General features: G+C 34.7%; 2 protein-coding genes and 2 long non-coding RNA genes across 6 annotated transcripts in view; 3 read left to right on the plus strand and 1 right to left on the minus strand.

Moving 5' to 3' along the window:
* Positions 1 to 26,061: 26,061 nt before the first annotated feature.
* LOC109612050 (uncharacterized) lies at positions 26,062 to 26,634 on the plus strand. Its single transcript, XR_002194280.2, has 2 exons — positions 26,062 to 26,340; positions 26,413 to 26,634. It is a non-coding gene; the product is annotated as an uncharacterized LOC109612050 (long non-coding RNA).
* LOC105261626 (uncharacterized) lies at positions 26,364 to 26,635 on the minus strand. Its single transcript, XR_891438.3, has 2 exons — positions 26,593 to 26,635; positions 26,364 to 26,537 (listed from the first exon to the last, which is right to left on the minus strand). It is a non-coding gene; the product is annotated as an uncharacterized LOC105261626 (long non-coding RNA).
* Positions 26,636 to 32,725: 6,090 nt separating this feature from the next.
* Positions 32,726 to 80,148, plus strand: LOC131800710 (uncharacterized). Of its 2 annotated transcripts, none has more exons than XM_059118387.1 (7): positions 32,726 to 33,203; positions 65,931 to 66,283; positions 66,364 to 66,467; positions 72,447 to 72,573; positions 72,737 to 72,935; positions 73,005 to 73,138; positions 79,196 to 80,148. In XM_059118387.1, the coding sequence occupies exons 2-7, from the start codon at positions 66,032 to 66,034 to the stop codon at positions 79,874 to 79,876; spliced, it is 1,497 nt and encodes a 498-aa protein (XP_058974370.1). In that variant the 5' UTR covers positions 32,726 to 33,203; positions 65,931 to 66,031; the 3' UTR covers positions 79,877 to 80,148. The 2 variants fall into 2 exon arrangements, with proteins under 2 accessions (XP_058974370.1, XP_058974369.1); XM_059118386.1 differs by having other exon boundaries at positions 32,726 to 33,083.
* Positions 80,149 to 92,668: 12,520 nt separating this feature from the next.
* LOC101896451 (uncharacterized) overlaps positions 92,669 to 127,500 on the plus strand; it is a 100,106-nt gene continuing 65,274 nt past the window's right edge. Inside the window, exons 1-2 of one of the 2 annotated variants that reach the window (XM_020035681.2) lie at positions 92,669 to 92,790; positions 93,450 to 93,862. The gene's annotated coding sequence lies outside the window, so the exon portion shown is untranslated. Of the gene's footprint in view, positions 93,863 to 127,500 lie in introns of both variants that reach the window. The other variant, XM_005180389.4, reaches the window with a different exon arrangement.

Genomic DNA, 127,500 nt, shown 5'->3' on the forward strand with positions numbered 1-127,500 from the left:
TGAGCATTTTAAAATTGGCTATTTTTCCTCTTTAAATATTGCTATCAAAAATGATGCTAAAAACCCCGAAATGTCAATAATTTAAGGAGTATGAGCATTTTAAAATTGGCTATTTTTCTCTTTAAATATCTGCAATCAAAATGATGCTAAAAACCCCGAAATGTCAATATTTAAGGAGTTATGAGCATTTTAAAATTGGCTATTTTTCCTCTTAAATATCTGCAATCCAATGATGATTAAAAACCCGAAATGTCAATATTTAAGGAGTTATGAGCATTTTAAATTGGCTATTTTCCTCTTTAAATATCTGCAATCAAAATGATGCTAAAAAACCCCGAAATGTCAATATTAAGGAGTTATGAGCATTTATAAATTGGCTATTTTTCCTCTTTAAATATCTGCAATCAAAATGATGATAAAACCCCGAAATGGCAATATTCAAGGAGTGTGAGCATTTAAATTGGCTATTTTCCTCTTTAAATATCTGCAATCAAAATGATGCTAAAAAACCGAAATGTCAATATTTAAGGAGTTATGAGCATTTTAAAATTGGCTATTTTTCTCTTTAATATCTGCAATCAAAATGATGCTAAAAACCCCGAAATGTCAATATTTAAGGAGTTATGAGCATTTTAAAATTGGCTATTTTCCTCTTTAATATCTGCAATCAAAATGATGCTAAAAACCCGAAATGTCAATATTTAAGGAGTTATGAGCATTTTAAAATTGGCTATTTTTCTCTTTAAAATCTGCAATCAAAATGAGGATAAAAACCCCGAAATGTCAATATTTAAGGAGTTATGAGCATTTAAAATGGCTATTTTCCTCTTTAAATATCTGCAATCAAAATGATGCTAAAACCCCGAAATGTCAATATTAAGGAGTTATGAGCATTTTAAAATGGCTTTTTCCTCTTTAACTATCTGCAATCAAAATGATGCTAAAAAAACCCGAAATGTCAAATTTAAGGAGTTATGAGCATTTTAAAATTGGCATTTTTCATCTTAAATATCTGCAATCAAAAATGATGCTAAAAACCCCGAAATGTCAATTTTAAGGAGTTATGAGCATGTTAAAATGGTATTTTTCCTCTTAAAGATCTGCAATCAAAATGATGCTAAAAACCCGAGAATGTCAATATTTAAGGCGTATGAGCATTTTAAAATTGGCTATTTTTCCTCTTAAATATCTGCAATCAAACTGATGCTAAAAACCCCGAAATGTCAATATTTAAGGAGTTATGAGCATTTTAAAATGGCTATTTTTCCTCTTAAAATCTGCAATCAAAAATGATGCTAAAAACCCCGAAATGTCAATATTAGGAGTTATGAGCATTTTAAAATGGCTCTTTTTCCTCTTAATATCTGCAATCAAAATGATGCTAAAAACCCCGAAATGTCAATATTTAAGGAGTTATGAGCATTTTAAAATTGGCTATTTTTCTCTTTAAATATCTGCAATCAAAATGATGCTTAAAAACCCGAAATGTCAATATTAAGGAGTATGAGCATTTAAAATTGGCTATTTTCCTCTTTAAATATCTGCAATCAAAATGATGCTAAAAACCCCGAAATGTCAATATTAAGGAGTTATGAGCATTTTAAAATTGGCTATTTTTCCTCTTAAATATCTGCAATCAAAATGATGCTAAAAACCCCGAAATGTCAAATTTAAGGAGTTATGAGCATTTAAAATGGCTAGTATTTTGTCCTCTTTAAATATTGCAATCAAAATGATGCTAAAAACCCCGAAATGTCAATATTTAAGGAGTTATGAGCATTTAAAATTGGATTTTTCCTCTTTAAATATCTGCAATCAAAATGATGCTAAAAAACCCCCGAAATGTAATATTTAAGGAGTTATGAGCATTTTAAAATTGGCTATTTTTCCTCTTAAATATCTGCAATCAAAATGATGCTAAAACCCCGAAATGTCAAATTTAGGAGTTATGAGCATTTTAAAATGGCTATTTTTCCTCTTAAATATCTGCAATCAAAATGATGTAAAAAACCCGAAATGTCAAATTTAAGGAGTTATGAGCATATTAAAATTGGCTATTTTTCCTCTTAAATATCTGCAATCAAAATGATGCTAAAAAACCGAAATGTCAATATTTAAGGAGTTATGAGCATTTTAAAATGGCTATTTTTCCTCTTTAAATATCTGCAATCAAAATGATGCTAAAAACCCCGAATGTCAATATTAAGGAGTTATGAGCATTTTAAAATTGGCTATATTTTCCTCTTTAATATCTGCAATCAAAATGATGCTAAAAACCCCGAAATGTCAATATTTAAGGAGTTATGAGCATTTTAAAATGGCTATTTTTCCTCTTTAAATATCTGCAACAAAATGATGCTAAAAAACCGAAATGTCAATATTTAAGGAGTTATGAGCATTTTAAAATGGCTATTTTCCTCTTTTAAATATCTGCAATCAAAATGATGCTAAAAACCCCCAAATGTCAATATTTAAGGAGTTATGAGCATTTTAAAATGGCTATTTTCCTCTTTTAAATATCTGCAATCAAATGATGCTAAAAACCCGAAATGTCAATATTTAAGGAGTTATGAGCATTTAAAATTGGCCTTTTCCTCTTAAATATCTGCAATCAAAATGATGCTAAAAACCCCGAAATGTCAATATTTAAGGAGGTATGAGCATTTTAAAATTGGCTATTTTTCCTTTAAATATCTGCAATCAAAATGATGCTAAAAACCCGAAATGTCAATATTTAAGAGTTATGAGCATTTTAAAAATGGGCTATTTTTCCTCTTTAAATATCTGCAATCAAAAATGCTAAAAAACCCCGAAATGTCAATATTTAAGGAGTTGTGAGCATTTTAAATTGGCTATTTTTCCTCTTTAATATCTGCAATAAAATGATGCTAAAAACCCCGAAATGTCAATATTTAAGGAGTTATGAGCATTTAAATTGACTATTTTCCTCTTTAAATATCTGCAATCAAAATGATGCTAAAAAACCCGAAATGTCAATATTTAAGGAGTTATGAGCATTTTAAATTGGCTATTTTTCCTCTTAAATATCTGCAATCAAAATGATGCTAAAAACCCCGAAATGTCAATATTTAAGGAGTGTGAGCATTTTAAAATTGCTATTTTTCCTCTTTAAATATCTGCAATCAAAATGATGCTAAAAAAACCCGAAATGTCAATATTAAGGAGTTATGAGCATTTTTAAATTGGCTATTTTTCCTCTTTAAATATCTGCAATCAAAATGATGCTAAAAAACCCGAAATGTCAATATTTAAGGAGTTATGAGCATTTTAAATTGGCTATTTTTCCTCTTTAAATATCTGCAATCAAAATGATGCTAAAAACCCCGAAATGTCAATATTTAAGGAGTTATGAGCATTTTAATGGCTATTTTTCCTCTTTAAATATCTGCAATCAAAATGATGCTAAAAAACCCGAAATGTCAATATTTAAGGAGTTAGTGAGCATTTTAAAATTGGCTATTTTTTCCTCTTTAATATCTGCAAATCAAAATGATGCTAAAACCCCGAAATGTCATATTTAAGGAGTTATGAGCATTTTAAAATGGCTATTTTCCTCTTTAAATATCTGCAATCAAAATGATGCTAAAAACCCCGAAATGTCAATATTTAGGAGTTATGAGCATTTAAAATTGGCTTTTTCCTCTTTAAATATCTGCAATCAAAATGATGCTAAAAACCCGAAATGTCAATATTTAAGGAGTTATGAGCATTTTAAAATTGGCTATTTTCCTCTTTAAATATCTGCAATCAAAATGATGCTAAAAACCCCGAAATGTCAATATTTAAGGAGTTATGAGCATTTTAAATTGGCTATTTTCCTCTTTAAATATTGCAATCAAAATGATGCTAAAAACCCCGAAATGTCAATATTTAAGGAGTTATGAGCATTTTAAAATTGCTATTTTTCCTCTTTAAATATCTGCAATCAAAATGATGCTAAAACCCCGAAATGTCAATATTTAAGGAGTTATGAGCATTTTAAAATTGGCTATTTTTCCTCTTTAAATATCTGCAATCAAACTGATGCTAAAACCCCGAATGTCAATATTAAGGAGTTGTGAGCATTGTAAAATTGGCTATTTTTCCTCTTTAAATATCTGCATCAAATGATGCTAAAAACCCCCGAAATGTCAATATTTAAGGAGTTATGGCATTTTAAATTGGCTATTTTTTCCTCTTTAAATATCTGCAATCAAAATGATGCTAAAAAACCCCGAATGTCAATATTAAGGAGTTATGAGCATTTTTAAAATTGGCTATTTTTCCTTCTTTAAATATCTGCAATCAAAATGATGCTAAAAACCCCGAAATGTCAATATTTAAGGAGTTGTGAGCATTTTAAAATTGGCTATTTTTCTCTTAAATATCTGCAATCAAATGATGCTAAAAACCCCCGAAATGTCCATATTTAAGGAGTTATGAGCATTTTAAAATTGGCTATTTTCCTCTTTAAATATTGCAATCCAAATGATCGCTAAAAACCCCGAAATGTCAATATTTAAGGAGTTATGAGCATTTTAAAATTGGCTATTTTTCCTCTTTAAATATCTGCAATCAAAATGATGCCAAAAACCCCGAAATGTCAATATTTAAGGAGTTATGAGCATTTTAAAATTGGCTATTTTTCCTCTTTAAATATCTGCAATCAAAATGATGCCAAAAACCCCGAAATGTCAATATTCAAGGAGTTATGAGCATTTTAAAATTGGCTATTTTTCCTCTTTAAATATCTGCAATCAAAATGATGCCAAAAAACCCCGAAATGTCAATATTTAAGGAGTTATGAGCATTTTAAAATTGGCTATTTTTCCACTTTAAATATCTGCGATCAAAATGATGCTAAAAACCCCGAAATGTCAACATTTAAGGAGTTATGAGCATTTAAAATTGGCTATTTTCCTCTTTAAATATCTGCAATCAAAATGATGTTTAAACCCCGAAATGTCAATATTTAAGGAGTTATGAGCATTTTAAAATTGGCTATTTTCCTCTTTAAATATCTGCAATCAAAATGATGCTAAAAACCCCGAAATGTCAATATTTAAGGAGTTATGAGCATTTTAAAATTGGCTATTTTTCCTCTTTAAATATCTGCAATCAAAATGATGCCAAAAACCCCGAAATGTCAATATTTAAGGAGTTATGAGCATTTTAAAATTGGCTATTTTTCCTCTTTAAATATCTGCAATCAAAATGATGTTTAAACCCCGAAATGTCAATATTTAAGGAGTTATGAGCATTTTAAAATTGGCTATTTTTCCTCTTTAAATATCTGCAATCAAAATGATGCTAAAAACCCCGAAATGTCAATATTTAAGGAGTTATGAGCATTTTAAAATTGGCTATTTTTCCTCTTTAAATATCTGCAATCAAAATGATGCTAAAAACCCCGAAATGTCAATATTTAAGGAGTTATGAGCATTTTAAAATTGGCTATTTTTCCTCTTTAAATATCTGCAATCAAAATGATGCTAAAAACCCCGAAATGTCAATATTTAAGGAGTTGTGAGCATTTTAAAATTGGCTATTTTTCCTCTTTAAATATCTGCAATCAAAATGATGCTAAAAACCCCGAAATGTCAATATTTAAGGAGTTATGAGCATTTTAAAATTGGCTATTTTTCCTCTTTAAATATTGCAATCAAAATGATGCTAAAAACCCCGAAATGTCAATATTTAAGGAGTTATGAGCATTTTAAAATTGGCTATTTTTCCTCTTTAAATATCTGCAATCAAAATGATGCCAAAAAACCACGAAATGTTAATATTTAAGGAGTTATGAGCATTTTAAAATTGGCTATTTTTCCTCTTTAAATATCTGCAATCAAAGTGATGCTAAAAACCCCGAAATGTCAATATTTAAGGAGTTATGAGCATTTTAAAATTGGCTATTTTTCCACTTTAAATATCTGCGATCAAAATGATGCTAAAAACCCCGAAATGTCAATATTTAAGGAGTTATGAGCAAATTAAAATTGGCTATTTTTCCTCTTTAAATATCTGCAATCAAAATGATGTTTAAACCCCGAAATGTAAATATTTAAGGAGTTATGAGCATTTTAAATTGGCTATTTTTCCTCTTTAAATATCTGCAATCAAATGATGCTAAAAACCCCGAAATGTCAATATTTAAGGAGTTATGAGCATTTTAAAATTGGCTATTTTTCCTCTTTAAATATCTGCAATCAAAATGATGCCAAAAACCCCGAAATGTCAATATTTAAGGAGTTATGAGCATTTTAAATTGGCTATTTTTCCTCTTTAAATATCTGCAATCAAATGATGCCAAAAACCCCGAAATGTCAAGATTCAAGGAGTTATGAGCATTTTAAAATTGGCTATTTTTCCTCTTTAAATATCTGCAATCAAAATGATGCTAAAACCCGAAATGTCAATATTTAAGGAGTTATGAGCATTTTAAAATTGGCTATTTTTCCTCTTTAAATATCTGCAATCAAAATGATGCCAAAAACCCCGAAATGTCAATATTTAAGGAGTTATGAGCATTTTAAAATTGGCTATTTTTCCTCTTTAAATATCTGCAATCAAAATGATGTTTAAATCCCGAAATGTCAATATTTAAGGAGTTATGAGCATTTTAAAATTGGCTATTTTTCCTCTTTAAATATCTGCAATCAAAATGATGCTAAAAACCCGAAATGTCAATATTCAAGGAGTTATGAGCATTTTAAAATTGGCTATTTTTCCTCTTTAAATATCTGCAATCAAAATGATGCTAAAAACCCCGAAATGTCAATATTTAAGGAGTTATGAGCATTTTAAAATTGGCTATTTTTCCTCTTTAAATATCTGCAATCAAAATGATGCCAAAAACCCCGAAATGTCAATATTTCAAGGAGTTATGAGCATTTTAAAATTGGCTATTTTTCCTCTTTAAATATCTGCAATCAAAATGATGCTAAAAACCCCGAAATGTCAATATTTAAGGAGTTATGAGCATTTTAAAATTGGCTATTTTTCCTCTTTAAATATCTGCAATCAAAATGATGCCAAAAACCCCGAAAATGTCAATATTTAAGGAGTTATGAGCATTTTAAAATTGGCTATTTTTTCCTCTTTAATATCTGCAATCAAAATGATGCCAAAAACCCCGAAATGTCAATATTTAAGGAGTTATGAGCATTTTAAAATGGCTATTTTTCCTCTTTAAATATCTGCAATCAAAATGATGCTAAAAACCCCGAAATGTCAATATTTAAGGAGTTATGAGCATTTTAAAATTGGCTATTTTTCCTCTTTAAATATATGTAATCAAAATGATGCTAAAAACCCCGAAATGTCAATATTTAAGGAGTTATGAGCATTTTAAATTGGCTATTTTTCCTCTTTAAATATCTGCAATCAAAATGATGCCAAAAACCCCGAAATGTCAATATTCAAGGAGTTATGAGCATTTTAAAATTGGCTATTTTTCCTCTTTAAATATCTGCAATCAAAATGATGCTAAAAACCCCGAAATGTCAATATTTAAGGAGTTATGAGCATTTTAAAATTGGCTATTTTTCCTCTTTAAATATCTGCAATCAAAATGATGCCAAAAACCCCGAAATGTCAATATTTAAGGAGTTATGAGCATTTTAAAATTGGCTATTTTTCCTCTTTAAATATCTGCAATCAAAATGATGCCAAAAACCCCGAAATGTCAATATTTAAGGAGTTATGAGCATTTTAAAATTGGCTATTTTTCCTCTTTAAATATCTTAAATAAATGTCAATATTTAAGGAGTTATGAGCATTTTAAAATTGGCTATTTTTCCTCTTTAAATATCTGCAATCAAATGACGCTAAAAAACCCCGAAATGTCAATATTTAAGGAGTTATGAGCATTTTAAAATTGGTTATTTTCCTCTTTAAATATCTGCAATCAAAATGATGCTAAAAACCCCGAAATATCAATATTTAAGGAGTTATGAGCATTTTAAAATTGGCTATTTTTCCTCTTTAAATATCTGCAATCAAAATGATGCCAAAAACCCCGAAATGTCAATATTCAAGGAGTTATGAGCATTTTAAAATTGGCTATTTTTCCTCTTTAAATATCTGCAATCAAAATGACGCTAAAAACCCCGAAATGTCAATATTTAAGGAGTTATGAGCATTTTAAAATTGGTTATTTTCCTCTTTAAATATCTGCAATCAAAATGATGCTAAAAACCCCGAAATGTCAATATTTAAGGAGTTATGAGCATTTTAAAATTGGCTATTTTTCCTCTTTAAATATCTGCAATCAAAATGATGCCAAAAACCCCGAAATGTCAATATTCAAGGAGTTATGAGCATTTTAAAATTGGCTATTTTTCCTCTTTAAATATCTGCAATCAAAATGATGCTAAAACCCCGAAATGTCAATATTTAAGGAGTTATGAGCATTTTAAAATTGGCTATTTTTCCTCTTTAAATATCTGCAATCAAAATGATGCCAAAAACCCCGAAATGTCAATATTTAAGGAGTTATGAGCATTTTAAAATTGGCTATTTTTCCTCTTTAAATATCTGCAATCAAAATGATGCCAAAACCCCGAAATGTCAATATTTAAGGAGTTATGAGCATTTTAAAATTGGCTATTTTTCCTCTTTAAATATCTGCAATCAAAATGATGCTAAAAACCCCGAAATGTCAATATTTAAGGAGTTATGAGCATTTTAAAATTGGCTATTTTTTCCTCTTTAAATATGTAATCAAAATGATGCTAAAAACCCCGAAATGTCAATATTTAAGGAGTTATGAGCATTTTAAAATTGGCTATTTTTCCTCTTTAAATATCTGCAATCAAAATGATGCCAAAAACCCCGAAATGTCAATATTCAAGGAGTTATGAGCATTTTAAAATTGGCTATTTTTCCTCTTTAAATATCTGCAATCAAAATGATGCTAAAAACCCCGAAATGTCAATATTTAAGGAGTTATGAGCATTTTAAAATTGGCTATTTTTCCTCTTTAAATATCTGCAATCAAAATGATGCCAAAAACCCCCGAAATGTCAATATTTAAGGAGTTATGAGCATTTTAAAATTGGCTATTTTTCCTCTTTAAATATCTGCAATCAAAATGATGCCAAAAACCCCGAAATGTCAATATTTAAGGAGTTATGAGCATTTTAAAATTGGCTATTTTTCCTCTTTAAATATCTGCAATCAAAATGATGCTAAAAACCCCGAAATGTCAATATTAAGGAGTTATGAGCATTTTAAAATTGGCTATTTTTCCTCTTTAAATATCTTAAATAAATGTCAATATTTAAGGAGTTATGAGCATTTTAAAATTGGCTATTTTTCCTCTTTAAATATCTGCAATCAAATGACGCTAAAAACCCCGAAATGTCAATATTTAAGGAGTTATGAGCATTTTAAAATTGGCTATTTTCCTCTTTAAATATCTGCAATCAAAATGATGCCAAAAACCCGAAATGTCAATATTTAAGGAGTTATGAGCATTTTAAAATTGGATATTTTTCCTCTTTAAATATCTTCAATCAAAATGACGCTAAAAACCCCGAAATGTCAATATTTAAGGAGTTATGAGCATTTTAAAATTGGCTATTTTTCCTCTTCAAATATCTGCAATCAAAATGACGCTAAAAACCCCGAAATGTCAATATTTAAGGAGTTATGAGCATTTTAAAATTGGCTATTTTTCCTCTTTAAATATCTGCAATCAAAATGATGCCAAAACCCCGAAATGTCAATATTTAAGGAGTTATGAGCATTTTAAAATTGGCTATTTTTCCTCTTCAAATATCTGCAATCAAAATGACGCTAAGAACCCCGACATATCAATATTTAAGGAGTTATGAGCATTTTAAAATTGGCTATTTTTCCTCTTTAAATATCTGCAATCAAAATGATGCCAAAAACCCCGAAATGTCATTATTTAAGGAGTTATGAGCATTTTAAAATTGGCTATTTTTCCTCTTTAAATATCTGCAATCAAAATGATGCCAAAAACCCCGAAATGTCAATATTTAAGGAGTTATGAGCATTTTAAAATTGGCTATTTTTCCTCTTTAAATATCTGCAATCAAAATGATGCCAAAAACCCCGAAATGTCAATATTTAAGGAGTTATGAGCATTTTAAAATTGGCTATTTTTCCTCTTTAAATATCTGCAATCAAAATGATGCCAAAAACCCCGAAATGTCAATATTTAAGGAGTTATGAGCATTTTAAAATTGGCTATTTTTCCTCTTTAAATATCTGCAATCAAAATGATGCCAAAAACCCCGAAATGTCAATATTTAAGGAGTTATGAGCATTTTAAAATAGGCTATTTTTCCTCTTTAAATATCTGCAATCAAAATGATGCCAAAAACCCCGAAATGTCAATATTTAAGGAGTTATGAGCATTTTAAAATTGGCTATTTTTCCTCTTCAAATATCTGCAATCAAAATGATGCCAAAACCCCGAAATGTCAATATTTAAGGAGTTATGAGCATTTTAAAATTGGCTATTTTTCCTCTTTAAATATCTGCAATCAAAATGATGCCAAAAACCCCGAAATGTCAATATTTAAGGAGTTATGAGCATTTTAAAATTGGATATTTTTCCTCTTTAAATATCTTCAATCAAAATGATGCCAAAAACCCCGAAATGTCAATATTTAAGGAGTTATGAGCATTTTAAAATTGGCTATTTTTTCCTCTTTAAATATCTGCAATCAAAATGATGCCAAAAACCCCGAAATGTCAATATTTAAGGAGTTATGAGCATTGGCTATTTTTCCTCTTCAAATTTCTGCAATCAAAATGACGCTAAAAACCCCGAAATGTCAATATTTAAGGAGTTATGAGCATTTTAAATTGGCTATTTTTCCTCTTTAAATATCTGCAATCAAAATGATGCTAAAAACCCCGAAATGTCAATATTTAAGGAGTTATGAGCATTTTAAAATTGGCTATTTTTCCTCTTTAAATATCTGCAATCAAAATGATGCCAAAAACCCCGAAATGTCAATATTTAAGGAGTTATGAGCATTTTAAAATTGGCTATTTTTCCTCTTTAAATATCTGCAATCAAAATGATGCCAAAAACCCCGAAATGTCAATATTTAAGGAGTTATGAGCATTTTAAAATTGGCTATTTTTCCTCTTTAAATATCTGCAATCAAAATGATGCCAAAAACCCCGAAATGTCAATATTTAAGGAGTTATGAGCATTTTAAAATAGGCTATTTTTCCTCTTTAAATATCTGCAATCAAAATGATGCCAAAAACCCCGAAATGTCAATATTTAAGGAGTTATGAGCATTTTAAAATTGGCTATTTTTCCTCTTCAAATATCTGCAATCAAAATGATGCCAAAAACCCCGAAATGTCAATATTTAAGGAGTTATGAGCATTTTAAAATTGGCTATTTTTCCTCTTTAAATATCTGCAATCAAAATGATGCCAAAAACCCCGAAATGTCAATATTTAAGGAGTTATGAGCATTTTAAAATTGGATATTTTTCCTCTTTAAATATCTTCAATCAAAATGATGCCAAAAACCCCGAAATGTCAATATTTAAGGAGTTATGAGCATTTTAAAATTGGCTATTTTTCCTCTTTAAATATCTGCAATCAAAATGATGCCAAAAACCCCGAAATGTCAATATTTAAGGAGTTATGAGCATTGGCTATTTTTCCTCTTCAAATTTCTGCAATCAAAATGACGCTAAAAACCCCGAAATGTCAATATTTAAGGAGTTATGAGCATTTTAAAATTGGCTATTTTTCCTCTTTAAATATCTGCAATCAAAATGATGCTAAAAACCCCGAAATGTCAATATTTAAGGAGTTATGAGCATTTTAAAATTGGCTATTTTTCCTCTTCAAATATCTGCAATCAAAATGACGCTAAAAACCCCGAAATGTCAATATTTAAGGAGTTATGAGCATTTTAAAATTGGCTATTTTTCCTCTTTAAATATCTGCAATCAAAATGATGCTAAAAACCCCGAAATGTCAATATTTAAGGAGTTATGAGCATTTTAAAATTGGCTATTTTTCCTCTTTAAATACCTTCAATCAAAATGACGCTAAAAACCCCGAAATGTCAATATTTAAGGAGTTATGAGCATTTTAAAATTGGCTATTTTTCCTCTTCAAATTTCTGCAATCAAAATGACGCTAAAAACCCCGAAATGTCAATATTTAAGGAGTTATGAGCATTTTAAAATTGGCTATTTCTCCTCTTCAATATCTGCAATCAAAATGACGCTAAAAACCCCGAAATGTCAATATTTAAGGAGTTATGAGCATTTTAAAATTGGCTATTTTTCCTCTTTAAATATCTGCAATCAAAATGATGCTAAAAACCCCGAAATGTCAATATTTAAGGAGTTATGAGCATTTTAAAATTGGCTATTTTTCCTCTTCAAATATCTGCAATCAAAATGACGCTAAAAACCCCGAAATGTCAATATTTAAGGAGTTATGAGCATTTTAAAATTGGCTATTTTTCCTCTTCAAATATCTGCAATCAAAATGACGCTAAAAACCCCGAAATGTCAATATTTAAGGAGTTATGAGCATTTTAAAATTGGCTATTTTTCCTCTTTAAATATCTGCAATCAAAATGATGCTAAAAACCCCGAAATGTCAATATTTAAGGAGTTATGAGCATTTTAAAATTGGCTATTTTTCCTCTTCAAATATCTGCAATCAAAATGATGCTAAAAACCCCGAAATGTCAATATTTAAGGAGTTATGAGCATTTTAAAATTGGCTATTTTTCCTCTTTAAATACCTTCAATCAAAATGACGCTAAAAACCCCGAAATGTCAATATTTAAGGAGTTATGAGCATTTTAAAATTGGCTATTTTTCCTCTTCAAATTTCTGCAATCAAAATGATGCTAAAAACCCCGAAATGTCAATATTTAAGGAGTTATGAGCATTTTAAAATTGGCTATTTTTCCTCTTCAAATATCTGCAATCAAAATGACGCTAAAAACCCCGAAATGTCAATACTTCAGGAGTTATGAGCATTTTAAAATTGGCTATTTTTCCTCTTTAAATATCTGCAATCAAAATGATGCCAAAAACCCCGAAATGTCAATATTTAAGGAGTTATGAGCATTTTAAAATTGGCTATTTTTCCTCTTCAAATATCTGCAATCAAAATGACGCTAAGAACCCCGAAATGTCAATATTTAAGGAGTTATGAGCATTTTAAAATTGGCTATTTTTCCTCTTTAAATATCTGCAATCAAAATGATGCCAAAAACCCCGAAATGTCAATATTTAAGGAGTTATGAGCATTTTAAAATTGGCTATTTTTCCTCTTTAAATATCTGCAATCAAAATGATGCCAAAAACCCCGAAATGTCAATATTTAAGGAGTTATGAGCATTTTAAAATTGGCTATTTTTCCTCTTTATCTGCAATCAAAATGATGCCAAAAACCCCGAAATGTCAATATTTAAGGAGTTATGAGCATTTTAAAATTGGCTATTTTTCCTCTTTAAATATCTGCAATCAAAATGATGCCAAAAACCCCGAAATGTCAATATTTAAGGAGTTATGAGCATTTTAAAATTGGCTATTTTTCCTCTTTAAATACCTTCAATCAAAATGACGCTAAAAACCCCGAAATGTCAATATTTAAGGAGTTATGAGCATTTTAAAATTGGCTATTTTTCCTCTTCAAATTTCTGCAATCAAAATGACGCTAAAAACCCCGAAATGTCAATATTTAAGGAGTTATGAGCATTTTAAAATTGGCTATTTTTCCTCTTTAAATATCTGCAATCAAAATGATGCTAAAAACCCCGAAATGTCAATATTTAAGGAGTTATGAGCATTTTAAAATTGGCTATTTTTCCTCTTCAAATATCTGCAATCAAAATGATGCCAAAAACCCCGAAATGTCAATATTTAAGGAGTTATGAGCATTTTAAAATTGGCTATTTTTCCTCTTTAAATATCTGCAATCAAAATGATGCCAAAAACCCCGAAATGTCAATATTTAAGGAGTTATGAGCATTTTAAAATTGGCTATTTTTCCTCTTTAAATATCTGCAATCAAAATGATGCCAAAAACCCCGAAATGTCAATATTTAAGGAGTTATGAGCATTTTAAAATTGGCTATTTTTCCTCTTTAAATATCTGCAATCAAAATGATGCCAAAAACCCCGAAATGTCAATATTTAAGGAGTTATGAGCATTTTAAAATTGGCTATTTTTCCTCTTTAAATATCTGCAATCAAAATGATGCCAAAAACCCCGAAATGTCAATATTTAAGGAGTTATGAGCATTTTAAAATTGGCTATTTTTCCTCTTTAAATACCTTCAATCAAAATGACGCTAAAAACCCCGAAATGTCAATATTTAAGGAGTTATGAGCATTTTAAAATTGGCTATTTTTCCTCTTCAAATTTCTGCAATCAAAATGACGCTAAAAACCCCGAAATGTCAATATTTAAGGAGTTATGAGCATTTTAAAATTGGCTATTTTTCCTCTTTAAATATCTGCAATCAAAATGATGCCAAAAACCCCGAAATGTCAATATTTAAGGAGTTATGAGCATTTTAAAAATGGCTATTTTTCCTCTTTAAATACCTTAAATCAAAATGACGCTAAAAACCCCGAAATGTCAATATTTAAGGAGTTATGAGCATTTTAAAATTGGCTATTTTTCCTCTTCAAATTTCTGCAATCAAAATGATGCTAAAAACCCCAAAATGTCAATATTTAAGCAGTAATGAGCATTTTAAAATTGGCTATTTTTCCTCTTCAAATATCTGCAATCAAAATGACGCTAAGAACCCCGAAATGTCAATATTTAAGGAGTTATGAGCATTTTAAAATTGGCTATTTTTCCTCTTCAAATATCTGCAATCAAAATGACGCTAAAAACCCCGAAATGTCAATATTTAAGGAGTTATGAGCATTTTAAAATTGGCTATTTTTCCTCTTTAAATATCTGCAATCAAAATGATGCCAAAAGCCCCGAAATGTCAATATTTAAGGAGTTATGAGCATTTTAAAATTGGCTATTTTTCCTCTTCAAATATCTGCAATCAAAATGACGCTAAGAACCCCGAAATGTCAATATTTAAGGAGTTATGAGCATTTTAAAATTGGCTATTTTTCCTCTTCAAATATCTGCAATCAAAATGATGCCAAAAACCCCGAAATGTCAATATTTAAGGAGTTATGAGCATTTTAAAATTGGCTATTTTTCCTCTTCAAATATCTGCAATCAAAATGATGCTAAAAACCCCGAAATGTCAATATTTAAGGAGTTATGAGCATTTTAAAATTGGCTATTTTTCCTCTTCAAATATCTGCAATCAAAATGACGCTAAGAACCCCGAAATGTCAATATTTAAGGAGTTATGAGCATTTTAAAATTGGCTATTTTTCCTCTTTAAATATCTGCAATCAAAATGATGCCAAAAACCCCGAAATGTCAATATTTAAGGAGTTATGAGCATTTTAAAATTGGCTATTTTTCCTCTTTAAATATCTGCAATCAAAATGATGCTAAAAACCCCGAAATGTCAATATTTAAGGAGTTATGAGCATTTTAAAATTGGCTATTTTTCCTCTTCAAATATCTGCAATCAAAATGATGCCAAAAACCCCGAAATGTCAATATTTAAGGAGTTATGAGCATTTTAAAATTGGCTATTTTTCCTCTTCAAATATCTGCAATCAAAATGACGCTAAGAACCCCGAAATGTCAATATTTAAGGAGTTATGAGCATTTTAAAATTGGCTATTTTTCCTCTTCAAATATCTGCAATCAAAATGACGCTAAGAACCCCGAAATGTCAATATTTAAGGAGTTATGAGCATTTTAAAATTGGCTATTTTTCCTCTTTAAATATCTGCAATCAAAATGATGCCAAAAACCCCGAAATGTCAATATTTAAGGAGTTATGAGCATTTTAAAATTGGCTATTTTTCCTCTTTAAATATCTGCAATCAAAATGATGCCAAAAACCCCGAAATGTCAATATTTAAGGAGTTATGAGCATTTTAAAATTGGCTATTTTTCCTCTTCAAATATCTGCAATCAAAATGACGCTAAGAACCCCGAAATGTCAATATTTAAGGAGTTATGAGCATTTTAAAATTGGCTATTTTTCCTCTTCAAATTTCTGCAATCAAAATGACGCTAAAAACCCCGAAATGTCAATATTTAAGGAGTTATGAGCATTTTAAAATTGGCTATTTTTCCTCTTTAAATATCTGCAATCAAAATGATGCCAAAAACCCCGAAATGTCAATATTTAAGGAGTTATGAGCATTTTAAAATTGGCTATTTTTCCTCTTCAAATATCTGCAATCAAAATGACGCTAAGAACCCCGAAATGTCAATATTTAAGGAGTTATGAGCATTTTAAAATTGGCTATTTTTCCTCTTCAAATTTCTGCAATCAAAATGACGCTAAAAACCCCGAAATGTCAATACTTAAGGAGTTATGAGCATTTTAAAATTGGCTATTTTTCCTCTTTAAATATCTGCAATCAAAATGATGCCAAAAACCCCGAAATGTCAATATTTAAGGAGTTATGAGCATTTTAAAATTGGCTATTTTTCCTCTTCAAATATCTGCAATCAAAATGACGCTAAGAACCCCGAAATGTCAATATTTAAGGAGTTATGAGCATTTTAAAATTGGCTATTTTTCCTCTTCAAATTTCTGCAATCAAAATGACGCTAAAAACCCCGAAATGTCAATATTTAAGGAGTTATGAGCATTTTAAAATTGGCTATTTTTCCTCTTTAAATATCTGCAATCAAAATGATGCCAAAAACCCCGAAATGTCAATATTTAAGGAGTTATGAGCATTTTAAAATTGGCTATTTTTCCTCTTCAAATATCTGCAATCAAAATGACGCTAAGAACCCCGAAATGTCAATATTTAAGGAGTTATGAGCATTTTAAAATTGGCTATTTTTCCTCTTTAAATATCTGCAATCAAAATGATGCCAAAAACCCCGAAATGTCAATATTTAAGGAGTTATGAGCATTTTAAAATTGGCTATTTTTCCTCTTTAAATATCTGCAATCAAAATGATGCTAAAAACCCCGAAATGTCAATATTTAAGGAGTTATGAGCATTTTAAAATTGGCTATTTTTCCTCTTCAAATATCTGCAATCAAAATGATGCCAAAAACCCCGAAATGTCAATATTTAAGGAGTTATGAGCATTTTAAAATTGGCTATTTTTCCTCTTCAAATATCTGCAATCAAAATGATGCTAAAAACCCCGAAATGTCAATATTTAAGGAGTTATGAGCATTTTAAAATTGGCTATTTTTCCTCTTTAAATATCTGCAATCAAAATGATGCTAAAAACCCCGAAATGTCAATATTTAAGGAGTTATGAGCATTTTAAAATTGGCTATTTTTCCTCTTCAAATATCTGCAATCAAAATGACGCTAAAAACCCCGAAATGTCAATACTTAAGGAGTTATGAGCATTTTAAAATTGGCTATTTTTCCTCTTTAAATATCTGCAATCAAAATGATGCCAAAAACCCCGAAATGTCAATATTTAAGGAGTTATGAGCATTTTAAAATTGGCTATTTTTCCTCTTCAAATATCTGCAATCAAAATGACGCTAAGAACCCCGAAATGTCAATATTTAAGGAGTTATGAGCATTTTAAAATTGGCTATTTTTCCTCTTCAAATTTCTGCAATCAAAATGACGCTAAAAACCCCGAAATGTCAATATTTAAGGAGTTATGAGCATTTTAAAATTGGCTATTTTTCCTCTTTAAATATCTGCAATCAAAATGATGCTAAAAACCCCGAAATGTCAATATTTAAGGAGTTATGAGCATTTTAAAATTGGCTATTTTTCCTCTTCAAATATCTGCAATCAAAATGATGCCAAAAACCCCGAAATGTCAATATTTAAGGAGTTATGAGCATTTTAAAATTGGCTATTTTTCCTCTTTAAATATCTGCAATCAAAATGATGCCAAAAACCCCGAAATGTCAATATTTAAGGAGTTATGAGCATTTTAAAATTGGCTATTTTTCCTCTTTAAATATCTGCAATCAAAATGATGCCAAAAACCCCGAAATGTCAATATTTAAGGAGTTATGAGCATTTTAAAATTGGCTATTTTTCCTCTTTAAATATCTGCAATCAAAATGATGCCAAAAACCCCGAAATGTCAATATTTAAGGAGTTATGAGCATTTTAAAATTGGCTATTTTTCCTCTTTAAATATCTGCAATCAAAATGATGCCAAAAACCCCGAAATGTCAATATTTAAGGAGTTATGAGCATTTTAAAATTGGCTATTTTTCCTCTTTAAATACCTTCAATCAAAATGACGCTAAAAACCCCGAAATGTCAATATTTAAGGAGTTATGAGCATTTTAAAATTGGCTATTTTTCCTCTTCAAATTTCTGCAATCAAAATGACGCTAAAAACCCCGAAATGTCAATATTTAAGGAGTTATGAGCATTTTAAAATTGGCTATTTTTCCTCTTTAAATATCTGCAATCAAAATTATGCTAAAAACCCCGAAATGTCAATATTTAAGGAGTTATGAGCATTTTAAAATTGGATATTTTGCCTCTTTAAATATCTGCAATCAAAATGATGCCAAAAGCCCCGAAATGTCAATATTTAAGGAGTTATGAGCATTTTAAAATTGGCTATTTTTCCTCTTCAAATTTCTGCAATCAAAATGACGCTAAAAACCCCGAAATGTCAATATTTAATGAGTTATGAGCATTTTAAAATTGGCTATTTTTCCTCTTTAAATATCTGCAATCAAAATTATGCTAAAAACCCCGAAATGTCAATATTTAAGGAGTTATGAGCATTTTAAAATTGGATATTTTGCCTCTTTAAATATCTGCAATCAAAATGATGCCAAAAGCCCCGAAATGTCAATATTTAAGGAGTTATGAGCATTTTAAAATTGGCTATTTTTCCTCTTTAAATATCTGCAATCAAATGATGCCAAAAACCCCGAAATGTCAATATTTAAGGAGTTATGAGCATTTTAAAAATGGCTATTTTTCCTCTTTAAATACCTTAAATCAAAATGACGCTAAAAACCCCGAAATGTCAATATTTAAGGAGTTATGAGCATTTTAAAATTGGCTATTTTTCCTCTTCAAATTTCTGCAATCAAAATGATGCTAAAAACCCCAAAATGTCAATATTTAAGCAGTAATGAGCATTTTAAAATTGGCTATTTTTCCTCTTTAAATATCTGCAATCAAATTGATGCTAAAAACCCCGAAATGTCAATATTTAAGGAGTTATGAGCATTTTAAAATTGGCTATTTTTCCTTTTTAAATATCTGCAATCAAAATGATGCCAAAAACCCCGAAATGTCAATATTTAAGGAGTTATGAGCATTTTAAAATTGGCTATTTTTCCTCTTTAAATATCTGCAATCAAAATGATGCCAAAAACCCCGAAATGTTAATATTTAAGGAGTTATGATCATTTTAAAATTGGCTATTTTTCCTCTTCAAATTTCTACAATCAAAATGACGCTAAAAACCCCGAAATGTCAATATTTAAGGAGTTATGAGCATTTTAAAATTGGCTATTTTTCCTCTTTAAATATCTGCAATCAAAATGATGCCAAAAACCCCGAAATGTTAATATTTAAGGAGTTATGAGCATTTTAAAATTGGCTATTTTTCCTCTTCAAATTTCTGCAATCAAAATGACGCTAAAAACCCCGAAATGTCAATATTTAAGGAGTTATGAGCATTTTAAAATTGGCTATTTTTCCTCTTTAAATATCTGCAATCAAAATGATGCCAAAAACCCCGAAATGTCAATATTTAAGGAGTTATGAGCATTTTAAAATTGGCTATTTTTCCTCTTTAAATATCTGCAATCAAAATGATGCCAAAAACCCCGAAATGTCAATATTTAAGGAGTTATGAGCATTTTAAAATTGGCTATTTTTCCTCTTTAAATATCTGCAGTCAAAATGATGACAAAAACCCCGAAATGTCAATATTTAAGGAGTTATGAGCATTTTAAAATTGGCTATTTTTCCTCTTTAAATACCTTTAAACAAAATGACGCTAAAAACCCCGAAATGTCAATATTTAAGGAGTTATGAGCATTTTAAAATTGGCTATTTTTCCTCTTTAAATACCTTCAATCAAAATTACGCTAAAAACCCCGAAATGTCAATATTTAAGGAGTTATGAGCATTTTAAAATTGGCTATTTTTCCTCTTCAAATTTCTGCAATCAAAATGACGCTAAAAACCCCGAAATGTCAATATTTAAGGAGTTATGAGCATTTTAAAATTGGCTATTTTTCCTCTTTAAATATCTGCAATCAAAATGATGCTAAAAACCCCGAAATTTCAATATTTAAGGAGTTATGAGCATTTTAAAATTGGCTATTTTTCCTCTTCAAATATCTGCAATCAAAATGACGCTAAAAACCCCGAAATGTCAATATTTAAGGAGTTATGAGCATTTTAAAATTGGCTATTTTTCCTCTTTAAATATCTGCAATCAAAATGATGCCAAAAACCCCGAAATGTCAATATTTAAGGAGTTATGAGCATTTTAAAATTGGCTATTTTTCCTCTTTAAATACCTTCAATCAAAATGACGCTAAAAACCCCGAAATGTCAATATTAAAGGAGTTATGAGCATTTTAAAATTGGCTATTTTTCCTCTTCAAATTTCTGCAATCAAAATGATGCTAAAAACCCCGAAATGTCAATATTTAAGGAGTTATGAGCATTTTAAAATTGGCTATTTTTCCTCTTTAAATATCTGCAATCAAAATGATGCTAAAAACCCCGAAATGTCAATATTTAAGGAGCTATGAGCATTTTAAAATTGGCTATTTTTCCTCTTTAAATATCTGCAATCAAATTGATGCTAAAAACCCCGAAATGTCAATATTTAAGGAGTTATGAGCATTTTAAAATTGGCTATTTTTCCTCTTTAAATATCTGCAATCAAAATGATGCTAAAAACCCCGAAATGTCAATATTTAAGGAGTTATGAGCATTTTAAAATTGGCTATTTTTCCTCTTTAAATATCTGCAATCAAAATAATGCCAAAAAGCCCGAAATGTCAATATTTAAGGAGTTATGAGCATTTTAAAATTGGCTATTTTTCCTCTTTAAATATCTGCAATCAAAATGATGCCAAAAACCCCGAAATGTCAATATTTAAGGAGTTATGAGCATTTTAAAATTGGCTATTTTTCCTCTTTAAATATCTGCAATCAAAATGATGCCAAAAACCCCGAAATGTTAATATTTAAGGAGTTATGATCATTTTAAAATTGGCTATTTTTCCTCTTTAAATACCTTCAATCAAAATGACGCTAAAAACCCCGAAATGTCAATATTTATGGAGTTATGAGCATTTTAAAATTGGCTATTTTTCCTCTTTAAATATCTGCAATCAAAATGATGCTAAAAACCCCGAAATGTCAATATTTAAGCAGTAATGAGCATTTTAAAATTGGCTATTTTTCCTCTTTAAATATCTGCAATCAAAATGATGCTAAAAACCCCGAAATGTCAATATTTATGGAGTTATGAGCATTTTAAAATTGGCTATTTTTCCTCTTTAAATATCTGCAATCAAAATGATGCTAAAAACCCCGAAATGTCAATATTTAAGCAGTAATGAGCATTTTAAAATTGGCTATTTTTCCTCTTTAAATATCTGCAATCAAAATGATGCCAAAAACCCCGAAATGTCAATATTTAAGGAGTTATGAGCATTTTAAAATTGGCTATTTTTCCTCTTTAAATATCTGCAATCAAAATGATGCTAAAAACCCCGAAATGTCAATATTTATGGAGTTATGAGCATTTTAAAATTGGCTATTTTTCCTCTTTAAATATCTGCAATCAAAATGATGCTAAAAACCCCGAAATGTCAATATTTAAGGAGTTATGAGCATTTTAAAATTGGCTATTTTTCCTCTTTAAATATCTGCAATCAAAATGATGCTAAAAACCCCGAAATGTCAATATTTAAGGAGTTATGAGCATTTTAAAATTGGCTATTTTTCCTCTTTAAATATCTGCAATCGAAATGATGCCAAAACCCCGAAATGTCAATATTTAAGGAGTTATGAGCATTTTAAAATTGACTATTGTTCCTCTTTAAATATCTGCAATCAAAATGATACTAAAAACCCCGAAATGTCAATATTTAAGAAGAACATTTTGAGGCTCAAACATGTTCGCATAGAACATTTTGAGGCTCAAACATGTTCGCATAGAACATTCTGAGGCTCAAACATGTTCGCATAGAACATTTTGAGGCTCAAACATGTTCGCATAGAACATTTTGAGGCTCAAACATGTTCGCATAGAACATTTTGAGGCTCAAACATGTTCGCATAGAACATTTTGAGGCTCAAACATGTTCGCATAGAACATTTTGAGGCTCAAACATGTTCGCATAGAACATTTTGAGGCTCAAACATGTTCGCATAGATCATTTTGAGGCTCAAACATGTTCGCATAGAACATTTTGAAACTCAAACATGTTCGCGTAGAATATTTTGAGGATCAAACATGTTCGCATAGGAGATTTGAGACTCAAACATGTTCGCATAGAACATTTTGAGACTCAAACATGTTCGCATGGAACATTTTGAGGCTCAAACATGTTCGCGTAGAACATTTTGAGGCTCAAACAAGTTCGCATAGAACATTTTGAGGCTCAAACAAGTTCGCATAGAACATTTTGAGGCTCAAACATGTTCGCATAGAACATTTCGAGACTCAAACATTTTCGCATAGAACATTTTGAGACTCAAACATTTTTGCATAGAACATTTTCAGACTCAAACATGTTCGCATAGAACATTTTGAGACGCAAATATGTTCGCATAGAACATTTTGAGACTCAAACTTATTCGCATAGAGCATTTTGAGACTCAAACATATTCGCATAGAACATTTTGAGGCTCAAACATGTTCGCGAAGAACATTTTGAGGTTTAAACATGTTCGCGAAGAACATTTTGAGGTTCAAACATGTTCGCGAAGAACATTTTGAGGTTCAAACATGTTCGTATAGAACATTTTGAGACTCAAACATGTTCGCATAGAACATTTTGAGGCTCAAACATGTTCGCATAGAACATTTCGAGGCTCAAACATGTTCGCAGAGAACATTTTGAGGCTCAACCATGTTCGCATAGAACATTTTGAGGCTCAAATATATTCGCATAAAACATTTTGAGGCTCAAACATTTTCGTATAGAACATTTTGAGGCTCAAACATTTTGAGGCTAAAATATGTTCATATAGAACATCTTGAGGCTCAAACATGTTCGTATAGAACATTTTGAGGCTCAAACATGTTCGCATAGAACATTTTGAGGCTCAAACATGTTCGCATAGAACATTTTGAGGCTCAAACATGTTCGCATAGAACATTTTGAGGCTCAAACATGTTCGCATAGAACATATTGAGGCTCAAACATGTTCGCATAGAACATTTTGAGGCTCAAACATGTTCGCATAGAACATTTTCAGGCTCAAGCATGTTCGCATAGAACATTTTGAGGCTCAAACATGTTCGCATAGAACATTTTGAGGCTCAAACATGTTCGCATAGAACATTTTGAGGCTCAAACATGTTCGCATAGAACATTTTGAGGCTCAAACACATTCGCATAGAACATATTGAGGCTCAAACATGTTCGCATAGAACATTTTGAGGCTCAAACATGTTCGCATAGAACATTTTGAGGCTCAAACATGTTCGCATAGAACATTTTGAGGCTCAAACATGTTCGCATAGAACATTTTGAGGCTCAAACATGTTCGCATAGAACATTTTGAGGCTCAAACATGTTCGCATAGAACATTTCGAGGCTCAAACATGTTCGCATAGAACATTTTGAGGCTCAAACATGTTCGCATAGAACATATTGAGGCTCAAACATGTTCGCATCGAACATTTTGAGGCTCAAACATGTTCGCATAGAACATTTCGAGGCTCAAACATGTTCGCATAGAACATTTCGAGGCTCAAACATGTTCGCATCGAACATTTCGAGGCTCAAACATGTTCGCATAGAACATTTTGAGGCTCAAACATGTTCGCATAGAACATTTTGAGGCTCAAACATGTTCGCATAGAACATATTGAGGCTCAAACATGTTCGCATAGAACATTTTGAGGCTCAAACATGATCGCATAGAACATATTGAGGCTCAAACATGTTCGCATAGAACATTTTGAGGCTCAAACATGTTCGCATAGAACATTTTGAGGCTCAAACATGTTCGTGTAGATCATTTTGAGGCTTAAGCATGTTCGTGTAGAACATTTTGAGGCTTAAACGTGTTCGTGTAGAACATTTTGAGGCTTAAACGTGTTCGTGTAGAACATTTTGAGGCTCAAACATGTGCGCATAAAACATGTCAAGAGATAATATACTTCTTCCATGTTATCCATGCCTAAAGACCCAAGAGCTTTTACAGGTCATATATAGAAAGAAGTACTTATGAAGGTCGTCCATATACAGGAAAATGTTTGAAGTTTAAATACTTTCTAAAAGTTTTCTACATTCAGAAGATTTTCTTAAGAAAGACCCTTTAAAAGTTTTTATAGAGAGACAATTTGTAGACAGAGATATTTTAAAAGATCTCCTACAGAATATCTTTAATAGATTTTCTATATACCGAATATCTTTTAAATGAATTCCACGGACAAAGACTTTCCAAAATTTCATGGACAGATAACCTTTTAGAACCTCTAAAATATATTTTATGAACAGAGTGTTCCTTTTAGAGGACTTCTATAGACCGAAGAACTGTCAATATAAAGAAGAATCGTACTGGTCTTCCAATGAATGGAGACCTATTAAAGGTCCTTCGAAGACAGAAAATTTTATTGACGTATTCTGTAACCAAAAAAAAACCAAAGCTTTTTTTATAAGCAGAAGATCCTTTAAGAGAACTACAGAAGGTAAGGCAGGGTGCCTTTCAAGGATCTTCTTTAGACAGACGATTTTTGGGAACTTTTACAAACAGACGACAGTTAAGTTTTTTACATAGACAGATACCTATCCGAAATCTATTTTCTAAAGAAACTGTAATAACATTTTAAATCTTTTTTCCTCTTCTTAAATCTTTCGAACCACTGTTCCCCATAAAAATATTAGCATGGTGTTATGTACGTCTATAGTTTTCATTAGTTTGTGGTCATTGTAAGTGGTGGTGTTGTTGTCGTTTTTCATTTCAATTTTATGGCGATCCAATCTGATACGATTCATCCATCCATCCGTCAATTGCATGAGAGACCGAAAGAGGGAGCACACAGCCAATGAGTTCAAGTGTAAAAAGCCAACAAATTTTGTTGTGTGAGCACTTCTTTCTCTTTGAAGTTAATTTTTGTGTTTGATGATGAAGTATGTACTTGTTGTTGCTGTTGTTGGTGTTATTATGACTTTTCTGGTATTCTTTTTAAAATGTTTGTTCGCTCATCTCTCGATCAATTGAAAGTAAATTTTGAAGTGTTTGCCAGTCAGACAGACAGACGTCGACTCGACGTCGTCAATCATATGCTTAAATTGATATTGTTTCTCTGTGTTTTGACTGTTGTTGGGCTGATGGGTTGGTTGGTTAGTGGCTCTTCTGTGTAACATGTGACTGACTGTCAGACACAGACTGACTGACTGCCCATGTTGATGGTTGCATGTGGGTTTGTATGTACTACCGTTGCTGTCGTTTGTTTGTTGTCGTCTACTATCATCGTCAATGTAATCGTTATAACACCCTGATAAATTTGTTGTAATATTCTCATAAAGTTGAAAATCGAGAACGTGAGAGTGAAAGAGAGCCGATTTTAAACCATATTTCATTTGTGAGTTTTTTTTTGTTTAAACAGTGGGACAGGTGGTTTGATGGTTGAGGGAGTTTAAAATTAAAACAAGCTAAACGCGTTTGTATTTTAGGTGTTTTTGGAAATGGTACTAAATTTGATACAATTTGGTTTTGGTTGAACGGATTGATATGGAAATGTAAAATGTGGTATTGGGGTATCTGCTGGTGGGTAGGGTTGAGCTTAACAGCCTGTTCCACGATATCGAAAGAACACGTTCGCAAAACTTTTACACGACAAACAGCTGATTTCCGTTCCACTAAAATCCATCAGAACGAAAATTTGCACGAAAATCAAAGCGAACGAAAACGTAAGCGTTTCAGTGTAATTTTGCGTTCCACTAACTTTTTTCTTTCGTACGCATGCGAACACAAATGTCAAAATCAGTCACTTGTGTGTTTGCTGTCGAATGATACAAATTAAGGAAAATTGTTTTAACATAAACATTCCTTGATTGAAAATGGAAAGAAAAATGTAAGTAAAAATAATAAATGCAATTTAATCTGTGAACAACAAATATATATTTTTTTATTTTCTCAATTCCAGCACGAAAAAACTACACAGCTGCGGGCACTAGTTGAGTATATGGAGGAGAATCCTAAGTTCGCCAGAGGAGTGCCAATTTTTGGAAGCAGCAGGCAATCCCTTGAAGACCACTGGAAGACACAAACCTAGAAAAATTCATTTTTTATTATTTCAAAAATGTAAAAATACAATCATACTTACTGGTTGTTAGGTACTTCAAATAAATTCGAAGCATCTCTTAAATCTCTTTTTTTGCCTTATTTCGCGATTAATTTTTCCAAATAATATTTAGCAACACTGAATGACGTAAGGCTATGCGAAAGAAAGAACGAAAGTTAGTGGAACGCATTCTTATACGAAAGTGAGTGAGTAGCCTTCGTTCGCACAAATTTTCTTTCGAGATCGTGGAACAGGCTGTAAGAGTTAAGTTTGGAAATTCGTTCAGCAAGCGTAAAAAAGATACGAAATGGTACTACACACGCAATACGTGCTTGAAATCTGAAATTTGGCATTGGGATCACTGTTAGTATGTAGGATTGACATTTTGAGATGGTTTTAAAAATACGTACTAAATTTAGGTAATAGCTGGAGTTGAAAGTCTAAAATTTAGCATTAGAATCCCCTTTGGTGCGGTTAGGATGGGTGGTGGGGGACCTGGAAATACGTACTAAAAAGTACGAAAAGAAGTAAATAGTATTAAATTTGGTATTTGGGGAAGAAATTTGGGGTGAGAGTCTTCGATGTTGTGTAGGATAGAAACATTAAAGGGTTTCTCGAAATTCTAGAAATAAGTGTACTTTTGGTGGTATTGCGTGCTTGAAATGTGAAATTTGGCATTGCGATCACTGTTAATATGAAGGATTGACATTTTGAGGTGGTTTTGAAAATTCGTACTAAATTTAGGTAAGGGATTGAGTTGGAAGTCTAAAATTTGGCATTGGGATCCCCTTTGGTGCGGTTAGGATGAGTGGCGGGGAAATTTGGGGTGGGAGTCTTCTATGTTGTGTGGTATAGAAACATCAAAGGGTTTCTCGAAATTCTAGCAATAAGTGTACTTTTAGTAGCACATTTGTTGGTATGGCGTGCTTGAAATTTGGCATTGGGATCACTGTTAGTATGTAGGATTGAGATTTTGAGGTGGTTTTGAAAATACGTACTAAATTTAGGTAAGGGATTGAGTAGGAAGTCTAAAACTTTGCATTAGGTTCCCCTTTGGTGCGGTTCGGATTCGTTGCGGAGAAATTGAAAAATATAAAATTGTTATTTGAGGAAGGAATTGAGCTGGAAATCTGAAATTTGGCTTGAGAGTCTTCGATGTTGTGTAGGATAGAAACATCAAAGGGTTTCTCGAAATTCTAGCAAAAGTGTAAAGCAAAAGCACTAAAATCCACTAAATTTGGTGCCATTTGCAATCATGAGAACGTATTGTGGTAAGATCTTGAAATTTCGTATGAGAATCAATTCTTGGAATTGGGGTTGTTATAAGGAGGTGGTGGAAATGTATAATAACTGCAAGAACTGTACTAAATTTGGTACCATATTGTTGTGGGTGTAGTGATGAAGCTAGAATTATAAAATTCTGTATTGGGTTCCCTATTGGCGGTAGGTTTGCTATAAAGAGAGGGTTTTGGAAATATGTAATACAAGTGAATGAAAAGTACTAAATAGTACCATATTTGGTACATTTTGGTAGTTAGCGGACATATAGTGTTTGAAATCTGAACTTTGGTATTAGGGTCGCTGTTCATGTGTACCCTGGCAATATGAAGGTGGTTTCGGAAATGTGTACTATAATTGATTGAAAAGTACCAAGTGGTACTAAATTGGATATTGAGTGAAGGAATATATATAGAAAATTCCGGAATTAGATATTTAGACTACTGGGGGTTCTTGTGCTTGAGATTTGGCGGTAGCTTAGCAATGTGTACTGTTCTTGTACGAAAAATACTAGATGGTACTAAATTTGGTATTTGGTGAAGGTAGAGGGATGGAATCTTCAAATTTGATATCTGTTGGTATCTTGAATTGAGATATGGAGGTGGTTTTGTACGAAAAGTACTAAATTTGGTATTGGGTGATCGAAAAGAGATGAAATCCTAAAATTTGATAAAGTTGTGTTGGTGTTTGTGGTGGTAGTTTTGAAATCGCGTATTATAATTGCTTGAAAAGTACTAAATAGTATTAGTTTTGGATCACTGTTGGTGTCTAGGGTGACGAGATGTATATTGCTTTGGATGTGTGTACTAAATGTTACTACATTTTGGTAGCGGATGAAGGGATAGAGCTGAAATTCTGAAACTTGATTTTAAGGTCACCGTTGTTATCTAGTGGGACAGGAAAAATTGGATATGGTTTTTCTAATGGTTTTACTAATATCCTCTTCGGTAAATTTTAAAATGAAAGATTTTGAAGAATTTTTGTTATAAAAGGTAAACATTTTCTCATTATTCTTCCCGAAAAAGGGAAGGCTTACACAATATATAAAACCCTGTAAGTCTGAAAATTTTGTACGATGGACTGGACAAATTGTAAATTTTGAGTACAAACAAGTAAAAAAGCAGTAAGTTCGGCCGGGCCGAACTTTTAATACCCTCCACCATTTGGTACAAAAAAAAAATAAATAAATAAAATCCGTTTAAAATTCTGTTAAAATCTTAAAAATACCGAATGCCTATAGGACGACGTAACTGCATAGGCAACTTTTGACATAAGTTATTGCTAATAATATTTAAATGCGAAACTTGAAGAAAAATCTGTTTATAATGTAGCTAAAATCATCAAAATACCGAATATAGGGGGTACCGTTATAGGGGGGCTATACGAAGGCATGGACCTGCACAGACAATTTTCTGGCATGGGCTGAAGTATCCGTTACGAACTTCACATGCGAAATTTGAAACAATCCCGGTGAATAATGTCGCTAAAATCATCAAAATACCGAATATCGGGGGTACGGTATATGGGGGCTATACGAAGACGTGGATCTACATGGCCCATTTTCTGTTTTATGTTGCAGTATCTATTACGAACTTCAAATACCAAATTTGGAACGATTCCGTTAAATAATGTCGCTTAAATCATCAAAATACCGAATATTGGGGGTACCGTTATATCGGGGCTATTTTTTGACTTAGGATGTAGCATCCATTACGAACTTCAAATACCAAATTTGAAACGATTCCGATAAATAATGTCGTTAAAATCATCAAAATACCGAATATCGGGGGTACCGTTATATGGGGGCTATACGAAGACGTGGACCTGCACAGATAATTTTCTGTCTTAGGCTGTAGTATCCATTACGAACTTCAAATGCCAAATTCGAAACAATTCCGGTGAATAATGTCGCTAAAATCATCAAAATACCGAATATCGGGAGGTACCGTTATATGGGGGCTATATGATAACTTGGACCTACATGGCCCATTTACGAACCTACTGGCAAAATATACATGTGTGCAAAATTTTAGTCTTCTATTTAAATTTGTTCGAAAGATAGCGTGATTACAACAGACAGACAGACGGACAGACAGACAGACGGACATGGCTAAAACGTCTTATAATTTTACGCTGATCAAGAATATATACACTTTGTTGGGTCTGACATGAGTATTTCGATGAGTTACAAACGGAATGACAAAATTAATATACCCTCCATAGTATGGTGGAGGGTATAAAAATGGCCTAACACAAATTTTTGGGGCGAATCTAAAATTTTAAGGTGGGCTTTTTGCGCTGACGATGCAGCACTTGTTATTTCGCCATAAAGACGATTTTTTATAAAAAAAAGTCTCCAAATAGTCCATAAGAGGGTTATTGCGGGGATTCACAAAATATTTATGCAAGATTATGTTCCCTATAATCTCTACTCTCTAAAATAGGCATTTTCGTCTCTTTAGGTATTTCGTAAAAAATCCGGTTCCTTTAAGTGGATTATCATGTGACCACCTGTTAGATAGGAGTTTTTTAATAAGCTTTTATATTATACCTACCTATGTTGTGTATACCGGTAAGGTAGATCTGAGGGTTTAGAATCCACACTTCCGAATGCCCAATAAAATCTCGAAATTTGATTGAAAACATCTAGCTCTGAAGATATCAGAAAGTTTTTACCTAATCCTCACTTGGCTCTTTTATTAATGAAGACAACAAAACTCTTCTGTCCAGTGTGGCCATTTTAGCATTTTTGCAGCTAAATTTAGCATTTATTTTTTGTATTTAGCAGCAAAATTTTCATTAAGCATTTTTCTTAGCTGTTTGAAATTTTTTTTTTGTCCAAGATTTTTCTTATATTTTACTACTTTCTTCCAATTTTTCTTAAATCTAAACAATTAAATTACATGAACATTTTGAACAAAGCTACTATTTTAGAAAAGCAATGACAAAAGCTAAGTACATATGAATGGGCAAACATAAACTCTACGATTTATTTTTGGATATGTGAATTTAAAAGTTAAAAACTCTTTAAATAAAAACCCGTAAAGTTTAAACATTTAGTTACGCAGAAGTTGAAAGAGTTTTCAGTGGCATAAACCCTATAAAAGTAGAAATTAGAAATGGAATGATATTATAAACTATGAATTTACTTCTTTACATTAGATGCGTATTGAAAAGGTTAAAAAAGGTTGCGAAATTTTGAAGATTACGAACGATCTCATTCTAATCATCATTCAGTCTCTAATTTTCAAGTAGCAAGATTTTATAAATTTTAAAAAATCATAATAAATTTAAAAACAGATATGGACCTCCTTTGGAATAACCTTCATGGATCTGGAACCAATTTTTTTTCAAAAACCTGTCATCTCTAAAAAATTTAATGGTTTGGACCGAAGTAATGTATATTCTTATTAGATTAAAGCTTAAGAAAGAGAGTCATGATAATGGCTACTCAGAACAATATTTGTAAATTAAGGTTTCTCTACATGAATTTTTGTTAAAAAAACGATCAGAAGTGCGTCATTCGTGTATTTCTTAACTCGTCTGGAATTCACTTTCAGCATTTCGATGCAATAGACATTTTGGTATTTTTTCCCACAAAAATTGGGACCCATTTTACCCGCTAACTGTTATCCGATGGCCATCCAAAATGCTTGGCAGGGCCGATATCGAACCCCCACTTAAAATTTCCTAAGGATCGGACGATAATTATGACGTGTCAGAAAACTTTCAGTTTTTGGTCCATATAAACCCCTAAATATTTTACTATCATCTCCAAAAACATTAGGCTTCTATTCTGACACTAACTTCACCTCTATCCAACATTTCGTGAGGATCGGGCCATAAATGTGCCTCCTAACTATATAGTATAATAAGGAGTAAAAATATTACAAAATGTAAAATTCAATATTGTAAGTCAAAATGAAAATATCTCATGCGACAAAAATATGACAAAATGCAAATTTCAATCAAAAAAATGCAAAAAAAAATCAATATTCTCATCTTTATTGGGATTCTTTCATGCGTTTTTGTCTAGATTTCGTCTTTCCTGTGAAGACGACGTTCTGAATTGACAAGATTTGTCAAAATCAGTCCAACTATTTTTGAGATGTAAGCATTCTAGGGAATATATGTCGCTATATATAGCCGATATTTTCACTTTCGACATCTACGTAACGGTCAGAATTGACCTTTTCGTCTATTTGATGTTTCACCGGAATCAAGAATATTGGCAGTTTAATGGGAAAATTGTTTGTTTTAAACACAAAACTTATGGTCTATTTCATCCGCTCAAAATTATCCGATGACCATCCAAATTGGAAAGCTTCTGGCCAGCCCTAAGCTCTAGCCCCATGTTAATTTCCGCGTCGATTGGCCTATAATTGTGACCTGTAGCGTGATTGCAAATTAACATCGGTTCAGATCAGCGAGATTGAAAGATCAATATATACTTTCCTATGTGGGAAGCAAAAATTTCGAAGTGGTACATAATGTTTGCTCCACTCAAACTTATAATACCCCCAACACATAGTGTTCCGGGGTTTACAAATAATGCATTTATATTATATATAAATACATTATAATAATGTATTTATATATTTATATTATTATTATATACATTATTACAATAATGTATTTATATTTATTTTTTGGCATATTAATTTTTTGTTTGGCATTTTTTAGCATTTTTGGCTGCAACACTATTTTAGATCTGGTCACACTGTTTCTGTCCCACTGTACCATCCATTCAAAACAAATTGACTTCTCGTTGTTTATGCTCTCACTCAGAGAGCTTTTTTTTATTGTCGAAATGCTGGGCTGTGTTGTTGTTTTTTTTTTTTTTTTGTTTCTTACTTAAGTTTCTTCGCTTGCTGTTACTTAAGATTCTTAGTTACGGTTTGACGCTGCTCTACTGAGCACACAACATTCGGAACGAACGGCACATGCATAAAACAGTCGGGAGCTTGTTGTTGCGGGTTGTTGTTATTATTTCAAGTAATCAGGCGCAAACGATCGCATAAAGTAAAATAAATAAGTAGTAATAATAAGAATCTGAAATAAAAATTAAACGGTACGACACGGATAGGCGGCGGTAGCGTGTGCCATACTTATGTTCAGCTAAAGTAACAAAAAATACTAGAAAAGAATACAACGAAAAAAGAAAAAAAAACAAACAAAACATAAAAAAGCCTACCAAGTGAATGAAGCGCTAGAATTACGTATTTGCATGTCAAACAGCGGCAGATATATCGCAAGTGAGTGAACAAGTGCAGTGAACAGAAAAAAGTTTCGAAGATCGGAAAAAACGCCTGCTAAAGAAGCTTTTTTTTTTTTTTTGCTGAAAATTCTTTAGCAAATTATTAATGAGAAGAAAAGTAAATATCGCAACAAAGAAGAATGAAAAACAAACAAACAAACACAACACTTGTAGCATGTCCATAAAAATATCAACAGAAACAAATAATTAATATTTTCGTTCCATACGAATTTCCGTTTAAAACTAATTAAACCGTTATGTGTGCCAATGCAAAAACAGTGCCTAAAACAGGTAGTACCCTATAAGAGAAGAATGAAAATAGGGTATGCCGAGAAAAGAGTGTTGAGATTTTGAAAAAAGGTTTAAGAAAAAAAAATGAACATTTAAAATGTTGATTTCAGTTACTTTAGAAACGTGCTAAGTGGCGATGAAAACAAGTTGTGAGAAAATTAAAATTGAAACCTTGTCATAAATAAAAAAAAATATTGGGAATGTAGTTGTGAATGCAATCGTTATTTTATATGTAAAAAATATTGAAATTAATTTTATTGGAATTCACTTCAAGAGATAAACTTGGATTAATTTATTTCCAAATTTGAAAGCAGTAGTCGGATTGACAGATATACACTGGTGGCCAAAACTAAAGCAACTTAAATCGCAAAGACAATAAATGTAGTGTAACTTTTACAAAAATAAACAAATCGTAATTATTTTTCCAGTTTTAAATGAGGGGTTTAATTCACTTTTAAGAAACTAAAAATAAAAGTACAAAAATAATTTTGAACGAAAAACAAGTAAAAAAACATTAAGTTCGGCCGGGCCAAACTTTTAATACCCTCCACCTTAGGGTAAAGGAAACATTAGAAGAAATGTGGCAAAAACCATTAAAATGCCGAATATCGGGAGGTACCGTTATATGGGGGCTCTACCAAATCGTGGACCTACACATACAAGGTTCCGCCAACAGAGCTAGAACCCATTATGACCTACAAATACCAATTTTCAGGCAAATACGTGAAAAAAAAGGGGCAAAAATCATCAAATTACCGAATATCGAGAGGTACCGTTATATGGGGGCTATACCAAAACGTGGACCTATAATTACAATGACTCGCCACACGAACTGGGACCCATTATGATCTACAACTACCAAATTTTTAGTGAAATTCGTGAAAAAATCAGTCAAAAATCATCAAAATACCGAATATTGGGAGCTACCGTTATATGGGGACTATACCAAAACGTGGACCTATACATACAATGTTTCTCCACCCGAACTAGGACCCATTATGACTCACAAATACCAATTTTTACACAAATCAGTGAAAAAATGTTGCAAAAACCATCAAAATACCGAATATCGGGAGGTACCGTTATATGGGGGCTATACCAAATCATGGACCCATACATGCAATGTTTCGCCACCGGAGCTGGAACTCATTATGACCAACAAATACCAATTTTTAGACAAATCCGTTAAAAACTGTGTCAAAAATAATCAAAATATCGAATATCGGGAGGTACCATTATATGAAGGCTATACCAAAACGTGGACCTATACATGCTATGTTTTGCCACACATACAGGGACCCGTTATGACCTACAAATACCAATTTTCAGCCAAATCCGTTAAATAATGTGGCATAAATCATCAAAATACCGAATATCGGGAGGTACCGTTATATGGGGACTATACCAGAACGTGGACCGATATATCTCATTTTCAATACCAACCATCCTAGACACAATACCAATTGCTCTGCTAAATTTTGGCGCTCTACGTCAAATAATGTGGGCTGTATCGTGATTTCAACAGACAGACAGACGGACAGACAGACAGACGGACATCGTTAAATCGACTTAGAATTTTATGCTGATTATGAATATATATACTTTATGGGGTCTACGACGAATATTTAAGGATGTTACAAACGGAATGACAAAGTTAATACACCCTCCTTTCCAAGGTGGAGGGTATAATAATATGTGGAAAACTAAAATGACCCAATTTTTGCTTGGTCAAAACTAAAGCAACTTTTGATTTTTTATTTTAAAATAATTAAATTTTGGCTAGTAGTCGACAGCATAACCACTATTTTTGATAGCAGCTGCACACCTACGAGGCATTGAATTGTCCAACACATCTTTGTAAACAAACCGATCCACAACTTCCTTTATTTTATGGATAGGCCCAAGTCCATAGAAAGAAAAACAGCGCCCCGCCTTTTTTGACCCTCCCTCATGCTCCACTGTACCTTTGCAACACTGCGGCTTGAGTCCATCATTTTTTGGCCTTCTCACCGTAAAATAGATCACGTCTGAGCCTTTAATATTAAACGTAGACTCATCCCAGAAATAATATTTTTTCCATTGTGCTTGATTCCACTTAATATTATCGTTTCCGAAAGCCTTTTTGATTTTTTCAGATATAAATGGTTTTTTGATGTCTTGCGGGCATGCAGACCAGCTGCCACTACTCGTCTACGCACTGATCTCGAGCTTATATCCAATGATTGCTCTCTCACCAATCCAGTTGAACTCTTAAATAGCTGTTTTTTATTTCTCTCACAATTTGTGGATCAGTACGGGCTGAAGTTTTTCACGGCCTTCATCCGTTATAGACTGTCCAGTTTCAAAAAACTGACTTAGTGTACAGAAATAATTATGAAATCACATAAATGTTTATGAAATATTTCTCGGAAATCATTTTCTGTGATAATTTGCTGTCTTATTCAGGTACTGTATTTGCTTTTAGCCATGTTTAAATTTTCTTTGGGCAGTACTTAAAAAACGAAAAGAAAAACACATACTGTTGTAAAAAACTTCTCGAAAAGGATTTATGACAAGCGAAATTGTCGAAGGAAGCAAAAAGCGATAAATATCACAGTAAAAACAACTGAAATTGCAGCGGTTATATGAATGTACAACAGAGTTGCTTTTGTTTTGTCCAAGCCAAAATCGGATTAATTGACTTTACCAAACATTATTTTTTATATAAAAATGAATTTTGATTTTATGTTTTAGGTTTTTAAAAAGTGAATAAAGAACCTAATTTAAAACAAGAAAAACTTTCTCATTTTTCTTAATTTTTGAAAAAGTTACAGGGCATTCATTCTCCTTGTAATTTCAGTTGCTTTAGTTTTGGCCACCAGTGTATCACCTGAGCTCATAATTCGGCCTCAGCTTGATTATAAAAATTTTGATTTTTTAAACCCTCCACAATACATAGTATAGAGGGTATATTAAGTTTGTCAATCCGTTTGTAACTTATCGAAATAATAATTTTAGACAAAGCAAAGTGTATACAGGGTAAGATATAAAAAACTGCAACAAAGTCACACGCTGCCCGAATATTGCTCTGCGGTTTTTTGGCACATTCCCGGCGAAGCGATTGCTTTAGGTGATCGACATTTTGGTATTTTTTAGTGCCAACATTGCTTACCAATACTCCAGACACAATAGTCTAACGGTTTGGTATCCGGAGATTTTGTTGGCCATTGTGCGCTGGAAACGAAACGAGGAACCTCATTTTGTAACCATTCTTAGGTGGCGTGTGCTGAGTCCTGTTGGAATGTCCAAGGTCTGCGGCCAAAATGCGTGCGTGCCCAAGGCTTTAATACATCCTTCCAAATATTTTCGCGATAATATACGACATTTATTCTAATGCCACGGTCGATAAATACGGGCGGAGAGCGACCATCGGCTGTTATGGCAGCCTACACCATCACCATGGCCGGCACTTGAGTTCTGGTGGCCAACCGAAGGTGCACATTTTCAGCTCACCTCTTTGGCAAGTAAACACGATCATTTTGTTTGTTTGCAAACTGCTGGACAACAAATGTTTTCTCATCGGTGACGGAGAAAACCAAATTCGGCAGTTCACCACTTTCGGCCCAGCGAAGCAACTCTTTAGCTCTTTTGAGTCTATTTTCTTTCTGTTGCGGTGTAAGTTCTTGCACTTTTTGGAATTTCAATGACTTTACCCTGAGCTCATTTTTCAATATTTGCCGAATGGAATATTGCGATATGTTCAGCTCACGAGCCATTTTTCGGCCACTGCGACGCGGGTTTCGATCAAGTCGCTTCTTTACTTTTCGAACCATTTCTGCCGATGTTGCTGTTTTCTTCCGTCCACTTCCTTGACGTCGGGCTACGCTATCAGCATCACGGTAAAGAGCGATTGTACGAAACACAAAAGATATATTCACATTTAAATGCTTGAGTGCTCTAACGATAGTCACTTGTGGTTTTCCAGCCAAATATAAAGAAATCGCACTATCACGCTTGAATTTCATCACGAATAACTTTTTTTCTGGAAATGTTTTACCAAAATGCTTTTGAACGCTTGTAAACAATATAATGACTTGTTACTGGAGTAATTTTAACAGCTGTTGGACGGGTGGTTTAGAAATGATAGAATTCTGCAATTGGTTGCAGTTTTTTCTTCTCACCCTGTTTATTCTTAATCAGCGTAAAATTTTAAGACGATTTAAGACCTGGCCTTCTGTTGTAATCACGCTAGAGTCAAGACGATTAAAGATACGAAGCTAAAATTTTGCACAAGCAGGTCAAGTTCGAAGATGGGCCATATCGGTCCACGAGATCGTATAGCCCCCATATAACGGTACCCCCCGATATTCGGTATTTTGATGATTGTAGCCAATTTTTTTTCAATGAAATGGTGTGAAAATCCACAAAACGAGTTCCTTCTGAATACTTTACCCCCTGAAAAAGTATTGTCTATATAGGTTAACGATATCGTATATACCCCATATAACGGTAGCTCCCTATGTTCGGTATTTTGATGATTTTAGCTACATTTGAAGTTCCTTCCAAGCACTTCACCCCCTAAAAGAGAATTGTCTATATAGGTCCACGTTATCATATAGCCCACAAACAATGGTACCCCCGATATTCGATATTTTGAAGATTTTCGAGACATTATTCATCGGAGTTGTTTAAAATTTCGTATTTAGAATTCGTAATGGGTACTACAGCCTATGACATAAAAACTGCGTATGCAGGCCCATGTCTTAGTATAGCCTCCATATAACGCTATCTCCCAATATTCTGTATTTTGATGATTTAAGCGATATTATTCACCGGAGTTGTTTAAAATTTCGTATTAAGAGTTCGTAAAGGGAACTACGGTCTATGACAGAAAATTGTCTACGCAGGTCCAGGTCTTCGTTTAGGCCCCATATTTTAGTACCTCCCTATATTCGGTATTTTGACGACTTTAGGTGCAATATTCATCGAAATTGTTTGAAATTTCGTATTTGAAGTTCCTAAAAGGTACTACAGCCTGTGACAGAAAATTGTCTATGCAGGTCCAGATCTTCGTATAGCCCCAATATAACGGTACCTCCCTTGAATATTGAATATTGTAATGGCTTATGGCTTATGCAGGTCCATGTCTTCGCATATACCCTAATATAACGGCTATATCCGGTATTTTAAAGATTTCAACAGAATTTTTAACGGATTTAATTTGTTTTGAAAATTTCTAAATTATTTCCAAATGGTGGAAGCCACTCAAAGCTCAATACGGCCATTTACTGATTTTTCACTTTTTTTTCAAAATTAGTTTTCTTTCATCAAATGGAATCGATTGATCGGCCAATAAAAATGCTGTACCGTTTTGTACTTTCAACAGTTTGGAAAATCTTATATTACCAACATCCAAATAATCCGAGTTATATCAGCCCTTTTCGCAGAGAGTGGTGAATCTTGTGCAAAATTCCAAAATTGTATCGTTTACTGATCTCTTCATAACAAAACTGTATAATTTTATATCTTTAAGTACGTTCGGTGTCCTTAAGGTACGAAATTCCAAAAATTCCGTTTATCTCATTCAAGCGTGTGCCTCTCTTGAGCCATTTAGCACTTTTCAATAATCAAGTCTACAATTATCTAAAAAATCAAATTTTTTCACCCAAGCGGAACACAATTATGAAAAATTTACCATTTCGTAAACTCACAGTACAAAGTTACATAACTCCGATTATTTTTCAACCGCAATCGCATTTTTTCAATCGCTTAAATAACAATGTTAGTACAACATTGTACCTTTTAATATTTTCGGTCCCTTATAGAGCGTATTTTCAGAAACTTACTCGCTCCTCCACATCCAGAGTTACCTCCAAGCAAAATGTTTTAGCTCTTATTGATCAATCAATAAAAAAATTGTACAATTTAGTACCTTTTGCTACCATTCGTACCCTTCAAGTAAAAATGTTCTGAACTGCCATCCTATCCATATTTCAACATCCGGAGTGAATATCAATAATATTTTGGTACTTCTAGACTTTAATTACTGTATATTGCTTTTTATGTGGTTTTTAGTACTTTTCGTACTCTTGAAGAATACGAGAATTATATATACTAGCCAAAGCAGATGAGAAACATAATTTTTATACCCTACACCACAAGGTGGTCAGGGTATTATGTCTTTGTGCATTTGTTTGTAACATGCAGAAGGAAACGAGATAGACCCATAGTTCCTTTTGATGATTTGCATAGAATCACATTCTGAGTCGATTTATGCATGTCCGTCAGTCCGTCTGTCCGTCCGTCCGTCTGACCATGTATTTTTGTAAACAAAGTACAGGTCGCATTTATTGCCCGATCCAGATGAAATTTTGCAAAGAATTTTTGTTTGACCCAAGGACGAACCCTATTGAAATTGGAGATAATCGGTCAAAATTTAGATATGGCTCCCATATATATCTTCGTCCGATTTGCCCTTTATTGTGCACCAAACGTGTAATATCAGTCCGAATAGTATGGAATTTTGCACGAACGATCAGATTGGACCTGAAAATAAGTATGCCAAATTTGATCGAAATCGGTTCAGATATTGCTATAGCTCCCATATATAGTGTTCATCCGATTTGTTATTTTTGTCCTTCGCAGCCCTAATATGCACTCTGTAACAACAATATTTGGGGAAATATATCAAATACAGCTCGGAAATACATTTGGTAAATTTTATCGAGATCGGTTCAGATTTGGATATAGGTCCCATAATATTTGTCCAAATGGGATGGAATATGGCACATACGACCGAATTTAGCCTAGAAGGTAGTATGTCAAATTTGGTGAAGATCGATTCAGATGTAGCTATAGCTCCCATATTTAATGTTCATCCGATTTGTCATATTTGTTACCCACAGCCGTAGTATGCACTCCGTAACAACGATATTCAGGGAAATATATCAAATACAGCTCAAAAATATCTTTGCCAAATTTTATCGAGATCGGTTCAGATTTGGATATATCTCCCATATATATTTTTATCCGATTTCAAATTAATTGTGCACCAAATGGGCAATAAAAGTCCGAATTTAAAAGATACAAATGCTTCGGCATATTTAGTCCTTTGAATTTTAAATTATAATTATAATCATAGCGTGTATGATTGAATTCTCCCATAAAAAAACTTTTAATTATTAAGTCGAGCTCAACTAAATTAGCAAAGTGGTGTAGGGTATCATAAAATCGGCCCCGCCCGACTTTAGGACTTTCTTTACTGGTTTATTTATGGGACCATCTTTATGGTTAAACGCCCATCGTTCCTTATGGATTTTAGTAAAGTTCCTTGGTTCCAAAGAAAAATATGCCAAACTTCAGTTGCCCCATTTGAAAGCAATAAAAAAACTGAAACTTCTCAAAATAAATAACCTCACTAAATATTTATGCCAGTGGCCAGTTGGCCTCATTTTTTTTTTCAACCGCATTAAATGAATGCATTCGATAAGTAGCTATGCGTTTTTTTTTTGTTTCACTTTGGTTGTTTCTTTTTTTATTTTTTTCGTTTTTAAAACCAAAGTTGTAAAAAAAAAAAAAAATATTTAAACGTAAAATTTATTGTATATTTTACAGACGCAAATGGGAATTCATGAAATTAAGTTAACAGGTTTGTAAACTTTTTCGAGAGAGTTTTTTTTCTTTTTGGTTATTTATTTATTTTTATTACTTTTGAGGTGGGTGATTCATAGACGAAGTGAATGTGCGCGGTGAAAGACACACGAACATACAAATCAAAATAAAAATTAAAACAACCACACACACACAAATTATGACACTCACTCGCTCACGAAAAAAAAATCGACAGCCAGACATTATAAGCAGAAAACTTGATTGAATAGCAATTTCTTGGTTTCTTATCAATTAGCAATTTATTTTTGACATAATTAACTAGAGAAAAACAACAATAAATAAACTAGAGAAAACAAACAATAAATCATAAAACATATGATCTTCGCCTTAACAAGGCAAAACTCATAATTAACTAATGTTTCCTTTTTTTTTTTGAGGAGGAATTTAATGGTGGGAAGAGTTGCAAACAATTAAGTTTTTTTGTCAATTATGTGATTTAAAAAAATTTAATTGTATAATTAATCTCTATGAAAGTTTATAAAAAAAACGCAACTGAAAAACTTCTACGATCCTCTTGGGAAATTCCACAGAGTAATGACTTTCTGGAAGATTTTCATTGAAGTCTTTGCATAGTCTCTTCCTTAGGCCATATGTTGCAAAAGATCTTCAACAATAGGTTCATAGAAAATCTATAATCGATCGGACGGACCAACATATCTCCTGATACGGACTTCTTCCCAAGTCCAAAACCCTTATTTTGGATGAGGCACATTTTGGTCGAATAGAATCTGTTCAAAGGGCTAGGTCACCTCCTCCGATTTTTGTCAACACTTCAGAATTAATTATTACACGGCGAGACCCTGAGTAAAATCAAAGTTTTATTGAATAAACATTTGCCAACGAAATCAATTAATCATTCAATTATCGTTTGACGATGACTCAATCTGCCAAACCGGACAAGTCGGTATTTTAAATCTTTTGTTTATACAAATCAAAATAAAAACAGATTTAGTGAAATATGGTTAATATTAAAAAAAAAAAAAAAACATTTTATAAATAAATGTCTAAACTGATGACTGGATTTAGCAAAAAAAATTAATTTCATAATAATTTAAAAAATAATAAATTAAATACTTTTTTGGGAATAAAAATAGAAATGTATAAAAATTAAAAAAAAAAAATAGTCAAAATTCAGTGAATTTTTTCTGGCGGGATCTTTTTTAACGTATTTTCATTTTAACAAGTTAAAGAATATCAGCCAGTTTTGACGACATGTGTCTACCCACAGCCAATTTTCGATTATTTATGATTTTGACTTCTGTTATGATTATTCAAATGTTTGGGAGTAGGTTCCGAAGGAATGGAATATTGTACATTTCGTATCGGACCTAAATAAATATGATATGAATATGCGTAAGTTACCAAATATAGTCGACCGAAGTATGCCATTTTCATACTTCATCTTATAATGATGAAAATATTGGTATGGGCAAAATTTCAAGAATATCGAACATTTATATCCAATTTCATGGGAAATCATAAATTCCATATTGATCTCATGTTTCTGGTTCTGAGAAATTTTTAGATATAACAAGTTGTAAAGAATCGCTGACTTGTTTCCCAAGTTATGACAAAATTATTAAAATTGTGATCTTTTGTGGGTGAGGTACCAGTAGAGGTGGTCCGATATATTCCATCTTCACAACAGATCTTGTGTTAGTAGAAATTTGTGAAATCAGATACATATTTCGTGTTTTACAAGCTTCCTGGCTATTCTAAATTCTGCCCTTGGTGGGGGAGGTACCAGAAGTAGTGAACCAATATATTCCATCTTCACAGCAGATCTTGTGTTAGTAGAAATAATAGGTTGTGTGAAATATAAAGGGATTCGGATGCTTATTTCGGATTTTCTAATCGTTTTTGTTATTCAAAATTTTGACCCTTTGTGAGGGAGGTACCATCTTCACACCAGACCTCGGGTTAATAAAAATATTGTGATGTGTGTAAAATAGGGCTCTTATATCATAGGGGAATACTTGATGGAGTGAACTGATATTGTCCATTTTCTCACATGACCTAGCACTGATGCAAATATTGGGATTTGCATTGTTGGAGCAAAATCGGATGATCCTTTCTCTTTCTGTGCAATAAAATATTTTCTTTGAAAATTTGTGGGGGAGGTACGAGAAAGAGTGGACCGATAATGTCCGTCTTCGAACTCGATCTAAGTTTGATAACAATATTACAATATGCCATGTTTGGACCAATCGGATACTCCCTTCCAGAGTTATTTTGCGCACCAGCCATACATCCAGACAGACGACGGACATCGTTATATCGACTACAAATGTCCTCAAAGAGATTTGGCCCAAAGAGAGGTCTAAAACCGTTATTTCTTTGAAGCACGTTTTGGCCGTATCAAATGATATATACCCTCTCTAACCATATGGCTGAAGGTAAAAAATTGGCCATAAATTCTAGAAACCAACATTGACCTCCATATCAAATTTCAGAATTATCGCAGACCCAATCCCAAATTTATTACCATACTTTTCGTACAGTTACACTTCGCAAGTCAAAAACCAACTCCTTCTCCTTCCCCTAGATACCAACATGTGCCTCTATACCAACGGCATATTTTGTGACATTTTGCACTTTTCGTACGTTCATAGTACGCATTTTCAAAACCACCTCCGTCTCTCAACGACAAACATCAACAGTGTCAGCCATATCAATTTTCAGAATTTGAGCTCTATGCCTTCATTCAATACCACCTCATATTGCAATTCCACATATCAACAGTGTCATTATTATCAAATTTCAGGATTTCAGCTTTATCATTTCCCCCATTTCCAAATTGGGTACCATTTAATACAATTATAGCACGCATATCCAAAACCAGCTCCTTCTCCCAACCACAGACACCAACAGTGGCATCCATATCAAATTTTAGGATTTCGTCTCTATTCCTTCATTCAATACCGAATTTAGTACTTTTGCGAACAATTATATTACACATTTAAAAAGCCACCACCATATTTTAATCTAAGATACCAACAGAGACCTTAATAACAAATTTCGGGATTCCAGCGCTATCCATTCTCCAAATACTCAATTTAGTGCCAATTAGTACTATTCGGACAATTATAGTACACATTTCCAAAACCACATCCATATCTTAACTACAATCCTCAACAGTGTTGTCTATATCACATTTGAGCACACATTTTCCAAATCACCCTCATATCCCAATTTCAGATACCAACAGAGACCTGAATATAAAATTTGAGAATGAAATACCATTCAGTACTTTTCGTACGACTTTAGTACATATTTTCGAAACCTACTCCATATGTCTAGGCTAAACATGAACAGCTCTATATGTGGCCCAATACCAAATTGTACCAAAAATAGTACCATTTACTACTTTTTGTGCACTTGTGGTACACATTCCCAAGACCGCTTCCTTATCAAACTTATTTCCCAACCTTGATTCTCACACCAAATTTGCTCTATTTTTTAACATAACCTTAAAGTTCGAATTTCGAAAAAACCCTACAGTACATATATTCCACACTCCATCAGTGATTCTCATTTCAAATTCTAGCTCATTACGTTTTTCCAATATAAAGTTTTCAATTTTTAGTATCTTTTAGTACTTTTCGTACCCTTTTAATACGAATTTCCAAAAATCCAGCCTTAACAGGGCTCACCCTCGTGCCAAATTTAAAGTTTTGTCTAGTCGTTAATTAGCTAACTCGATAGGTTAATGTCAAATATGCTGCTCAAAGTTTTGAATACAAAATTCTCGATTAAATTATTATTTGAGTTTCATGAAAAAATACATCATTTTATATGTGTAAACTTTTTGTGGATTCGGTTTAGATCAAATCAAAAGTCGGCATCAACGTCACAACGCAGCTTTTTTGCGAGCTCATCCAAATCGGAGCATCTCTGCAATATAAAGCACGCGATTCTGACTGATGAGTAGGCAGGCAGACAGATAGTCACGGACAAAGACACACAATTATTTACTCAATTGTTTCACCTACTCTCCACCACTTTATTTGTTTTGTTGTTGCCACAATTATTTAAAATATTTCAGTTTTTTTTTTGCTTTGTTTTCCTTGGTTTTTTATTTATTGTGGCTATTTATTCATTTTATTTTTCACTTTTTGTTTTACGAATTATCACCAGAGCGTTGAAACTGAAGCGTAACATTTCTTAGATAATTTAATGCATGGAGAATTATATAAATCAAAATCAAAACAATCCAAAAAAAAAAAAAAAAACTGAGAATTGAGTAAATAGAACAAATTAACATTTGCTTATGAGGCAATTTTCGGATTACTATAAATTCTTGATGCATATTTAAAAAAAGAGAATATCCATATATATATAAAGAGAGAGAGAGAGAGAGAGAGAGAGAGAGAGAGAGAGAGAGAGAAATCTCTCTCTTTATATATATGGAAGACTCTTTTTTATATGGAAGACTCAGAGTTCACCATCTTTTATATATATAAACAAGCAAAAAAGCTGAAAGTTCGGCAGAAATTGGAACTCCCTCCACCATTTGAAAAGAATTTGGCAATTTTCAAAAAAAAAAAAAAAAAAAAATCTGTTAAAATCTTAAAAATACTGAATGTAGCCGTTATACTAGAGTCTATACGATGAAGTGGACCTGTTTAGGCAAATTTTGTCATAAGCCATTACAATATTCAAACGTGAAACTTACCAAAAAATCGGTGAATAATGTAGCTAATATCATCAAAATACCGAATATAGGGAGGTACTATTATATGGGGGCTATACCAAAACGTTGATCTGCACAGACACTTTTCTGTCATAGGATGTAGTATCCATTACGAACTTCAAATACCAAATTTAAAACAATTCCGGTGAATAATGTCGCTGAAATCATCAAAGTACCGAATATCGGGAGGTACCTTTATATTGGGGCTATACGAAGACGTGGGCCGGCAGAGACAATTTTCTGTCGGAGGCTGTAGTATCCATTACGAACTTCTAATTTGAAACAATTCCGATGAATAATGTCGCTAAAATCATCAAAATACCGAATATCTTGACGTACCGTTATATGGGGGCTATACGAAGACGTGGGCCGGCAGAGACAATTTTCTGTCGGAGGCTGTAGTATCCATTACGAACTTCAAATACCAAACTTGAAACAATTCCGGTGAATAATGTCGCTAAAATTATCAAAGTACCGAATATGGGGAGGTACCGTTATATGGGAGCTATACAAAAACGAAGACCTACATGGCCCATTTTCATTACCAAAAGTACTGCAGACATAATATACATTTGAGTTAAATCTTATCAACCTAAATGAGTAAATCAGTACTTTTTGGGGTCTAAAATGTATTTTTCGAGGTGTTACAAACGGAATGACAAACTCAATATAACCTCCATACTGGAGGATAAAAAAGGGTAGTGAATTTTGCAATTTTGCACAGGGGTAGTTTTGGCGCGTAGACGTGCGAAAAGGCTGGGCTTTTTTTCGTACTAAAAAACTCTTAGAATTTCGGAATGAGAGTTATGATGGAATGAAGGATAGATGTACCGAAGGGATTTTGGTATTAGGTACGCTGTTCATGTGTAGGCTCGATATGTGGAAGTGATTTCGGATATATGTACTATAATTGTACGAAAAGTACTAAATGGTACTCAATTTGATATTGGGTGAAGGGATAGGGCTGGAATGGCGAAATTTTATATTCAGGTCTCTGTCTCGGTGGTAGTTTTGGAAACGTGTACATTAATTGTACGAAAAGTACTTTATTGTGGCCTGGAATCCACAAATTTGGTATTGAGGTCTCTGTTGGTATCTGGAATTGAGATATGATGATGGGTTTGGAAGAGTGTTCTATAATTGTACTAAAAGTACTGGGTGAAAGTATTGAACTTAAACTGTAAAATTCGGTATAGATGTAACTATTGGTGTCTGTGGGTTTCGATATGCGTACTATAATTTTACTAAATTGCACTCAGGGTAACTTAAAGAGCTGAAATTCTGAAATTTGATATTAAGGTCAGTGATGATATGGAAATTGTTTTTAAAATGCTTTCTATATTATATAATTGTTTGAAAAGAACTAAGTGGTACCAGGTTGGATGTTGGGTGAATGGGTAGAGCTGGGATCACGAAATTTGATATTAAGGTCTCTGTGGGTATCTGGAATTGAGGCCTGGCGGTGGTTTAGAAAACCAGAAACAGTTTATGATATTAAATTCGGTCTTGGCTGAAGGTATAGCGATATAACTCTGAAATTTGATATTTAGATAACTGTTGGTATCTGAGGCAAATATTGGGAGGAGTATTTGGGAATACGTCCAATAATTGCTCGAAAAGTACCAAGTGGTACTAAATAGGGTATTGGGTAAAGACACAGGGCGGGATTTCTCACATTTGATACTGAAGTCTCTGTTGGTATCTGAAATTAAGATACGAAGGTGGTTTCATACTAAATTTGGTATTTTGTGAAGGAATAGAGCCGAAACCGTGAAATTTGATATTGGGGTCACTGTTGGTGTCTAAGATTGAGATATGGAACAGTTTTCCAAATGAGTACTAAAATTATACGAAAAGTGGCCTAACACGAACTCTTGAAACGAATAAAAAAATTGTAAGGACTTGGACTTTTCACTGACGATTTATGGGACACTTTCAAAGACACATCTAAAAGACTTGATAGTAGATCAAAATTGGGTATTTTCTCTGTAGAAAGCTTACATGAGGTTTTCTATCTTCAGAAGACCGACTGAGGTGTTCTATATCCAAAAGATCCGCAGGATTTCTTCTATATGTAAGAGACCGCCACGAAGTCTTCCATCTGTGGAAGCCAGTAGGAGGTTTGGCATCATTTGAAAACTGTCAGGAGGTGATATTTTAGAAAAACGATAAGAGGTTCCTTTTTATAACACAGAAAGCTATCTGCAGACTAAAGGCCTGAAAAACTACAATAAATATCAAGCAGATTATGAAAAAAAGAGATATAAATAAAGGACACATGAGGTTGCAAGCTCCTTCTTCTTTCACAGTTTTTGAAATTTTCGGATTACTAATATTTAGAAAACGTGCATTTTAGGAACACTGTGTCTACGACAATATTACTGATAACATTATGAAAAATTTTCTGGTCAAACATTTTTACTCTCAAGCGAGTCAACTAATGGGTCTTATTGGACCTTTTTATGGTTAAAAAATCAACAATCTAAGTTTTACTTATGTGCATGTTTCATACATTTTAAAAACTCATTTTAGGCCTCATGTGAGTTTATGAAAAATTCTCCTACAAAGCATAATTTTAGAAGGATGACACCAAAGGCAAAATTATTCTTTATCAAATTTCACAATAAGTTATCAAAGAAAATAAATCTCTACCTTCACTATACATCAAGAACATATATGCATCAATATTGTCTAAAATCTACTTTTTGGTTATTGAAAACAATAATCTCAGTAATTGCATATTTTTTTTTTATTTTCCATTTTTCCAAAATCCCGTATTTTATTGGACTTTTGAGAAAAAAAAAACTGTGTATTTCGAGTATAGACAGCACATACGTAGCTTCCACATAAATAAATTAACTCCCTAAAAGCTTTTCTCTGTGAAATTCAAATTATTATTTTGCAAAAGAACTCAATCCATTTTTACTGCATCAACTCTGTCTCTCTTTGTCAGATGATCATAAAGATAGCATTGTTATCGCCATTCCATTCTGACAGATGTGGGTTGTGGTGTGAAGATCAACTAATTACATAAAAATAGATTTCAATCACGCTTGCTTAATAAATAAAAAAACCACAACAACAACAAACAATTGAGAAAACATCCAACACACACACACACACATCGAACGAAACCCACATACCAAATGCAAACCTCCATATTTCCATCATCAAACTTCGAGTCTTAATAATTAAATTCATTTGTTTTTTATTTATCAGCCAAAGACTTCATTGTCAGAATTTTTCTTTTTTTTTTTAATTTTTCACATTTAAAATTGAGAACAGTGGGTCAAAGAGAATACGACTTGAAAACTAATTACAATTTTCAAAAGAAAGACATTTAAAAATCAAAGCTAAATTTACGAAAATGCAAACAATTGCAAATGTCAACATTTATAATGACCATAAACATTTTTTTTAGTTTTTTCTTCTTTTTTTATTAAACGAAATGTTTAACTGCTAAGCGGAAATTCTCAATGCATATAGCCCTTAACATTTTTTAATGACTTTAGAAATTTTGTAAAGGTTAATATTTTTCCACATTTCTTTGCTTGACCAGCTAAACTGTTGACATGTAAAACAAGTAAAAGTCTACTGTGGGCTGAAACACACACACACGCACGCTCTGAGGGTCATAACTTAAGCTATGGAAAATATGGACAGTGGACAAACGACTACGACTACGACCTACATGCTTTTGGGACAAGTCAATTGTAATTTACATTCGCTTGAACTGTTCACATTAGAGCAACATTTCCGAATGAAGAAATTACACATACATTTAGAAGCTTTAATGAATATCAAAAATGAAAAAAATATTGAGTTTGAGTTTTTTTTTGTAATTATGGAATAATCGGAGAACCGGTTTTACATTGTTTGATGATGTGCATATAATTAATATGACAGGTACTTACTAAAAATGACAATGTGAATAATACATTAGTAATATGTACCTGTGTTTATAATGTGAAGTTCTCATTTCACAGCGACGTAAGCATCTTCTAAAAGATGACAATACAGAATTTTCATAAAAGACAGGGTAGTATTCTCATAGAATTCATAAGGGCATTAGCAAAGAAAGCATTATTTTCATAGAAGATCAGATGATGTCATAAAAGACTATGTGTTCCTTTTCAGGAAGGTCAGGATTTCTTTTCATTGAAGATAATAAGGCCTTCTAAGGTTTTTCTATAAGACCAGAAGGTTATCTCATAGAAGGCCAGAAGGCATTTTCATAGAAGAGCGGAGGTTTCCTTATAGAAGACCGGAAAATCCTCTCATAGGAGAACAGAAGGTATTGTAATAGAAGATTAGAAGAGAAGACCCTAAGGTCGTCTCATAGAAGGCGAGAAGGTCTTCTCATAAAAAGAGTAGATCTTATCATAGAAGACGAGAAGGTCTTTCATAGAAGACGAGAAGGTCTTCTTTTCAGAAGCTCACTTCAGGGAAAACCAGAAGGTCGTCTCAGAGAAGACCCATAGGTCATCTCAGAGATGAGCAAAGTATCGTATCAGAGAAGATCAAAAAGTCGTCTCAGAGATGACCAAAGTGTCGTCCCAGTGAAGACCGGAATGTCGTCTCATGTATCTCTTAGAAGACAAGAGGGTTTTGTCATAGAAGACGAGAAAGTCTTCTCTTCAGAAGGTCGCCTCAGGGAAGACCAGAAGGTCGTCTCAGATAAGACCCATAGGTCACCTCAGAGATGAGCAAAGATTCGTATCAGAGAAGATCAAAAAGTCGTCTCAGAGATGACCAAAGTGTCGTCCCAGTGAAGACCGGAATGTCGTATCATGTATCTCTTAGAAGACGAGAGGATTTTGTCATAAAAGACTAGAAAGACTTCTCTTCAGAAGGTCACCTCAGGGAAGACCAGAAGGTCGTCTCAGAGTAGACCAGAAAGTGGATTCAGAGAATACCACAAGGTCTTCCCATAGAAGACCCCAAAGTCTTCCCATTGAAGACCAGAATGTCTTCTAATAAAAAACCGGAAGTTCTTCTAATAGAAGGCTATAAGGTGTTCTAATAGAAGTCCAGAAGATATTTTCATAGAAGACACAAAGGTCTTCTCATAGAAGACACGAAGATTTTCTCATAGAAGACACGAAGGTCGTCTCACAGAAGACGGGAAGGTCTTCTCATGAAAGGCCAGAAGGACTTCTCATAGAAGGCCGGAAGGTCTCATAGAAGACCAGAAGTTCTTCTCATAGAACGCCAGAAGGTCTTCTCATAAAAGGCCATAAGGTCTTCTCACAGAAGACCAGAAGATCTTCTCACAGAAGGCCAGAAGGTCTTCTCACAGAAGTCCAGATGATCTTCTCAGAGAAGTACAGATGGTGTTCTCATAGAAGTCCAGATGGTCTTTTCATAGAAGGCCAGAAGGTCTCATAGAAGAGCAGAAGTTCTTCTCATAGAAGGCCAGGAGGTCTTCTTATAAAAGGCCATAAGATCTTCTCACAGAAGGCCAGAAGATCTTCTCACAGAAGGCCAGAAGGTCTTCTCACAGAAGACACGAATGTCTTCTCATAAAAGACACGAAGATCGTCTCATAGAAGACACAAAGATCGTCTCAGAAACCAGAAGGTCTTCTCGTGGAAGACTCGAAGATGTTCCCGTAGAAAACACGAAGGTCTTCTCCTAGAAGGCACGAAGGTCTTCTCGTAGAAGACACGAAGGTCTTCTCGTAGAAGACACGAAGGTCCTCTCGTAGAAGACACGAAGGTCCTCTCGTAGAAGACACGAAGGTCTTCTCGTAGGAGACACGAAGGTCTTCTCGTAGAAGACACGAAGGTCTTCTCGTAGAAGACACGAAGGTCTTCTCGTAGAAGACACGAAGGTCCTCTCGTTGAAGACACGAAGGTCCTCTCGTCGAAGACACGAAGGTTCTCTCATGGAAAACCAGGAAGTGTTTTTATACAAGACCAGAAGGTATTATCGTAGAAGGTCGTAAGATCTTCTCACAGAAGAAACGAAGGTCTTCTCATAGAAGACACGAAGATCACCTCAGAGAAGAAACGAAGATCGTCTCAGAGAAGACCAGAAGGTCTTCTCGTGGAAGACTCGAAGGTGTTCTCGTAGAAAACACGAAGGTCTTCTCGAAGAAGACACGAAGGTCTTCTGGTAGTAGACACGAAGGTCTTCTCACAGAAGACCAGAAGATCTTCTCACAGAAGGTCAGAAGGTCTTCCCACAGAAGGCCAGAAGGTCTTCTCAGAGAAGACACGAAGGCTTTCTCATAGAAGACACAAGTCGGTCTTCTCGTAGAAGAAGGTCTTCTCAGAGAAGACACGAAAGGGTCACCAAAAGGTCTTCTCACAGAACGCCACCTAAAAGTCTTCTCGTAGAAGACCATTAGAAGGTCTGGATGATCATTTTCAACATCCTTCCAGAAAACTAATATTCTTTAAAAAAATTCAAATAAGTTTCCTATTGTCACTACTGGCATAGTCACGATTCTACCAAATTCGTGAAGGTGAAGACACCTTAGTTTTTAGTTTTAGAACGTCTAATGCAAAAAAAAACTGAATCATGAAAGAGAAACACCATTTTGTTAATAGATTCAGCTGGCACATATATACAAATATACGCTTAGGTTTGTAATTAACACTTTGACATTTAAAAAACTTTAAAAATAAATTTAAATTATTGTCGGCAGAGTGGTTTACAATGCACCTTTAATTGTACATTAGGGTGCATTGTTTACAGAAAAGCTTCAAAAGTTTGGAGAAAATATTTTCAGAATATATCTACGAAGAAGTTGTTGCTTTCAATATTGGCCATGATCTTCAATATATCAATTAAGTTGAATTTGAAATTCGAAATATCAAATGTAGCCTCGGACGATAATGTTATATGCGGCTTATGTCAAGAAGGGATCCTATGCTGAAGATTTTTTCGTCAAGCGAAATTATTCACATTTAGGATCGAAAAATTACAAATTCGCAGGCAATAGAATCTGAAAGATAATAACTTAAGACTACAAAATTAGTAACCTTTCGGAACATTCAAATAGTAATCATAGAGGGTATACGAATTGTGTATTTCAAGAGAATAAAAATGTATATTTCAGATCACAGATTTGCCCGTTTTCACTCGGGAGTGAATCTTGAGCGCGAACGAGATTACTCGAAGAGTGGGAGTTTTACACGGAGTTTGTTTTGTGACAGCAAACCGCAGTGATACTGTGAGGGAGAGGCAAGGTGATCGTGAACAAAATCAAAGGAGAGAAAACCTGCAGAAGCAAGAGACTAGTGAATTTTGTGTACAAAAGCAACTACACTACCATATACTTTTTTGGTACATCTAAACACTTTTCTTGATAACTCAGCACCAGTGGCCCAACTTTCGCACTTTTACAGTACTTTGTCTGATCGCTTCAATATTTTAAGATATATCACTGATCATTGATTAATTAATAAATCTCATAGAAGACACGAAGGCCTTCTCATAGAAGTCCAGATTTTCGTCTCAGAGAAGACAATAAGGTCTTCTCTCTTCTCTCTCATAGAAGGCCAAAAGGTCTTCTCATAGAAAATCCAAAGGTCTTCTTACTGAAGAATGAATAACAAAAATTTCATTTTTATACCCTCCACCATACTATGGAGGGTATATTAACTTTGTCATTCCGTTTGTAACTCCTCGAAATACCCATGTCAGACCCAACAAGGTATAAATATTCTTGATCAGCGTAAAATTCTAAGACGATTTAGCGATGTCCGTCTGTCTGTCTGTCTGTCCGACTTTCTGTCTGTTATAATCACGCTATCTTTCGAATGAATTGAGATAGATGGCTAAAATTTTGCACACATGTTTATTTTTCCAGTAGGCAGGTTAAGTTCGTAAATGGGCCAAGTAGGTCCACGTCTTCGTATAGCCTCCATATAACGGTACCTCATTATATTCGGTATTTTGATGATTTTAGCGACATTATTCACCAGAATTGTTTCAAATTTGGTATTTGAAGTTCGAAATGGATACTGTACCCCAAGACAGAAAAATGTCTGTGCAGGTTCACGTTTTCATATAGCCCTCACATAACGGTACCTCCCGATATTCGGTATTTTGATGATTTTGGCGACATTATTCACCGGAATTGTTTCAAATTTGGTATTTGAAGTTCGAAATGAATACTACACCTTAAGACAGAAAATTTTTTGTGCAGGTCCACGTCTTCCTATAGCCCCCATATAAGGGTACCTCCCAATATTCGGTATTTTGATGATTTTAGCGTCATTATTCACCAGAGTTGTTTCAAATTACGTATTTGGAGTTCGTTATGAGAACAACAATCTGAGACAGAAAATTGTCTATGTAGGTCCAGGTCTTCGTATAGGCCCCATATATCAGTACCTCCCTATATTCGGTATTTTGACGATTTTAGGTACAATACCCATCGAAATTTTTTGAGATGTGGTATTTGAAGTTCGTAATGGATGCTACAGCCTGTGACAGATAATTGTCTATGCAGATGCAGGTCTACGCACAGCTCCGATATAACGGTACCTCCCTATATGCGATATTTTGACGATTTTAGCTACATTATTCAACGTTTATTTCAAGTTTCGAGTTTGAATATGGTAATGGCTTATGACAAACAATGCCTATGTAGGTCCACGTCGTATAGACCCCAATAGACGGCTATATTTGGCATTTTTTAAAATTTAACAGAATTTTTCAAGAATTTTATTTTTTGAAAATTTTTAAATTCGTTCCAAAAGGTGGAGGTTATTCAAAGTTCGGCCCGTCCGAACTTACTGCTTTTTAACTTGTTTCTTCTTATTCATATTGAATACAGCCCAATGTACATTTTTGCTGATAATTAACTTTGTTTGCTGTTTTATTTTGCATTTCTTGACTATCTGCTTGCCATTCTTTTGTTTTGTAAAATTGCACTTTTATAGAGATTTTCAATAAAATTAATTCGAGTGCAATCGCCATATTCTGCTCACATTTCAATGGAATTTTTTGTGCTTGTCATCATGGTTCAATAACATTGGCAGAACAAGAAATATGCAATATTCTGAAGAATAAAAAAGAAAAGGAGTTGGAAGAAAAACCCTAGCAAGTGTAAGTTTCTATACCCTCAGCCATATGGCCAGAGAGGGTTTTTGACCCTAGGTCTCTTTGGAGAAAATCCGTTCCAGGAAATTTTGGAGTCGATCTGGTTGACTGGTGCGCACGAGTTTCCGATTTGGTCCAAACTTGGTATATCGTAATATTATTATCAAACTTAGATTGATAGTTTTACACATGTTTTTTAAGTTGATCCTTCAGCAATTTTTTAAGGAATCATTGGCCAGTAGCCGTAGATTTTTTTTGACAAATTGATACCGACAAATAATCTTTGTCTTATTTTCAATGGCCAAATGCCCAATAACTTTTGATATTTATACCCTACACCACAAGGTGGTCAGGTTATTACGTCTTTGGGCATTTGTTTGTAACAGGCAAAAGGAAACGTAGCATAGTTCCTTTTGATGATCTGCATAGAATCACATACTGAGTCGATTTATGCAAGTCCGTCCGTCTGTCTGTCCGTCTGTCCATGTATTTTTGTAAACAAAGTACATTTCGCATTTATTGCCCGATCCAGATGAAATTATGCACAAATCATTTGTTTGGCCCAAGGACGAACCCTATTGAAATTGGAGATAATCGGTCAAAATTTAGATATAGCTCTCATATATATCTTCGTCCGATTTGCATTTTATTGTGCACCAAATGTGTAATATCAGCCCGAATACTATGGAATTTTGCACATACAACCAAAATAAGTATGCCAAATTTGATCGAAATCGGTTCAGATATGGCTATAGCTCCCATATATATTGTTCATCCGATTTGTTATATTTGTCCTCCGCAGCCGTAATATACACTCTGTAACAACAATATTTGGGGAAATATAGCAAATTCAGGTCAGAAATATCTTTGCTAAATTTTATCGAGATCGGTTCAGACTTGTATATAGCTCCCATATATAACTTCGTCCGATTTACCTTTTATTGTGCACCAAACGTCTAATATTTGTCCAAATGGGATGGAATCTAGCACTTACGACCGAATTGAGTCTAGAAGCTAGTATGTCAAATTTGGTGAAGATCGGTTCAAATATAGCTATAGCTCCCATATATATTGTTCATCCGATTTTTTATATTTGTTACCCACAATCGTACTCCGTAACAACGATATTCAATGAAATATATCAAATACAGCTCAGAAATATCTTTGCCAAATTTTATTGAAATCGGTTCCGTTTTGGATATAGCTCCCATATATATTTTTATCCGATTTCAAATTAATTGTGCACCAAATGGGCAGTACAAGTCCGAATTTAAGGGATACAAATTCTTCGGCATATTTAGTCCTTTGAACTTTAAATTATAATTATAATCATAGCGTGTATGATTTGAATACTCCCATAAAAACTTTGAATTGTTATGCGGAGCTCTTCTAAATTAGCAAAGTGGTGTAGGGTATCATAAAGTCGGCCCGCCCGACTTTAAACTTTCTTTACTGGTTTTAAAATATATTTTCAAGTTAGTCCTTAAACCATAAATCTAGGAATTTTTTATTTTTTTTTTAATTTTGCAATTACCAGAAATAACGAATTTTAAACATAACATTGAGGACCACCAAACCAATAGCTCTGGATTTTTTTTAATATTTTTTTTTCAAGGGTCTAACGTCCAATAATTGTGGATATGTTTTAGATATGTTTTAGATATCATTTCAAGGACAAACTGACCAATAATAGTAACATTTTCAACACATTTTTGCAGGGTACAATTGACTAATATTCGTAGCTTTTCGAACATATTTTTTAAGGACCGAAAAGAAGTTGGAAGGAAAAATTTACCAATATATAATTTACATTGATTTTTTGAACATATTTTTTCAAGGACAAACTGACTAATAAAGCTGGACTTCTTGAATATATTTTTTGAGGAAGAAACTGACCAATAATTTTAGTTTTTAAATATTTTTTGAAGGACAAAAAGATTAATAATCGCTTATTTTCTTGAACAAATTTTTCCATTGGCCAATAATCGTGATTTTTTTTAATATGTTTTTCTAGGATCAACTCTCTTTGGAGCAAATCCGTTTCAAGACATTTGGAGACCTAGCGATGTCCGTCCGTCTGTCTGTCTGGTGCGCACGATATCTCTCGAAGGGAGTATTCGACTTGGTCCAAACTTAGTACATCCTAATATTATTATCAAACTTAGATTGAGTTCGGAGATGGGCAAACTCGCTAAACTCCTTCTGGTACCTCCCCCAAAAAAAGTTCGAAATGTTAAAAAAAAATATTTTACACAGACAGGGAAAGGATGATCTGATTTGGCTTCAACTTTGCAAATTCTAAAATATGAATCCTCTCCATTAAGTATCTCGCTCACAAAGGGTCAACATTTTGAATAATTTTAAATCTTATAAAACGTGATGTAAGAGTCCGATTGTCTTCAAATTACACAAATCTCAATATTTTCAGTATAATTTTTAAATAGGTCGATCCACTACTTATGGTACCTTCCCCACAAAGGGTCAAAAATTTAACTATCCATGAAACTCGCGAAGAACAAAATTAGCATCCGATTTCATTCAGACTTGGTACGTCTAAATATTAAAGATGGTAAAGATCGGACCATTTCTTCTGGTGTCTCCCTCACAAAGGGTCAAAGTTTTGAATAACCAAAACGATAATAAAATCCGAAATAAGCGCCCGGTTCTCTTGATTTTCATAAATCCCATTATTACTACTAACATGAGATCTGCTGTTAAGAGTGGATATATCAGTCAAATCCTTCTGGTACCTCCCCCACAAAGGATCAACATTTTGAATAATTTTAACTCTTATTAAACGTGATGTAAGAGTCCGATTGTCTTCAAATTAAACAAATCTCAATATTTTTAGTAGCCCAAAATCTGGTGTGAACATTGAATATATCGGTCTACTACTTCTGGTACCTTCCCCACAAAGGGTCAAATTTTTAAATATCCATTCAATTTAAACTTGGTACATCTCAATATTTCCATTACCACAAGATCTGTTATAAAGATGGTAAAGATCAGACCATTTCTTCTGGTATCTCCCCCACAAAGGGTCAAAGTTTTGAATAACCAAAACAATTTTAAAATCCGAAATAAGCGTCCGGTTCTCTTTATATTTCACACATCCCATTATTACTACTAACACAAGATCTGCTGTTAAGAGTGGATATATCAGTCAACTCCTTCTGGTACCTCCCCAACAAAGGGTCAAATTTTTGAATATCCATGAAGGTCATATAATGCGAAACTAATATCCGATTCCATTCAAACTTGGCACATCTCAATATTTCCCTAAACACAATATCTGTTGTAAAGATGGTAGAGTTCGGACCATTTCTTCTGGTAATTTTGCGCATACCAATATTTTTAACTGTATTAGATAAAGTATCTGATACCTGATGCATATTTCAATATTTTCGAAAAATTATCAAATATAAAGTGAAGGAAGTAACCAATAGACTCCAAACCTGGCACTTACCAATATTGATATCATATTTATTTAGGTCCGATACAAAATGGACAATATTGGTCAATTCCTTTGAAACCTACTCACAAGCCCGAATGTTGCCCATTCCCGACAAGGCGCTTGTTTGAGGTGATCGACACTTTAATATATTTAGTTCCAACCTTGCTTTCCAAAATACTCCAGACACAATAATCCATCGGATTGGTATCCGGAAAATTTGGTGGCCATTGTGCGCTGGAGATGAAGCGAGGAACCTCATTTTGTAACCATTCTTGGGTAACGCGCGTGCTGAGTGCGATGGTGCTGAGTCTTGTTGGAATGTCCAAGGTCTGCGCCAAAATGTTTGCGTGCCCAAGGATTTAATACACCCTCTAGAACATTTTCGCGATAATATTTGGAAATTATTCTGATGCTACGGTCGATTAATACGAGCGGAGAGCGACCATCGGCTGTTATGGCGTCCTACACCATCACCATGGCCGTTGCTTGCGCTCTGGTGGCCAACCGAAGGTGCACATTTTCAGCTGACCTCTTTGGCAAGTAAACACGATCATGTAATCATCGGAGAAAACCAAATACAGCAGGTCACCACTTTCGGGGAAGCGAAGCAACTCTTTAGCTCTTTTGAGTCTATTTTCTTTCAGTTGCGGTGTAAGTTCTTGCACTTTTTGGCATTTCAATGGCCCGAGCTCATTTTTCAATATTTGGCGAATGGAATATTGCGATATGTTCAGCTCACGAGCCATTTTTCGGCTACTGCGACGCGGGTTTGAATCAAGTCGCTTCTTTACTTTTGGAACCATTTCTGCTGATGTTGCTGTTTTCTTCCGTCCACTTCCTTGACCTCGGCTAACGCTATCAGTATTACGGTATCGAGCGATGGTACGAGACACAAAAGACTTATTCACATTTAAATGCTGGAGTGCCCTAACGATAGACACTTGTGGTTTTCCAGCTAAATATAAAGAAATCACACCATCACGCTTAAATTCCATCACGAATAACTTTTTTTCTGGAAAATTTTCATCAAAATGCTTTTGAACGCTTGTAAACAATATAATGAGATGTCACTGGAATAATATAAACAGCTATCGGAGGAGTGTCTTAGAAATGACATCAGTCTGAAGTTGGCTTATTAATAATAAAATTTTCTAAAAATTCTAAAAATGTAATATTTTTAATAAATATTTTAAATACACAGCGTTAGTTAGTTAGCATACTCAAAATATTGAAACTTTAAATATATATTTAAAATTATTCCCTAAAAATAAACAGTAAAATAGCTATGCAAATTTCAACTACAAAATTTGCCATTGTTAGTCATAACTCCCATACAAAATTGAAGTAATTATCAATTAGGATTATTAAATTTAATTGGAGATGGCAAATTATGTGTGTCAGTGGTCCAAAGTGTACAGAGCGAGGCAACAACACAATTGCCATCAAAAACAATGCCAATTGAAATTAGTCGCATACAATCGACACACAAACATACATATACGTCAGAGACAACATAATTTTCAAATGATCCACAAACCAAAAATGTTAGAGTTTGAAATGAAATGAAAAAAAACCTCACAGCAAAAAATCAAAACCATAGACAATGACGGATGATGACGTGATGAGCATGGTGATCACGACACCAGCGAACAATAAGAAGAAGAAAAAAAAAACAGTGATGATGATGATGTTGCACAAACGCTGATCACCCATAGCTCTCGTCATTCATCCGTCAAATTGACTCTTAAGATATTACATCCACAGCACAACACTCGCACCCAACCCAGTTGAAGTTGAAACGATAATAATGACGATGATGATGATGATGATGAAGAAGATGATATTCTATCTCATAAGAAATGAAGCTCAACAATCAACCGATCAAATGTAACAAATGATCAGGCACGTTCGATGAAGGCGGACAGCGATACGAGCGTGTGGAAAACGAAAGCATGGAGGGAACCATAACACACCTTTAAAACAGATTATGGAGCAAAAGCCAACATCGTCATCATCATCAGCATCATTATGATGATGATGATGAGGCACATCAAGCTGTAATGTGAAGATGCATCCACAATGCAAGCTGTAAAGCTCCAACGCAACTTGACACCTAATCAGGGAGAAGAGAGTAGAAGATGGAGGAGAGTGGAGTGGAATAGCAAATGATCGTAATAAAGTAACAACACTCATTTGGATGCCAAACACAAATATTAAGGTCACATCGGATGGCAAACATTTTTCCGTAGAAACTCTCCATGAATGAATGGACGAACGAACGAAGAATGAATGCATCAACATAATTCCTAACACCATGGCCCGTATGGAGTTGATGACCACAATGATTGCCATAAAAAAAGAGGTGTAAAACCCAAATGATCGACTAATGGAAATTCCCAAAAGAATCTTAAATGAGCAAGAGAGAGAGAGAGAAAGAGAGTGAGAGAGAGAGGGAGATGTGTGTAAATGTTGTAATAATAAAAGTTTCAACGGATCTTGGGAAGCTACAATGTTATCAAATTATGATAAACCGTTGAGAGTAAAAGTAGCCTAAGTGAAGATCGAAAAATTTGAAGTAATTCATTGAGAGGACAGATTAGTAATTTTGTGACACAAATATAATGGTGTACAAAACGAGTCTTTGGTATATCGTACTAAAATCGTACGATAAGTACTAAAGTGTACTTAATATTGATAGCAAAGGACCGAGTTAAACAAGAAACCTAAAATATTGCATTAAAGTGAATTTGGGGCGTCGGAAAAAATAATAGGAAAATGGTAATGAAAATATACGAAATGTACTCGAAGGTCGCTAAAATGGTAGATATTTTAAAAATTACCATTTCAAGGACCACATGCCCAATAAGTTTGGTTTTTTGACATATTTTTCCAAGAACTAACTGACAGATAATCTTGGTTTTTATACCCTTAACCATGTGGCTAGAGGGGGTATTTAATTTGATACGGCCAAAACGTGCCTCATCAAATTAACGCTTTTAGACCCTAGGTCTCTTGGGACAAATCCGTTTCAGTTCATTTGGTATCGATCTAGCGATGTCTGTCCGTCCGTTTGTCTATCGGTCTGGCTTGGTCCGAATTGGGTTCATCGTAATATTATTGTCAAACTTAGATCAAGTTCGGAGTTGGGCAACATCGGCCCACTCCTTCTGGTACCTTCCCCACAAAAGTTCGACATTTTCAAAAAAATATTTTTCTGTACAGAAAGAGAACGAATAATCCGTATCCTAATAATTGCATCAGCGCTGGTTCAGGTGCGAAAATAGGCAATTTCGGTCCACTCCATCAAGTACCTCCCTTACAAAGGCTCAACATTTTGCATAAATATAACACTTACAAAAAGTGATGTAAAAGTCCGATTGCCTTAAAAATAACAAATATAACAATATTTTTATTACCCAAAGGTCCGCTGTGAAGATGGACTATATCGGTTCACTCCTTCTGGTACCTCCCCCACAAAGGGTCAACATTTTGAATATCATGAAGCTCATAAAAAACGAAACTAACACCCGATTCCATTCAGATTTGACACATCTCAATATTTTCATCACCACAAAATCTGTTATAAAAATGGTAGAGATCAGACCATTTCTTCAGGTACCTTCCACACATAGGATCCAAAATTTTAAAAGCAAAATGCTCAAAGGAATCGTAATAAGCATCCAACTCTCTTAAAATTTCAAACATACAAACATACATGACATATATCTGCGAACCCCTTCTGGTATCTCACCCACAATTTTCAATACGTTTAGCTGTCATAACTTGCGTAACAAGTCAGCGATTCTTTACAACTTTATATATCTAAATATTTTCCTCAAGCATAAACCTGAGATGAATATGGAATTTATGATTTCGCATAAAATTTGATATTAATGTTCGATTTTCTGATTTCCAATATTTTATCTGCATGAAGTTTGAAAATGGAATACTTCGATCGACTATATATGTGCTACCTCACGCACATTTTAATATTTTTTTTTAGAATTATCACATTTCCCATATAAAGTTCAGGAAGTGACCAATATACCTGGCACGTCACAATCATCATAATGGCCCTTTCTTTCGGCACCTACTCCATTGGGGGTCTAAAATTTCTATAATCATAACAGAAATCAAAATATATTTATATAATCGAGCATTGGATGAGAGTATACATCTGCCGGCATAACCGTATTGTATTTTTAAATAAAATTTTAGGATAAATCGTCGTGAAGTTTAAAATAAATTATTGAAACAACCAATTGACCAATAAAAGTCTTTAGATAATATTCCGAAAGGACCAAGTATCTGCTATTTGATTAAGCACATTTTTTAATGAATCACTGACCAATAACCTTTGATTTTTTGATAAATGGACTCTGACAAATAATCTTTGTCTTGTTTTCAATGGCCAAATACTCAATACATTTTGATATTTTAAAAAAAAATATCTTTTCAAGTTGGTTCTAGCACCAATGGTGACTTGGGTGACTAGTGAAATTTGGTGAAGAATATTTTTGTCTTTGACGTCATCCCTCTAAAAGTATGTTTTGTTGGAGGTTTTTGCACAAAATCACTGATAAAGTGAGGCTTTAACCCTAAAATGTGTGTTTTAGTATATATGAATTCCAGGCGTGAATGCAAACTTCAGATTCTTGACGACTTCTGGGACGTAGGGTGAGATAAAACATTTTTAATTTTTTTTTTTTTTTAATTTTATTGAATGAAAGCTAAAAATGTCGGAAATTGTATCAAATTTTAGAATAAGTTTAGATTTGTTCGAATTGGTCACCTTTGGCACGAATTGTGGCCTTCAAACGGCCAATGAAACTGTCACACGCTACCCGAATGTTGCTCTGCGGTATTTTGGCCCATTCCCAGCGAAGCGCTCTTTTTAGGTGATCGACACTATGGTATTTTTTAGTGCATTCCAAAATACTCCAGATACAATAGTCCAACGGATTGGTATCCGTAGATTTTGTTGACCATTGTGCGCTGGAAATGAAGCGAGGAACCTCATTTTGTAACCATTCTTGGGTGGCGCGTGCTGAGTGCAATGGTGCTGAGTCTTGTTGGAATGTCCAAGGTCTGCGGCCAAAATGTTTGCGTGGCCAAGGCTTTAATACGCCCTCCAGAATATTTTCGTGATAATATTCGGCATTTATTCTGATCGGCAGTTATGGCCGCCCATGCACCATGCACATTTTCAGCTGACCTCTTTGGCAAGTTAACACGATTATCTTGTTTGTTTACAAACTGCTGGAAAACGAATGTTTTCTCATCGGAAAAAATCAATTTCAGCAGTTCACCACTTTCGGCCAAGCGGAGCAACTCTTTAGCTTTTTTGAGTCTATTTTCTTTTTGTTGCGGTGTAAGTCTTTGCACTTTTTCGCATTTCAATGGCTTTAACCCGAGCTCATTTTTCAATATTTTTGGCGAATGGAATATTGCAATAAGTTCAGCTCACGAGCCATTTTTCGGCCACTGCGACGCGAGTTTCGATCAAGTCGTTTCTTTACTTTTCAAACCATTTCTGCTGATGTTGCTGTTTTCTTCCGTCCCCTTACTTGACGTCAGGCTACGCTGCCAGTATCAGGGTAACACATTTAAATGCTGGAGTGCTCTAACGATAGCCACTTGTGGTTTTCCAGTCAAATATTAAGAAATCACACTATGACGCAGTTTTTTATCTCACTCTGTATAGTAGAATTTTATGACAAATAATTCTGTAGAATATATTGACTTACTAAGATCCTGTTTAGAGGGAATTTTTAGCCATATTTAAAAAAGGGACCAAACGTACCAAAATATTTCTCGTAATTATACCCTACACCACAAGGTGGTCAGGGTATTATGTCTTTGTGCATTTGTTTGTAACAGGCAGAAGGAAACGAGATAGACCCATAGTTCCTTTTGACGATCTGCATAGAATCATTTTCTGAGTTGATTTATGAATGTCAGTCCGTCTGTCCGTCCGTCCGTCTGTCCATGTATTCTTGTGAACAAAATGCAGGTCGCATTTATTATCCGATTGAGATGAAATTTTGCAAACAACATTTGTTTGGCCCAAGGACGAACCCTATTGAAATTGGAGATAATCGGTAAAAATTTAGGTATAGCTCCCATATATATCTTCGTCCGATTTGCCTTTTATTGTGCACCAAACGTGTAATATCAGCCCGAATAGTATGGAATTTTGCACATACAACCAAATTAGGCCTGAAAATAAGTATGCCAAATTTGATCGAAATCGGTTCAGATATAGCTATAGCTCCCATATATATTGTTCATCCGATTTGTTATTTCTGTCCTCCGCAGCCGTAATATGCACTCTGTAACCACAATATTTGGGGAAATATATCAAATGCAGCTTAGAAATACATTTGCTAAATTTTATCGAGATCGGTTCTGATTTGGATATAGCTCCCATATATAACTTCGTCCGATTTACCATTTATTGTGCACCAAACGTCTAATATTTGTCCAAATGGGTTGAAATTTGGCACATACGACCGAATTTAGTCTAGAAGGTAGTATGCCAAATTTGGTGAAGATCGGTTCGGATATAGTTATAGCTCCCATATTTATTGTTCATCCGATTTATTGTATTTGTTACCCACAGCCGTAATATGCACTTCGTAACAACGATATTCAGGGAAATATATCAAATACAGCTCAGAAATATCTTTGCCAAATTTTATCGAGATCGGTTCAGATTTGGATATAGTTCCCATATATATTTTATCCGATTTCAAATTAATTTCGCACCAAATGGGCAATACAAGTCCGAATTTAAAAGATACAAATGCTTCGGCATATTTGGTCCTTTGAACTTTAAATTATAATGATAATCATAGCGTGTATGATTGAATTTTTCCATAAAAACTTTTAATTGTTATGCGCAGCTCAACTAAATTAGCAAAGTGTTGTAGGCCGATAGACATTATATACCTAAAATGCACGGATTCAGAGGAATGTTACTCTGAAATTTTCCAAAAGTGTCAAAGAGGGGGGAACTTGTCTCCTCTTTTTTTTTTGGTTACTTTTCAAAGTAAACTCTCCGATACATTTGTCTTTTTTTTGCACTACTTTCATAATCGGCTGAATTTTCCCCGTAATTATTGAAAAATTGAATTCTGTCGCACAGTGTTATCAATATAGGTCCACGTTTTGATATATGCCCCTTATAATGGAACCCCGAACAATTGTGGAATTTTAAACACATTTTCTAGGACTAAATCATAGAGTTTTAAATATTATTATTACAAGGACCAACTGTCCAATTATTTTAGGCTCTCTTGTCGCAGTTTGTTTTAATACAAGGGAAATTGGAAAAAATTGCATCTTACATTTTATTAGTATTAAAAATATAAAATATATTTATTATAAAATATTTTTATTCTAACTAAACAATATCTGGTTCCACCACAACCACTTATTTTCAAATCGATAAACAGATAATCTCATCCAATCATGTGGAATATAATTGAAAACAGCCACACAATAATTAACTTGACATTGTCCCACTTGATAAGTCAGTCCATGTGAAAAAATACAAGTCAAGCGTTTGGCTTATTTTCACCTAAAACCCAACAACTCGTTCACAAAACAAATAAATAAATACAACTCAAAACTGCTAAGTTTAATAAATGCTAATTAGATTTGTTGTCTGTTCTGCTTGCTTTCGTTTCTTCTTTCAGATTTCGTCTAAATGTTACGGCCAAATTAAATGTGAGAAAAATCGAAACCTCCAACCAGCCATTAAACACACAGCGACACCAACAATAGCAACAACAACAACATGAATAAATTAAAATCCATGCTACCGCCATCCCTGACGTCATCATCGTCATCGAATGCCGCCAGACGTCAGTCGGAAAATCTGGAACCCGAAATCGGTTTCCAGTTGACCATCGAAGCTAGTTCACCCCAAAATTCCAATGATCCTCATGCACCAAAGACAGTCATACCTGAGCTGAATGTTCATTTGATGGCAGCGCGACATCTGCCGTCGTTGTTTGGTTTTAAAATTGTACAAGGTTACCTGATAAAAGTGAGTGTTTCGTTTAGCGAAGACAGCAACCATGTGATTATGAAATGACACTTTAATTTTTGTTACACCCTGTTTTCCAGGTAAAGCTTTTTCCCGGTTCGAAACGTTTGGATAGTACGATACAAACGAACACATGGCCAAAGTTTAATGAAACTTTCAAATTTCCCTTGGCACCAGAAATAAAGTGAGTAAATGGAGAAAAATTGAATTGTATTATTTTTATACGCCTCACCGTAGTATGAGGGTATATTAAGTTTGTCATTCCCTTTGTAACACCTCGAAATATACATTTTAGACCCCACAAAGTATATATATATATTTTTGATTAGCATAAAATTCTATGTCGATTTAGCAATGTCCGTCCGTCTGTAGAAGTCACTCTAGCTTCCGAACGAAATTAAGTAGGTTGATAAATTTAACTCAAATGTGTATTATGTCTGCAGGACTTTTGGTATTGAAAATGGACCATGTAGGTCCACGTCTTCGTATAGCCCCCATATAACGATACCTACCGATATGCGGTATTTTGATGATTTTAGCGACCTTGTTAATCGGAATAATTTCAAATTTAGTATTTGAAGTTCGTAATAGATGCTACAGTATTAAATAGGCCATGTAGGTCCACGTCTTCGTATAGCCCCCTTATAACGGTACCTCCCGATATTTTGATGATTTTAGAGACATTATTTACCGGAACTATTTTAAATTTATTATTTGTAGTTCGTAATGAATACTACAGCCTATGACAGAAAAATTTTCTGTAAGAGGTCCACTACTTCGTATAGCCTCCATATAACTGTACTCCCCGATATTCAGTACTTTGATGATTTTATCATAATGTCGAATGACCGGAACTATTTCAAATTTGGTATTTGAATTTCGTAATGAATATTACAGCCTATGACAGACAATTGTCTGTGCGGGTCCACGTCTTAGTATAGCCCCCATATAACGGAACCCCCGATATTCGGTATTTTGATGATTTTAGCGACATTATTTACGGGAATTATTTCACAGCCTATGCCAGAAAATTGTCGGTGCAGGTACACGTTTTATAACCCCCATGGTACCCCCCGATATTCGGTACTTTGGTGATTTTAGTGACATTATTTACCGGAACTATTTCAAATTTGGTATTTGAATTTCGTAATGGATACTACAGCCTATGACAGAAAATTGTCGGTGAAGGGACACGTTTTATAACCCCCATAGTACCTCCCTATATGTTGATGATTTTAGCTACATTACATTTTTCAAGTTTCGCATTTGAATATTGTAATAGCTTGTGACAAAAGTTGCCTATGCAGGTCCAGATAGACCCTAATATACGGCTACATTCGGTATTTTTAAGATTTTAATCGAATTTTTAACGGATTTTATTTTGTTTTTTAATTGCCAAATTTGTACAGAACTTACAGTTTTTTTTACTTGTTTTTTTTTTTAATGTGTGGATCGATTTATAATGAAACAAGTTAAATTATATTAGACGGTTTTACCGACAAATATATACTATGTCTGATTATCTTTATTTAAAATATTAACCCTTTAGGGTAGAAGTAGCAAAGTAGTGGGACAATATTGTCCACTAAATCTGACAAAAAATATTACGACGCACCAGTTTTGGAAAATATAAAAGGGTAGTGAAATAACTGACTGATCGATAATCAACGCCCAGACGAAACGGAAATTTTGCACGAGGGTTAGTCTTGGTGCGTAGGTGTGTGATAAGGCTGGGTTCTTGGAAATACCTACTAAAAGGGTACGAAAAATAATAAAATGTTCTAAAAATGTAATACTTTGTGTTGGATATTATGAAATTTGGAATGAGAATCACTGATGAAGTGCAGGATGGATGTTCCAAAGGGTCTTTGGAAGTTCAAACTTTAAGGTAACGAAAAGTTCTAAAATGGTACCAAATTTCTAAAATCGTACCATTTGGTATTATGTGAACGGATAGAGCTAAAAACTTTAAATTTAGTATGAGAATCAAAATTGCAAAATAAGTTTGATATGGGGTGGGTGGTTTTGGAAATGTGTTTCAAGTGTGCAAACTGTACTAAAGGGTACTAAATTTGGAACAGTTTGATGTTTTGGTGTTGGAAATGGTAGGTTTGAAAATTAAAGTTGGTTTGGAAATATGTACGGAAATTACTAATTGGTACTAAATTTGGCACAGTTTGATTAGGGTGAACCAATGAAGCTGGAATTTTGAAATTTTGTATTGGGAAAGCTGTACCAACCACCAGGATTGTGACAAAGAGATGGTTTTGGTACAACTTGGTACTGGGTGAACGGATGAAGCTGGAATTTTGAAATTTTTATCAGGGTCGCTGTTCATGTGTAGCCTGGACATATGAAGGTGGTTTCGGAAAAGTGTACTTATTGTGCGAACTGTACTAAATGGTACTATATATGAAAAAGTTCGGTTTAGGTTGATCGGACGAAGCTGAAATTTTGAAGTTTTGGTGTTGGAAATTGTAGGATTGAGAATTAAAGTTGGTTTTGGAAATATATATGGTAATTACTAAATGGTACTAAATTTGGAGCAGTTTGATTTAGTGTGAACTGGCATAGCTGGAATTATGAAATTTTGTATTGGGATCGCCGTACCTACCACCAGGTTTTTAAAAAAAGAGGTTGTTTTAGAAAAGGGTACTACAAGTGCACGAAAAGTACTAAAAAGTACTTTATTTGTTACAACTTGAAATTGGGTGGATGGATAAAGCTGGAATTTTTAAATATGCATTAGGGTCGCTGTTCTTGTGCAGTCTGAAAATATGTACCATAATTGTACGAAAAGTACTTATTGGTACTAAATTAGGTATTGGGTAAAATAAAAGAGCTGAAATCCTGCATTTTTATATGGATGTCACTGTTGGTGTCTGTGGTAGTTAGTTTTGAAAATGTGTTTTATCATTGTACCAAAAGTACTAAGTGGTACAAAATTTAGTATTGAGTGAAGGGATATAGGTGTAATTTCGAAATTATGGTATTGGGGTCCCTGTTGGTGTTAGGTTAAAGTTGGGATTGAAAATGTTGAAATAGTACTATATTAAGTACAAAAGGTTATAGCGTAAACAGATAGTGCTTGAAATTTGTAGCCTGGTCATATGGATATGATTTCGGAAATATGTACTTCAACTGTACGAAAAGTACATGGTACTACATTTGTTATTGGGTTAAGAGATAGAAATAAAATTCTGAAATTTAATATTTATATTAAGGATGGTATCTGTGTTTGAGATTTTTCGGTGGTTTTGAAACATGTCCTATATTTGTACGAAAAGTACTAAAAGGTACTAAATTTGGTATTGGGTGAAGGGATACGGCTGGAATCCTCAGATTTAACATTAAGGTCGCTGTTGGTGTCTGTTGTTAAGATAGCGAGGTGGTGTTGAAAATGTGTACTATAATTGTACGAAAAGTACGGAATGGTACTATATTTAGTATTGAGTGAAGGAATATAGCTGGAAACCTCAAATTTGATATTCAGGTCTCTGCTTGTATTTGGATTTGTACGAAAAGTACTAAGTGGTACTAAATTTGGTATTGAGTGAAGGGATAGTACTAGAACTCCGAAATTTGATATTGTAGTATCTGTTCGTGTCTGGGATTGAGATATGGAGGTGGGTGTCTGTGGATAAGATATGGACGTGATGTTGGAAATGTGTACTATAATTGTACGAAAATTACGGAATGGTACTATATTTGGCATTGGGTGCAGGAATAAAGCTGAAATCCTCAAATTTGATATTGAAGTCTCTGATTGTGTCTGGATTTGTATGAAAAGTACTAAGTGGTACTAAATTTGTTATTTTTGATTTGAATAGATCTAGAATCCCGAAATTTGATATTGTGGCCTCTGTTCATGTCAGGAATTGAGATATGGAGGTGGTTCTGGAAATGCGTACAATAATCGAAAAGTACTAAGTGGTATTAAATTTGTTACTGGTCGAAGGTATAGGACTGAAATCCTTAATGTTCATTTTGAGATCACTGTTCGTTTCTAGAAGGAGTGCGCCGATAAGTTCCATATTCGCAACAAATATCTGACTGTTAAAAAAAAATTTAATGCACAAAGTTTGAAAAAGTCGTGATATTGTTGCCTTGAGCTTCATGGTTGTTCCCATGAGCTCCATGGTTGGTCAAAATTTTTACTGATTGTGGGGAAGGTACCAGAAGGAGTGGTTTGTTCTATTAGTTATCTATAACAGATCTGGTGTTGATAAAAATACTGAGATGTGGGAAATTTGAGAATAATCGGACTTTATTTCACATTTTATAAGACTTCAAAATTTTGGAGGTACTTGATGGAGTGAGCCGTTATTGTTCATTTTTGCCTGACCTGACTTAGCACTGATAAAAATATTAGAATTTGCAAAGTTTGCATAAAATCGTATCATCCTTTTTATACCTTCCACCTTTGAAAGGAGGGTATATTAACTTTGTCATTCCGTTTGTAACATCCTTAAATATTCGTCTTAGACCCCATAAAGTATATATATTCATAATCAGCATAAAATTCTAAATCGATTTAACGATGTCCGTCTGTCTGTCTGTCCGTCTGTCTGTCTGTTGAAATCACGATACAGCCCACATTATTTGACGTAGAGCTCCAAAATTTAGCAGAGCTATTTGCATTGTGTCTAGGATGGTTGGTATTGAAAATGAGATATATCGGTCCACGTTCTGGTATAGTCCCCATATAACGGTACCTCCCGATATTCGTTATTTTCATTATTTATGCCACATTTTTTCACGGATTTGTCTGGAAATTGGTATTTGTAGGTCATAACGGGTCCCTGAGTGTGTGGCAAAACATTGCATGTATAGGTCCACGTTGTGGTATAGCCCCCATATAAAGGAACCTCCCGATATTCGGTATTTTATTTTATTTTTTTTTTGCCACATTTTTTCACGGATTTGTCTAAAAATTGGTATTTGTTGGTCATAATGGTTTCCAGCTCCGGTGGCGGAACATTGCATGTATGGGTCCATAATTTGGTATAGCCCCCATATAACGGTACCTCCAGATATTCGGTAATTTGATGATTTTTGCAACATTTTTCCACGGATTTGTCTGAAAATCGGTATTTGTTGGTCATAATGGGTTCCAGCTCCGGTGGCGAAACATTGCATGTAAGGGTCCATGATTTGGTATAGCCCCCATATAACGGTACCTCCCGATATTCGGTATTTTGATGGTTTTTGCCACATTTTTTCACTGATTTGTCTAAAAGTTGGTATTTGTGGGTCATAATGGGTCCTAGTTCGTGTGGCGAAACATTCTAATTATAGGTCCACGTTTTGGTGTAGCCCCCATATTACGGTACCTCCCCATAATCGGCATTTTAAAGGTTTTTGCCACATTTCTTCTAATGTTTCTTTTACCCTACGGTGGAGGGTATTAAAAGTTTGGCCCGGCCGAACTTAATGTTTTTTTACTTGTTTGTTCTATAAGGAATTTTTTACTTTTTGTGGGGAAGCTGCCAGAAGGAGTAGACCAATATTACTAATCTCCGAACTCGACCAAAGTTTGATAATAATATTACGATGTATCAAGTTTAAAAAATGTCCTGAAACGGATTTGTTCCGAAGACCGTCATTTCGATGAGGCTCCGTAGCCATATGATTGGGGTAGAAATAACGCCGATAGATGCGTCTTCTCTCAAGCTCATAAACCCTGCTTTCATAACCTCTGAGTGAGAAATAAGGCCGATAGATGTGTCTTCTCTTAAATTTAATTTATTTATGACAGTGTAATTTTTCTTTCAAAATCCCGAACATTGACCTCGTTGATGGTGAAAATGTTCCCATAACTGTAAACTTAATGTAAACCTTATTATGCAATATTTAATGCCTGAATGACATCGCCCAATGCCAATGACTTGCTGAGTTCAATTCAGAGCCATGCAAAATTGAAAATAAAATTGAAAGTGTAACGATGTAATAATACCACCCATAATACAATGTAAAAACACCGACCACCCAACATGATGACAAGAAGTGCATTTCAATTTTTCATTCAAATTTCGTAGCTTAAGCTACCAAAGTTTGTCTACAACTTGGCGATTGGAAAAAAACCCATGGACAAAGGCAATTTTTCACAAAAATAATTGAAGCATTTATGATTGAGGTTTTTCTTTTCTATTTCCATTTTCAGACCTTCACTGAAACATTCATCACGTCGTGGCAGCAAAGCTGCTGTGGCAGAATTTACGCCTGAAGAACTTTTGGCTGGACAATTTGTGGTTTTTACAGTTTATGCCCTGCTGGAATTACCACCAACGGTAGGTTGGCCGGGCCAAATTGATTTGTGGGAGCACAATATGAAGAAAAAATAAGAAACTAACAAAAAATGCCAATAATTTGAAAAATTGCATTATTAAATATTTCATAATCTAATTTGTGTTCTCTGGGGGGATTTCCCTTCATTTTTCTGTGTTCTTGTAGTCATTTAATCGCTTTAGCAAAACCTATCGCTCGCTCAAGGACAAAAGTTCCAATCTAATGCAAAACATATTCGAAGAGAAGTCAGAGAAAACAACGAACAATGATGACAAGGAGAATACGAAAAATAAACGCAAAACCCAGGACAACCCAAGGGATTCAATGCCCCCGCTGACAATCAGTGAATCGAGAAGGAATTTAGGTGAGATCAAATTTGGAAGATTATTAATTAATTATTAATAATGATTTTGTTTTCGTTTTTGTATTTCAGGTGCCGTTACCTGTTATTTACAACCAAAGCTATTTAAACGCAACTCGCGTGGCGTCTTTGCCACGGAGGAATTGTGGATGCCCATTAAGGACATAAATACGACAGTTAAGAAACCAAATGATAATAACAATAATGTAAGTCGATGAAGAGTAAACGATATATAGCTCATTGACTCAAAGAGTGTCACATTTCGAATCAACATCAGTTTCGAGAAAAACGAATTTTAAGCAAAAATTTTGGGATATACGAAAAGAGAGGATAATCAAACATTTGTTTTAAATTTTAAATGAGTTGTGAACATTCCCCAACGTCTTCTAGAGAAGACCTCAAGATCTTCAAGAGAAAACCTCATGGTCTTCAAGAGAAGACCTCAAGGTCTCCCAGAGAAGACCTCAAGGTCTCCCAGAGAAGACTTCAAGGTCTCCCAGAGAAGACTTCAAGGTCTCCCAGAGAAGACCTCAAGGTCTTCCAGAGAAGCCCTCAAGGTCTTCCAGAGAAGACCTCAAGGTCTGCCAGAGAAGACCTCAAGGTCTTCCAGAGAAGACCTCAAGGTCTTCCAGAGAAGACCTCAAGGTCTTCCAGAGAAGACCTCAAGTCATCCAGAGAAGACCTCAAGGTCATCCAGAGAAGACCTCAAGGTCATCCAGAGAAGACCTCAAGATATTCCAGAGAAGACCTCAAGATCTTCCAGAGAAGACCTCAACGTCCTCCAGAGAAGACCTCAACGTCCTCCAGAGAAGACCTCAACGTCCTCCAGAGAAGACCTCAACGTCTTCTAGTGAAGATCTCAACGTCTTCTAGTGAAGATCTCAAGGTCTTCTAGTGAAGACCTCAAGGTCTTCTAGTGAAGACCTCAAGGTCTTCCGGTGAAGATCTCAAGGTCTTCCGGTGAAGACCTCAAAGTCTTCCGGTAAAGACCTCAAGGTACTCTGGTGAAGACCTCAAGGTCCTCTGGTGAAGACCTCCAGGTCTTCTGGTGAAGACCTCAAGGTCTTCTGGTGAAGACCTCAAGGTCTTCTGGTGAAGACCTCAATGTCCTCTGGTGAAGACCTCTAGGTCTTCTAGATCTTCCAGTGAAGACCTCTAGGTCTTCCCGTGAAGACCTCTAGGTCTTCCAGTCAAGACCTCTAGGTCTTCCAGTGAAGACCTCTAGGTTTTCCTGTGAAGACCTCTAGGTCTCCCAGTGAAGACTTCAAGGTCTGCTAGTGAACACCTCTAGGCCTTCTAGTGAAGACCTCTAGGTCTTCTAGTGAAGACCTCTAGGTCTTCTAGTGAAGACCTCTAGGTCTTCTAGTGAAGACCTCTAGGTCTTCTAGTGAAGACCTCTAGGTCTTCTAGTGAAGACCTCTAGGTCTTCTAGTGAAGACCTCTAGGTCTTCTAGTGAAGACCTCTAGGTCTTCTAGTGAAGACCTCTAGGTCTTCTAGTGAAGACCTCTAGGTCTTCTAGTGAAGACCTCTAGGTCTTCTAGTGAAGACCTCTAGGTCTTCTAGTGAAGACCTCTAGGTCTTCTAGTGAAGAACTCTAGGTCTTCTAGTGAAGACCTCAAGGTCTTCTTCTTCCAATGAAGTCCTCAGGGTCTTCTTCTCCCAGTGAAGACCTCTAGGTCTTCTAGTGAAGACCTCAAGGTCTTCTAGTGAAGACCTCAAGGTCTGCTAGTGAAGACCTCAAGGTCTGCTAGTGAAGACCTCAAGGTCTGCTAGTGAAGACCTCTAGGCCTTCTAGTGAAGACCTCTAGGTCTTCTAGTGAGGAACTCTAGGTCTTCTAGTGAAGACCTCTAGGTCTTCTAGTGAAGACCTCTAGGTCTTCTAGTGAAGACCTCTAGGTCTTCTAGTGAAGACCTCTAGGTCTTCTAGTGAAGACCCTAGGTCTTCTAGTGAAGACCTCTAGGCCTTCTAGTGAAGACCTCAAGATCTTCTAGTGAAGACTTCAAGGTCTGCTAGTGAAGACCTCTAGGCCTTCTAGTGAAGACCTCTAGGTCTTCTAGTGAAGACCTCTAGGTCTTCTAGTGAAGACCTCTAGGTCTTCTAGTGAAGACCTCTAGGTCTTCTAGTGAAGACCTCTAGGTCTTCTAGTGAAGACCTCTAGGTCTTCTAGTGAAGACCTCTAGGTCTTCTAGTGAAGACCTCTAGGTCTTCTAGTGAAGAACTCTAGGTCTTCTAGTGAAGACCTCAAGGTCTTCTTCTTCCAATGAAGTCCTCAAGGTCTTCTTCTCCCAGTGAAGACCTCTAGGTCTTCTAGTGAAGACCTCAAGGTCTTCTAGTGAAGACCTCAAGGTCTTCTAGTGAAGACCTCAAGGTCTGCTAGTGAAGACCTCAAGGTCTGCTAGTGAAGACCTCAAGGTCTGCTAGTGAAGACCTCAAGGTCTGCTAGTGAAGACTTCAAGGTCTGCTAGTGAAGACTTCAAGGTCTGCTAGTGAAGACCTCTAGGCCTTCTAGTGAAGACCTCTAGGTCTTCTAGTGAGGAACTCTAGGTCTTCTAGTGAAGACCTCTAGGTCTTCTAGTGAAGACCTCTAGGTCTTCTAGTGAAGACCTCTAGGTCTTCTAGTGAAGACCTCTAGGTCTTCTAGTGAAGACCCTAGGTCTTCTAGTGAAGACCTCTAGGCCTTTTAGTGAAGACCTCAAGATCTTCTAGTGAAGACCTCTAGGTCTTCCAGTGAAGACCTCTAGGTCTTCTAGTGAAGACCTCTAGGTCTTCCAGTGAAGACCTCTAGGTCTTCCAGTGAAGACCTCTAGGTCTTCTAGTGAAGACCTCTAGGTCTTCTAGTGAAGACCTCAAGGTTTTCTAGTGAAGACCTCAAGGTCTTCTAGTGAAGACCTCAAGGTCTTCTAGTGAAGACCTCAAGGTCTTCTAGTGAAGACCTCAAGGTCTTTTAGTGAAGACCTCAAGGTCTGCTAGTGAAGACCTCAAGGTCTGCTAGTGAAGACCTCAAGGTCTGCTAGTGAAGACCTCAAGGTCTTCCGGTGAAGATCTCAAGGTCTGCTAGTAAAGACCTCAAGGTCTGCTAGTAAAGACCTCAAGGTCTGCTAGTGAAGATCTCAAGGTCTGCTAGTGAAGACCTCAAGGTCTGCTAGTGAAGACCTCAAGGTCTGCTAGTGAAGACCTCAAGGTCTGCTAGTGAAGACTTCAAGGTCTGCTAGTGAAGACTTCAAGGTCTGCTAGTGAAGACCTCTAGGCCTTCTAGTGAAGACCTCTAGGTCTTCTAGTGAGGAACTCTAGGTCTTCTAGTGAAGACCTCTAGGTCTTCTAGTGAAGACCTCTAGGTCTTCTAGTGAAGACCTCTAGGTCTTCTAGTGAAGACCTCTAGGTCTTCTAGTGAAGACCTCTAGGTCTTCTAGTGAAGAACTCTAGGTCTTCTAGTGAAGACCTCAAGGTCTTCTTCTTCCAATGAAGTCCTCAGGGTCTTCTTCTCCCAGTGAAGACCTCTAGGTCTTCTAGTGAAGACCTCAAGGTCTTCTAGTGAAGACCTCAAGGTCTGCTAGTGAAGACCTCAAGGTCTGCTAGTGAAGACCTCAAGGTCTGCTAGTGAAGACCTCTAGGCCTTCTAGTGAAGACCTCTAGGTCTTCTAGTGAGGAACTCTAGGTCTTCTAGTGAAGACCTCTAGGTCTTCTAGTGAAGACCTCTAGGTCTTCTAGTGAAGACCTCTAGGTCTTCTAGTGAAGACCTCTAGGTCTTCTAGTGAAGACCCTAGGTCTTCTAGTGAAGACCTCTAGGCCTTCTAGTGAAGACCTCAAGATCTTCTAGTGAAGACTTCAAGGTCTGCTAGTGAAGACCTCTAGGCCTTCTAGTGAAGACCTCTAGGTCTTCTAGTGAAGACCTCTAGGTCTTCTAGTGAAGACCTCTAGGTCTTCTAGTGAAGACCTCTAGGTCTTCTAGTGAAGACCTCTAGGTCTTCTAGTGAAGACCTCTAGGTCTTCTAGTGAAGACCTCTAGGTCTTCTAGTGAAGACCTCTAGGTCTTCTAGTGAAGAACTCTAGGTCTTCTAGTGAAGACCTCAAGGTCTTCTTCTTCCAATGAAGTCCTCAAGGTCTTCTTCTCCCAGTGAAGACCTCTAGGTCTTCTAGTGAAGACCTCAAGGTCTTCTAGTGAAGACCTCAAGGTCTTCTAGTGAAGACCTCAAGGTCTGCTAGTGAAGACCTCAAGGTCTGCTAGTGAAGACCTCAAGGTCTGCTAGTGAAGACCTCAAGGTCTGCTAGTGAAGACTTCAAGGTCTGCTAGTGAAGACTTCAAGGTCTGCTAGTGAAGACCTCTAGGCCTTCTAGTGAAGACCTCTAGGTCTTCTAGTGAGGAACTCTAGGTCTTCTAGTGAAGACCTCTAGGTCTTCTAGTGAAGACCTCTAGGTCTTCTAGTGAAGACCTCTAGGTCTTCTAGTGAAGACCTCTAGGTCTTCTAGTGAAGACCCTAGGTCTTCTAGTGAAGACCTCTAGGCCTTTTAGTGAAGACCTCAAGATCTTCTAGTGAAGACCTCTAGGTCTTCTAGTGAAGACCTCTAGGTCTTCCAGTGAAGACCTCTAGGTCTTCTAGTGAAGACCTCTAGGTCTTCCAGTGAAGACCTCTAGGTCTTCCAGTGAAGACCTCTAGGTCTTCTAGTGAAGACCTCTAGGTCTTCTAGTGAAGACCTCAAGGTTTTCTAGTGAAGACCTCAAGGTCTTCTAGTGAAGACCTCAAGGTCTTCTAGTGAAGACCTCAAGGTCTTCTAGTGAAGACCTCAAGGTCTTTTAGTGAAGACCTCAAGGTCTGCTAGTGAAGACCTCAAGGTCTGCTAGTGAAGACCTCAAGGTCTGCTAGTGAAGACCTCAAGGTCTTCCGGTGAAGATCTCAAGGTCTGCTAGTAAAGACCTCAAGGTCTGCTAGTAAAGACCTCAAGGTCTGCTAGTGAAGATCTCAAGGTATTCTAGTGAAAACCTCAAGGTCCTCTAGTGAAGACCTCTAGGTCTTATAGTGAATAGTGAAGTAATCAAGGTCTTCTAGTGAAGATCTCAGGGCCTTCTAGTGAAGACCTCAAGGTCTTCTTGTGAAGACCTCAACGACTTCTAGTGAAGACCAAATTTTTATATCCTGAGTCATATGGCTAGAGAGCTTGAGATCATTTGATACGGCCAAGACGTGCCTCATCGAAATAACGGTTTTATACCCTCTTTGGATCGAATCTATTTCAGGACATTCGGAGTCGATTGAAGGGAGTGTCCGATTTGGTCCAAACTTGGTACATCGGAGTATTTTTATCAAACTTAGATCGAGAATTAGGAATACATTTCAAGGAATATATATCGTTGTTTTTCGTAGGACATTCAGGATTATGGATTTTTCTGAGGGGTATTGTGGTAAAGATAGACTTTGAGAGATTCAATTTTTAAACGACTCTCTGGCCAAAAATCGTGGATTTTCACGCATTTGCTGCTTTATTTTTATGAATATTTTGCAAGGACTTTCCGGCTATATAAGTCGTGTATTTTTTTTAAGAATATTTTTCAAAGGCCAACTGGCCAGTGACCAAAGATGATCTCTAGGACGTACTGACCAAAATCGTGGATTTTAAAAATATATTTTCAGGACCTACTGACCAAAAACCCGTGGACTTTTGAGGAATAATTACTAGGGACTTACAGACTAAAAATCGTGGACTTTTAAATAATTCTTGATTAATTATTGATTAAAAAATTATTTGATTAGAAATTGCATGGCCAGAAATCATGGATTTTTCTGAAGAAAATCTTGGCAAAAAATCATTAACTTTAATAGAATACATTTGCTCTTAAAGAGATTCTAGTCTGCGGATTATAGACGGGTTATGGGTGATGAAAAATAATACAGTGCCTGGTCTTATGTGTTTTCTATTTCTATGCTCGGAATTTTCCTCTGCACAAGACCTTTGGGTAAACTTGACATTTAGCTATCAACTTCGACTGGCCAAACAAAAAAAAAAAAAAAAAACATAACAACAAAAGTGAAAGCAGAGATAAAAAATTATTCACTTGTAGTTTATTAACATAAAGTTCACACTCTAAGTTGAAAGTAAAACAAAGTAAAGTTGGCAGAAAAAAGCAAACGGAGTAAATTTAAAAGCATTACTCTAGATTTGGAATAAAAAAAAAAACAAAAACATTAAGAAAAACCATAAACGTAAATAACTTTTAACATTACATAATTTGTGCGTTTTGTTTTCTTTTTTTTATTTTCCCTACAGTTATCGAATTCTACAAAAGGTGTTGTAGAACTCGTTTTAGAGGTACGAGAAATGGGCGAGACCATTGATCCCACCAATACGGACAGTTCATCGTCTTCCTCCGTGCCCAATGGTGGCAATAATAGCAGCATAAATTCAAATGGCAGCACAACTAGCGTTTCGACCGTAACCTCCACCAAGGAACCCAAATCTTGGAACAATCGCATGACATCGGACTTTAAGAAGCGTATGGGCATTAGTAATGTGAACACAAAGACCCATCATAAACTAATGCTAAAGGTAACCACATCGCGCATGCGCTGTTCGAATAAAGTCAAAGATGAACTGGAAGCAACGGCGGGTAGTGTTTATGTAAAGACAACAGTCTTCGATAATGGCATCTACATCGATTCATGGAAATCACCAAATTTCTATCCATCCCTGGCCACGAAATGGGATGTGGGCAAGGATGTGGCTACCCTGAATATACCTCTGCCAAGTATGGAGCATTTAGATCGGCTAATGATCCGAACCACTTTGGCAACAAAAACTAAAATGGCCAAAAAATTAGTATTAGGTACAGTGGTAATAGGCGGCACTGCTTGCGGAACAACGTTAAGCGGTGCGGGAGCCCAACAAATGGCCCAGTTAAAGGACTCTCCACTAAATGAACGCGTAGCCGTATGGCATTGTTATCAGTAATAGAAAAGTGCAGAATGAGAAAAGTGTTTTTTATTTATTTTGTTTTCAATTCATTTTTTGGAGTTTTATTATTATTTTTTAATGACAATTTTTAAGTTTACGTTTTTTATTTAAATGTTTAACACTAGTAAATTAGCAAACTTATTTTTTTGTTAAAAATGATTTATTATTATTTATATAACGAGAGTATTTTTTTTTCTAAATTTACAATTCCAAAAAAAGAGAACTAATTTGACGAGAATAAAATTAAATTAATAAATAAATTCAAGAAAATAAAAAAATGGGTGTTCTTTAATTATATACTGAAGAACGGGATTTTCTCATACAAGACCTTCTCAGAGAAGAGCAAAAAGTTTTCTCAGAGAAGAGCAGAAGTTCTTCTCAGAGAAAAACTGAAGGCTTTTGTTAGAGAAGAAGACCAGAACATTTTTTTCAGAGAAGAGCAAAGATCTTTTTAGAGAAGACCAAAAAGTTTTTTTCAGAGAAGAGCAAAATGTCTTCTCAGAGAAGAGCAGAAGTTCTTCTCAGAGAAGAGCAGAAGTTCTTCACAGAGAATAGAAGAATGTCTTCTTAGAGAAGAGCAGAAGGACTTATCAGAGAAGAGCAGAACATTTTCTGAGAGAAGAGCAGAAGGTCTTATCAGAGAAGAGCAAAAGGTCTTCTCAAAGAAGAGCAAAAGGTCTTCTCAGAGAAGAGCAGAAGGTCTTCTCAGAGAAGAGCAGAAGGTCTTCTCAGAGAAGAGCAGAAGGTCTTCTCAGAGAAGAGCAGAAGGTCTTCTCAGAGAAGAGCAGAAGGTCTTCTCAGAGAAGAGCAGAAGATGGTCTTCTCAGAGAAGAGCAGAAGATGGTCTTCTCAGAGAAGAGCAGAAGATGGTCTTCTCAGAGAAGAGCAGAAGGTCTTCTCAGAGAAGAGCAGAAGATGGTCTTCTCAGAGAATGGCAAAGAAGGTAGTTTTCTCAGAGAAGAGCTGAAGGTCTTGTTAGAGAAGGAGACCAGAAGGTTTTTTTTCAGAGAAGAGCACAAGATCTTCTTAGAGAAAAGCAAAAAGCATTTTCAGAGAAGAGCAGAAGGTCTTCTCAGAGAAGAGAAGAAAAAGGTCTGCTCAGAGAAGAGAAGAAAAAGGTCTTCTCAGAGAAGAGCAGTAAAAGGACTTCTCAGAGAAGGGCAAAAAAAGGTCTTCTCACAAAAGAACAGAAAAAGATCTTCTGAGAGAAGAGCAGCAGAAGGTCTTCTAAGAGAAGAGCAGGAGGTCTTCTCAAAAAAGAGCAAAAGGTCTTCTCAGAGAAGAGCAAAAGGTCTTCTCAGAGAAGAGTTTGCTCTTCTTCTCAGAGAAGAGCAAAAGGTCTTCTCAGAGAAGAGCAAAAGGTCTTCTCAGAGAAGAGCAGAAGAAGGTCTCCTCAGAGAAGGGCAGAGTCTTCCCATAGAAGAGCAGAAGATGGTCTTCTCAGAGAATAGCAAAGAAGGTCTTCTCAGAGAAGAGCAGAAGATGGTCTTCTCAGAGAATGGCAAAGAAGGTCTTCTCAGAGAAGGGCAGAAGCAGGTCTTCTCAGAGAAGAGCAGAAGGTCTTCTCAGAGAAGAGCAGAAGGTCTTCTCAGAGAAGAGCAGAAGGTCTTCTCAGAGAAGAGCAGAAGGTCTTCTCAGAGAAGAGCAGAAGGTCTTCTCATAGAAGAGCAGAAGGTCTTCTCATAGAAGAGCAGAAGGTCTTCTCAGAGAAGAGCAGAAGGTCTTCTCAGAGAAGAGCAGAAGGTCTTCTCAGAGAAGAGCAGAAGAAGGTCTTCTCAGAGAAGAGCAGAAGAAGGTCTCCTCAGAGAAGGGCAGAAACAGGTCTTCTCAGAGAAGGGCAGAAGAAGGTCTTCCAAGGGAAGGGCAGAAGAAGGTCTTCCAAGAGAAGGGCAGAAGCAGGTCTTCTCAGAGAAGGACAGAAGAAGGTCTTCTCAGAGAAGGGCAGAAGAAAGTCTTCTCAGAGAAGGGCAGAAGAAGATCTTCTCAGAGAAGGGCAGAAGAAGGTCTCCTCAGAGAAGGGCAGAAGAAGGTCTCCTCAGAGAAGGGCAGAAGAAGGTCTCCTCAGAGAAGGGCAGAAGAAGGTCTTCCAAGAGAAGGGCAGAAGCAGGTCTTCTCAGAGAAGGGCAGAAGCAGGTCTTCTCAGAGAAGGGCAGAAAATGGTCTTCTCTTAGAAGAGCAGAAGATGGTCTTCTTTTAGAAGAGCAGAAGATGGTCTTCTTTTAGAAGAGCAGAAGATGGTCTTCTTTTAGAAGAGCAGAAGATGGTCTTCTCTTAGAAGAGCAGAAGATGGTATTTTCATAGAAGACCAGAAAAAGGTCTTCCCATGGAAGACCAGAAAAAGGTCTTCCCATAGAAGTCCAGAAAAAAGTTTTCTCATAGCAGACCAGAAAAAGGACTTCTCAAGGAAGAAGATTGTCTTCTCTTAGAAGAGCGGAGAAGACCAGGTGCCCTTTTTAGAGACGGCGAGGAGCTTTTATCAAAGAAGACGAGAAGGTATTCTCATATAAGACGAGAAGTTCTTTTCATAGAAAACCAGCATGTTCTCTCATCGAAGAACAGAGGGTCTTCTAATCGAGGAAGATCTTAAAAAGCCAGAATTTTTTCTCTTAAAAGGACAGAAAGTTTTATTATAGAAGACCAGTAGATCTTCTCATTGAAGGCCAGATGTTTTTCTCACAAAGAATCTAAATATCCTCTAACATAGGACGGGAAGCTCTTCCCATAGAAAAATACCTTCTCGGAGATGAGCAGTAACTGGTCTTATACAAAAACAGGCAGTCTTCTGACGGAAGCTCGTCTCATAAAAGATTAGAAGGTCTTCCCATAGAAGATTCGAAAACCTTGTAGAAAATCATATGTTCCGTTCATGCAAGTCGAGAGGGTCATTTCGAAGAAAATAAGAAATATAGCAAACCCACGAGAAGACTTTGAAAAATCAATCGGGAATTCCATGCATTAATTATTTCGATATGTTTGTTGTAATCATCATAGGCAACAATGTTGCATGCTTATTATCAGCAGCGCGTTCTTCTGTCCCCCCAGCTAGTCGCTACATAATAACACAAGAATTTATAATCAAATAATAAATAGAGAAAAACAAAAACAATTTTAATTAAATATGGAATTTTCTAAAACAAACACCTAAACAAACAAATAGAAACAGAGAAACATAAACGCTGAATTTACTTTGCATTCGCAGCTATGGAATGCGAATTTATCAACAATTTTCATACACCAGTAGCATATCTGGAAAAAGAAAAAATTCTAATTTAGTAAAAGAATTTATCGAAATTGACATAGTCGTCCCTCCGCGATGAATGAATGAGTGACGGACTGACTGATTGATTGATGATAATTTCGTTTAACTCACGCAACAATTGAGTTATTGACATTTATTATTCGAAGTTCTTTGCGGTTTTCAATTGGCGATATGTCGATGCCGAGAGTAATGAATGCAATTTTCGCTAGCCGGCATGCACTTGTCTGAAACAATGGTCTTCATTTTAGTATTGAATGAATTCTTTAATATCAAGATCATAATTTTGCGCTGCAGTTGGTTTTTCAATTTTTTACTTCAATTGTCTTTTAATTTTTCGCAGCGCTAGTCATTCGTCATCATCGACATGGTACCGAAGTGATGTTACCAATTTTTTGTATCGTCGCTCAATGAGTTGTGGCGTCAAGTCGTGTATTGGAAACCCATATTTGTTGTGCATCGAGAATTGACTGCACCTAAGGCAATTGCCTGCAAACATATGGAAGCATGACTGTATGATCCGCACATGTGTTTACAAAGTGTGTAAATTGATTTCTTTATTTGTTTTCGGGGGACTTTATGGCAACAAGTGCAATGTCGAATATTACTCTTCAAGGATTTCCAGCCAATAAAATGGAATAATTAGCAAATTTTCCCATAAATGAGAAATATCAAATCGATTGCTGACGTTTTATTCGAATGTAAAAGGTAAGTTTCCCATAAAATTGATTGAAGTTCGGCAATAAATTGAAAATAATTACAATTCAGAATTAAATATTAAATTGTAATATTTAAGAAACTGTGAAGTTTTTTTTTAATTGTTATGTTGAATTAAGGAGAAACAAGTACAAAAGCAGTAAGTTCGGCCGGGCCGAACTTTGAATACTCTCCACCATTTTCAACGAATTTGAAAATTTTCGAAAAAGATAACATTCGCCAAAAATTTTGTTAACATTTTAAAACAAGTAAGCAAAGGCTACAGTCGAGCGGTGCCGATCGTTGAATACCCTACAACACTATAATAAACGATACAGTTTATATAGGCGAGATACTCGAAAGAACTCCACAAGATATTCTGACAAATAATAAAAGAAAACCATCAGGTTCCGTTCTCTAATTTTCGAATAATAGCAACTTAAACTAATTTGCTCATTTCCAATTTATTTGAATATTTTTGGATGGCCATCCAAAACTGCTAGGCTTTTGCAATGTCCGGTAACCCCCATTCAAATGTGCGTGAGGATCGGGCGATAATTACGACCTGCTGACAATTTTGCAGTTTTTTTTTTTGGTCCATTTCAACCCCTAAATATATTGCGATCATCTCCAAAAAGAGTAGGCTTCTATTCTGACCCTCATCTTATACCCATACAAAATTTCGTAAGGATCGGGCCATAAATGCGATCTGTATATGATATCCTGATATCCTAACTACTTAGTTTGGTTAGCTGTAGAAATATTACCAAATGTTTAATTCAAAATGAAAATATGCCAAAAATATGACAAAATTGAAAAAATATGAGAAAATGTTACAAAATCAATATTTTCATCTTTAGAGAGATATTTTTATGCGATTTTTTTAGACGTTTTTTCTTTCCTGCCAAAAGGCCATTCTGAATTAATGAGAACTGTCGAAATCAGTTCAGCCGTTCTCGACATATAAGAGATCTTTCAAGTATATCTTCTTTGATAGACATATATATCGCACATATTTTGCTTTATATCCGATTTGTTGGATGTTAACATCAATGTAAAGATCCGAAGTAACCTTGTCATGGCTTTGTGATTTCGCCCGGATTTAAAATATTCGCGGTTTTATGTAAAATTTTGAATTTTTTCAACACAAAAGATATGGTCTATTTTACCCGCTAAATATTATCCGATGACCACCCAAATTGGTAGGCTTCTACCCGCCCTAAACTCTAGCTACATGCGAAGTTTCGCGTCGATTGGTCTATAATTGTGACCTGTATAGCTACTGCAAAATCCGACATTTTTTCAGTTTTAGGTCCATTTCGACCCCTAAATATTATGCGATCATCTCCAAAAGAAATAGGGTTCTATTCTGACCGTAGCCCTACCTCCATTCTAAATTTCGTGAAGATCGGGCCATAATTGCGACCTGTTAAGTGATTACAAATTAACATGGACAGACGGACGGACGGACATACATATATACTTTCCTATGTGGGAAATCAATATTTCGAGGTGTTACATAATTTTTGGCCCAATCAAACTTATTATACCCCAACACATAGTGTTGTAGGGTATAAATACCGTATATAGCCGTTATATTAGGGTCTGTACGACGTGCACCTACATAGGCATTGTTTGTCACAATCCATTACTATATTCAAATTCAAAACTTGAAATAAACGGTGAATAATATAGCCAAAATCATCACAATAACGTACATAGGGAGGTACTGTTATATAGGAGCCATACGAAGATCTAGACCTGTATAGACAATTTTCTGTACAGGCTGTAGCTTTAATTACGACCTTCAAATACGACATCTCAAACAATTTCGGTGAGTATTGTACCTAAAATCGTCAAAATGCCGAATATAAGGAGGTACTGATATATGGGGCCTATACGAAGACCTGGACCTGCACAGACAATTTTCTGTCTCAGGCTGTAGCATCCATTTCGAACTTCAAATGCCAAATATGAAACAATTCCGGTAAATAATGTCGCTAAAATCATCAAAATACCGAATATAGGGAGGTACCGTTATATGGAGGCTATACGAAGACGTGGACCTACATGGCTCATTTTTTACTTAGGATGTAGTATCCATTACGAACTTCAAATACCAAATTTGAAACGATGCCGGTAAATAATGTCGCTAAAATCATCAAAATACCGAATATATGGAGGTACCGTTATATGGGGGCTATACGAAGACGTAGACTTGCACAGACAATTTTTTGTCTCAGGCTGTAGTATCCATTTCGAACTTCTAATACCAAATTTTAAACAATTCCGGTGAATAATATCGCTAAAATCATAAAAATACCGAATATCGGGTGGTACAGCTATGTGGGGACTATACGAAGGCGTGGACCTGCACAGACAATTTTCTGTCTTAGGCTGTAGTATCCATTACGAACTTTAAATACCAAATTTAAAACGATTCCGGTAAATAGTGTCGCTAAAATCATGAAAATACCGAATATCGGGAGGTACCGTTATATGGGTGCTATATGAAAACGTGGACCTAAATGGCCGATTCATGAACTTAACCTGCCTACTGGCAAAATATACATGTGTGCAAAATTCTGGCCTTCTATCTCAATTCGTTCGAAAGATAGCGTGATTACAACAGACAGACAGACGGACGGACAGACGGACATGGCTAAATCGTCTTAGAATTTTACGCTGATCAAGAATATATATATACTGGGTCCAAGATCATTATTTCGATGAGTTACGAACGGAATGACAAAATGAATATACCCTCCATAGTATGGTGGATGGTATAAAAATTGGTAAATAAATCCATCACAGAGGAATTTCAAAATAAGTAAAAAATTTGTAAGTTCGACTGGGACGAACTTTGAAACGAATTTGACAATTTTCAAAAAAATAAAACTACGAACTTTAAATATGAAATTTGAAACAATTTCGGTGAATAATGTCACTAAAATCATGAAAATATCGAATATCGGGAGGTACCGTTATATGGAAGTAATACCAAAACGTGGACCTGCATGGCACATTTTCAATACCAAAAGTAAAATTTTATCAATCTACTTCATTTTGTTCAGAAGCTTGAGTGATTTCCACAGACGGATAGAGGTACAGACGGACGGACATTGCCAAATCGACATAGAATTTAATGCTGATCAAGAATATACATGGTGGAATGAAAAAACCGCAACCAACTTCAGACTGCTGTCATTTACTTAGTCACACGTCCGACAGCTGCTAAAATTATTCCAGTGACAGCTCATTATATTGTTTACACGGGTACAAAAGCATTTTGGTGAGAATTTTCCAGAAAAAAAATTATTCGTGATGGAATTCAAACGTGATAATGTGATTTCTTTACATTTGGCTGGAAAACCACAAGTGGCTATCGTTAGAGCACTCCAGCATTTAAATGTGAATACAACTTTTGTGTCTCGTACCATCGCTCGTTACCGTGACACTGGTAGCGTAGCCCGACGTCAAGGAAGTGGACGGGAGAAAACAGCAACATCAGCAGAAATGGTTCAAAAAGTAAAGAAGCGACTTAATTGAAACCCGCGTCGCAATGGCCGAAAAATGGCTCCTGAGCAGAACATACCGCAATATTCCATTCGGTAAATATTGAAAAATGAGCCATAAAATTTCCAAAAAGTGCATGAACTTACACCGCAACAGAAAGAAAATAGACTCAAAAAAGCTAAAGAGTTGCTTCGCTTGGCCGAAAGTGGTGAAGTACCGAATTTGGTTTTCTCCGATTAGAAAACATTCGTTGTCCCGCAGTTTGTAAACAAAAGATGATCGTGTTTACTTGCCAAAGAGGTCAGCTGAAAATGTGAACCACGAGAACTCAAGCACCGGCCATTGTGATGGTGTGGCCCGCCATAACAGCCGATGGTCGCTCTCAGCTTGTATTAATCGACCGTGGCATTAGAATAATGCCGAATATTATCGCGAAAATATTCTGGAGGGTGTATTAAAGCCTTGGGCACGCAAACATTTTGGCCGCAGACCTTGGACATTCCAACAGGACTCAGCACCGTCGCTCTCAGTACGCGCCACCCAAGAATGGTTACAAAATGAGGTTCCTCCCTTCATTTCTAGCGCGCACAATGGCCACCAAAATCTCCGGATACCAATCCGTTTGACTATTGCGTCTGGAGTATTTTGGAAAGCAAGGTTGGCATTAAGAAATTCCAAAGTGTCGATCACCCTCAAGAAAATATTCTGGAGGGTGTATTAAAGCCTTGGGCAAAACATTTTGGCCGCTGACCTTGGACATTCCAAAATGACTCAGCACCAGCACCATCGCACTCAGCACGCGCCACCCAAGAATGGTTACAAAATGAGGTTCCTCGCTTCATTTCCAGCGTACAATGGCCATCGAAATCTCCGAATACCAATCCGTTTGACTATTGTGTCCGGAGTATTTTGGAAAGCAAGGTTGGCACTAAAAAATACCAAAGTGTCGATCACCTCAAGCAAGCGTTTCGCCGGGATTGGGCCAAAATACCGTAGAGCAACATTCGGGCAGCGTGTGACGGTTTCATTGGCCGTTTGAAGGCCATAATTCGTGCCAAAAGTGACCAATTCGAACAAATCTAAACTTATTCTATAATTCGATGCTATTTCCGATATTTTTGCTTTCATTTAATAAAATTTAAAAACAATGAAAAATTATGGGTTTTGACTTTGTTGCCATTTTTTATCTCACCCTGTATAATAGATAAGTACTAATTTCTTAAGCTCTGAATTTTAGGTGTTTTGTCAACTTTTTGCAAAATATTTCAGTTTGAAACGGGTTATCCACGGTGTAATCGTGTCATCCGCTTTTTTTATACCCTACATCACAAAGTGATAAGGGTAATATGTCTTTGTGCATTTGTTTGTAACATGGCGAAGGAAGCGAGATAGACCCATAGTTACTTTTGAGGATCTCCATAGAATCACTTTCTGAGTTGATTTATACATGTCAGTCCGTCTGTCAGTCCGTCCGTCCGTCTGTTCATGTATTCTTGTGAACAAAATGCAGGTCGCATTTATTATCCGATTGAGATGAAATTTTGCACAAATGATTTGTTTGGCCCAAGGACGAACCCTATGGAAATTGGTGATAATCCGTAAACATTTAGATATAGCTCCCATATATATCTTCGTCCGATTTGCCTTTTATTGTGCACCAAACGTGTAATATCAGCCCGAATAATATGGAATTTTGCAAATACAACCAAATTAGGCCTGAAAATAAGTATGCCAAATTTGATCGAAATCGGTTCAGATATAGCTATAGCTCCCATATATATTGTTCATCCGATTTGTTATTTTTGTCCTCCGCAGCCGTAATATGCACTTTGTAACAACAATATTTGGAGAAATATGTCAAATGCAGCTCAGAAATACCTTTGCTAAATTTTATCGAGATCGGTTCAGATTTGGATATAGCTTCCATATATAACTTCATCCGATTTACCTTTTATTGTACACCAAATGTCTAATATTTTTCCAAATTGAATGAAATTTGGCACATACGACCGAATTGAGTTTAGAAGGTAGTATGCCAAATTCGGTGAAGATCGGTTCAGATATAGCTATAGCTCCCATATATATTGTTCATCTGATTTGTTGTATTTGTTACCCACAGCCGTAATATGCACTCTGTAAAAACGATATTGAGGGAAATATATTAAATACAGCTCAGAAATATATTTGCAAAATTTTTTCGAGATCGGTTCAGATTTGGATATAGCTCCCATATATATTTTTATCCGATTTCAAATTAATTGTGCACCAAATGGGCAATACAAGTCCGAATTTAAAGATACAAATGCTTCGGCATATTTTGTCCTTTGAGCTTTAAATTATAATTATAATCATAGCTTGTATCATTGAATTCTCCCATAAAAACTTTTAATTGTTATGTTGAGCTCTACTAAATTAGCAAAGTGGTGTAGGCCCGCCCGACTTTAGGACTTACTTTCCTGTTTTCTTATTTTTTTTTCTTATTTTACATAAAACCTATTCCTTAGGAACTTAAAACTATTTTGACGCCTTTTGATATCAATATTGCCTCTATGGATCCCTCTACGTTCGGTATTATGGCCTTATAAAGATATAGTTTAAGTGTATTAATTTCACCCGCTTTCTTTTCGTTCTTCCAATTAAATATCTTATTAATATAACATAACTAGATATGTAAAAACAACGACTTACCCAAATGGAACAAACGTTCGTACAAATTCAATTGGATACTGAAAAGAAAAATATAATACATTTAAATAAGTAAAAATTTAAAAAGAATAAAAAGTAAATTAAATGAATGTATTTTCTTCTACTTTCTCACCACACCTCATATTGTTTCGTTTCCAACATGTTGCTTTTAAATTCTCTTTGCAACATATTTAAAAATCTTACTCTTCTAATTCCTTTTTGATTTATTGCACACACACACACACCTCTTGAAAATGGAAAACAACAAATCAAAACAAACAAAAATCCCCCTTATATGTAGCTCAGTGTCTGCTAGTGATCCCAAGGGATAGGTGCAAGAGATATGTTTGTTGTGGTGCAGAGAGTAGATAATTCAATAAAAGTAGAGAAGAGTTCAAGTGTTGTGTGGTTACAGCGCACAAACACACACGGTAATGAGGAGTCATTCTCATACATGATATCTGTTCTCAATTAGACAGTGTTTTTGAACAATCAAAAATCAAATATTTATTGGATTAAGAAATAAATCTGAGATTGATTGGGGGCATTTTGAAACTATATTTGTTTGGGATTTGTGACGGATCCAGTTGATCCATTTCAAAGCGCCTCAATATTGTCATTGACAACACAATTGAGTAGCTCTCTATGCAACGGAAATCGATGGATATGATAGTTTGATTTGTCCTTAATTTATAGAATCGAATGAAAAAAATCTATTAAAATAAAATTCCAAAAATTCTGTCTTTGAGAGTAGAATTTCTATCTATAGAATTCCAACAATATAGTTATCGTCTAAAAAACAAGATAAAATTTTTTATAACTCAATTATAACAAGTTAGAAAGTTCCAGTTGGTGTTTCCACAAATATATATCCTCAGCATTTGGAGAAAGGAGAAGTAGTGGCACAATATTTTCCATGTTCGCTCATGACCTAAGTTTGGTATAAATATTACCACGGACCAAATTTCAAGAATTTGGATTTCCCATTTTAAGAGAGTTATTTTGACATTTTGTGGGGGGAAGCGAAGGTATGAGTGCATAAATATGGTCAATTTTCGTTCCCGTAATATACCTTATCAAAGTGTTACCAAGGGATACCCCCAATCTCAATATGAGATATAGAGGGCTTTTTGGAAATTGTTTGAACTTTTGTGGGAGAGGACAAAATTCTATATATATATATATATATATATATATATATATATATATATATATATATATATATATATATATATATATATATATATATATATATATATATATATATATGTAGTCCTCTGCAATTAAAATTTGATATATATATATATATATATATATATATATATATATATATATATATATATATATATATATATATATATATATATATATATATATATATATATATATATATATATATATATATATATATATATATATATATATATATATATATATATATATATATATATATATATATATATCCGAATTCTATATAAGTTTGTTAAATATACGATACAGACAGAAGGACGGGTATGACAAGGTCGATTCAAAATGTCTTTAAACGAGTTTCATCCATGACAACTTTTTGGTCGTATTAAATCTTCTCAAAGAAGACTGTTGGTCTTCTACGAAAAGATCAAGTGGTGTTCTATTGGTCTCGTATTAGAAGACCAACTGCCTTTCTCTGCGAAGATCAACTGATCTTTTTTACGAAGGTGAAATTATATTCTCTACAAGATCAGCAGCTCTTCTCTGAGAAGATCAACTGCTCTTCTCTGAGAAGATCAACTGCTCTTCTCTGAGAAGATCAACTGCTCTTCTCTGAGAAGATCAACTGCTCTTCTCTGAGAAGATCAACTGCTCTTCTCTGAGAAGATCAACTGCTCTTCTCTGAGAAGATCAACTGCTCTTCTCTGAGAAGATCAACTGATATTCTCTGAGAAGATCAACAGCTCTTCTTTGAGAAGATCAACTGCTCTTCTCTGAGAAGATCAACTGCTCTTCTCTGAGAAGATCAACTGCTCTTCTATGAGAAGATCAACTGCTCTTCTATGAGAAGATCAACTGCTCTTCTATGAGAAGACCAATTGCTCTTTTATGAGAAGACCCATTGCTCTTCTATGAGAAGACCAATCTTCTATGAGAAGACCAAGTGCTCTTCTATGAGAATGCAAACTGCTGTTTTCTGAGAAGACCAAGTGCTCTTCTATGAGAATACAAACTGCTGTTTTCTGAGAAGACTAAGTGCTAGATCTGTAAGAAGTCCTGCTGGTCTTCTTTAAGAATACGAACTGAACCCCTATTAAAAACCCTACCGGGTTTTTTTTTATTTTAGAACTTAAATTTTTAATTTCTACCTCTTCTTTCATTTAGCTATTAACATTATGCTGCCAAACACTGTGCCCTGATCTGCATCGTGTGGATCCTATCGTGGGGGTAATGTAGACTCTATTTCCACCTTTGCATGTTTATGCCATGTTAGTGCACCCCATGTGTGTTTATTTGGTTGTTTGCCTGCTCGCTCCACATATGGGAGCGAGTGTGGTGAGAGCACTTTGGGATGCATGAGTGTAGCGGAACGATTCCAACATTTGGTCGTTTCGAACAGCCCCACGACTGGCCAAACACATTCGTGATCAGTTTACTGAAGACGCTGAACGGTGACGGTTGTTTACGATCGCTGAACGCAAGAATTCATTTGACACGTTCGTCTAGCTAGCGTTACGGGCACCCTGTGGAATATTTGAGTTGAAAACTTAAAACGAATTAAAGTTTTGTACGAAAATTAAAACGTTTTATTTTTAACAATTTTTTGGTTTTTGTAAAAAATAGGAAAATCATAAAATTCAAAGAAGCTTGACATCTGAGGTGTCATTGTGTCATTTAGTCCGGCCGAGTGGTGTTTTATGATTTTTGTTAGACGGTTGGTGGCGGCTGGTTCTGTTTTACGCTTCATCGAGCGCATATTAAAAGAAAAAAAAAAACAACAATAAAATAGTTGTCGTTTTGGAATCATCTGCCGGCATTTGAAAGAGGGGAGTAGGTGAATGAAAAATGCCCACAAGAATTAAGGAAATTGAAAATTGAAATATAAAAAATAGTGCTAAAAAATTTATTGCGTTCGCTTTTGTTTTGTGCAAGCGTCAAAAAAATAATAAAAACAAAACACAAAACGAAAAATAAGAGCAATACTGAAAACCTATAAAAATTCAAATTTTATGCCCATTCAGTGTTAAAAGTGATGTATTTGAATACAAATCAAATTTAAATTGCAATCCGAAAAATCGAAAAGAAAACAAAAAGGAAATATTTTGTCAGGTTATTGGCCCACATAGCCACCAGACAATTTCCACGAAAATCTAAATCTAAATTGAAAAAGAAAAAAAAAAAACAATAATTTCAGTATTGAAATCAGTTTCGTTTTTTTTTCTCTAGTGTTGTGAAATTTTGAAATAGTTCTCTGGAAAAGTGTCATCATCGGCATTGCCAGTGTCAGTGTTGTTCTAAGCGTATCGTTCGTTGCATGAGTGATATATGACAGGTTAACGTCTCCACGTCTGGCATTTTGTCGACGACTATTTGCCTGAACATTGTTGTATGTGACGTGTGTGCTGTTGTTGTTGTGCAAAAAAAAAAAAAAAAAAAAACGAAAAACTTCTTCAATTAATTCACTTGTGTCCGTTTTTCTGTTGCAACGTTCGTCAACCATCATTGTTAGCCATTCAGTCAGTTAGCAGCAGCAGTTTATCAGCAACAGTTTTATGAGGTGCTCAATGTTTTTGTAATCGCATCAGGAGCAAATCATAAAAAAACAACAACAAAAAGAAGACAGTCCAGTGACAACTTGGGTGCGTATAAAAATCGTATTGTTTTTTGTTTACAATAGAATTAGCGTTAATATACCCTACCCTGAGGGAACTGAGTATATTTTGAAGGGGCATTAACAACGGATGAGATATAGGGTTCATGAAAGATATTCTGATTTACAAATCGAATTACAACAAATAAAAAAGCTGTAAGTTCGGCCGGCCGAACTTTTAATACCCTCCACCATTTGGCACAAGTTTGGCAATTTCAAAAAAAAAAAAAAAAAATCCGTTAAAAATTCTGTTAAAATCTTAAAAATACCGAATGTCTATACGACGACGTGGACCTGCATAGGCAACTTTTGTCATTAGTTGTTACAATATTACAAATATAAATGCAAAACTTGAAGAAAAACCTGTTTATATTGTAGCTAAAATCATCAAAATACCGAATTTCGACAGGTACCGTTATATGGGGGCTATACGAAAACGTGGACCTGCACGGGCAATTTTCTGGCATGGGATGAAGTATCCATTACGAACTTCACATGCGAAATTTGAAACAATTCCGGTAAATAATGTCGCTAAAATCATAAAAATATTGAATATCGGGGGGTACGGTATATGGGGCTATACGAAGACGTGGACCTACATGGCTCATTTTCTGTTTTATGCAGCAGTATCTATTACGAACTTCAAATACCAAATTTGAAACGATTCCGGTAAATAGTGTCGCTAAAATCATCAAAATACCGAATATCGGGGGGTACCGTTATATGGGGGGTATATGAAGACGTGGACCAACATGGCTCATTTTTTGACTTAGGATGTAGTATCATATACGAACTTCAAATACCAAATTTGAAACGATTCCGTTAAATAATGTCGCTAAAATCATCAAAATACCGAATATCGGGGCGTACCGTTATATGGGGGCTATACGAAGACGTGCACCTGCACAGATAATTTTCTGTCTTAGGTTGTAGTATCCATTACGAACTTCAAATGCCAAATTCGAAACAATTCCGGTGAATAATATCGCTAAAATCATGAATATACCGAATATCGGGAGGTACCGTCATATGGGGGCTATATGATAACTTGGACCTACATGGCCCATTTACGAACTTAACCTGCCTACTGGCAAAATATACATGTGTGCAAAATTTTAGCCTTCTATCTCAATTTTTTCGAAAGATAGCGTGATTAAAACAGACAGGCAGACAGACGGACATGGCTAAATCGTCTTAGAATTTTACGCTGATCAAGAATATACTTTGTTGGGTCTGACATGAGTATTTCGAGAATTTACAAACGGAATGACAAAATTAATATACACTCCATAGTATGGTGGAGGGTATAAAAATTGTAATTCGCTGACTAAATAAACTTGCCAACTCGAAATAAAGGTTTTAGACCCCAGTTCTCTTTAGACAAAATCCTTGTTAGGACATTTGGAGTCGATATAACCTTGTACATCTGTGTGGCAGCTTCGTGTTAGTATTTTTACTCAATCTCAATCGAGATGTAAATATCGGTGCATTCCTTCTGGTATCTCCCCTATAAAAAGTAAAAATTTTGGCAAAAATAACGATGGGAAATCAAGCGTGGAACATGAGAGATCAAACGTGGAACATCGTACTACTTAGAAAATAATATGATCACGTGCAAAAATGTGGAATATTGGTTCACACCTTCCTTTTTTTTTATCAAATTTAGCACATCTTAACAATTTTTATATGTTAGAGGAAGTTTGAAAATGGTCCACTTTTTTGGTACCGCCACAGAGAGGTGTAAACAATAAAAAAAAAACAAGTAAAAAAGCTGAATACCCACCATTTGAAATGAAAAAAAATAAAATCAGTTAAAAATTCTGTTAAAATGGTCTATACGACGACATAAACCTGCATAGGCAATTTTTGTCATAAGCCATCACAATATTCGGTTGCGTAACTTAAAAAAAAATTCGGTGAATAATGTAGCTAAAATCATCAAAATACCGAATCTCGGGAGGTGCCGTTATATGGGGGCTATACGAAGACCTGGACCTGCATAGGCAATTTTATGTCACAGGCTGTAGTAGCTATTAGGAACATCAAATACGACATCTCAGACAATTTCGGTGAGTATTGTACCTAAAATCGTCAATATACCGAACATAGGGAGATGTCCGATGATTATGAAATTTGATGAAAACTAATATAATTTAATTTACCTTTAATTTTTCTCTGGTTTACTACTCCCTCACTCTATCTCTCAATCTCTCTCTCTCTCTCTCTCTCTCTCTTTATTAACCATTTGCAAACCGGAGAAAAGATCACCTTGGTTTGTGTCTTTGCTAATTAAATTTACATTCATCTTGACGGACATACATAGGGAGGTACTGATATGCATAGGCAATTTTCTGTCACAGACTGTAGTTCCCATTACGAACTCTAAATACGTAATTTGAACTACTTCGGTAAATAATGACGCTAAAATCATCCAAAATACCGAATTTTGGGAGGTAACATTATATGGAGGTTATATGAATACGTGCGCCTGCATTCGCAATATTTTGTCATAGGCTATGCACCCTATTACGAATTCTAAATACGAAATTTGAAACAACTCCGGTGAATAATGTTCCTAAAATCGTCATGCAATTCCATTCAAAAATTTGGCTAAAAATATCAAAATACGGAATATGGGATATACTGTTATATGGTGGCTACACGATATCGTGGTCCGATGTAGCCCATCTTCGAACTTGACCTGTCTGCAGACAAAAGACTGATCTGTGCAAAATTTTAGATTCCTATCTTTATTAGTTTTCGCTCTAGCGTGATTATAACAGACGGACAGACGGACATTACTAAATCGTCTGAGAATTTTACGCTGATCAAGAATATATAATATTTCGATGAGTTACAAACGGAATGATAAACTTAATATACCCTCCATACTACGTGTGTGTGGAGGGTATTATATAAAGTTACAAGGCAATATAACTCACATTCATTATGTACAGGGTTGCCCATATTCGACGGACCCATCTGGCAACGCCATAACTTTTGACAGAGATGTCACATCGCTTAATGACATACCGCGTTTGAAGCGTCAGTCCAAGCAGATTTTTACCATGAACCAATACACGCGACGCGAGCGCTCTGAAATAGTTGAAATTTACATTCAACAGAAGAAGTCAATTGTGAAAAAATGTAAGAAGTGCGCCTTCTACGAACACCATCAAGCGTTTATGCGAAAAATTTTCGACTGGTAAGGCTCTTTCTAATCCGAAGAGGCAATATAAAAGTCGACCAAGGCGATCGGCCGAGAATATCGCTGCCGTACGAGCCTGTGTTGAGAGGTCCCCAAGAACATCCCAAAAACGCCGTTCTCAGCAGTTGGGCATGGCTCGGTCTACTTTACAACGGATTATTCGCATTGATTAGCATTTGTTCCCGTACAAAATTCAATTGACGCAAAGAATGTTGCCTGCGGACAAGCCTCGTCGATTGGAATGGGCCCAAAGGTCCGTCGAATATGGGCAACCCTGTAAATGGTTACTGGTGACCAAATGTACTTCATAAGCCCATTACTTGGCAATAAGCCTTTTTTTTGTGGGAAAATTTGAAAAAGTCATAAACTTTGGATGGAAAATTTTTTCCGATGCTGTCTCTGAAAGCTGGCACCAAATATCATTGTTTTTGAGTGCATTTGTTCTCTGTTTATTGGTTTCTTTTCTTCGCTTAGCTCTGCTGAATTTTACCCGTAATTATTCTTATAGCTATATGTTATTATAACGATTATTTTTATTATTAATAGAATTATTAGAATTATTTTATTATTATGTTTTTTTTTTTTTTTTTAACGAAGTATATTTTTCAATCGCTTATACCGCCTCCTATAAATTACTATTTGTTTATTTATTGTTAATTCCATTTTTGCACTAGCGGGAGGTATTATTTGCAATAACAATAATATGAGAACAAACAAATAAACAAAACGAGGAAAAGCTAACGCCAATGACTGTTTAATGCCGTCAAACTATGTCAACAATGTAACACATCGTAAACGATTGGCAAACAGCTTATGAATGAAAAGCCTTTCACACATATTAGGGTGGAGGAAATCGAGAAGGATGCGAATTGGAATTTATTATAATTTATTTTCTTTTTTTTTTATTGGAGACTTATTAAAGTTCTTTTTTATACCCACCACCATACTATGGAGGGTATGTTAATTTTGTCATTCCGTTTGTAACTCCTCGAAATACTCATGTCAGACCCAACAAAGTATATTCTTGATCAGCGTAAAATTCTAAGACGATTTAGCCATGTCCGTCTGTCTGTCTGTCTGTCTGTTGTAATCACTCTATCGTTCGAACAATTTGAGATAGTCGGCTAAAATTTTGCACACATGTATATTTTGCCAGTAGGCAGGTTAAGTTCGTAAATGGGTCATGTAGGTCCAAGTTATCATATAGCCCCTATATAACGGTACCTACCGATATTCGGTATTTTGATGATTTTAGCGACATTATTCACCGGAATTGTTTCAAATTTGGCATTTAAAGTTCGTACTACAGCGTAAGACAGAAAATTTTCTGTGCAGGTCCACGTCTTCGTATAGCCCCCATATAACGGTACACCCGATATTCGGTATTTTGAGGATTTTGGCGACATTATTTACCGGAATCGTTTCAAATTTGGTATTTGAAGTTCGTGATGGATAGTACATCCTAAGTCAAAAAATGAGCCATATAGGTCCACGTTTTCATATAGCAGCCATATAACGATACCCCCCGATATTCGGTATTTTAATGATTTTAGCGACATTATTTAACGGAATCGTCCCAAATTTGGTATTTAAAGTTCGTAATAGATACTGCAGCATAAAACAGAAAATGGGCCATGTAGGTCCACGTCTTCGTATAGCCCCCATATACCGAACCCTCCGATATTCGGTATTTTGATGATTTTAGCAACATTATTTACCGGGATTGTTTCAAATTTCGCATGTGAAGTTCGTAATGGATAGTTCAGCCCATGCCAGAAAATTATCTGTGCAGGTCCACGTCTTCGTACAGCCCCCATATAACGGTACGCCCTATATTCGGTATTTTGATGATTTTAGCTACATCATAAACAGATTTTTCTTCAAGTTTCGCATTTAAATATTGTAATAACTTATGACAAAAGTTGCCTATGCAGGTCCACGTCGTCGTATAGGCATTCGGTATTTTTAAGATTTTAACAGAATTTTTCACAGATTTTATTAGGTGGAGGGTATTAAAAGTTCGGCCCGGCCGAACTTACAGCTTTTTTACTTGTTTAGATTCCAAGCTGGTCTGAAATGTGCTGCGAATGATTTGTGTGCTTCTTGGAAGGGTCTAATAGGTTAGTTTTTATGCATCTTCAGACTTCCTAAATAGATTTTTTAGTAATTTTTTGGGGTTCCCACAAGGGCGTCTAAAATATTTGCTTCTATTTTCCATTCATAAATTTTGGTTACCTTAAAAGGGTCAATGAATTTCTTAGAAGAATTCATGGGCTTTCTCCGGATGAGATTTTTTTTTGAGGAATCTACAAGTTCCAACAGTTGGAGTGGTTGCCTTTAAGATATTTTAAAATTTTCCATTTTTTTGGAACAGCAGGACACAAAAGCTGTTTCCATTCAAGACAATTTTTAGAAAGCTTTAAGGAATTATCGGTTTCTAAACATAATTTGCAGTCGTTTTCTCTGAAGGAATTCTGGGCTTTCTAAATATGTATTTCTTCCTTTTTATGTTCTCTTTTCGGTATGTTGATGATTTTAGCTACATTATTCACCAGAATTGTTTCAAATTTGGTATTTGAAGTTGGAAATGGATACTACATCCTAAGACAGATACTGTAGGTCCACGTCTTCGTATAGCCCCCATATAACGGTACCCCCCGATATTCGGTATGTTGATGATTTTAGCGACATTATTTACCGGAATTGTTTCAAATTTTGTATTTAAAGTTCGTAATGGATACTACAGCCTAAGACAGAAAATTGTCTGTGCAGGTCTACGTCTTCGTATAGTCCCCACATAGCTGTACCTCCCAACATTCGGTATTTTGATGATTTTAGCAACATTATTCACCGGAATTGTTTCAAATTTGGTATTTAAAGTTCGTAATGGATACTACAGCCTAAGACAGAAAATTGTCTGTGCAGGTCTACGTCTTCGTATAGCCCCCCTATAAACGATACCTGCCGATATTCGGTATTTTGATGATTAAAGCGACATTATTCACCGGAATTGTTTCAAATTTGGTATTTGAAGCACAGGTCCACGTTTTGGCATAGCCCCCATAAATAAGTACCTCCCTATATTCGGTATTTTGATGATTTTACCTACATTACTTCCCGAATTTTTTTCAAGTTTAGCATTTGAATATTTTGCCTCTGCAGATCCACATCGTCGTATATAACGGCTATATTCTGTATTTATACCCTACACCACAAGGTGGTCAGGGTATTATGTCTTTGTGCATTTGTTTGTAACAGGCAAAAGGAAACGAGATAGACCCATAGTTCCTTTTTATGATCTGCATAAAATCACATTCTGAGTCGATTTATGCATGTCCGTCCGTCCGTCCGTCTGTCCATGTATTTTTGTAAACAAAGTACAGTTCGCATTTATTGCCCTATCCAGATGAAATTTTGTACAAATCATTTGTTTGGCCCAAGGACGAACCCTATTGAAATTGGAGATAATCGGTCAAAATTTAGATATAGCTCCCATATATATCATCGTCCGATTTGCCCTTTATTGTGCACCAAACGTGTAATATCAGCCCGAATAGTATGGAATTTTGCACGAACGATCAGATTGGACCTGAAAATAAGTATGCCAAATTTGATCGAAATCGGTTCAGATATAGCTATAGCTCCCATATATAGTGTTCATCCAATTTGTTATTTTTGTTCACCGCAGCCGTAATATGCACTCTGTAACAATAATATTTGGGGAAATATATCAAATACAGCTCGGAAATACATTTGGTAAATTTTATCCAGATCGGTTCAGATTTGGATATAGCTCCCATATATAACTTCGTCCGATTTACCTTTTATTGTGCACCAAATGTCTAATATTTGCCCAAATGGGATGAAATTTGGCATGTCAAATTTGATGAAGATCGGTTAAGATATAGTTATAGCTTTCATATATATTATTCATCCGATTTGTTATATTTGTTATCCACAACCGTAATATGCACTCCGTAACAACGATATTCAGGGAAATATATCAAATACAGCTCAGGAATATCTTTGCCAAATTTTATCGAGATCGGTTCAGATTTCAAATTAATTGTGCACCAAATGGGCAATACAAGTCCGAATTTAAAAGATACAAATGCTTCGGCATATTTAGTCCTTTGAACTTTAACTTATAGTTATAATCATAGCGTGTACGATTAAATTCTCCCATAAAAACTTTTAATTGTTATGCACAGCTCTACTAAATTAGCAAAATGGTGTAGGGTATCATAAAGTAGGCCCGCCCGACTTTTAGGCTTTTTTTACTGGTTTTATTATTTTAAAAGAACTTTTAACGGATTTTATTTTTTGGAAAATTGTCAAATTCGGTCCAAAGGATAGAGGGTATTTTTGTTAAATATAGTAAGAATTTTTTAGGTAAAAATTTTAGGAAAATTCAAAATACATACCTATGGATTTTTTTTGTGAATATTAATTTGGAATTGATTGTTAGAAAACTAACCAGATTTCATTTTGCAGAATTAAGTTTGAAGTAGGTTGCATTGCATTTTTTAATTCGACATCTCATGTATTTTGATAAAAAAAAAAATATATATTACACAATTTCAAAACATCTCATATTCCTTTATTGGCCAAATATGTCACATGAAAAGTCCATCACCACAGGTGCTGCCTGCCTGCCTCCAAAAGATCACAAGCATTTGACAATTGCTAAGCTAGTTATCTAAAGCGGATATTAATTGACAATATTTCTTCATTGATTCTCTTTTCCTTCGTTTTGCATTTCATTAACCTCATCCATAGTCTTTTTTTTTTTTTTGGTAGAAAGATATATGTGTTGGAAAACCAAACATCTGCCGTTTTGGGAATTTCACCAATAAACAAACCAAACTTAACATGTAACTCATCTGTAACCACCTCCATTCCGGCGACTTAAATGGTTGGCTGGCTGACTGACTGACTTACTGACTGGTAGTCATTATCCACCAACACAAATTGTCGTGCCCGAGATTTGTTCAAATGTGACAAAGATAACACCGCGGCAATGGTGGGGAAGGGGACAGATATTGAATTTTTAATTAATTAAGCAAAATCAAAAGCTGAAGATTTATCTTAATGACATTTTGAGAAGGAAACCAGTAAAGAAAGTCTTAAACTTTGCTAATTTAGTAGAGCTCCACGTAACAATTAAAAGTTTTAATGTGAGAATTCAATCATACACTCTATGATTTAATTTTAATTTAAAGTTCAAAGGACTAAATATGCCGAAGCATTTGTATCTTTTAAATTCGGAATTTAAACAATTAATTTGAAATCGGATAAAAATGTATATGGGAGCTATATCCAAATCAAAACCGATCTCGATAAAATTTGGCAAATATATTTCTAAGCTGTATTTGATATATTTCCCTGAATATCGTTGTTACGGAGTGCATATTACGGCTGTGGGTAACAAATATGACAAATCGGATGAACAGTATATATGGGAGCTATAGCTATATCTGAACCGATCTTCACCAAATTTGACATACTAGCTTCTAGACTCAATTTGGTGGTGAGTGCCAAATTTCATCCAATTTGGGCAAATATTAGACGTTTGGTGCACAATCAAAGGTAAATCGGACGAAGTTATATATGGGAGCTATATCCAAATCTGAACCGATCTCGATAAAATTTAGCAAAGGTATTTCTGAGCTGCATTTGATATATTTCCCCAAATATTGTTGTCACAGAGTGCATATTACGGCTGGATACGGAAGGACAAAAATAACAAATCGGATGAACAATATATATGGGAGCTATAGCTACATCTGAACCGATTTCGATCAAATTTGGCATACTTATTTTCAGGTCCAATCTGATCGTAAGCGCAAAATTCTATACTATTCGGACTGATATTACACGTTTGGTGCACAATAAAAGGCAAATCGGACGAAGTTATATATGGGAGATATATCTCAATTTTTTCCGATTATCTCCAATGTCAATAGGGTTCGTCCTTGGGCCAAACAAATGATTATTGCAAAATTTCATCTGGATCGGGTAATAAATGCGAACTGTACTTTGTTCACAAAAATACATGGGCAGACGGACGGACGGACGGACATGCATAAATCGACTCAGAATGTGATTCTATGCAGATCATCAAAAGGAACTATGGGTCTATCTCGTTTCCTTTTGTCTGTTACAAACATATGCACAAAGACATAATACCCTGACCACCTTGTGGTGTAGGGTATAAAAAGTAGTAGTACGCTTTGATGTATAAGGAAGAAGATTTTGTGGGAAAGAGAGGAAGGTGAGAGAAGAAAGTGATATACGTATTTGAAATTAAATTGTTTCTAAAAAGGATTTGGTCGATGGAAGACTTGCGAAATGTCTCTTTTATCAATGTAAACTTTGTGAGCGGTCTTCTGTCTTTGGAATACCTGAAAAACTGTCCGTATTTTGAAGATTTGTAAATAGTGTTCTCATTTTGGAAGGCCCATTCATGGGTGGCGTGTGCTGAGTGCGATGTTTCTGAGTCCTCTTGGAATGTCGAAAGTTTGCGGCCAAAATGTTTGCCTGCCCAAGGCTTTAATACACCCTCCAGAATATTTTCGCGATATTATTCGGCATTTGTTCTGATGCCACGGTCGATTAATACGGGCGGAGGCGACCATAGGTTGTTATGGCGGCCCACACCATCACCATGACCGCGCTTAAGTTCTTGTGGCCAATCGAAGGTGCACATTTTCTGCTGACCTCTTTGGAAAGTAAACACGATGATGCTTTAGTAACAGCAGTCTGAAGTTGGTTGCAGGTTTAATACCCTCCACCTTGGAAAGGAGGGTATATTAACTTTGTCATTCCGTTTGTAACATCCTTAAATATTCGTCTTAGACCCCATAAAGTATATATATTCATAATCAGCATAAAATTCTAAGTCGATTTGACGATGTCCGTCTGTCTGTTGAAATCACGATACAGCCCACATTATTTGACGTAGAGCGCCAAAATTTAGCAGAGCTATTTGCATTGTGTCTAGGATGGTTGGTATTGAAAATGAGATATATCGGTCCACGTTCTGGTATAGTCTCCATATAACGGTACCTCCCGATATTCGGTATTTTGATGATTTATGCCACATTTTTTCACGGATTTGTCTGGAAAGTGGTTTTTGTAGGTCATAACGGGTCCCTGAGCGTGTGGCAAAACATTGCATGTATAGGTCCACGTTGTGGTATAGCCCCCATATAACGGTACCTCCCGATATTCGGTAATTTGATGATTTTTGCAACCTTTTTCCACGGATTTGTCTGAAAATTGGTATTTGTTGATCATAATGGGTTCCAGCTTCGGTGGCGAAACATTGCATGCATGGGTCCATGATTTGATATAGCCCCCATATAACGGTACATCCCGATATTCGGTATTTTGATGGTTTTTGCCACATTTTTTCACTGATTTGTCTAAAAATAGGTATTTGTGGGTCATAATGGGTCCTAGTTCGTGTAGCGAAACATTGTAATTATAGGTCCACGTTTTGGTGCAGCCCCATATAACAGTACCTCCCGATATTCGGCATTTTAATGGTTTTTGCCACATTTTTTCTAATGTTTCTTTTACCAAACTTAATTAAAAGTTTGGCCCGGCCGAACTTAATGTTTTTTTACTTGTTTCATCTCACCCCGTATATGGTGGAGGGTAAAAGGGGGCGATTTTTAAATGGAATTTCGCAAAACTTGTTATTCAAAATAGTTAGTAAAAACATATTTTAAAAGGCCAAGTTTAAAGGCTAAAGGCCCAGTCTTAAAAAAAGCCAACTTTGATGGCTCACAAGTTTTTTTTTTAAAGATCTCTTAAAAAGATCGACGTTGGGCAAATGATCCACATAAGAATCCTCATTTATAAATTAGATGGTCTTTGAAAATATATTCTTAAAACTCCATATTTATAAGATCCACGTTTTTAGGTCAGGCGATCCTAGAAATTTTCTTAAAAATTCCACGTTCGATGACAATAATGGTTCTTTAAAATATTTTAAAAAAATGTATATTTATAGGTTAGATTTCCCTTGAAAAATAAACCTTAAAAATCCCCTATGGTCCTTGAAATATATTCTTAAAAGCCACATATAATGGCCTGGTTGGCCCAACAAACAGGAAGTTAAAAAAAATCAACTGTTAAGGCTCAGAACAATCTTTCTAAAAAGATCCTGGCTTGATAGCTAAAATAAAAAATATTGTTCAAAAAAGTCCATGTTTGATTGCTAAGAAGGTCTTAGAAAAATTTTCCTTAATAATCCGGTATATAAGCCGGATTGTTCTAAAAAAAAAAAACAACATTTGATAGCTAAGTAGTACTTAACAAATATTTTTAAAAAATCCACGTTTAACAATATTAAAAAATCCAGTCCAACATCAAATAGTGGTCCTTAAAAAATATATAAAAAAAATTCACGTTTGGTGATTCAGATGGTATTTGAGGAATATTTTTAAAGAATCCAGGTCTGATCACTCCTTCCTTTAAAAACATGTTTAAAAAATACATCATTGATAATTCACATGGTCCTTGAAAAATATTTTTAAAAAATCCATCTTTGATGATTCGGATGGTCCTTGAAAAATATTTTTAAAAAATCCACGTTTGATGACACAAATGGTCCTTGAAACAATATTTAAAAAAAAATCCATGGTTCAAATGGTCCTTGGCAAGATATTTAAAAAAATTAACGCTTGTCTCAGAGGGTCCTTGAAAAATATTTTTAAAAAAATCCATGGTTCAAATGGTTCTTGACAAGATATTTAAAAAAATTAACGCTTGTCTCAGAGGGTCCTTGAAAAATATTTTTAAAAAATCCACGTTTGATGACACAAATGGTCCTTCAAACAATATTTTTAAAAAAATCCATGGTTCAAATGGTCCTTGACAAGATATTTAAAAAAATTAACGCTTGTCTCAGAGGGTCCTTGAAAATTATTTTTAAAAAAATCCATGGTTCAAATGGTTCTTGACAAGATATTTAAAAAAATTAACGCTTGTCTCAGAGGGTCCTTGAAAAATATTTTTAAAAAATCCACGTTTGATGACACAAATGGTCCTTCAAACAATATTTTTAAAAAAATCCATGGTTCAAATGGTCCTTGACAAGATATTTAAAAAAATTAACGCTTGTTTCAGAGGGTCCTTGAAAAATATTTTTAAAAAAGTCACTTCTGATAACTCTGATGGGCCCTGAAAAATAATAAAAATTTGATAAATCAGAAGGTCCATGAAAAATATTTTTAAAAAATCCATTTTTTATGACTAAAATGGTCCTTGATAAAGATCTTTTAAAAAATCCACGTCAAATAAATCAGATGGTCCTTGAAAAATAATTTTAAAAAAGTCACTTCTGATAACTCTGATGGGCCCTGAAAAATATTTTTAAAAAAATCCACGTTTGATGAATCAGAATGTCCATGAAAAATATTTTTAAAAAAATCCATTTTTTATGACCTCTAATAAATCAGATGGTCCTTGAAAAATATTTTTAAAAAATCCATGTTTGCTGAAGCATAAGGTCCATGAAAAATATTTTTAAAAAATCCATTTTTTATGACTCATATGGTCCTTGAAAAAGATCTTTTAAAAAATCCACGTCTAATAAATCAGATGGTCCCTGAAAAATAATTTTAAAAAAGTCACTTCTGATAACTCCGATGGGCTCTGAAAAATATTTTTAAAAAATCCACGTTTAATAGCTAAAAATCTTAAAAAATTATTTTTAAAAAATATAGGCTTAATGAATAAGATAATCCTTGCAAATTTAAAAAAATATGCATTTTATGGCTGTGATGGTCCTTGAAATATATTTTTAAAAACTCCACTTTTGATAGCTAAGAAGACCTTGAAAAATATTTAAAAACAAATTAAAATATGGCTCAGATGGCCCTTTTAAAAAATCTGAGTCGTTCCTTGAAAAGTATTAAAAAAAGAATTCTTGACAGACGGCTTAGATTGTTCTTCAAAAAAATCTTTGATAAGTTATAAGTTTGCTGTTGATCCTTAAAAATATCTTTTTAAAAAATCCTCGTTTCTAATGGTCCTTCCAAACATTTTCTTTAAGAACACACATTGTTGTTTGTCCTTTAAGTAATATATTTCTAGGAATCCTTGATGCTTTTAGTCCATAAAAAATTGTTTTAGATCCCTGTTGCAGCTGATCCTTGAAAAAGAATTTCCAGATATTCCGGTTTTCACGTTGGTATTCGTACTTGGAAAAAATATTCTTTATAAATCACATTTACATTTGGTCCTTAAAAAAATATTTTTTACATCCTCGACTCTTACCAAATATTTTTAAAGAGTCATTGAATGCTTAAAAAGTACACTCGTTGCCTACTGGTCCCCAAAAAATCTTCGAAAAAAAATTCTTTAAAAATCTATGTCATTGATAACTGCAAAAAAATGCTTAAAAAGTACACTTGTTGCCTATTGGTCCCAAAAAAAAAAATTATTTAAAAAATCCTTGCGAAATTTTCTTTAAAAATCCATGTCATTGATAACTGCGAAAAAAAATATTGGTGGTTGTTCCTGGTTCCGCCGTTGAACTCTTTGCAAGGATGCATGACTTCCAAAAATATTATTATCCAACTTTCATTTCCTCTGTTGCATTTTCTTGCAATTCCATTCAGCGTTCAAATCACTCACCTACATGCCCGGGTCGCCACTGTCGGCAGAACTGGAAACGGCAACAACAATGTTGCTATTCTGCGGTCACCAGACTGTCTGGCAAAAATCTGTTTTATTTTTGTTTTTGGTTTTTTTTTTTGGCCAATTTAGTTTTTTTTCTACAAATTTTTAAGTGGGCTTTAACGTCGTCTTTTTTGCCAAAACTATGATTTGGACAAAAACCAAGTTGGGCGGCCAACTTAAATTCATGAATGAATGACTTGACTGAGGCCAGTGGCCTGGCTCACTCGCCAAATCCGCATGAATGAATGAATGAGTGGCTGACTGGCTGGCAGGCGGTAGAAAAAAGATGCACCTTAGCAAAAGCGTGGTTGTTGTTAACACACCGCAAACAAACATAGACGTTCCACTCACTCGCTCGCTCGCTCGGCTTGTTTGCTTGTCAATCTACCACGCGTACGACGTAACCGAAAAATTGTAGGTGGGTGTTCAAACGTTTTTTTTTTCTCTCAATTGTATTGGGCGTAGTATATAATTTGGATGCAACTGGGGAGGGATAGCCTGGGTGGGGAGGGGGTACCCATAAACGTTCACACTCGTTTATTTTTGATTAAGGCAACAAACAGTTGCTTGGCAAGATTTGTTAAAGCTTTGGCTGGGATTTAGAGGCTGTTGAAGAAGTATTTTTTGTTGTTAGTTTTTCTCTTTTTTTTGTGGAAACCAATTTTTTAGTTCAACTTTTGCCTAGTTTGCCATGTCAGTTAGGTCGTCATCTTTATTGTCAGGTTGTTTATTTTTCTGTCCGTCTGTCTGTTTGTCTATCTCTCCGCGCCGACTTTAAATTTGCATCACAGTCGTCGTAGTTAAACCGTAAATCCGTCGTCGGACTTCTTCACAACTTCCTCAAACTGGAGTTCAGTGTGCCATGAGAGATGTGGGCTTATTATGGAGTTGTTGTTGTTGTTGTTGTTGATAATTTAGTGTTTTGCATATTCATATGAACGGTAGTTAATGTTATTGGTGTTGTTGTGTTTTTCGTTGTTGTTGTTGTTGTTGCTGCTTAAATGCATTTAATTTTGGTGAACATAAGTGGGCTTAAATAGACCCGTTGATCATCCGCTGGCTGGCACAGGAAGTAGACAAGTGCACAGAATCCACATTGGGCGTAAACTGTAAGAGCTAAATCTAAGTGCTTGAAGAAAATGCTGGAAAATGAAGAGATTCGTAAAAATTGGCAATGGAAAACCCTATGAAGTGTCCTTCAAAATTTTATTTTTTAAAAATTCAAAAACTCAAAAATTATTGAATGTTCAAGGTTTGGTGGTTCTGATGGTCCTTAAAAATTGTAAACGGCGTCGAAAAGGTACACAGTTAGCCCTTACTAACATAACTTATATATATGGCTCTGATAGGCATTGAAAAATATTTAAAGCAAAAACACATTTGGAAAATATTACAATATATATTCCAAAAAAGTCCCCATTTGGTGACTCCATATGTTGTTTGGTGGCTTGAAGGACCATGGGAAGAATTTCTAAAAGTTTACTTCAGAGGTAAACTAAAGATTGTCCTCAAAAATATTTTTTAAATCCAAGATTTGTAGCTTGAGTGTTTTAGAAAAATTAATGGGTGCCTAAAAAAATGTTTTTGAAACACCCACGTTTGGTGGATCTGATAATCCTTGAATAAAATTAAAAAATCCCACATGTGCGGGCTTTAATGTCCACTAAAATATTCTTTCGAGCTTATCATTACATTCCTGGCAATTTTGAAACCCAACATCAAAATAAAAATATATCAAAGTGCTTTAAAAAGGAATATGCATGTTCAATTAAAAATTAAAAGCCTGGTTAAATGGAATCAATCGGCATAGCCGGCAGCTGTATACCCTCAGCCAATGTTCGGTTATTTAAATATATTTTGACTTGCGTTACTACTACTCAAACTTTTGGCCCTTCATAGGAGAGGTTCCAAGGAGTGGGCATACATTTTTCATTTCGTATCTGACATATGTCCGATAAAAATCTTAGAACCTATCACATTTAGATTTTGTATCGAATGCTTGCTTTGCTTTATATGAGATATTTGATAATATTTCGAAAAGTTCGCGTTTTATGATAGTTATAATTATTTAAAATTTTGAACGTTGTCCATCTTCACAACACATTTTGTGTTGAGAATTGGGATGCGCCGAGTTTAAAAGTAATCGAATGCTTATTTCGCGTTTTATGTGCTTAATGGTTATTTCAAATTGTGGGGGAGGTACTAGAAGGAGTGGTCCTTTCAATCTCGTCGTCATACCAGATCTTGCGATAGTGGAAATATTGAAATATGCAAAATTTGAAGATAATCGCAGTCTTAGTTGAAATTTTATAAAATATATAAATATTTAAAATTTTGACTCTTTGTGGGGGAGATACCAGAAGGGGTAGTCCGATATGTACCATCTTTATACCAGAGTTTGCTTAAGTGGAAGCATTGAGGTGTGTGAAATTTGAAAAGAATCGGATGCTCATTTCGCGTTCTACGAGCTTCATGGTTATTCAAAATTTTAGTTATTCAAAGATTTGAACCGTTGCACAGAATGGTGAAATCACAAAACACGGAGATTAATTGAAAAATGAAATTCGTCTTTTGGAATAAAAGTTTTTAAACTATTATAGAACACTAAATTCTACTTCAGTGCCGAAAATTTCAAAGTTATACCTTGTTTAGTTTTTTAATTACAAAGTTAAAGAAATAAGAAAGAAATATTTCACTTTTTCGCAAGAAGAGGGAAACAAATTTTTCTTTGGTTTTTTGAAGTGCAATAATTTAGTTTTTTTTTATCAAAAGTTATTATTTTAAAACTGAAACATCGAATACAGGTAGTAATCAGTGTTTTAGAAAGAAAAAGTTTTAAACATAATGATGTAAACATATTTTAAAAATTAATTAATAATATTAATAATATTACCATATTTTCGCCATATCCGAAAAGAATGTGGATTTTAAAAAAAAAATAATATCGAGAAGGTCTCAAAATTTTAATTTTGTATTTTGTATGGAATGTCATCTTTCATAATCAACAAAAAACTCGTGCCATTTTTTGCCGTTTTTGTTTAATTTAAAAAATGGTGAAAATAGTCAACTGATTTTGCGTTGATCTTGTTCTCTGTTTTATTTATTTTTTTATTTGTTGGTCTTTCTAAAGAAGTTTCTCTTGGGTTTTTATCCTGTTATTAACTGAAATTCAAAGCTATATATAAAACTATACATAAAAGTTTTCCAGTCTCTTTAAAAAATCAATGGCGATGTTACTTATAAGGCAAAAGGCAATAAGAGAGATGTAAGGGAGGATGATAAGGATGAATTTTTAAATGTCAGTCACATAAAATTTTTTCTAAATATATTATAAGGTTTTAGTCTATTTCAGATAGGAAGGCTTAATTTTGCCAGCCAATTTTGTATATATATTTTTTTATAATTATTCCTTTCATCATAAAAAGATGTATTTTTGTCTTCAGATTTAGAAGGTTTTACAAAGGAGAAATTATTTTTTCTGGCTTAACTCAAATTTTGGATTTATATAACCAATTTTTGTAATATTTCCATCCATCCATTGGGAAACAAAATACCAAATAATAAGTTTGTAAAAAACTCTGTCTGAAACCCTCAAAATACCTAATATTAGGAACCATTATATGTTTTGTAGGGAGATTATATATATGTTTTGTAGGGAGAAATTCCCAAAATACCTAAAATTTGGAAGTGTCGATATATATACGGTCAATACTTAATAGTGGAATTATCTTCACAAAATTTAGCAAGGAGGGATTTTGTCCGCTCAGAATTCAAAGTTCAAAATACCAAAAATCAGGATGTAACGCTATATGGGGGCCTTACCGAAACGTGGGCCGATATGTCTCATTTTAAATACCAAACATATTAGAGGTAATAGGAATGTCTGAGCAAAATTTCAGAGCGATAGAATGCTTTCCTGAATTAATCTCCGTTTTTGGGCATATCACCCCACTGTGCGTTGTGGAGGAGGTACCAGAAGGAGTATACTTTCACGATTTTAGCGACATTATCAATCGGAATTATTTTAAATTTCGTATTTGAAGTTCGTAATGGGTACTACAGCCTATGACAAAAGTCTTTGTATGCAGGTCCACTTCTTCGAATAGTCCCCATATAACGGTTTTCGTTTGAGTGGTAGTTTTCGTTTTTTTTTTTTTTTTTTTTTTTTTTGAAATTTTTCGAGTATTAAAAGTTCGGAACTTAGCTGCTTTTTACTTGTTCTTTAAAAGATCGCGTTTGATGGGTAAGAAGTCTTTGAAAAATATTTTTCCAATTTGATGGCTCAAATAGCCCTTAAAAAATCCTAAAAAAATAAACATATAATGTCATAGAAGGTTCTTTTACAAAAAAACCTTAAAAATTCCCCATTCATGGGTCAGACAGGCCATTTAAGGGAGATTCTTAAAAATCCATGTTTATAGATCAGATGGTCCTTGGAAAAAACAGTGCTAAAAATTCAGATGTTCCTGAAAAATAATTCGTAAAAATCCACGATTGTCCTTGGAAGCTTTTCTTAACAACCTTTTCAAACCTACCTTTGATGGTTCAGTTGATTGGAGGTAACACATAAAGTGGTCCACTATATCCCATCTTCCCACCAGATCGTGTGTTAATAGAAATATTATGATTTTTTAAAATGTTGATCCTTTTTGGAGAAGACACGAGAAGGAGCGGTCCGTTCATTTCACACATGAACTAGCTTTGATAAAATAATTAGGATTTTCAAAGTTCTAACAAAATCATAAGTTATTTTCGGTTTCTATGAACATTCGGAACTTTTGTGAGAGAAGTTTAAAAGGGAGTGAACATATGACGTACGAACCTTGGACCAAACCGGATTTTTTTTTTTGTTAAGTTTTGACCTTTTTTGGGGAGGTCCGGAAAAGATATTATTACGATATACGAAGTTGGGACCAAATCGAATACTCTCTTCGAGAGTTATCAAAGGAAATATACCCTCTCTAGCCATTTGGTTGAGGATATGAAAAAAATTATTGATTTTTTTATTTTTTAAATCAACGTTACAAAATTTTTAAAAAAATCCGTGGTCGTTTTTAGAAGTATTGTGATTGGTATAGTACACGGTGTGCTTGGGACTGACATAAAAAGAGACATTTCTTTGCTTCCCATACCAGTCTTAAAAGCCCATGCCTACTCAGGTCCATCTTCATGTTACTGTTTTCATGTCGAACATTTTAGGGTTAATTTGTTTTAAAAAATTCATTTTTAATCTGTTTCTTGTTTCAAGTTGTCTGTTTTTGGGACTGTTTATGGCCATGGCTAATTGTTGTTGTTTATATTAACAACAAGATCAAAAAAAAAAAAAAACAACAAAATTCTGTTTATTTATTTATTTATTTTTTTTTTTTTTCATTGTAAATTTTGTATTTTTCGACATTTTCGACTCTTCAAAGTTTGTTTTCTCAATTGTAATTTAATTTATTTCACAACAACAATGACGATAACAATATTTAAAACAAAATTTAGTAATTGTTTGGAGAATAAAAGCGTATTCGTGTAAGGAAAAATGTTCACTTGAAAATTTGTTGAGTGTGGGTATTTTTTGGGGGTTTTCCGGTTTTTTCCACTAGTCCGCCAGTTTTCCAAATACGTTTACTCATTCATTCATTCATGATGTCATGCATTCATTGATGGAGCTGCTGCTCCGTAAATGTGTGTTTTGTTGTTGCTACTAAATTTTGAGTGAGCGTTTAGCTCGCTAGTTAATATAAACACCATGATTTTGTTATGGGTCGTTACATTTACATTAACGTCGTCGTCGTCACCGTCATCATCGACACTGGCGTTGTAAACGTGTAATAAAATATAATTTAATTAATTGCATTAATTACTCAAAATGTTGTAATTTAAACGCTGTAACAATTGCTAATGATTATTCAGAAATTAAGAAAAAAAAAACAACAACGGCAACAGCTAGGCTTTTATATTGAACAAGAAATACTTTGAGGGATGTGGGGCTACATTCGTGGATTTTTAAGGCAATCAGATTTACCAAACAGGGTCTTAAAAAATACTTCTTAAAGACTATCGTAGGCAGTAAATGTAATTTTTTTATACCCTCCACCATACTATGGAGGATATATTAACTTTGTCATTCCGTTTGTAACTCCTCGAAATACTCATGTCAGACCAAACAAAGTATATATATTCTTGATCTTGTTTATTTTTACAGTAGACAGATTAAGTTCGTAAATGGGCCATGCACGTTTTCATATAGCCCCCATATAACGGTACCTCCCGATATTCGGTATTTCGATGATTTTAGCGACACTATTCACCGGAAGAGTTTCAAATTTGGTATTTGAAGTTCGAAATTGATACTACAGCCTAAGACAGAAAATTGTCCGTGCCGGTCCACGTCTTCGTATAGCCCCCATATAACTGTACCTCCCGATATTCGGTATTTCGATGACTTTAGCGACACTATTCACCGGAATAGTTTCAAATTTAGTATTTGAAGTTTGAAATGGATACTACAGCCTAAGACAGAAAATTGTCTGTACAGGTCCACGTCTTCGTATAGCCCCCATATAACTGTACCTCCCGATATTTGGTATTTTTATGATTTTAGCGACATTATTAATCGGAATTGTTCAAAATTTGGTATTTGTAGTTCGCAATGGATACTACAGCCTAAGACAGAAAATTGTCTATGGAGGTCCACGTCTTCGTATAACCCCCATATAACGGTACCTTCCTATATTCGGTTTTTTAGTGATTTTAGCGTCTTTATTCACCATTTTTTTTTCAAATTACGCATTTAGAGTTCGTAATGGAAACTCCAGTCTATGACAGAAAATTGTCTATACAGGTTCAGGTCTTCGTATAGGCCCCATATACCAGTACCTCCCTATATTCGGTACTTTGACGAGTTTAGGTACAATACTCACCGAAATTGTTTGAAATGCCGTATTTGAAGTTCGTAATGGATGCTACAGCCTATGACAAAAAATTGTCTACGCAGGTTCAGGTCTTCGCACAGCTCCAATATAACGGTACCTCCCTATATTCTATATTTTGATGATTTTAGCTACATTATTCACCCTTTATTTCAAGTTCTGAATTTGAATTTGGTAATGACTTAAGACAAATAATGCCTGTGTGGGTCCACGTCGTATAGGCACCAATAATAAATAAAATCCTGAAAAAATTTTAACAAAATTTTAACAAATTTAAAATAATTCTGGTTAAAAATGTCGTTAAAATCATCAAAATACCGAATATCGGAAGGCACAGTTATATGGGAGCTATATGAAAACGTGGACCTACATGGCCCATTTACGAACTTAACCTGCCTACTGGAAAAATAAACATGTAAAATTTTAGCCTTCTATCTCATTCCTTTCGAAGGATAGCGTGATTACAACAGACAAACAGACAGACGGACAGAGAGACAGACGGACATACATAAATCGACTTAGAATTTTACGCTGAATTTTAGGTCTGACATGAGTATTTCGAGGAGTTACAAATGGAATGACAAAGTTAATATACCCTCCATAATATGGTGGAGGGTATAAAAATACATATATATATACATATACAGGGTGATATGAAAAAACTGCAACCAACTTCAGACTGCCGTCATTTCTAAGCCACTCGTCCGACATCTGTTAAAATTATTCCAGTGACAGCTCGTTATATTTTTTACAAGCTTACAAATGCATTTGGTTGTGAATTTTCCAGAAAAAAAGTTATTCGTGAAGGAATTCAATCGTGATAGTGCGATTTCTTTATATTTGGCTGGAAAACCACAAGTGGCTATCGTTAGAACACTCCAGCATTTAAATGTGAATAAATCTTTTGTGTCTCGTACCATCGCTCGCTACCGTCATACTGGTAGCGTAGCCCGACGTCAAGGAAGTAGACGGAACAACAACATCAGCAGAAAAGGTTCGAAAAGTAAAGAAGCGACTTGATCGAAACCCGTCTCGCAGTGGCTGAAAAATGACTCGTGAACTGAACATATCGCAATATTCCATTTGGCAAATATTGAAAAATGAGTTCGGGGTAAAGCCATTGAAATTCCAAAAAGTGCAAGAACTTACACCGCAACAGAAAGAAAATAGACACAAAATAGCTAAAGAGTTGCTTCGTTTGACCGAAAGTGATGAACTGCCGAATTTGGTTTTCTTCGCTCTGATGAGAAAACACTCGTTGTCCAGCAGTTTGTAAACAAACAAAATGATCGAGTTTACTTGCCTAAGAGGTCAGCTGAAAATGTGCACCTTCGGTTGGCCACCAGAACTCAAGCGCCGGCCATGGTGATGGTGTGGGCTGCCATAATAGTCGATGGTCGCTCTCCGCTCGTATTAATCGACCGTGGCATCAGAATAAATTCCGAATATTATCACGAAAATATTCTGGAGGGTGTATTAAAGACTTGGGCACGCAAACATTTTCGCCGCAGACCTCGGGCATTCCAACAGGACCCATCGCACTTCGCACGCGCCGCACAAGAATGGTTACAAAATGAGGTTACTCGCTTCATTTCCAGCTCACAATTACCACCAAATTCTCCGGATATCAATCCATTGGACTATTGTGTCTGGAGTATTTTGGAAAGCAAGGTTGGCACTAAAAAATACCAAAGTGTCGATCACCTTAAGCAAGCGCTTCGCCGGGAATGGGCCAAAATACCGCAGAGTAACATTCGAGCAGCATGTGATGGTTTCATTGGCCGTTTGAAGGCCATAATTTGTGTCAAAGGTGACCAATTCGAACAAATCTAAACTTATTCTAAAATTTGATGATATTTCCGATATGTTTTTTTGCTTTCATTCAATAAAATTTAAAAAACTGTAAAAATTATGACGTTTGACTTTGTTGCAGGCATGTTTTATTTCACCCTGTAATATTGGCCCATTCCTTCGGGACCTACTCTATAGAAGAACAACAATTTGAATAATCATAAGTCAAAATAAATTTAAATAATCGAATATTGGCTGAGGGTACACATCTATTGGCAAAACCGCCTTATACTTTTTAGCTGGTTTTAATCATTAAAAGACCACTTAAAATCTTTCAGAGGTGTATTTGATTTTGGAGTATCAAAGTCATAATCTTGATTATTTTGCAAATGTTTTCCAAATTTTGTGAGAGTCTCCAAATATGATTTTTTATGCAAGAATCTGCCTATCTTTATATGTATATACCAATGAACACATTTATTTATTTCCCCTGAAAATAAACACTTTCGCTTTATTTTCTTTGATTAATGTGGAGTTTTTCCTTTTCCGTTGATCTACTTTCGTTAATGATTTCTCTTAACCCCAAAAAAAAAAAAAAAAAAATAAAAAAATGAAATGAAACGAAATCAAAACAAAAATAAATCTGTAACGTTGTGGAGTCTGAAGAACAGCCACATATATCAAAGGAGGGCTTCCAACGAATGTAATTCTATAGCTCGAGACATTTGTGGAAAACAATAGCTCAGGTTACCGATGTGTGGTCTTGTTGCGGCAAAAACTGATCGTTGACTTTTTGTGACAAATGTTGAATGTTGTTGTGGCGGTGGCGGTGGTGATGTTGCTGCTGGCTGGTGGTTGTACCGCCGCTCCATTGTTGTTGTTAAGTGGTTGGCTACAATGTTAAGTGGTTGGCTACAATGCAGTCATATTTCAGACTTTAAAAACAACAAATCTCCTAAACTCTTGACAATCATAATCATTACATTAAGAAGAGTTATTTATGTGCGGGTAATGGATATTGTAAAGAGTCTTACAAATTGTTTTTTTTTTTTTTTTTTTTTTGTGAAAAAAAAATTAAGCCTACATTACAAATGATGATTAAATGACCCACATGTGCATTGCTGGCTGGTTATTGCTGCTGGCGGCGTCAATATATTGACCTTGAAGTGGTATTATATGCAGATGGGCAGAGTTTCAACTTCAATATGTGACTAGAGGAGGTAGAAACGAGAAGCGACATAGAAAACCAGTAAAGAAAGTCTTCAAGTCGGGCGGGGCCGACTTTATGATACCCTACACCACTTTGCTAATTATGTAGAGCTCCACATAACAATTAAAAGTTTTTATGGAAGAATTCAATCATACACGCTATGATTATAATTAGAATTTAAAGTTCAAAGGACTAAATATACCGAAGCATTTGTATCTTTTAAATTCGGAATTGTATTGCCCATTTGGTGCACAATTAATTTGAAATCGGATAAAAAAAGCTATATCCAAATCTAAACCGATCTCGATAAAATTTGGCAAAGATATTTCTGAGCTGTATTTGATATATTTCCCTGAATATCGTTGTTACGGAGTGCATATTACGGTTGTGGGTAACAAATATAACAAATCGGATGAATAATATATATGGAAGCTATAGCTATATCTGAACCGATCTTCACCGAAATTGACATACTAGCTTCTAGACTCAATTCGGTCGTAAGTGCCAAATTCCATCCCATTTGGACAAATATTAGACGTTTGGTGCACAATAAAAGGTAAATCGGACGAAGTTATATATGGGAGCTATATCCAAATCTGAACCGATCTCGATAAAATTTTGCAAATGTATTTCTGAGCTGTATTTGATACATTTCCCCAAATATTGTTGTTGCATAGTGCATATTACGGCGGCGGTGGACAAAAATAACAAATCGGATGAACAATATATATGGGAGCTATAGCTATATCTGAACCGATTTCGATCAAATTTGGCATACATATTTTCAGGCCTAATTTGGGTGTATATGCAAAATTCCATACAATTCGGGCTGATATAACACGTTTGGTGCACAATAAAACGCAAATCGGACGAAGATATACATGGGAGCTATATCTAAATTTTGACCGATTATCTCCAATTTCAATAGGGTTCGTCCTTGGGCCAAACAAAACATCTTTGCAAAATTTCATCTGGATCGGGCAATAAATGCGACCTGTAATTTGTTTACAAAAATACATGGACAGATGGACAGACGGACGGACGGACAGACGGACGGACGGACATGCATAAATCGACTCAGAATGTGATTCTATGCAGATCATTAAAAGGAACTATGGGTCTATCTCGTTTCCTTCTGCCTGTTACAAACAAATGCACAAAGACATAATACCCTGACCACCTTGTGGTGTAGGGTATAAAAATCGATTAATGTCAATATGTCTGTTTTTAATGTCATCTTCAAAATTAACGATCCAAATGATAAACATTATAAAATATGCAGTCAACTTAATTGCAATGCAGCCAATGCAAATCTGTCTCTCTCTCTCTCTCTCTCTCTCTCTCGAGTCCAAACACAGAGGAACAATTGATGTCAGACATCAATCCAATGCAAAAAAAAAATAAAATGGAAAATAAGCAGAAAATATTAACAAGCTTCTTAATGACGCTTGTTGGGATTTGTCTTTTTTAACGCAAGTAATAAATCACTTGAATTTATAATCTGAGAAGTCATAAATCTGAGCCATCATTTGTCATACTAAATGAATGGTCGAAATGAAGGCGGCGTACGAAGACACACACACAATTTTATTATTTATTACAACATTTTAAAAATAACCACCTAATTTAGTTTTATTGCAGCAGATCTGGGGCTGGATTCTTGTTCTATGAAAATATGAAATGAAAAATATTTTCTTTATAAAATTTTTTATTTGATATTTCTTTTCTTTATAAAAGTTTTCATTTAATATTTTCATAGAACAAGAATTGCTACCCTTATAAAATTTTTGATGAAATAAAATGCTTCGAATAAGAAAGTGAATAGAACTTTAAAATCGGGTCTAAAACTCGATTATATATTTTAATTTTTGTGTGCGCCACCTACATTTGGTGCTGTCTGGTATTCAATTTCATAACAAATAAGAACTCTTTGCTCACCGAATATAAGAAGAATATTTTTTCAAGAGCCATCAGGACCTTTAAAAATAAATTTTCAGGACATTTCCTTAAGGACTATAAGAGCCATCCAAAGTAAAACATTGAAGATATAATTTGAAGGAAATGGGACCAGACATTTTCAATCAGTCAGCAAATGAGTTATAGATGGCGTTCTTAAAAATATTTTCAGCCTCATTTCTTTTAATACTTTTTGAGCAACTCATTTTAATACTTTTCGAACAACTATAACACTCAAACCCAGCTCCATATTTTAACCACAGACACCAACAGTGACATCTATATCAAATCTCAGGATTCAAGCTTTATCCCTTCATCCAATACCAAATTTAGTTAGATTTAGCACTTTTCGTATAATTTTAGTACTCATTTGAAAAAACGTTCCATATCTTAATCTTAGACACAAACAGTTTTTTTAAAGTTTCAGCCATGGTAAAATTAAGAAGGTAAAGTTATTTTAGATAAACCTTCCCCTCTCTACATTTTCTGTAAGATTCCCATTCCCAGATTCCCATCTCTGATATGTGTATGTACAATGGATGTAAAAATATATTTTTTTGACAATGAGATGATTTTAAATTAATAATTTTGAAAAAAAAAAACAAGTAGAAAAGCTGTAAGTTCGGCCGCGCCGAACGAATTTTGTAATTCTCAAAAAAAATAAAATCCGTTAAAAACTCTGTTAAAATCTTAAAAATACGGAATATAGCTGTTATATTAGCGTCTATACGACGACATGAACCTGCATAGGTAACATTTGTCATAAGCCATTACAATATTCAAATGCGAAACTTAAAAAAAATCGGTTATAATGGCGATAAAATCAAAATTCCGAATGTCGGGAGGTATCATTATATGGGTGCTATACGAAGACTTGGGCCTGCATAGACAATTTTCTGTCTTAGGCTGTAGTATCCAAATTTGAAACAATTCCTGTTAATAATATCGCTAAAATCATCAAAGTACCGAATAGCGAGAGGTACCGTTTAACCATTAAGAACATCAAATACCAAATTTGAAACAATTCCGGCGAATAATGTCGCTAAAAATAAAATGTAAGGTACCCTTACATGGGGGCTATACGAAAACGTGGACCTGCACAAACAATTTTCTGTCATAGGCTGTAGTATCCATTACGAACTTTAAATGCCAAATTTTAAGTAATTCCGGTGAATAATGTCGCTAAATTGGTCAAAATACATAATATCGAGAGGTACCGTTACATGGGGGCTATACGAAGACGTGGACCTGCCCAGATAATTTTCTGTCATAGGCTGTAGTATCCATTTCGAACTTGAAATACCAAAGTTGAAACAATTCCGGTGAATAATGTCGCTAAAATCATCAAAATACCGAATATCGGGAGGTACCGTTATATGGGGGCTATATGAAGACGTGGACCTGCACAGACAATTTTCTCTCATAGGCTGTAGTATCCATTTCGAACTTGAAGTACCAAAGTTGAAACAATTCCGGTGAATAATGTTGCTAAAATCATCAAAATACCGAATATCGGGAGGTACCGTTATATGGGGGCTATATGAAGACGTGAACCTGCCCAGATAATTTTCTGTCATAGGCTGTAGTATCCATTACGAACTTTAAATGCCAAATTTTAAGCAATTCCGGTGAATAATGTCGCTAAATTGGTCAAAATACAAAATATCGAGAGGTACCGTTATATGGGGGCTATATGAAAACGTGGACCTACATGGCCCATTTACGAACTTATCCTGCCTACTGGAAAAATAAACAGGTGTGCAAAATGTAAACCTTCTATCTCAATTCGTTCGAAAGATAGCGTGATTAAAACAGACAGACGGACGGACAGACAGAAAGACGGACATGGCTAAATCGACTTAGAATTTTACGCTGATCAAGAATATATATACTTTGTTGGGTCTGACATGAGTATTTCGAGGAGTTGCAAACGGAATGACAAAGTTAATATACCCTCCGTAGTATGGTGGAGGGTATAAAAATTGGAAAAGACCTGCCTGGAATCACTTTTTAGATAAAACTAAAGGGGGTGCTAATCCTGTGTAGAAGCAATGATACATTTGATTTCTGGTATTCTTTAGATGATAGTGTTATACCGCAATACAATCTAGGGATCTTTTTTGAATATCTCTAATTGACTGAAATGCTAAGTTAAGTTATGTAAAGTTTGAAGCATTGCCATCTAGTTTTGACGTTTGAACTAGAATTTCCTTAAAATGCTATCAGAGCAAATAAGTTCTGTAGGTTTCTGATCAAAAAAACTTAAGGAACAAGACTGATATCAAAGATTAGTTCAAACTTTACTAAAAAAAACCAAAACAACAATATAGTACTATGATACTTTAGAAATTGAACGATAGATGGCGTTGTATGCTAAGTTAAGTTATGTAAAGTTTGAAGCATTGCCATCTAGTTTTGACGTTTGAACTAGAATTTCGTTTCAAAACTCTCAGAGAAAAGAAGTTCTATAGGTTTGCGATAATAAAAAAAATAAAGGAACAAGGCTGATATCAATGATTAATTCAAATTTTACTAAAATAGTACTATGATACTATAGAAATTGAACGATAGATGGCGTTGTTTCCCCAGTATAGTGTAATCTCAAAGATCCTCTATGAATTTCTAAAAACCTTGCCTTATCCCACACTTTTCCATTCAATACGTATTTGTTTCTCAAAATATAGATCGTGGTTTAAGAAAATTCCGGTAAAACCATAAAACATTATGTGACCATTGAATCACTTTTTTTGATGGCTCATCCAGGGTAGAGGCAATGATGCATTTAATTTCTGGCATTCTTTTAAATAATTGCGGTTTAGCATTTAACAATTTACTGATCATTATTTGGGAATGTCTCGCAAACGCATTGCCCGATTAGCTTCGCTCAACGGCAATTAAAGGTGATGCAATGCACTAATTTCCCAATGATTTCCTTTAACAAATTCTGTGACCACTTTTACCCATTGTGGTGACAATAAATTTGGATGACTGCATCACCTTTTAATTTCGTCTCAATTGGGCTTAGAATCAAACAACTGTTCGTTCATTGATGGCAAACATTTGTTGGTTGTTTGGTTTTGTGGGGATAAATCATCAATTTATTTTTAGAAAAATCTATGGGTACCCAAAAATAGTATTGATTCAGAATCATCATTACTGCACATTGGTGTTGTCGTTGGTGTTGTTGTAGTTTTGGAGCATCTCCATGGCCCATGGAAATGTTTATGGTGTAAACAACAAAAAATTAAGGTGTTGTATTTTTTACAGCGGAAAATGGAAGGGAAAGGGGTAACATGGTGGATGGGTTGGAAACATTGTGTGTTGTTCATTTTTTTTTTTTTTGAAGGAAATGTGAGGTAGATTAAGATTTTGTTCCAATGGACCTTGAAATTATTTTTTTTATTATTTTGTTGTTACAATGTGTGATTATGGTGCAATTTCCGAAAGAAAGGGAGGAAACATAAAAAATCGAAATTGGTGTTATTCGATAATGTTTCTTTATCGTGGAGTTGAAGAGGGAGAGTTTTCCTAACGAATATCGTTGATGTCACGTGCCTGGTTCATTTTTTTACAATGAAAATAATTTCCGAGTTACACCCTCAGCCACATGGCTAGATACGGCCAAAACGTACCTCATCGAAATAACAGTTTTAGGCCCTAGGTCTCTTTGGGCCAAATCCGTTTCAGGACATTTGGAGTCGATCTGGCGATGTTGGTCCGTCCATCTGTCCGGCTTGTGGGATTTGGTCCAAACTTGATACATCGTAATATTTTTATCAAACTTAGATCGAGTTCGGAGTTGGGCAATATCGATAAACTCCTTCTTCTACCTCCACCAAAAAAAGGTCGAAATTTTCAAAAAAAAAAAAAAAAAAAAAAAAAAAATATTTTACTGCACAGAAAGAGAAAGGGTAATTCAATTTTGCTCCAACTTTTCAAATTCTAATATTTCCATCAGTGCTAGGTCAGGTGCGAAAATGAACAATATCAGGCCACCCCATCTAGTTCCTCCCCCACAAAGGGTCATTTTTAATAATTATAACTCTTATACCAGCAAAGAAAATCTTAAAGTCGGGCGGGGCCGACTTTATGATACCCTACACCACTTTGCTAATTTCGAGAGCTCCACATAACAATTAAAAGTTTTTATGGGAGAATTCAATCATACACGCTATGATTATAATTATAATTTCAAGTTCAAAAGACTAAATATGCCGAAGCATTTGTAAATTTTAAATTCGGATTTGTATTGCCCATTTGGTGCACAATTAATTTGAAATCGGATAAAAATATATATGGGAGCTATATCGAAATCGGAACCGATCTCGAAAAAAATTGGCAAAGATATTTCTGAGCTGTATTTCATATATTTCCCTGAATATCGTTGTTACGGAGTGTATATTACGGCTGTGGGTAACAAATATAACAAATCGAATGAACAGTATATATGGGAGCTATGGCTATATCTGAACCGATCTTCACCAAATTTGATGTACTAGCTTCTGGACTCAATTCAGTCGTAAGTGCTAAATTTCATCCAATATTATTTCATCCAATTAGACGTTTGGCGCACAATCAAAGGTAAATCGGACGAAGTTATAAATGGGAGCTATATCCAAATCTCAACCGATCTCGATAAAATTTAGCAAAGGTATTTCTGAGCTGTATTTGTTATATTTCCCCAAATATTGTTGTTACAGAGTGCATATTACGGCTGCGGAGGATAAAAATAACAAATCGGATGAATGCTATATCTGATCCGATTTCGATCAAATTTGGCATACTTATTTTCAAGTCCAATCTGATCGTACGTGAAAAATTCCATACTATTCGGACTGATATTACACGTTTGGTGCACAATAAAAGGCAAATCGGACGAAGATATATATGGGAGCTATATCTAAATTTTGACCGATTATCTCCAATTTCAATAGGGTTCGTCCTTGGGCGACACAAATGATTTGTGCAAAATTTCATCTGGATCGGGCAATAAATGCGAAGTATACTTTGTTTACAAAAATACATGTACAGACGGACGGACGGACGGACATGCATAAATCGACTCAAAATGTGATTCTATGCAGATCATCAAAAGGAACTATGGGTCTATCTCGTTTCCTTTTTCCTACACCACCTTGTGGAGTAGGGTATAAAAATGTGAAGCAAGAGTCCGTTTGTTTTGAACTTACACTCATCACAATATTTTTATTAATCCAAAGTCTGGTGTGAAAATGGTTAAATTCTTCTGGTGCCTCCCCCACCTTCCCCCTTGAAGCTCATAAAACGCGAAATTAACATCCGATTCCAATCAGACTTGGCACATCTGAATATTTCTATCAACACAAGTTAAGTTATAAAGATGGTAGAGATCTGACCATTCCATGGTACTTCCCATGGGTCAAAAAATTTTGAAAAACCAAAACGATTATAAAATCCGAAATAATCTTCCGGTTCTCTTCATATTTCACACATCCCATTATTTCCACTAACACAAGATCTGCTGTGAAAAAAAAAGCAACAACATTTTGAATATCCATGAAGCTCAAAATACGCGAAGCTAATATCCGATTCCATTCAGACTTGGTACATTTCAATATTTCCATGAACGCAAGACCTGTTGTAAATATGGTAGAGATCGGACCACACCTTCCGGTACCTCCCCCACAAAGAGTCAAAGTTTTGAAGAACCAAAACGATTATAAAATCCAAAACAAGCATCCCGTTCTCTTCATATATCGGTCCACTCCTTCTAGTACCTCCCCCACGATGGGTCGAAATTTTGCATATCCACGAAGCTCATAAAACGCGAAGCTAACATTCAATTCCATTGAGACTTGGTACACCTGAATTTTCCCTCTTTTCAACACAAGATCTGTTTTAAAGATGGTCGAGATCAGACCATTTTTTTATGGTACCTCACCCACATAGGATTCAAGATTTTGAAAAACAAAGGGCTTAAAGAAAGCGAAATAAGCATCCAACTCTCATCAAATTTCACACATACAAACATTTTTGCCAACCCAAGATCTGTTGGGAGCTGCGAACCTTTTTTGGTACCTCACCCACAAAGGGTCACAATTTGCAATACTTTTATCTGTCATAACTTGCGAAACAAGTCAGCAATTCTTCTCAACTTGCTATATCTAAATATTTCTTTCAATCAGAGACCTGAGATGAATATGAAATTCATCGGAATTTATGATTTCGCATAAAAGACCTGAGATAAATAGAGACCTGAGATAAATATGAAATTCATCGGAATTTTTGATTTCTCATAAAATTGGATATAAATTTTTGATTTTTTTGTAATTTTGCCCATACCAATATTTTTATCGGTATTAGATGAAGTATGAAAATGGAATACTTCGTCCACAAAATATCGGAATCAGATATGCACATTTCAACATTTTCTAAAATTTATCACATATAAAGTGAAGGAAGTAGTTGATGTATTTTAAAACTGGGACGTCACAATATTTTATCGTATGGGAAAATGTGCAATATTGGCCCATTCCTTCCAAACCTACGACATAGAGGGTCAACCGTTTGAATAATCATAACAGAAGTCAAAACATTAGCTAAGGGTATATATCTGTCTGTCAATGAAAATAATTTGGTTGGTATATTTTTTCTCCTATTTCATTGATCAATATTTTCATTTCCGCAATCGAAAGAGCGCTAATTATTAATACAAAAAAAATAGAATATTTGCACTTGACATTGAATTTGTTCAAATTTGCTTAATTTCGAAATCATTTATCATCATTTCACGAAATAGTTTCACATCATTTCAATGCAAATCAACGTCATTCGAAATGCTATCGAAAACAATTACCAAAAACTATTCTATTTCAAATTTCATTCTTTTGTTTATTATTTTATGGAACAACGGCCAGCTCCGATTCGAATTGACTGCAATGTCATTAACAGATAAACATAAACCCTCCCCTTTCCCCATATGTATCACATTGTTGTTGCCGGACTGCATTCTCAGATTGTGGCTGCAGCAACACAACAATCGCCCTCCGTCCATGGACAACAAAAATGTTGCGGCGGCGGGGGACATGCCACTGGCGCTGATTGATTTTATTTTGTTTCGTTTTGTTTTGTTTTATTTATTTATTTAGTTAACTCAAGTAGCAGTTCGTTACAGTAAAAACAACAACCACATTAAATTTTGTGAACTGTCGAATGGGAGGACACACCTTTTGTTTTTTTTTTGTACTTGTTGTTTTTGTTGCTTTGCTCCAAAACATTTGCTATCGATCATGAAGACTCCGCTTCGCATGGCAGTGGTACTCCTGTTTCCATTGTTGTCTGTGCGATACAAGATCATGTCACTGATACGGGGAATATGTAACTGGTTGTGGGCACATTAGGGTGGATTTTGAAGGGATATTTTTAAAGCATATCAAAGTCAAATCGTTGATTATTTTTGTGAATAGTTTTCAAGGGCATCTAATATTTAAACTTGGAATTCTGAGAGCCTATTTTTTATGAATGATCAAACGTGGATTTTTAAAGCACTATCGGAGCAATCAAACGTATCAATTTTAATTTTATTTTGCAGAAGTAATCAGATCCTCAGTTAGTGTAGTTTTTGTCTAATTTTTACAAAGTGGATTTTTAAGAATTTTCGGAATTTTTAGGAATGTGAATCCATCTAAAATTTTTAAGGACCTTCAGCTACCAACAGTGAATTCTTTAAGAATACTTTTTCAAAGAAAATTCAGAGCCACAAATAATGGATTTTTTAAATATTTTTCAAGGATTCTCAGGGCTAAGAAAAATGTTTCTTCAATATATTTTTTTTTACAAAGGCCATTAGAGCCACACCACGCCAAATC

This window comes from Musca domestica, unplaced genomic scaffold (assembly GCF_030504385.1).
Source record: "Musca domestica strain aabys unplaced genomic scaffold, Musca_domestica.polishedcontigs.V.1.1 124, whole genome shotgun sequence".
Classification (NCBI taxonomy): domain Eukaryota; kingdom Metazoa; phylum Arthropoda; class Insecta; order Diptera; family Muscidae; genus Musca; species Musca domestica.

Bases quoted from the DNA above. Each gene is read 5' to 3' on its own strand.
- LOC131800710 (XM_059118387.1), top strand. From the start codon at position 66,032: ATGAATAAATTAAAATCCATGCTACCGCCATCCCTGACGTCATCATCG. The intron at 66,468-72,446 runs GTGAGTAAATGG...TTCCATTTTCAG, and splicing joins CCCTTGGCACCAGAAATAAA to ACCTTCACTGAAACATTCAT. The intron at 73,139-79,195 runs GTAAGTCGATGA...TTTTCCCTACAG, and splicing joins CAAATGATAATAACAATAAT to TTATCGAATTCTACAAAAGG.